This window comes from Myiozetetes cayanensis, unplaced genomic scaffold (genome assembly GCF_022539395.1).
Source record: "Myiozetetes cayanensis isolate MyiCay16 unplaced genomic scaffold, myiCay2020 scf5-8, whole genome shotgun sequence".
In the NCBI taxonomy this organism is placed as follows: domain Eukaryota; kingdom Metazoa; phylum Chordata; class Aves; order Passeriformes; family Tyrannidae; genus Myiozetetes; species Myiozetetes cayanensis.
The window spans coordinates 4,386,922-4,510,115 of NW_026087742.1; the positions used below are offsets into that span (position 1 = coordinate 4,386,922).

General features: G+C 49.1%; 2 protein-coding genes across 4 annotated transcripts; one reads left to right on the forward strand and one right to left on the reverse strand.

The window, feature by feature from the left end:
- Positions 1-12,563: 12,563 nt before the first annotated feature.
- IGSF3 (immunoglobulin superfamily member 3) lies at positions 12,564-106,494 on the forward strand. 2 transcript variants are annotated; one of them, XM_050333163.1, is made up of 10 exons: positions 12,564-12,635; positions 40,156-40,533; positions 72,774-73,184; positions 74,065-74,454; positions 76,152-76,553; positions 79,994-80,398; positions 96,228-96,638; positions 98,236-98,643; positions 102,347-102,778; positions 103,532-106,494. In XM_050333163.1, exons 1-10 carry the CDS (start codon positions 12,593-12,595, stop codon positions 103,780-103,782), a joined length of 3,531 nt encoding a protein of 1,176 aa, XP_050189120.1. In that variant the 5' UTR covers positions 12,564-12,592; the 3' UTR covers positions 103,783-106,494. The 2 variants fall into 2 exon arrangements, with proteins under 2 accessions (XP_050189120.1, XP_050189121.1); XM_050333164.1 differs by lacking the exon at positions 76,152-76,553.
- Positions 106,495-107,702: 1,208 nt separating this feature from the next.
- ADPRH (ADP-ribosylarginine hydrolase) lies at positions 107,703-114,886 on the reverse strand. Of its 2 annotated transcripts, none has more exons than XM_050333166.1 (4): positions 114,757-114,886; positions 113,142-113,488; positions 108,858-109,218; positions 107,703-108,172 (listed from the first exon to the last, which is right to left on the reverse strand). In XM_050333166.1, the coding sequence occupies exons 1-4, from the start codon at positions 114,822-114,824 to the stop codon at positions 107,785-107,787; spliced, it is 1,164 nt and encodes a 387-aa protein (XP_050189123.1). In that variant the 5' UTR covers positions 114,825-114,886; the 3' UTR covers positions 107,703-107,784. The 2 variants fall into 2 exon arrangements, with proteins under 2 accessions (XP_050189123.1, XP_050189122.1); XM_050333165.1 differs by lacking the exon at positions 114,757-114,886 and adding an exon at positions 114,574-114,715.
- Positions 114,887-123,194: the final 8,308 nt, after the last annotated feature.

Sequence of the window (123,194 nt, forward strand, 5' to 3'; positions counted from 1 at the left end):
CGTTGCCAGGAAGAACAAGGGCATCCAGCACTCCTCTGAGCTGTATGGGAGCTGAAGCTCCTGGTGGTGTGAGAAATCGAGGAGCATATTCCCCCTTCTGACTCCTGGTGTCATGCAGAGACGTTTGTGTTTGTAATTCCTGGTGCACCTCCCCCTGAAGGAAGCTGGCAGAGAGAGCTGTTACCTGGATTTCTCCTTTAGGACATACATAGAATATCTACTCTATTTGCAATTTTGTACATGAATGACGTTGACATATGAGATCCTACTCAAGGATGATCTTTCACTTAACTAACCTACCTCTCCTCTGTCCCAACCTTCCACTCTTACCAGTGTAGAGAGGGTTTGCTTTTGTATACTGAGAAGATCAGAACCCCCAAATTATCTGTAATGTCTTGAGCACATAATTATATTGAGCTTATTGCTGTGATATCTAAGCACTTTCACCTTACTGTACCCTCAGTTAAGTGCAGTCCCTCAGCCAGCTCTGGTGGAGATACAGTTCTGCTGAAGCTTTCATTTTCTGGAGCAGGTTTGGGCAGGGAAATGGTGGGAGGTGGGAAAGGGAAATGTTGGTTAATGCGTATGTTAGACATGATACCAGGAGAAAAAATGCTTGTGATCAGTTCTCACATGAGTATCACACCCTCTAATCAGGTAAGACGAGATGGCTGCTTTGTGAGGTGCATCTGGGCCCTGTGAAGGAGCAGTGACCCACACCTTTCCTATTTCACCTGCAACCCTTGTGCTCCTGCCTTTGAGATTGCCCATTTTCACAAGTAAGCAGAAATGGGCTTACTCACTAGGTAGATGAAAAGACTTCTAAGAAATATGTGGGTGCCCTAGTAGGCAGTGTTGCATTTCACTAAACAGAGCCCTTCCCTTTGAGTCAGCCTGCGCTTTGGCGATTCAGCCTTTACAGGCAGCCCCTTCTCTTTTCCTTCTCTTTTTTTTTCCTTTGGGTTAAATTATGAAAACTGTGAAGGATTTCTCAAGGTTCCAGCTAAATTGCAGTTTTTGCCATTCCAATCCGCTGTTCCATCTCTGCAGGCAAAAACAACTGCATTTTCCCTGCCACTCCTTCTGTGCTGTGAAATAGCTGTCAAGATCTACCCCAGAGTTAGCTGCATTGTTGCGGGGGAAGAAATGTTTTTTTTCTGTCCTTGCACAAAAGTGAATAGATAAATCTCTTTAGATGAAGAGGTAGTTATTTTGTCCTGAAGAGTGGGAAGTGAATGGAGGATACAGTGAGGAGCCTACAGTGAGCTACAGCTTAAAAATCAGTTCAAGATATTTATTTCTTGCAGAGGCAAACGAGAGCAGTCCCACAATTTTTCTTCTCCTAGGTCAGGAACACAGGAGTGACATCCCAGTAACTCACTTCTTCCCCCTTGAGGGATGGCTGTAAAGGCAGTGGGTTTAACTTATTGTGCTTAATAAGGAGCTGAGAGACGATAAAGCAACAAAATGAAACTTTGGCCCACAGCATAGCAAGAAGGGGGAAGAGGTTAGACAGAAGTCCAAACGTCAAGTCTGAAGAGTGGAAAGCAGGAATGCACACATTACAAAGCACTTACTCCACAGATCTGGCCCTGAACACGATGGATGCATTCTATCTTTGGTTGCCTACAGCTAACATTTCTCCCATCGAAGTTTTCTGCCATGGCAAAAGCTGTGCTCTTTTCATTGCAATGCAGAACTGCAGGCACTAGGAAGGATGAAACCAAAGTAGTCTTGGCAGAGGGGAGAGATAGCCCTTCAGGGTTTAGTCCTTAAGGACCTGGTTTATATTTAATATATTTAATATGTCCATCCGTAATTTGTAGAGCCTCGCTAGAAAGGATGCTTGTGCTGGAGCACTCACCAGGGCAGTGAAGGCTCCTTGGGCCTGGAGAGCCATTCCCTAGATAAGGAGGTAGTCAAAGAGTAGGGAGTGGAAAAACCTGGGAATGCTGATAAGGCAGCTACTTCTTTTTTCATTGCTCTACAAACTTTCGTAAAGGTGCCATACAGGTATTAGCCACACTGCTCACGGCATAAGGGGACAGGTCCTCATTTGCAGTGAGGCTGACTGGAGGCCTGTGCATGTTTCTGCTATCTGTGATCTGTGCTCGAGGGCAGAGCAGCTGAGCTGAATCCCCAGGATGCTCCTGAAGAGCCAGGAGGAGGGTTTCAGTTGGGTATGTGCTTTCCCTTCTCTTCTGGAGAGCACCTACACTGTTCTTTGTTAAGCTGGAAAGAAGAAAGCATGGAGGGCCAAAAAAAGGAGGTGACCAAGCAGTTCTGTAGCAGAAGTTCCTAAGTAAAGGAAAAATCCTCTCAGCCTGGTGAGAATAACACATGGTGCTCTAGTTACTGAGGGCACGGGTGAAGGGAGCTAGTGAGGATTCCAGAAAAAGAGTGCAGCAGGCGTCATTGCATGGTGGGGATCTACTTTTAAGTGATACCAGAAAAACCTATTAAATATATAACCTCAGTGCCCAGAAAAATGTGTTAAGAGGTTTATTCGTGTAGGAAAAGCTTCATCTTATAAATATAGATAAGGGCTTCTTTTTTTTCCTTCTCCTTCTTTTGGATTTCCTATACAGAAAACGTATTTGGACTGCAATTTCCCTTCTGGGAAGCTCTACCTAGTTATGCTGCTTTCTGTCTTGTATGGACTGTGAGGTCCTTGCTGTAAATGGGATAGCTTAGTGTGAAGAGCCCTTCCCAACATGTATCCCACTACATCCTGTTCCAAACCCCATTCTGCAAAACTTCATGCATGTGCTGCCCTGAAAAAAGGCAGTCTTTATTTCTGTGTTGCTTCTTTGTGGATGACTGTCAAAAGCTCAAGCTCAGCAACGCTAAGACCAGCTTGTTCTTGCCCACAGTCCCCACCAATACCTTTCATGGTCTCTCCACAACACACCACATGGCTTGCACTCAGGGCTGCTGTGAACCTGATCCTTTCACTCTGTCTGCCTTGCTGTCTTCCCATCCACCCAACCTTATCTTGTACTGTGTTGCTGATGTGCAGTCTTCCCTCCCCATGGGCATACTGAAACACTTATCCAGACACTTGACATCTCAGCATGGCCCATGCCCTTTCCTCCATCCTTGACAGGAGAGCTTTGAAGACACCCCTCAGAATGATGCTGGACTGAGTCATCCTCCTCATGCTTGCCTTTTTGGCTTCCTCTCATTTGCCTTGACTTTCCATGCCTCGACAGCTCTTCATCTGTTCCCAGGTTGCCTTTTCCAAATGACTTGGGAGACGTAGAGGCCTTCCCTTCACAGTTCCTCAGACAAACATTGTTGGGCTGTACCCATATGACCATTCTTGCCAGGGAGGAGCCTGCCAAGGATACCCACAACACTCTGTTGTCATCCCTTTTCACTAAGTTCCTGTCATGTGTGTCTACAAACAAGTAAACTAAATAACTGCAAATGTAGACACTCTTGGGGCTTAATCACGGTGACTAACATTGCCTCATGGCTTCTTTATGCTCCTCTATCCACAACCATCTGCTGTTGCTTTGCTTACCAATTGATAACTGTGAATCAGGGCATTTCCTCTTCCCTTCTCTGCATGGGAGCTCCAGTCCATGCGTGTTGCTCCTACGGGCTCTGACATGTTCCAAAATCACCCCATTCCCCATGGGCAGGGCAACTCATATCCTGCTGGTACAAAGAAGCTTCCTCTTATGAATGTTAAGGACCATCCCATCCATGTGAGTTGTGAAACAAGATGACACCATGCTTTCATCATAATGCCATTGTATTTGCCTGCTGAGGTGAAAGTGGAGCTAGACTATAACCAAGTTGCAAAACTCTTGCATTGCTGCTTCTGAGGTGCTATCACTGATCTGTGACACACTTCCAAAAATCCCTTTTTGCTGTATTTCTACCAGAGGGCTTTGGCTAATTTTTCTGATTGTTTTTTGTCTTGGGAGTATGATGGTATCTAATCTGGTCTCTCCTGGCTTTGTCCAGACACCTGAGGTGAGGCCTGTCTCTGCATCCATGCATCCCAGACCAAGTATTAGTGCAGGTATTGGCAGCTCTTCCCCTTCCAGCAGGGGTGCTTGCCAGAAAATTCATGAAATGCTGCAGAGAGCATTAATTACTCTTTCCTACTGGGGTGGAAACCAAGGCAAAGAAGGGTGCAGTAGCGAGTGGATTCTCTTAAAGCAAGCCAGGAGGAAAGATAAGGTTAGGGCATAGTAGTTGGGCTGACCTCTTTCCATCTCTTGGGGCTGACTGCTGCCATTCATGTTGTCCCCACGGCATGGGGCTGGTGCTGGTAGACAGGGAGCAGATGGCCCTCTTTCCTCAGCTCTGGCTACCCCCTTGTAGGATTAGCTCCAGTTTGACGTGCATGCGTGTCCGCAGAGGAATTCAAATAATACTTGAAAGAAAACAAAGCAGAGTAAACAGCTCTTCTTGAAAAGCAGCTGGTGAACTCCGCTGGCTGGAGCCAGAAGCCTTTTTAGGGCAAGTGATGGTTCCCCTCTCCCCTAGGGAATAAGGGTCTGTTACAGCTTATCTGTCACAGGAGGTTAGCAACAGAATCTGGCATGTGTTTTACCAGAGTAACAATTCAGATTTTCAGTTTGCAGCCCTGCTCTAAATCACATTTCCACGTGGGTGGGAAGATCCGGACAGCTCCAGCACTGCAGAAGAAAACCTGTCCATGCTGGCTGGCCTGGGTGATTTGGCCGGTAGCGAGTCAAAGGCAGCATCCCTTGCGTGTTTGTGATGGGGTCTTGACTGGGTTCTGCCTCAGGGGAGCCCACGACCTCTGTTCTCTCCCACTGGTGTCTGTCTTTTCCAGGGTAAAGCTGGAGTAAGATAATATCCCCAGGATTTGGTAACTGTCTGTATTGGGGCCAGCTTTAGTCACAGCAGTTGCTTTCAGGTAGGAAATTGCTGAGGACAGCAAATCATCCTGGCAAGAAGCATCCTGCAAACCTGTTGCCTCTTCTCCCAGCTTTGCCCTGCACCCGCTTTGTCTCCAGTGATGCAGCTGCTGCTAGGGCAGGAGGCAGAGTGTGGTGAGGACAGCAGCACAAGGCTTCCCTGGGCTCCCTCCTCCACACTGCCAGGGCCTCTGTGAATAAGTGACATGGTGCAGGAGGGATCACTCCAAAAAAGATTTCAGACTCGGGAAGTTATTTTTTCCTCATTCTTGAGCAACAAATATCCCATGACCCGTGTGTTGGAGAAGCTCTTCTCAGCACGCATCAAACAGCATTGGGAAATGAAGACTCGGCATAAAACCACGCTGGCTGTTGACATTTCATGAGCACACTGCCAGCAGGCTCAGCTGAGAGAGCTGAGGAAGCCCTGGAGCAGAATGGCCCCTTCGCCTTCCCCAGCACAATGCCTTTGGGGGTGCAAGATATTGTCATGGGGGCAAGACAGAAAGCTGTGAATCAAGATCACCCCTGCTCCATACTGAAACCAGTGGCTTTGTCAACCACGGTTTCTTGCTCGCACAGAATTTAAGGGGGTGACGTTAAAATGTAGGGGAGAAAGGTATTCCTGATCCTCTGGAAAGGATTTTTAACAACATTTTGTTCTGGAGGTGCAAGTTTGGTTTTCCATCCTGGCTCTACTGTTGTAAGGGGTGACACAGGGACGCTTGGACAAGCTCCTGCCTATGGCTTTCTGCAAGGAGAAGGGGTAGTGTTTACTCTGCCCGTGCACTAATTTAAAATATCTGGCTGCAGCACTAATGCACTAAACTTGTTGTCTCCCTTGGGAGACTCCGGGAGCTGAAAAGTTGGATGCGATGAGTCATTTGCAGTGTAGTAGAGAAGCCATTCATTGCCTGTGCACGCTGCAGGCAGATAGCTGGCTGCCTGTGCTGTGTGCTTTCAGTTTGGGCTGGAAGTGAGATAGCAAAGCCTGCTGCATTTGGGAATGGCAGCCCCACGGAGGTGTGCTCCTTGGAGTGGCAGATGAAAGCTGAGGGAGAAAGGGAACAAGCTGGGGGAGGGGATAAACGGGGGACCAAGTCTTGCAATTTAACATTCAGGAACCTCAGTAGAAGGTGAGACTCTTGGGCTTTCATTCCTGCTGTCATGAATATTTCAAGGTTTATACAATGATTCTCAAATGTAAAATGCAAAACAGTCCTTAGAGTAAGGGTATGGTGTCCTGGACTTCCTTCTAGATGAGTCCCAAACCATTTGGTTATGACATAAAGGTGACTAACACCCACAGCAAAATGCAAGCAGAATTGTTGCTATCTTCCAGTATCAGCTGCTGCCTTACTGTCAGGCCAATATTGAGAGAGGTACAAATTGGCTTCAGTCACAGAAATGAAGGTGTGGACTCTGAAACCTAATGATAACATATTTCTTCCAGAGTAACAATGAAAGTGCTTATCATAGCTAACTGGATGAAAGAAATGTTTTAAGATAAATGACAGCAGCTGAAAGACTGCTTTTTCTTTTTGCCTTTTTTTTTTGCCTTTTTTTTTTTTTTTTTGTACAGTTGCCCAGGACTCTTTAGAAAGAATTCAGACACACCCAAAGAGTCTCACATTGTTTGATTGGGCCAAGAAGTAGATCTTCTTTCCTAAAAATGATTCTCTGGAAAAATAAGAAGTGCAACCAGCAGCTGAAACTCCTGCGGGATGAGAGGCTGAGTGTGTATTTGGCAAGGGTGATTTTTTTTTCTTTTTACTGCTGAAATACCAATTTTTTTGCTGTTTGCCATTGAAAAAAGTTGATTATGGAAATGTCTGTTTCTCCTTTTTTCTATGTCACTTTTCTTCCCAGGGTGGAAAGACAACAAAGATAAACCTCTGCTCCATGAGGCTTGGAGTCAGCCTTTTACTCGCATGCCTTATTCTGGCACACACTGTAAAGCATGGAGAGGTCTGAATTAACCAGCAAAACATCACAAAACTGGGACTGGAGCTTGATTTTGGTAGGTAGGATTAGGAAGCAGAAAAACAATGTGTTTATTCCTGCAGAGCCCACAGAAGCTTGGAAGGTCCCAGCAGCAGCTGCAGGTTTAGCTGGCCACTGAGCAGAGCCTACAGCAGCTTGCCAAGGAGTACCTGGGACCTTGCCTCTGTCATCCGTGCTTAATGAGCCCAGTCTTCTTGGCACCAAGGGGCTCTCTGCCCCTGTAATTTGTGCGTGCCCATGTCAGGACCAAGACATTTTACCATTGCAGTACAGAAGAACAGTCTCATGGACAGCTTTCTGACTGTCCTTGGAGATGAACGATGCAACAGCTGAATTCCGCATAGCACAGCGTTTGAGAATTGAATGAGGAACAAACAAAGCTTTGCCTTGTTGTGGCTCTTTGCTCTCGCAGACCCTGAAGTGTGCACCAAGTTGCCCTGCTGCTCTGGCTGTGTCTGGAGGGGGCACGCAGGAGAAGTCCTGCAGCTCTCTAGTCCTGTAGCTCTGACCATCAGCCCAGTTGGGCAGCACCAGCCTTCTTCCCTGCACTGGCTTTGCTCCATCAGGGAGAGAGCCAGCAGCCAGCCAGGGTGTTGCAGAAGGCGGGAGCACTCTGGGTATCTAGTCGGGTAGTCACCTTGCCTCTCGCCTTCTTCATCTTCAGGAAACACCTTTCACTCAGCACATATTTCAAAGCTCGAAGCTGCTGTGTGTTTCTCAGTGAGATGTTTCCCTAATGTCATTTCCCAAGCTGGCAGTGTAATGTTTTTCCTCACAGATAGATCATAACCTCAGGCAGAGTGCAACTTCAGATATGAGTACATTTATGAAAAGATTGGCATACTCTTCTGTCAAGCAACAGTTAAAAGAAAATCTGCAAAGGGATTAGCTGCCATACACTCTGGGGCTTGCTGACAGATGTCCTGAAAATCTGGAAATGTGTCGATCTATCTTTACACAGGGTTGTTTTTTTTTTTTTTTTTTTTTTTTTTTCTTGTTCTCTCTACTTCTCCCTCTCCTCATCCCTCTTTCCAGGGCACACAAATGGAAATTCCTGCAGATCCACAGGGTTGCCTGGTAAGTGCCTTGGTGCCATCTGTGGACTGGCATACTGGTCCTGGGGTGCAATCTAGGCTCAGCTAGACCCAAAACCTCAGTCTAGTTAGATGCCAGCTTCCCTGCAATGGCAGCAGTGCTACTTTGTGCCACAGTAGTAAGGGTTTTCTTTCTGTTCCAACTGCAACCTCTCAGCTCATTTTAAAGGAGCTTAAATGTTGGCCATTAAATATAAATATCTTCTTTTTCCTCTGGGTGAAACTGATGTTCAAAACTTCACAGAGTAAATAAGATCTGGAGAAAATGTCTTAGGCAATGATTCTGTTAAAATAAGTGGCTCTGGCCATTCCTCCCCACTTGAGACCAGAGCTTTAGATGTGTTTCCTCTCCCTTTCACAATGTGGCAGAGGAGCTTTGACCTGATTGTGACACTCTCCCAAGCACATCTGCAGGCTTAAGACCCTGAGTTCTGTGGATTGTGTTGTGTGATCTTGGGCAAATCACACAGGATGATTTTGTTTTTTAAGTGCTTTCTGTTTCTAGATGGTTTGATTCTGATTGCTCCAACCAAAATGCTCAGGTGGCCTCCGAGGAGGGGGCTGTGGATACACCTCCCCCTGTGCAAACCATACAGACTTTTCTGTTCTCCAGCTCTGGGCAGAGACATTGCCCTCAAGGAGGCAGTCATTCCTGCAACTGTGGTTAAATCTCCCCCTCCTCCCCTTCACAATCTCTTTCCCTCTCCTACAGGAAAGAAATCATTCCTTCTGACTTGCCGAGGAGTCAGGAGTCTCCTGCCTTGCTGAAAACAAGACAGGCCTGCCTTGCTCGATTCAGCCTAGTCCTCTTTTTGCTATAGTTTGTTACCATTAGTCACCCAGGTAACCGCCTGCTCCAAAATCTAAAGGATGCAAATCCATCTTGCGATTGTTGCCTCCCCTGCCTGCTCATCAGAGGAGTGGAGCTAATACCCAGTGGGTCCAGAAGTTGAGGGAGTGCAGTTTTTTGTCCGGAAGAAGGACCAGCATTCTTATTTCATAACGTACATATGTTGCACTTCTGCCAAACCTCTTCTCTCTGAGGGCCAAACAACAGTTTTACTTCACTCATCATCTGTGGGTCACGGGACGCCTGTGCACATCGGGCAAGCAGCATATTCAGAGTCTGGATATTGATGTCACTTTGCTTCCCTCGGGCGAAGGACTCAGCTCTCAGTCACAGCTGTTGTATTACAGCAGCCTCTGGCAGCCCAGGGGTTTGGGATCTATCTACCCTGATGGCCCTCGGCCACACAGCAGCCACCCAGCCTTGCTTCTCACCCGGGCTGCAGGCACCTGTTGGCTGTGCTTCTCCTGCAGAAGAGAAGGGGAAGAACCTATGACTTGGTATGAGCACAGAACAGCTCGTCAGCACGTGGGATCATTTCCCCTTCTCCCTAAGAGCGAGCTCCTGCTGTCCAGTCTCAACCCCCGCCTGCCAAGGGGAAGCAAACTGCTGGCAGTGACTGAGCAATAAGAAAGACGGTGGTGTGGGTTGCGACCTAGTGAGTGTATCACCAGCATCACTTGAGTCACGCCCGTCTGCCTCCAGCTATTACAGCCACCCCGCTGCCAAAGAGCAACCGCGTGGCCCGACCAAAATGATCCGGCTGCTGCTGAGCACGGTGCTCCTGAATGAGTCAGTTGTGCTGGGAGTACAAGGCAGCCCAGATCTGTCTTCCTGGAAAGCTACTTCACAAGTAACCTTGTGCTTGAAACGGTTTTGTCTTTGAGGTGACTGTGGTGTTTGTTTCCATTTGGCCATGTGAATAAACCACACGGACAGACAGACGTCTCCAGGGAGTCAGAGTCCCACTGCGGGAGCTTGAAACACCAGAGCCAAGCCTGAGGGAGGGCTGGCTGCCTCCCTAGGCTTGGGAAAGCTGTCCTGCCTGAGCCTCAGTTTCTCCACTGATGCAGAAGTGAGGCCAGTGTTTTCCCCAGAAGACGAGAAGGTGTTTGTGAAGTCCTCTGAGGAAGGGCGCTCTCGTGAATGCCAAGCTATTTTTATTATTGGGGTCAGGGAGGAGAACACGCACAAAGGTGATGGAGCTTTTGAAACACAGGTTCCCATTATTAGTCTTTAGCACACACAGTTCTTATTATAATCTAATTTGACTGGAATTGGATTAATCTTATAATGCTATAATGTCATTTCCATGGTCTTTTTATATTTTTATTGTAACTATGCATTAATGCAATACTCTGCAAGAGCTCTGAGAAGAGAATGTGAGTTTAGTGAATCTCTGATAACATTTTTGCAGGGCATTTTTATGCTCCTGTTAGGAGCATGTATGCTGTAAAGTCACACAGTGCCTGGAAATAGAAAGAATACACACAAATTCATCTTGAATTATCTTCCAGCAGGCTCCACTGGCAAAAGCAATGTATTCAAAGCCAAGAAACCAGGCTTGTCCCTGACCTGTCCCGGGAGCTCACCTGAATCATGCCAGTTTTTCAGCTCTCTCTCTTCATCTGAAGGTGAAAATAATGTGTCCATATAGGAATGTCATGAGTCTGTGGTCTATATCCCTTGCCATCTAGAAAAACTATCTTGTATCACCAAGCTTTAATAATTCTTTTTTATTGAGTTTATCCTGCCTGTGCCCTGTATTTCTTAATTTGCCTTTTTTCCTTTTGCTATTATTTGTTTCTCTAGTTATAAATCTTTTGAAGCACTAGAGTAAATTATCTTTATCCTGCCTCCATTTAAAGATGTTGGCCGTTTACTTCAAAGTAGCCCCACAGTGCTTGCTCTGTATACTCATGGGCTTGCCCGTGAGGACTTAAAATAGGAGGCTGCACATGAAAAATATTGGGCAAGCTGAGTGATATTACACTGGATGACATTTCAACCCTCAAATCACCTAAGAGAAAAGCCAAATAGACTGGTATTTTCTATCAACTCTTATCATTACCTCCGTTCCTTTTCCAAGCCTCACTTGAAGGCAGTCTTGATGAAATTAAAGCTTAAGGGCCAAAGCGTGAGTTTCATTTTCAGTGCAAATACAGCACTGACCCTTTCTGTCCCACATCTCTGGTTACCCTGTTCTTTGGTTCCTCTGTTCAGAGACCATGGCAAAGCTGCAAATTAAATGCTTCTTTTTCCGCTCTGAAAATGGCACGCTTAACATCATTAGCCTGCAGAAACAGAATTTGCTGGGTCAGTAGGAGCTGGCTATCAACGCATCTGCCACGACAGCCACGTTGGGAAGCAAGACCATATGGTAATACAGACAGCTTCTGACTTCTGCTGGGTACAGCTTCTAAGGACTTGGCATGTTTTATTAGACAGTTTGTGATTGTGCTGGTTTCTGCCTGTCTGTGGCACAGAAGGGCTGGGTCCCTGCATTTGCATCACCAACACTTCACTGGGGTCTCTGTGTAGGCAGAAGGATCTCCTGTAAAGGGTCTTTGGAGAATGGGAAGACTAGGAAAATATTTCCTTCTGCTATTGCTGTTGCTCCTGGTCTCTTTTCTTATTTTTGTAAGCAAACAAGCTACTGGGGAGGTTGTTTGCAAAGACATTTGAACATCTGCATGCTTGGGAAGGGCTATCTCATTTGTCCTTTATTTATAAACAACCAAAACCCCAGCCCCCAGTGCTTCGATACTTATGCATTTCAGTGTTACCAGGACGCATTTCTGCCATTGACACATTGCAGTTTTGATTGCCTGAGCAGCATCCTAAGTGCAGCAGTGTCTGCACACTGCTGTGGGCTGGGTGGGGAGGAGTGTGTGAAAATCTGGCAACCTGGCATTAATACCAAGATTCGGGTCTCCACAACAAGCGCATCGCAGCAGGACAGCCACGAGTTGGTCGAAACTTAGCAAGGCCCGGCTGTCATTTTTGGTTCGCACGGGGACAAAAGGGCTCATTTATGCCTGTCCCAAAAGAAGCCGCGTTTCCGAAGCGCGCCACCGAGGACTCTCTCTCTTTTTTTTTTTTGTTTGTTTGTTTTCCTTTTAAAACAAAAGAACCCGGTTTACCCCCACAGCTCTTCCCCGACCCCGAGCGGCGCTCCACAGGCACGCTCGGCGGCCCCATCCCGGCAGCGCTGCCCGCCCCGCTCGGGGGCGCGGGGCGGTGCGGGGCGGTGCGGGGCGGGCCGGGGAGGGGTTTGGCGGCGGGAGGCAGCGCCGGGCACCCCGCGGCGGCGGCGGCGCTGAGCGGGCGGGCGGGCAGGTGAGGGCGGCGGGCCAGGGCGAGCCGAGGTGGCAGGCGCGGCGCCCCGCTTTATTTTTGTGTAACTTTGCGGGGTGGGGTCTTTTTGTTGTTGCTTCGTGCCCTCCCCCTCCCCTCCTCTTTTTTTTTTTTTTTTTTTTCCCCGCGCCTTGCAGGAGACGTGGTTTTTCTCTCCCTTTTCCTGCTGCCTCTCCCGCGGGAGCCGTCGGCGCGGGGAGCGGGGGGGAGGCGCAGCGGCCGCCCCGGTGCGGGGGCGATGCCCCCGCCCGCCTTGGCGCCTCCCCGTGCCGGCCCCGCCGCCTTCCCTTTGTGCCGCCGGGCCCGGCGCGTCGCCTGCCCCGGGAGCCCCGCGGCGCCCCGCGGCGGGAGGTAAGGGCGGGCGGCCGCCGCCCCGCGCCCCGGCAGCCATGCGGACCCTGCGGCCGCAGCTCGCCTCCCTGCTCCTCCTCGGTAAGTGCCGCCGGGGAAAGGGTGGGACGGGACGGAACAGAACGGGATGGGATGGGACGGGACGGGGGTCGGCCGGGAGGGGCGGGGCGAGACGGGACACCCCCCCACTCCCGGCCGGTGGGTGCTGTCGCTCGCAGGACGTGCGGGAGGGTCACCCCTTGCAAACGCCCAGCGCGTGTACCCAGGAGTTGTCACTGCCCGCGCTGCTCCAGCGGTTGGAGGGAGGAATGGGGTGGGGAAAAAATTATATATAAATATATATATATATATGTAACAAATCACGGTTTCATGTCCACCTGCAGTACCCCGGTGACCATCCTCGCCGGGGCGCGGCGCGGGGTCCGGCCGGGGTGTGGGAGAGGAGGGGACGGGCACCTCCTCCGTGCCTGGACTCCGGCATCAACTTGGGGAAGGCGAGCGACCGGCCCGGGTCTGCTCCTGCTGGGGTCACGGGGCATCTCGGAGGGGAGACGTCAGGGTAGGGAGTTTATACGGGTCTGTGCTGAGCTTGCACAATGAAAGCAGAGAAAACGCCTGGGGTGAGGTAGGCTGCAAAAACAAAGTGCTCTGCTTGGCTGTCGAAGAGCGCGTTGAAATGTAGAGGGAAGGCAGTCCCTGCTGCCGTGAAATGCAGTTTGAGTGCTTTGTGCTGTCTCTCAAACTCCTCCTGTAGTCCCTTTGCTCTGCCTGCGTTTTGTACCCTGCGAACCGTTAAACGTGTGGTTTTGTCCCATCGCACAAGTGCCTGCCCGGGGGATGACACTCTGCACTTCTGTAAAGTCCTCTGGGACCCCACTGCTGGGTGAGAGAGGCTGTAGCAATGCAAGATCCCTTCCTACAAATTTGGGGAAAGCAGAATACAAGACAATTAAAATGCCTCTTACATTTTTAGTAGCAGACCATGTGCCAGGTTTAAGTACTGATGAGTTGATAGAAACATTTGTGGAAAATATTGTACAGCAACCCCATGCTGCTTTCTGCCTGTTTATGTACAGAGCAACCTGGGAGCTGTTTTGATTTGCCTTTTCATTGGTATGATTTTCTGCTGACATTAATGCTGTGGAGGGAAGAAGCGGCAAGGCTGGCAATTTCACTGTCTTGAGAAATTGTCACATACTTAACCTGCTCTGCCAATTTGGAAACAAAATCTTTACTTGAATTGCAGTCATGCTTCCATGTCTGTAATTTGTGTGTGTGTGTGTGTGTTTTCAAGCACTCTGTCTGTCTCTAGCAAAGAAAAAGAGAGAGAACTCTTTGAGATGGTTTTGGAGGAGGTTCAAACTTCCCCTAACCACTAGCTTTCTCCCTTGGGTTCCCTAAAAAAACCCCTGTCTTCAAGCTAAGTTTATCCGGGGTGGCCTTGCTCCGCGAGTCTGTCGCAGCCCGCAAGATGGGTGTAGGCGAAGGGCACTCGCTCCCTGCCTTGTCTTCGCACGCTCAGTCTCTCCTGCTGAAGAACAATAACACCATTCTGGATTAAGGATTCCTAATATGGAGCGGTCGGTCGGTGTGTTCCCTGCTCCGAAGCACGCCTGGCTGCTGCGGCGGCGGAGCAGCAGAGGGCATCATCCATCGCCTTGCCGAAGGCTCCCCGCGGCGGTACAGAAGTGGGAACCCACCAGCCCGTGTTGGTGCTCTCACGGCGCCGGGCCCGCTGCCAAGGCTGTCCCGACCCCCCTGCTTGCAGGAACAGGCTTTCTGGGTTTGACCTAAAACTGGCTCTAACCTGCCTTTGCCCTCCCCCGGGGGGGAAAGAGCTGCTGCGGTGTCATCTGTTGCTGGGAGGATCGGCTGCTTTTCAGTGGTTCCCAATCCCGCAGATGTAGCTAGTTCGTAAAAACACTGTGTTGGCCTCCTAGTGCTAAACGTGAGGCTGTTTTTAGCCGTAGGAAGCTTGCCACGTGTGTGCTTGGAGTTAGTTTTCTTTTGGTGTTTTTCACCTGGACTTCTTCAAGCCAGTTGATCTGCATTTGCCCAGCTGCTGGTTTTATTAAAACTGGGGATGTGGGGCTGTGCCTCAAAGCCTCGAGTCGCACAGAAGTGCTTTAGGTTGCTCTTTGTAAAGCTAAGACATCATTTGACTTAGTGGAGAAGTGGCTGGAGTAAAAGTCCCTCTTTTGTAACATAAATATGGGACTGGCTAGAAAAGGACTGTTGCTTTCCAAACAAGTAATGTTAATTCTAGAATGTAGGGATAACATACTGTGTATTGAATTTGAAGAAAAAGAAATGCAACTGTTTTTTTTTCTTTTTCCTCTTGCAAACTCATTAAAATCACTGAAGGAAGAATTGTGGTTATGGAAAGAGATGGTGGATGATTTAATATAATATATCAAGCATTAACTACCTACCCGAATCCAAGTAACTACGAAGCCAGGGTTTGAAAACCCACATCTGGCATGTGGGTGTAACATTTGTAGATCTCTGCTGGTTTTTTCCCCTTCTTGCTGCAGTGTTTGTTACAGGGTTCTTTAAACAAGTGGCACTTCATCACAGCAAGTACAAAATGGGAAAATAGAGCAAGTGCTGTAAATAATCCTCATGCAGCGATGAGACCATTAATACTTGTGCCAGCCAGTGCTAATCCTGTGTGTAGTTGCAAGATTTACCTCCTTTTTTTACAGGGATGCAAAGTCTGATACTCCTCATATTTATAGTGTAATATATAGGAAACACAATAGGCTTCTGGGGAATGCTGAATTCATTCATGTCAGTGACTGGTTTATGAATAGTTCTGCTTTTGAGTCTCTTGCAGTCTCCAGAATACCACCTGTGAATGCAATTTACGGCTCTTTGTGTTCAAACATTGCATATGTATATATGTACATAGACTCATTACCCTCTTCCTCTCTCTATTCATGCATAGTAATTGGTGATTTATTTGCGATTCCTAGAGGGGAGCAGAGCGTGCGTAAGGTCTTGAAACTGCAGCTCACTTGTAAATGGCATGTTGGAGTGAAATAACCACGCAGAGGTGACTCTTGGAGAGAGAAGGGATGGTCTTGCAGGCCTGACTCCTGGAGGGGAAGGGGTGCTGGCTGGGAAGCAGCATGAGCAGTTGGCTGCTGCTCAAGTATTCTGCTCCTGCACCCTCCAGCTCCTCTGCTGCCTGCCCATGCACGGGGGCCGAGGGGGTCTGTGGCTGACACTCAAGTCTCAGTGCAGTAGAGCTGGAGGGTGCTTGGCTGCAGGGGAACAGACGGAGAAAACAGCATCGTGGATGTTTGCACACACGGGGTTTGGGGTTGTTTTTGTTTACCGCAGCTAGCGGCCCAGGAATGTTGCTGGCGCCTCATCTGCTCCTCGATGCATTGTTAGCAACAGTGGCCAAGATCGTGCTTTCTCCATCTGCGTCTGCCCAAAGTCCGCCGCCGCAAGCTTCGTTCTGCAAGCCAGCTCTGCTGCCCTCACGCCCGTGTTTGCTACCTCTCGATTGGTGTGGTGTGCGGTGCTGAACCTGGACCCATCCCGAGTGTGCTGGCCTGGGCTGTGACTCTGCTTCTTTTGGGGAATGAGGGCTCTGCAAGTGGCCCTGGCCTCCCTCATTCCTGCATGTGGCTCTCTGGGTTTCCCAAGTGTGGTGGGAGGCTGCTGTGGCCATCGGTGCTGGGCTGGTAAGCTCTGCTCCTGCGCATCCCCAAATGTAATTCTGCACAGAGAGACTCCCTCTCTGCAGTCTTGGCCAGACTGTCTGACATCCTGAGGCTCCTGCAAATCCTGTTTATTTACACAGGAGGTTTTGGTTTATGCGAATTGTTGTCTTTTAGTTGACCTTCCGTCAAGTTAGATGTCTTTATTAAAGCAGTTTTTATTGTAAATCGAATGTGTACTTAGAACACTTTTACCAGACCCATTATATAAAGTGAAAGGCAGAATAAACAGCGCTGCAGACCACAGGAAAGAGGGTGGGAGAGAGAGGGTCACAGGGAGAACATCTCTTCAGTGTTGGAAGGCTTGTGGAGTTTTTTTGACCAGCACATTGCCTTTTTGAAAAAAAAAAAAAAATTCTTTTAAAGCTTTTCTTATAGTCTCTCTTGTCTTCTTTCTTACCCCTACAAAATCAGTGATGGATTCAGCCATTGGCTTAAAGGTTATACAGTCTAGTATGAAGCCAGAAGTTTTTTGATTGGTTTATCTTGGATGAATCAGGGTGCTCCTTGCTGTCTGACAGCTGGCAATCTGCAGACCCTGCCCAGAAACTTTAAGCACCAGGAAAATTGCCTGAAAGGAAGGGAAAGATTTTCAAGCACAATAGGGTTTTCTTCGTGTTGCTAGGGTTCCTCAACTCATGATTTGACTTGTCTGCTGGTATCAAGGACGTTTAGGCCCTCCAGGCAGTGTCTGAAAAACTGCAGTATTGCAATTTGCCTCTGGCTTTGAAGTTCCTAAATACTCTTTAGTGATAACCTGCTAAATTGGTTTTGACTCCATTTTTATGTTGGCATCTCTTTCCCAGTCATACAAAATCTTCTTAAAGAATAGTCCTGTGTGTTAGAATGTTAGGAGATGTTTAGCATCTGTTTCTTATCAGCTGTGGAAGGGCTAAAATGGAGTCTTTCCTCACAAAGTGGGGTTTGACACATTGCAAGGCAAAGAAATCGGGACTGCAGCTGCCTTTGGTGGGTCTAGGATGTCTGTGTGCACATATGTTATTTCCAGCTCTAACCTGTTGCTCACCCTGCCTCCATCAGTGTACTAAGAACCTTTCAAATGATACAAGTTAATGAGCTTTTTCTTGTTAGGTTTAATTAGCAAATGACAATGAGACGAGGAAATCTTGCCTTTCTAGCTGCTGCTGAAGTCGCATTTCAGTAAGTAATTGAACACTAGCACAAAACCAGACCATCTCAGCTAAGTAACGGGAAGCTTTGGGGGCTTGCTTGGAAATGGGAAGTGCTTGGACACTCCGGACTCATAGCACTGCTGCACAGTACTTACACAAATGCCAAAAAGAAGGGATGCTCCTGAGAGGAGGTGTGCCAGCCTGGTTCCTGCCCAGCGTGGCAGGGAGGGGAGGGTGCAGGCCAGGTTCTCACATGAGGATCAGTTGGAGAGATTTGCTTGATCTCAAAGCTAACTTGGCAAACCCAGTAAATACATAAAGGGACTGGAGGGGTGTGTCTGCTATGAAAGTAGGTCCATTTTTCATGTGGTCTTGCAGATGTTTATGGAGGCCTAAGGGTGCTGGGGAGGCAGGTGGCTGGAGGGCATGGTGAGTTCATCTGGCTGAATTACCCCACTTTGCTGGGGTGTGTGTGCTCCATGCCTCAGGGCCTTGGAACTGGGTCCAGGATGTGCCACAAGTTGTTCAGCCCTACCAAAGGGGTGAGATGAGTCCATTGTTTGACCCCAGTCACTCTCTTAACTGTTACCAGTGCCTGACAGAGGCTGCCTGCTGTGTCCTGCTTAGTGTTTAATATGTAGTTTCAGGCTGAAGCCACTGCTTGTGCCCTCCCATGGCAGCGTCTTTCTGATTTTACTCCCCTGTTGGTGGTTCCTTGGTGTTTCCACGTCTGTTTCCAGCTCTTGTTGGGTGATGGTCCCCAGGGAAGGAAGGAAGAGCTGGTGCATGGTTAAGTGGAGGGGTGGGGAAAAGATTACAGACATTACAGAATGGTTTGGGTTGGAAGGGACCTTAAAGATCATCTAGTTCCAACGCCCCGTGCCATGGGCAGGGATGCCACCCACTAGACCAGGTTGCTCAGACCCCCATCCAACCTGACCTTGAGGACTTCCAGGGACAGGGCATCCATAACTTCTCTGTGAAACCTGTTCCAGTGCCTCACCACTCTGTGAGTAGAGAGTTTCCTCCTAACATCTAATCCAGAACACCTCTTTTGTATTTAAAACTGTTCCCTCTTGTCCTATCACTATCTGGCTGTGTATAAAGTTGTTTTCCAATTTTTTTTATAAGCCCCCTTGGAGTATTGAAAGCTGCAGTGAGGTCTCCCTGGAGCCTTCTCTGCTCCAAAAGATGAGCCAAGGGAAAACAGTGGGAGAAGGATGAAAGTGGAAGACCCAAATGATCAGAAAGTGGAGAACAGGCTCTAGAGGATGGGTCTTGCTAAATGCTGGGCCCTACACCGTGTCCATAGTTTTTACAGCATCAAAGACTCCCGAGTACAACAGAAACAGAGATGGAGGGGATCTGTCCCTGTTTGTTGTCTTGTTCCTGAGCAGTGTGCTTACCACGGCTGATTTCTTTCCTACCAATATCCTGATTCCATCTGGGACTTGAAAAATCATCTAGTGCTTCTCGTATCTCTTCTGATCTTGACTTAGGACTTTACCAATCAGGAAGGGATGAGGCTCCTGCTGAAGTGCAAGATTAAGGAGATTCCTGTGTATTTTCCAGTGACAGTGTTGACTTCATTGGGATCCAGAGCGTATTCTGCAGGGCCGCACACGGGGCAGCTGCACAGCCATTAGCACCATCAAGCATTACACTAGTGCCAGTTGTTTGGTTTGTTGTTCTGGATAGTGTTTCTCTGTCCCTTGCAAAACAGCTCATCAGGATCTGACACAATTGGAGGTAACTTTTAATAGTTGTTGTGGCACTGCTAGGTTTTGGGGGTTTTTTAACTAATGGTGTGAGTCTGGAATTGGTGTAATTTGCCTAGTGTTCCCTACTCTGCTCACAGAAGTTTTGCTTCCAGGCAAGTATCTTCCCCTCTGGAGTCATTGTGATTACAGGGGGAATAGCAGGGAATGCTGATGCATCTGGGGTGTTGGTTTTGGTGTTTGTTTGTTTGTTTTGTTCCATTTTGTTTGGGGGTTTGTGTTTTTGTTTTGTTTGTATTTGTTTTTGGTTTTTTGGTTTTTGTTGATTGTGTTTTGGTTTTGTTTGTTTTGTTTTGGTTTGTTTTCTTTTTGTCTGCTTCCTTGTTGATTGTTCCCCACCCCAGTTATATCCCTGTTCTGTCTGGCTGAGGCCCACTGTCACCTTTAATGGCTTTTGGGCTTTGTATGGAAGTTGATAAGCTTGTCAAAGGGGGATGGGAGCACGGGGTGAGGTAGATACGTTTTCCAACAGACTCTGTGGAGCTGAATATTTCTTCTGTGTTTGAGAGGAGCTCAGCACTGACTCAGGCTGCTGTGTGAAATGGATGAAGAGAAATGGAGGCTTGAAGATGAGATATTAAACCCCAAAATAGCAAAAAAGTTTTTGTTTGCTTTTTTGGGATGAAAGCCTTTTGATCTCTTATGATAGCAAGGTTATCAAGACTTGCTGCTTAGATAAACTGAGATTTTGTCTCTTGGATTAATCTTTCTGTCTCCATTCAGCATCATCGCCATCGACATAGGAATCTGCTCAGGTTCCTCCAAATCCCTCTGAAAGGGAAGCTGGACCTTAAGTATAAGGCAAGAGGTGAAGGCAGTTGTTTGCTGCCAGAAGTCATCTAGAAGCTCAGTACTCTGCAAAATCATACTGCTGGAATCTGGCACTCATTAACTCAAGTTACCCAGTACCCAGGACCTAGCCAAAGGGCTCTGGCTGGCTGCCAAGCTGAAATTACCAACCTGGGTGTCAGGCCTTGTTGGTTCCTTTTTGATAGCTTGAAATAGGAGCTTCCCAAGAAGTGTGTGGGCCAGCCTTTCTTCTGATCATGTTTCTTCTTACAGCTTTGTAAAGCGTTCAAGGTAATTATAGTACTTACTAATATTTATTCCCTTCTAAGCAATTATCTGAATGCGTTTATCTCTTTCGAAGCACTCTACCCCCTCTCACCATGTGGCTTCATCCCATCTCCCTGACTCAGTGCTTTCTGCTCCCTCCCCTCTCATAAAGTCCTTGGTCCTCAGCTTCCTCCACCTCCTGGATATGCCACTGAGCACTGCTTTCCTCTCCTGGAGGTTCCCGTACCCCCCTGTCTAATCCCATTACAGAGGAGGGATGTTTGCTCTGCCTTGCAGGACATGATTGTTTAACTGCCCTGCCAGGTGCTAAGGCACTTTGCAATGAAGGACATGGATACCAAGAGGAACTGGGCTGGCATTGTGCCACCCCTCAGCTTTCTGCTGACTGCTTGTGGCCTGCAGACAATATCTTAAGAGCTCCTGCTGAAGGGTTTGACCTTTATGCCTGCAGTGTTATCCGGTGCCTACAGCAGGAGTCACAGCATGCAAATTCCAGTGCTTTCTTCTGACTTGTGATATAACTGTGGGCAAGTCACTCTGTCTCTGTTCTCAGCTCCTTGAAGTAGAGAGAGTGGCTTAAAAGGTGTCATGGGATTTTTTGTGAGGAATTATGCAGTGTTAGGGCTGAGGTCTTGCTTGCTGTCTTAAGCAAACAGGCTGCTTTTTTGTTACACGTAGAAGAAAATGTGGGATGGAAGAGATTGTTATGCCCTGATTGATTTCACTTTTGGTATTAGGAAAAGAAGGAAAATTGATTTTTACTTTGAGCTCTGTGGTGTTACCCGCACAAGCTCTGTCACTTATCCTGCATGAATGGGACCAGGCTTGCCTTGCCACTGCGTTTGGCTGGTGGGGCACAGCCCATGTGAGTGTAACGTGGAGCTGCTGTGATTCATTCCAGCCCTCAGTGTTACAGCAGCACAGTTAATCTGTAGGTCACTGGCATGTAAGGAGCTGTTATATCTAATCAGTCCCATGCCATGAGCTAGTTGGCAGTTAAATCTAATCTAGAGTGTGTAGCTGCCAAATGCCTGAAGTCACCAAGCACTTACTCCTTTCTGCTGTAAATAAGGTTGACTTGAACAAGAGCAGCTTCAGGTGCTGTGAGTAGGGATCAGAGTTCGGCCTCAGGTACCTGTGCTGCAGAGGAGCAGAGGTTGTCTGGAGTCCGAAGGGCTACAGGAAGGGTGTAAATCTACCTCCTCATCTTCATATGTAGATACCAAAACACCTTTTTCTCATTTCACATTGCTTTTTCTCCCACCTCCTTCCCTTTGCCTAGATGTGAGGAGGGGCGTGTTTAAAGGTACTGCTGTCGTCATTAGAGCATAGAGGGACCCTGTCTTGATTCTTGCACGTGTTTAAGTCTTGCCTGAGATGCCTAGTTTTTATTTTTCCTTTCCTAATTTCTGCTGCCCTTACACCTCATCCATTCCTCTTGAATTTTCCAGTTGTGCCTGCAGGATCCCTTTGTTGACCCCTTTCCTCTCCATAGCGAGAGCTCTCACGTGATGTGCTTGGAAGTACACCTCCCTTTGCTGCTGAGGGTTGGAGAGGTGAGGCTAAAAACTTGCTTCCACTGTAGCCTCCTCTCCCGTTGTGGAGCAAGACAGGGGTGATCATCCCATTTACCTTTTAAATGGAATAATTTTTCAAAAATAAAGGGCAAATGCTGCCAGTTGCTATGCACATGGGGGTGCCATAGGTTTGCTTTAGCTTGGGTGCTCTCAGGAGGCTTGGCAGGGGACCCTCACTGCCCTGTGACCACCAAATGAAGGAAGGGCAGCACTTCCTGCAGTGGCTGTTTGGATTTGTGCCTGGCCCTGGTGTTTGGGCTGATTTGATTTTTTTCTTTTTTCTTTGATTTTTTTTCAGCCTTTGCAGGGCAGCAAATATGTGATGGGAAGGAGACTTGTTTCCTCCTGGCACAGAGGAGAGAGCTGTCTGAGGCTGGCCTGAGCTGTGTGGGGTGGTGTAGGGTAGGCAAGAGGCTGAGCTCAGAGAGGTTTGTTACCTCTTCTTGGAAGCCTGCCCATGTTAAGCTCGTGTCACCCTTCTTCTGGCTCTCATTTGGATCACAAAGCTATGTCTGTCCCCTCGGGGCTTTTTTGGTTGGCTTGTTTTGGGGGAGGATGTAGGAATGAGAGGGGTGAGCGTGAGGGAAGATTTGCTCTGTGTCAGATACCTAATAGCTGCTCTAGCAGATCCACTGGGATATGTTACTAAAAGCATCCTAATGATCTTAATGTAATGGGCTTGAGCCTTGGAAGCCCACTTGCTGGGAAGGGGAGCCCAGGGCTTTGTGCTGGGCTCCTGGAGGAGGAGGACTGGATTCCTGGCAGGGGACAGGGCAGTCAGCAGGAGCTGCCTCAGATTCAGACCTGTGAGATCACTGAGTCCAACTCTGACTGAACACCACTGCCACGTCCAGTGGCACTTGAACACCTTCAGGGGCGGTGACTCCACCACCTCCCTGGGCTGCCCATTCCAATGTTTAATCACATCTTTAGGGTGCCAGCAGGTACCCATCCCTCCATGAGGAGAAGCCGGAGGGCAGCTGTTCACAGGGCTTTGGCATGGCAGAGGAATGACTTGGGAGGCTTGGCCAAGCACCGACATCTGCTGTTACCTCAGAGATGTAGATTATCAGAGACTGCAGTTTGTTTGCATGTCAGCTGAGTCCCTAAAGGGATGTAATCTGAGGAAAGGGTAATTTTCCTTATAGAAGAACTTGGGTGTTGGTCAAAGAGGGAGCATGGAGCTGGCCAGCAGCTGGCAGCACATGTGGGAGGAAGAGGTGCTGGGGGAGGTGGCTCCCACCCCGGCTGCAGGAGCAGTACCTGGCTCTGCTGCTCTCCTTCTTCTAACCACTGCAGTTCATGAAGTGCCAACATGAAGCCTCCTTTTCTGGCACAGGTGGTGGCCTAGAAAAGAGATGGGCGGTTTCTTACCTGCAGAAATGACAGAAGCAAGGGTCCCATGAGAAGGGAAGGTTCATCAGTCCTGGAAGATACCAGTGGAGCCATGAAGACCCCTGGGATAGGTGGGGATGGTGGGGAAGGAGTAGAAATGAGTGGGGGAGACAGCAGGAATTCAGTTTTCCAGTGGATGGACAGATTTAAAAGAAATGCATGTATGTGATCCTAAAAGTGCTGCGGTAGAGATTCTCCATAGTTACTGGGATCAGCATCATTTTCCAAGTCATCCTCCGTATGTGGATGCGAATCTTGAGTGTGGGTAGGGTGAAGTGAGGCTTCTGGGGAAGTATGCTAGCGGGAGGCCAAAAATAAATTATCAAAAGAAAGAATTGAGAAATTAACAAAGCTAAACAGATGTGTGCAGCTCTAAGAAAAGGGTGTTGTATTTGAAAGCATATTTTTGAAAATCCATTTGCTTAGTCATCTTACTGATAAGTTAGCTATTTTTGCCTTCTTTGCTCTGATGACACTTCACTGTCTATATAATGGGTTTAGCATCTGCATTCTTTTCTAGTTTATAGGGAAAATATATCTGCTAATTTTGAGTTGGCTTTGTAGAATTGCTTTACCTCTTGGCTGTGAAATAAGTAAGATACTGCTCTTAAAACTATTTTAAAGGAGAATTATTTCCCTTCTAAGCCATCTTTTTAACCCATCTCACATGTCTGCAATCAAATTTGAATAGAGAATATATTTGCCGTTTCAAGTGTAATAAGGACTGTGCCCTCAACTCCCCCAGAAATAAAAGTCGTGATGTTTGGGTTCAGCACAGTAATCTACTGGGGAATGAATGCAAGATCAAGGGCATTTGCGGCTTTTTATTTCTTTGTGTTTGCAGGGGCTGTGGCATTGCTAGCAGGTTGCTCACAAATGGTGTCTTAAGATTACCTCTCTTGCAAGCAGCAAGATTTGCATCTTGCCGTTCCTGTTTGATCTGCAAGCAGTGATGAAAGCTGTATACTTGAATTCAGATTTTCTGAGTAGCAGTCTGCAGTCATTAGGGCAGTGCGTAGACCCCAGAGGCTTTTTCCATGTTTTCATCCTTTTGCAGTAACTGTGTCTCTTGTTATCTTGTTCCTGAGTATTTTCTCTGGTAAGAGGAGACTGTTTGTTGCAGCTGTTAAACCTCAAATGTCTTGAATCTCCCTTAGGGAAGAAAGGCAAGAGTTCCTGAGGTTTCTGCATAAGTAGACTATGGAAACACCTACATGTCTTTCCCAAGTATAGAGCCAGGAGGGATCTACTGGTGCTGTCCTAGTCAGCTGATGGATTCTGGGTGGTTCGGCTTGTGATTGCTCCCTTTCGCTAGCTTGCTGTGTTGAAGGGGTTTAGTAAGAGAACTGGGGTTTTTTGTTTGGGCTTTTTTTGGCATGCAATGGTACTGGATGGCTCTGGTTGTTTTTGTCAGAACAGCGAAGCTAGGAGGTGTCAGAGGAAATTATGGATGTTTGTTCGGTTTTCTGGCTGGATATACCATGCAGGTTTTAGAGAAATGTGCGCTGAATAAACATTGGGTGAATCTCCTAGGACTAGCACCGCCTGGGAGCGGGTGTTGGGAGCTGGGCTTATCTTCATGGCAGGACTTTAAAAAAAATAACGTTTGTAGGAGAAGAGTTCTGCGCCCTGTGTTTGGTTCCCATCGGTTCAGTGATTTGTGATGTTCCTCCGTCTGTTCTCTTTAGAGCCAGCTGGCCAACCTTAGGAGAGGATTATCTGAGTAAAATTCTCCAAAGCTTATACTGCTGATAGAATTCCTTCTTTTCCCCTCTTCCACAGTGCCGGAGGCCAGCCTGGGCCCAGATGTGATCCATTGCCATGCTTAATGTGTTGGGGTCAACCCCTGGGCTTGTCAGAGCCCCTTGGGAAACGGGTTGTGCCCCATTCATGCCACTTCACTGTGTGGCGGTGGGTGAGAGGGCCCGGCCCTGGCAGAGCCAGTGAGGACAGAGCCTGCCAGAAAGGGAGGGAGCTCTGTCCCAGGCAGCGGCAACTTGGTGCCTTACCCAGAGTGACCTGGCCTGAGATGGGAGTCTGAGACAGTGTGTGCCATGGTCCCCTCACCCCTGCTGCCCCCAGGGGTCATCCTCGCTCCTCATGGCAGACCCAGGGGATGCCATGGTTGCAGGAAGCCCCAGCAGGAAAAAGTGCCAGGTTCCCCATGGCCTGACTGTGTGGGCATAGGGGCACCTCCTCAGCCAGGGGCAGCCATGGCTTGGGCGTAGGGGGTGGCTTTTGTGTGCTGTGGGACGTTGTCCAGGAGCAGCCAAGTGCCTGTGGTGCCCACACTTTGCTTTATGAGCTTGTGCAGGGCATTTAATTTTGCCTCTGTGTTAGGAGGTGGCATTTCACAGCTGCTGCAGGCAGGTGCTCACAGAGATGTGCTAGTGGGTGCTTAGAAGCAACCAGTATCAACCCTCACTCACCTCTTGCAGCCCACTGCAGTGAGCTGAGGTAGGGGAAAGGCCTCAGCAGCTCCTTTGGACATGGTGTTCCAGCTTCCTGGCCCTGCATCCCTCTCCCTCCCTTCTCCCTGTCTTTGTGCTGGTCTCCTCCAGCTCTGTCAGTCCCCGACAGATCTGGAGCGTGTGTGGCATTTTGGTGCAGCTGCTGTATCTGTTAAACTTGGATCAGTCGGTCACTGTTAAGGCTTACAATCAGTGTAAAAATCTCTGGGGTGCAGCTATTTACAGAAAAAAAAAAAAAAAACCACACCACCCTTCCAGACTTGCATCAAACAAGAGTTTTATTCTCATTAATTGAATTCCTCTAGAGTCTGATAACTTGGGCATGTTGGAATCAGATAAATAAAACCCTCCCTCCCTGGTAGCTATGTAAGCCTTTCCTTAACTCCCTGATCAGAGGGAACTAGGCTCTGCTAAGTAAGTAGCTGAAGATGGAAACTTCTGTATACATCTGCTCATCAGGGAGTGTAGGCAGGAGGATGCTCAGTGTGGTGTATCAGCAGAGGAAGAATTTACCTCATTCCCACCTCTCCTTTTCTCAGTTGAGGAGGAAATATTTTTTGTTTAGTGACAAATGCTGTTTAGTCACTCTCAGACAAATAGCCTGTGTCTACAAACTGAGGCTCTACTTTCTTCCAGACCTCCAGATAAACTTGCAGCCCTACAAAGTGGCGAGTCTGCTCTTGCTGAAGTCGGGGTGTATTGCCTTTGGAGCATCTCTTGGGTTGTGCTGCCCCATCTCATCACATGAATTCCAAGATGTGCTGCTCTAGGAGGCAGGAAAGCGTTTGGACTTGTGCCCGAGGTGTGGTGTTGCCGAGCTGCTTCTGTAATCCTGAAAAAATCCAACTTACAGCTTTTCCCAGACTCCATTTATCAAGTGAGACTTGTAGTTATGTCCCTTTCTCCATCACATCTCTTGTGTGTAGTTCTTGTCTCGGTGCTGAAGACTGGGGCCCCTTTCACTCAGCAGATGCTCTGGGTTAGTCCAGGGTCATTCCTCTCTGTGCCTGGATCACTCATAGTGTGACAAGGAACCTGGCTTGCCAACCAGGCTTTTGTGTGTCTTGGTTTTCAACCAGCACCACTCCTCCCCCTCAGGGTCTTTCTGCTTTCCTCCTCCCCTACCACTCCTGGTGCGACCTTTCTTGTGCACCCTGGACTTGGATTTCGCCCTACCCCTCTTCTGTTGTCAGTATTTCTGCCCCATAGCTGTTCACACCACTGACACAGTGGCATCTGCCCCCGCCCATGGGGCACTTTTTACGCCCTCTCTCCCATCTCCTGGCCTCACCATCTGCTGCTTCTGCTCCTGCTGTCGTGCAGTGGCATGGAGCTGGCACGAGTCCTCTGACGATGCTGACCTCCCCGTCTCTGACAGAGCGCGGCTCCTTCCCTCTGCCTTGTCCCTCATAAGCACTCTAACTTGTCCTGCTTTACTGAACCCTCCTAGTGATACTTCCCCCCCAAGCCTGGATAGCCCCTTGTCTACCTTCGAGTTTGCTCCTCAAACCATAGCAACTTGACAAAGAGAACTGGCATACAAATAAGGGCCTGCCTTTCCCAGTGTGTTTGCTCAGTCCAGCTTCTTTCTCCATGCTTTTCACAAAGGTAGAATTTCTAACCTTTTTTGCTTGTCTTAAGGGCCCCAGCTCATTTTCCCTTGTCTCTGTCATTTGTTTTGCTACTCATATCCTCTCTCCCTCAGTGCAAAGCTGCTTTATCCCCTCCTCCTCAGCAGCTGCTCTGTCCTCCACAAGCCCCATGGGATTCTCTGTCTGGAGCTTTTGCCTCCCAGCTCTGCCAATTTAGTCTGTCTTTGTGATTTACTTTGCAAGGGTGTTCTTAATAGCCCCCGCTGCTCTACATCTCAGTTGTGATCTAGCATTACCTTCCTTGACTTGGCAATTGTCCTTGTGATAACAAGTTTTGGTCTCTCTCTGGAACGATTTCCTCCCAGTTGTGTTGTCTTTGCCACCTTCTGCCTCTCTGACAGAGATTTTCATATGTCCTCATGAGTATACCGTGCCCAGCTTCAGGGTTTGGGGTTTTTGAGGCTATAAGGAGCCTATTCTGTGATGTTCTTTACCTCTTCCTGCAGTCCCTCCCTCTTGCTAATTTTATCCACTCATAAAAGTTGGACTGGCCTCTCTCTGCTGATACTACAAGGTGGTATTTCTGTTCAAATCAAAATTTTAACTTCTGTCTCAGGTGCTTACCTATATGCATGTGCATGCACCTGGGTCCTTCTGCTTAAGAAGTGTAAGCTGCAGCATTTCCTATCCATCCCTGCCTCTGAGAGTCTTTCAGGTTTTTTTGCTGTCTGCCAGTTCTCCTGAACTCTCAAATTAGTTCCTCCTCCTCTGCTGTGCCAAATGCAATATGCTTGTCCTCCCTTTTAAAGCCCTTCTTAGCCTTGTTCTACCTTGTCTTTTTTAGTGCTTCTTCCCTCTGTGTGGTTTTTGATTCCCAGCCTCTGCCTCTCCTTGTGTTTCCTCAGGCTGGGTTCTCAGAGAAAGACGACTTATCTGATGGTGCTGCCTCTGCCACCCCTTCCCGGATAACCTGGAAGCCCTTTGGCCAATTTTACGCAAATTTGACAGGAGTAGAGAGCTCGAAAATAAACGAGTTCCTGCAAGTCTTGCGAACAATAAGTAGCTGAGTCAGGGGGGCAGCAGGGGACTGAAAGAGACCCTTTTCTTCAAGGGCAGTGCCTCCAAATGACTGTGCCAGCTGTGGGAGAAGCTCCAGCTGAAGCTTGCAGTCAAATCATTAGTCTCGGAGACAACCTCCCTCCTGAAGGCATAGGAAGCTAGGCTTCATTAATTCTCCTGCTCTTACAGTTGTTTGCTAAAAGTGGTGGCTTGGAGCCCTTTTCTTTTCCTCTGTGTGATTGGGAGTAACCTGCAGCACTGCTTCACCTGCTGCCTTGCCACAAGGCTTGTTAGAGACCTGCCATCAGGGTCTCCCAGCAGAGAGAGACCTTGGCACTTCCTCACAAGCTGCCTTGCTCTCACCTCTTCCCTGGCCTCTTCTGACCCATTTGTTGCCTGTCTGAAGGTGCCGTTTCATGGTACGGCTGATCTATTTCATGGTACGGCTGATCTAGTGGAGTATTCCAGCTGCTAATGAAAGGGTTGTTTGCCCCCATCTCCCAAAGAAAAAGTGTTCCTGCTGTCTTAGGAAAGAGTTAGTTGTTTTCACTTCGGTGGTTCTTTTTTCAGCTTGTATGGAGGTCAGGCATGGGGAGAAAAGTGCACGTGTTGCTAGCAATAAAGCGAGTGAGAAAGCGAGACAGCTTTAGCTTAACTGCGTTGTGAAACCACATTTTTAAATGGAATCTCCTGGGACTGAGGGTGTTTTTGCCACTGTTTTCTCTGTAGGGGATCTGGCACAGCGAGGCTGCTCTGAGTAGGTGCTTGGTGCCGAGCTAAAGTAACTCATGGCCTGTAGCAGCAGTGAATGCAGTCCTGTTGGAGTGACCTTCACAGGAGGGTTGGGATTGGGAGGGACCTCTGGAGGTCATCTGATCCAAGCGCCCTGCTCAAGAAGGACTACCTAGAGCATGTTGCTCAGGATCATGTACAGATGGCTTTTGAATACCTCCAGGGATGGAGACTCCACAACCTTTTTGGGCAGCCTGTGCCAGTGTGCAGTCACCCCTCACTGCTGTGGATTGTTTTTTGTTTGTTTGTTTGTTTGTTTAATATAAAAGGTTTTCTTCTGTGCTTTTCAGCTGGTCATTTCTCCCCAGTGCATCGCCTTGTTCCTCGTCAGGGAGGAAAATCGCATCTGATTGTCCTTCTTATTCATTGGTAGTAGTGTTGTGTTATGAATGCACTTAGAGGGAATGATTGTACCTTTCTCCCATCCAGACTGGAAGCAATAGTAATATAAATGCACCTGCATCCTTTTTTCTTTTTTTTTTTTTTTTTTCCTTTTCCAAATACCAGAAAGCACCTGTCCTCCCATTTGAAATGAGAGCCTTGGTAATTTGGTGACAACTGCTGGTAGTCTGTGTAGCATGTCAAACTAATAAATTACAGTGTAAAGAGTTGAGGAGTTCTAGCATCTTAATTAGTAATAAGAGGCAGCTGAAGAATCTACCTGGGTCTGTATCTGTCTTTCAGGGATGCCGTCTGACTGAATCACAAAGGTTTTTGAGAGGCAGCATCTTACTGCTGCTTAGTGAACAGGGAAGAAAACAGAAAAATTTGTGGGAAGGAAATGGAAGCTGTCTGCTGTTGTAGGGCTATGCTTCATATTCTCGTGATCCTTTGTGGTGGGGTGGGAAAATTATTTTGGAGAAATGCTTGCTTTAAGCCAATATGCTTGACCTTGGGGATAAGTCAATTTGCTGTTTACCTGAAAGGTCTTTTCTGCTGAAGAAGTACAAGATGGCAGCTTTGCCTTGCAAATTGAATGTTCTCTCATGCTAATGGCCATGGCTGAGGGGCACAAATGTTTCTTTAGCATGCCAGAAGGAAGCGTGAGAGATTGCTCTTGGCTGCATTCATTTCTGGATATTACACTTCATAACTTCTTGCAGTGCCATTCTTGCAGAACTGTGTGCTCCAAAGGAGGAGGGGAGCAAGTGCAGACCCATCCCTAAAGACAGAGCTGGAGTGCTGGAAGAATGGTGTGCTCTGGGAGGCAGGGGGGGATGTGCAGCAGGGCAGTTTGTCATCAGCTCTTCCAAGCTGTCAATATTTAATAGATCATTGTTAAGTTTCTCTCTGTAGGAGGCAATCGATTTGGGGTTAAACAATTCGTAAATGGCTGCCTGAGGCTGCTGATTTGGAGGTTGAAAAGGAGATGCTCTGGCCCTGTCCAGAAGAACAAGTGTACAAGTAAAGGTCTGAGAGAAAATAAGGGTGCTGAACTCCTAAATGTCATCCTTACCAAAGCAAGGGAAAATCTTTGGAGTCACTCAGAGCAAGGAGATGGGATGGAAGCCAAGTAAGAGTCTTCTGGGAGCGTGGAAAATGGGCCAAAACACTGGAGGGAGTTTCGCTTTGGAGATGAAGGAGGGCACTTGTATGTCTGTCCTTCCTCCCTCTGTTTCAAATGAAGAGAGCAAGAAGCTTTGTTTTTCCTTAGGAAAAAGAAATTTGAGGAAGGGAAGGAACCAGGCTCTCCATGAATCAGAGATATTTTGAGAGATCTCTTCATGAAAGAGAGGGAATTCCTTTGATGAGAGGCTGGGTAGTAAATGCTGTTTTCCTTTTGGCAAGGGTAATGTGAAGGTGAGATTTATGACTCTGCACTCTTTTCTCCTGGGAGAGTATTTTAAGCATCTGGGATGTTATGAGCTGAATTACAGCAATAATAGGGACATTCTGTTGTTTAATATTGGGAGGGATTGCAGAGCATGCAGGAAAACGAAAAAAGAAGTGACATTAAAACGTTATTGACTGTGAAACAAAATGAAGTTTCTTATTGTCCGAGAGTGAGTGATCGCACAGGGAATAGTGTTTGACAATTCTTAGACTGACCCTGGATGTTGAACATGTAGGACTTGAAGACTAAAGAAGGATAATAAAAAGAAGTACAGGGGCTGCAGGGCATAATGAACTATGTCAGAAATTTCCTGCCTAGCTTTTGTTGCTCGAACAATTCCATTTCACCTCTTTCTCTTGATAGGCTGGGAACACATACCAGCTAAGACTTCAGCCCTCTGAAATGTGTGTTGTAGCTTCGTAGCTTTGGTACTAGCATGGCAATGCTGAATCTTTTAGAGGTCTGGGAGCAGCATTAGGGACACCAAGGTAAATGGTGTGTCCTTACATGTGTTGTAAGTACTAAAAGAACGGAAGAAAAAAACACAGATAGGAACCTTAGGAGACCTCACTTTTCGTGCAGGTCTACATTAAATCTTGCAGCGAGTACCTGTGGGTTACAGCTTCAAAGCTCAGGCTGGGGAGGTGGTAATGAAGCCATCACTGCTTTTCATTGGAAAATATAAAAGTAGGCATTGCCTTGGGCATTCCAGCAGACCACTGTAAATGCTGCTGTGTATTGTAGTGCTTAACCAGACCTGGAAACAACCATAGTGTTATAAGTCACTAGGGCATGTATTCAGTGGGCTGTAAGCAAGAATAAACTCCTGAGGATAAGACACGAGGAGCAATGCAAGTTAGAAGTACTGTGTGGGCAATCCAACACTTCCTGCCTGCATATTCCCAATATAAGAATAATCTGCCGGGGAGCTTCTGCTTGTGTATTTTTCCCATAACGATCGGGGTAACGGTGGTATAGTGTGTGAAGAACATGCTGATCTGAGTTGGAAAGGGGCTGCAAAACTTCTGTTGTGACCTTGGAGGAAGAGAAATAGTTGATTAAATAGATTGATGGGATGGGCTCTACTTTAAGTGCAGAAAAGAGCCTGTATTGCTACTGGAGCTCTCTGCCCTTCTATGAGGTTAGTCAAAAACTGGTATTGCTTTTGGTGAATACAAGAATTGCAGATTATCTCAGGATCTTTGCAGGAAAACAGTAAAACTGTAATAAACAGTGTGTTGGACAAAGATTTACCATTATGGATCTGAACCAGCAGGGCAGCCAGCTCAGTCTCTCCCTTGTACATCAGCATGTGTTGTTATTCACCACCTACATCAGGTACACCTTGTTCCACCAGCTGCTTCAGAGTCCATCTGAAGTAAGGAGGGTGGGCACCATGAGCTCCCAAGCTTGAGGACCTGTGTGCCCAGCCGTCCTCCTTCCTTTTAATACAAAATTAGAGAGTATCGCTCTTTTTTCTGACCACAGGAGTGGCTGGCTGGCTTCTGGAGGCTTAGCTCTCTGACTTTGAAAAGTAAAGCTGTACTCAATTAAAGAGTAGTTTCAGCTTCAGTGCAGCAAAGTAACTTTAAATCCACTTTCTGATGGGATGATCGAGAAGGATAGAACTGTAAGAGCAGGGAGATTTCTTGTTGTGTATACCCTGTAGCAGATTCTGTCTGTGTTGTCCTTTCAAAAAGTAAATGTCTATCAGAGGAGGAAAGTAAATGTCTGTCAGAGGAAGCTGTAGCATGAGATACCTCAGTCTCACAAAGCAGCCTTTCTGGTGCCTTGCTTTCCTTGCTTCTGGGAAATTGGACATGTAGCTAGCTCCCATGACCAACCTGAATCTCTGCTGTTCCAGTCCAAGCCTATTGTTTCTTGTCTTATCAGTGTCCAGTGTAGATAATGAATTATTCCTTCATCCTTTCAGCATTTTTAGAAGTTTAAAGGTTTTAGTAATACAGATGATCTGTGACTCAGGAATATGCCGTTCCAAGGTGGTGTTAAAACTAGCATATTTTAACATGCCTAATTGTAGACACAGGGAAGGAGCAGTTAGAGGAATGTGACATCCATATAGTATGTGGTTTCCTTAAAAAAATGGGGAAAAAATCACAAGGGTAGATCACATTTCACACTGTGCATCTGCAGAATACCAGTGCCACACTGGGGAAAGTAAGGAGGTCTTCTGTCAATATAAGGACCAGATCTGAGAAGAACCTAAGGATGTAAAATGGCTCTGATCTTGGCAAGGGGGTTGGATGTCTGACTGGATGCATAATTATAGCAGAGGTACAAGACCTCTTTTACAGTCAGAACTTGGGAAGCTTGGCACAGGCCACAGCAATCTATGGTGATTAAAAGAAAAGTCACCTCTTTCATATTTATTGAAAACATTTTTCTTAAAAGACAGTAAACATCTGCTGTGGAAGTGAGCTGCTGTGAGACAGAGCAGCGAGCAGAGATGAGTGAAAGCAGTTGTGTTGGAAGAACAAAGAGCTTCATTGGCGGCTCCTGTCTCGTTTGCCCATGCTTTGATATTTCCCCACTGATTGTGGTATTTCCATGCCAATTATTGTATAAATTGCCCCTGGCTGACCTCTCCACTTAGCCATCCTTAGTTGGCTTAGCAGTGGGAGGAATTTGAATGAGGAATGAATTGCTTTTAGAGTTGGTTCAGGAGGACAGTCCATGTGCTGGGAGTGGTGGGATGGTGTAAGGAGTGGAGGAGGATAGGGGATGAGGCACCCTTGGCTGCATGATTTAAACATCAAAGCGAAAGGGTGGATGTAGGGACAGAGTTGTTCTGCAGGTGGCTTCAATGACACTTTCAGTACACTGAACTCACTTAACATGACTAAAAAATACACCAAGCAAAATACTAGATTCTCCCAGAATGAGACTTTGCGGTAATAGGGGGAGGGCTACCACATGTTTTCTTCTGATAGCATTGTTTTTTTCCATCTGGCAGCAGGTTGCAGTGTACAGAGATTGTCCCTACTGTGACTCATTTATGCAAAAATTAAGCTCGAACCTAATTTTTATTTGTACGCCTTAACAGGAGACTTCACAGAATAGCAGGTGTGTGTTGCTAGAAGATTTTCTCTGTTCTGGTTGCCTGTTGGGACAGAGTCTCCCTGTGAGATAATATTAGTCTTCAACCCATGAAAAAAGGTGATGGCTGCATAGAGAAATGTTCTCAGTGGCTGGACAATTGTGAGCTTGGAAGAGCTCACAATTCATTCTGAAATGAATTAGTGTTTTGTGGGTGTCAGCCCCACTGTAAAGTCTAGAGAAAAATCAGGAACTAAGTAATGGGATGGCTTTGGCAAGAGCCAACTGCATCCTCCCTGGCTGACAAAATGGAGAGAAAGGCCATCCCCCTGGGAGACTGAAAAATCAATCTGAATTCAGATGGAATATGAGCTTGGAGGGTGTTAACTGCCCCTGAGTGATTCACTGGAAGCGAAGGCCTGCGCAGGGCTGGATGCTCTTGTTTTGGGGCAGGGGAGTGGAAACACTGAGGAGGAGAGAGTCAAAGGGAGCCCTTCTTGCTGGGCTGCAAGTAACTGAGTGTGCCCTGTAACTTTGTGAAGGCAGCCAGCACAGGGGCTGCTGCAGCTCAAAGGCAGGAGGGCAGCAGTTGCCACAGCCCGTGGTGCACTTGGCCATGGCACCTGCTCTGGGGTTGTGCGTGCCCAGAGCATCTCTCAAGCTCAAGGAAATAGGCGCTTTGGCATGACTGCTCTTTAGCACTTGTGTCTGAATTGTCTTCATTACTGGGGACTTTCTGCCAGGTCCTGTGGTCTGCTGCAGATGCTAATTTGTCATAGCCAAATAGGATTTATGCACGCTCCCCTTCCCTTCCCTTCCCTGCATACAGGCACCAGCTCCCACGTCAGGGCTGAGAGTGTTTGGAGGGAGCCAGCTCAGAGCAGAGATAGCCACGCTTCTAGAGAAAAAGCTGAAATGGTGCCTTTTTTAGCTTCTGTTGTGGTATAGCCAGTGTATAGTGTGCAGACCAGATGTGACCCGTGTGGTTGAAGAGCATAGCCTGCAATGGCATGGGTTGTGAAGGGGCATGAGGACAACTGTACCAGTTCAGACTAAGTCTTCCACCTAGCTCAGTATCACGCCTCAAAAAGCTGTAGGCAGGCAGCTGTGCAATTGTAGCTTGTTTTGGAAGCCTCACTAACCCAGTGTGACTTGACTGTTCAGTAGCCCTCTTTCAAGTACTTGTCTCACCCATATTTCAGCCCATGTCAACTTTCCACATCCATGGCACCCTTGGGCACGGACATCTGCAGATATGCTACGTGCAGCTGCCAGAACTGCCACACTTGTTATAAAGCTGGATCTGACCGGTTTCTGTTGACGCCCTTGATTTTTAAGCCAGGAGAGATGGTAAATGGTCGATTTTTGACCATCCTTTCCATGGAATACATATTTGTGTAAACCTTGACCATATCCCCTTCAGGTCATCTTTTTTTCCAGGCTCCATTATTTCTAACATAGAAACCATTCCCTAGTGTTTGTCAGCATTGTTGCTCTTCTCTTGACACATTCTCGGGAGCACCTGTAAATTGAACAAACAATAGCGACAACAGCAAAACCCAGATGTGTGCTGTGTATTTGTGCAAGGCAAAGGGATCTCTTTGGAAATGTTTTCTGTCTAGTAACTATATTCAAAGGCACAAATTAATTTTTAAAGGAAATTTAGGATTAGTATTGTCAGTTGTTGACAAATACTGCTTTAGAGTTTCTAAGTGAAGGAAAACTGCTGTAGAACTGCAGGGGTAGAAACATCCCTTCAAGCTGCGTGTTCAGCGCTGTCAGCCCTGCACTTACGGAAGATATGGAAAAATATAAAGACTTTTTTAGTTGCTCGGAGTGATTAGACCCAGGATAATAGTCCTAAGAGCTCAAGTTTCTCCTTTGGATTAAATGACTACTGGCTGTAATTACTGATATGTAAGATACCTTGATGCAACTGCTGTAGTGCCTTTGGATGTGGTGAAGACATAGCCTACACTCTTCTGAGATGGGGAGACTTTTCACAAAAGGTTCCTCATAATTCTGTCATGAGTTTTTATTTATTCTTTTGATGTGTTAATGCTGTGGCAGTTTCTATGTGCTCAACCATCCTTTCTATCATTATGCTTATCTTGCAATAAGCCTTGAATCAATGTTCTCAGGTACAGTTTTGCACGCTTGTTCTTCTGAAAGGGACCTGAAAGTCCACCTCCTTCCCAAAGGGTAAATGTTTATCACTTTCTGAAATGTGGCTTCTTCAAACTACTTCAAGTCAGGCACCTGAAATGACCAATTGCATGCGGAAAACCTGAGCTCCGCATGTGGAGAGGTCAGCTCTTGCCATGGTTATCTGAGGTTCCTGTGAAGGTACAGGTTTTGCAAAGACACTGTGTACTCAGAAGCTGAGCTACAGCACTTTCTGGGTGAGATGGCTGGATGGCAGGGATGAGTGATGCTTCTTCCTTGCCCATTCATTGAATGGAGAGGCATTCAAGTCCTGGCTGTGATATGACAAGGGAGATTCGAATGACTGTGTGACTGACATTGCGTTTCTCCCTTGCCTTTCCCCTGTTTTTCAGAGCTGTTTCCTGTGGCATTTGCTGTGGCCCTGGGCGGGTGGGTGTAGTGGCAGTGCAGGGACCAGGCATCTGCAACTTCCTGGGTCCTGCACTATCCCTTGTTTCCTGACCTTGAGTCTAATCACCCACCTCTTGCCTCTGCTGCCTCCTCTTATCCCCTGTGCACCGCCTGACTCCCAGACGGGGCTTGGGAGATGGGTAAGCCAGCGGAAGTGTTGAGAGCTGCCTGACTGTTGTTGGGCTTACTCTTAGCTCAAAAGGCTGGCAACAATAGCCTTCATCTGTAGGGGATAAGGATCAGGGAACACTTCCTCCTTATCTCGAGGGATTTGCTGTCTTCTGGAAAAAAACAGGCGCACAAATCTGTAATTTCTTATTAATTTTAAAGTAGCACTTGGCTCGCTACCTCCTCCATATCAGCCCTTGCGTTGTCAGTAAATCATATTGTATTTGCAATTAAAAGCCAGCTGTGCCAGTGCAGTACCAGCCAAATGCCACCATAACTGTCTCCTGGGCGTCCTAGAGAAGGTGCGGAGTACACAGCTCCTCCTCCAGTGAGCTCTTCTCTCACTTCAAGAGGGAAAGATAAGAGTTTAAAATGGGATCTCAGGCGCATTATTTTTGTTAATCAGAATGCTTGTTCCATAAGAAATGCAGTTCTTTTCTGGATGCTGTGTGTTCATGGATATAGCAATTCCCAGGGCTTGAAGAATGCCAAACATCATACAAAAGGCAACTGTTTGAGGAGAAAACTTGTAGTGCTGGATGTCTGCCTCAGGCTGATTGTTTTTCTCTTTCCGTCTCTTGATTAAAATAGTTTGTTGGAGAAGTATCTCTGCCTCTGCTCTGTGGAGTTCTTTTAAGTTTTGAAAAGCATTTGTACCCAACTGTGTTGGAGCAGGAGTTTGCAGACAGGCACAGGGAATAGAACTGTGGATGTGCTGCTCCTTGCCCCTCTGGAGATCCAGCCTGTTCCTCCAACTGCTAAGCCTTTATGTCTGTCTCACTTCTGGGATAACAACTTGCTGCAAGTTGTAACAAACCCCCTGACTGTTTTGTCTTCCATCCACACTGGAACTAGGCAGGACTGTTTTTGCACTATCTTCTTCTGTCCTCTCAGCTGCCTGGGCTCCTGGAACCAGAACAGGAACAAAGGAACTCTTTGGCTCTTAACTCTCTCACTTTTGGTTGGATTAGGAAGGTGCAGCAATCCAGTGCAAGAGGGAATAGGAGAGGAGGAATGTCTGTTCTAAACCTGGAGGAGGAATCCAGGTTTTAGGGTTACAATCAAGGTCCCAAAAACCACTGGCAAGGGAAGAAAGGAAGTGTATGTAGTGCTGGCCATGGGGGTGGTGGGATTTGACATCTACCAAAAGGTTGCCTGCATCAGGGCACAGAGATCTGTGCTGTGGGTCCCCAGGGTTGTGATCTTGCCAGCGAACTTTTGGAAGGTTGTGTCTGATAAAATGGTGGTTTTCAATTAGATAGCTGGAAAACTCCTCAAAGAATTCCTGTGTAAAAAATCCAACACTGTATTAAAAGATTGCACAACAAGGTCATGCCCTTAGCTGACAAATACCTGGATGAGTGTTGTGTGTTAATTCCTACTGCTGCATGTTTGATTTGTTGTGCAGTTTTAATTGTGTCATTGCGTATGGGGTATCTGCATGCTGTAGCAAGGCTCCATGTGAATACAAAAATTGGATTATGAGCTGTCTTTAAGTGTGTAAGAAAGATATTACCCTTCCTGCTGCTTTAAAAACAGTTTACTTCAAAGGCTATAGTATTTGCTTTGTCCTTTGGCCTTTATGGGGTGAGAGAAGAGGCTGTCTGCACCTTAGATGTGTTAGTTGTCTCTAGTGATATCTAGAGATATCCTTCCTCAGGATGAAGGGATTGGTACAGCGAACAGTGGGGGAGCGTTTGCCTCTGTTGTTCCTCTCCCTGTTTGTTTCAAACGTGCTAGCTTTCCCTGGTCCTCCCCTTAAATCATATTATTTCATAAAGAGTAAAAAGAAACATAATTTGGAGCAGCAGCAAGCTGAGCCCAAGTTAATAGTTTGAATTGCACTCCATCTGTTCAGCTGCATGCCCTGATGGATGTGCTGAACCCATTTTTCACAATTTGTTTTAAGCTGCTAAGAACCATCTCTCCTGGCTCCAGTCCAGGCTGACTGTGGAGGAAAACTTCATATCTGGACATCCCTGTCCAGAGGGTGGGATTGAATCAATAATCTCCAGATGCAAGGCTACCTCTTCACCTGCAAGATGCCAGTTTTTGAAAGGTTAAATCCTTCTCTGTACTTGAAAATTGTTGTTGAAAATTAGAGGGAGGGGAAACCCCCAACATACACAAGCACAGAGAGGATGAAATTTGCAAACGTGATTATGCAGGACCTGCTTTAAATCGGCTTATTGCTGTTTTATGATGGCAAGCAAGCAGTCACAGAAGCCAGGATGATTGGCCTTGCCATGTGTGCAGGCTGCTGGTAACTCAATAACCGATGAACACCCACCGTGGTCTCCAGACCTCGAGCCTTTGATGTAGCAACAAACAAGATAGATTGCTGTAATTTATCCGGCCCCTGGAGGGGCTGTGCTGGTAATGTGCCATGAGCCCAGGGGCCAGCCATCCATAATCTGTGTAAAAATACAGTGGATGGCGGTCACCATGCCGCGGGGTTGCCTTTGTTTGGTGCTGCACACGTCTGTGTGTGTACAACGCGCTGCGCTGGGTCTCGACTTCAGCAGCCAGGGGCAGTAAAGCCTCAGTGTAACGTGCCCACTCCCTCCATTAACTTCAGTTGGTTTTGTTATGTACTAAATACACACCTTTCAAAGAGACTTGGAAAGGCAGTGCTGGGAACTCTGTGTGCCTTTACAAGCATAACAGAGACTGGAGAAGGTGTGCTGGGTCTGTGGGAAAAAGAATGGGATTTTGTACCAGCTGAAGCCTCTGGCAGGTTTGCTGATGGAGGGCAGGAGCTTGGGGCATTGCAGCTGGGGGGCCCAGACACTGAAGGAGAGGGAGTGTGGCCTCCTGGCTTGCAGATGGGCCTCTCTCCTGGTAGTCCTGATTGGGCTGTGCCAGGAGAGTAGGGAGTCACTGCTGAACTTAGTAGCCCCAAGCAGCAGCTCCCTGGCCACCCTTAACACCTCCTAGTGCCCTCTGGCAGCAGCCTGTGCATGGGATCACAGGGTGTTTGAATTAGAAAGTAAAACTAGTACTGAAAACAAAGACCTGTCACCTTGAGCTTCTGGTTTGTTACTGTGCAGTGCAGTGCACTTTCATGCATGGATTCTTAATGCTGCCCAGCAAGGGCTTTGTGTTACCTCTACACTGCTACTTTCATGGGGCTTTTTGAAAAACGTTTCCACTGAGTCAGCAAGAAAGCTGGGGGTGCTGTGCCAGAGCCTGATGTGCCAGCTGGAAATGGGGTGCGAGGACTTGCCCGGCATGGCCATGGAAGGAGTAGGACAGGTATATCCGGGTGAGGTTCAGGGATTGATTGTCGGGAAGTAATGCTGGACTCCTCTCCTCCCACAGGCATGGCACTGGCCCAGCGGCAGGTGACGGTGCAGGAGGGACCCCTGTACCGCACAGAGGGGTCCCACGTCACGCTGTGGTGCAAGGTGAGCGGCTACCAGGGCCCGGCGGAGCAGAACTTCCAGTGGTCCATCTACCTGCCCTCGGCCCCCGAGCGGGAGGTGCAGATCGTCAGCACCATCGACCCCTCGTTCCCCTACGCCATCTACACCCAGCGCGTGCGCGGCCGCGGGATCTACGTGGAGCGGGTGCAGGGGGACGCCGTCCTGCTGCACATCACGGAGCTGCAGGACCGGGACGCCGGGGAGTACGAGTGCCACACGCCCAACACCGACGAGAGGTATTTCGGGAGCTACAGCGCCAAGATGAACCTCGTGGGTAAGCTGTCCTGCTAGCAGCAGCTCATCCGGGGCAATGGGGGAGCACGGCACAAACCCTTGGACCCCCATGTGCAATGGAGTTTACGTAAGCTGTCAGGAAAGAAACCCAGAAAACTGTAGAGGAGAATAGGAGCAGAGGGCAGGTGGCACAGTGGTATGAATTGCAGGAGATCGTGGTATAGAGATGTAGGACATACTGAGCTTTCTCCAGTAATAAGACCCTTACAGAAATGAGACGCCAGGCAGAGGAACGTTTGAAGCCATAACTGAAAGAAAGACAGATGTAAAACTGATTTAAGCAGAGGAAAAGGAGTAGGGAGTCTGCATCAGATGGCACAAACCACAGAGGAGAGGTGGCTAAAGGTGGCGAAATAGCAGAGCAAGGAAGAGAGGAGCGATAAGGAGAGGCACCTAAAGGAAACAGGAGAGATGGTCGTCTTCAGGGTCTTAACAGAGGGTGGTGCTGAATGCAGCCTGAAACCATCACACTGATGAGATTGAGCTGTCTGTAGATGAACGTGGGGAGGTTGGTTTGATGGTTTTTTTGGTCTGCATTAGAAAAATCAAAAAGAGGTTCTCTAAAATCTGGAGTATTTCCACAGCACCTCTGACTAGCTGATTTGACGTTTCCAAGCTTCAGCTTTGCTTTCTGTACCTCAAAACAGGGTTGTATTTGAAGAGTCTAACTCGGCTAACAGTCAAAAAGCTTTCATCAAACTCTTTGGCTGAAGGACCCCTGAAAGAGCTCCTTTACAGCAGAGACATCCCTCTAGCAAATTTAAGCCCACAGGCAGCAAGCAGGCTTGCTTTCCCTGGGGAGGAGATGTCTGTGAGCCTGCAGGTTGGAAACCATTTGGAAGTTACCCAGCCGTGCAAACCAGTGAGGGTGTTGTCGGTTCAGGCGTTGTTGACACAGGGAACCCAGTGTGAAGGGAGCCAAAGTGTGATTTAAATCACAGTAGCTCTCTTCTGGGTTGTGCTTTTTGCTTCCAGCTTGTGTGGCCTTGGCTTCTTCTCTTCAGTGTACAGGTGAAGTCCCACAATATGGGTGCAGGTGCTTATTTAGCTGCCTGCTTTCCCACCTGATGTCCATGAGCAGCAGGAAGGTAGATGCCTGAATATTCTTCTGTTCTTTTGTAGTTCTGTGATTTGCTTCAGGTGTTCAGATTTGCAGTTCCCACTTCAGTGTAAACAAGACTGAGTCAGCACTGCTGCTGTAGAGTCACCTGAGGGAGTGAAGCCCATTGAAACCAACACCCAGTGAAAAAAAAGTGCCTGTGGGCAGGGTGAGGTTGGAGCAGTCAGAGTTGGATGCTGGGTTGCTCTGCCAGGGAGCTGTTTTCCCTGTGGTAACCTGTGAGCTGGATCCTTACAGGAGAGGCACTGGATCAAGTGAGAGTACCTGTGTTAGCCATGGAGTAGGGTCAAGTTCTTCAGGATGGGCCTGCAGGCAAGCACAGTCAGCATATCCCATGGCTGGACAGCAGGGAGCTCCTCCACTGCTCTCACGGGGTTTGGGATACCAGGACAGTCCTGGTTGTAACCACAGCTCAGCAGCTGCTTTGATGACCAACCAAGGCTGGACTGGTATGCTTTTGCTCTGACCTACCCTTGCTACAACTATGTGGCTTTTAAGATTTGGAACTCTGTAGACACCCATGAGTAGTGCTTTGAGGACATTGGCTTTGGGGCTTACATGTGTCAGAGATACTCAAGAAAATGAATCTAAAGTAACTTTTAGTGGATTAGTTAAATCACATTATACCCCTTCATGGATGCTTGCGTTCAGGATTTTGGGCCCTAATTTGGTTTGGCTTAATTAATTTCTGAAAATTCACTTGAGAGATGACTTAGGGTCACTTGTCTTTTGAATGTGTGCATCTGTGTAAGGTGTTTTCTGTGGTTTAGACAAACTCTGTCCGAAACTGAATTTTCCAGAGCGCTTCCTGTAGACAACAGGTCCTTACAAAGAGCCTTCCCTCTGGCTCCCATTCCTGTGAACTCGTGCTGACTTCAGCCCTGTTGGACCCTGAAGTCCTGCCGGGGAAATGGGCTTTTCTCTGTAGGGCAGGACAGAGCACATGCCCTTTCTTTTTTCCTACTATTTTAGCTCTCGGCTACAGGTCTTGGATTTTCAAGCTGGCTTTGTTTCTCCAGACAGTGTGCAAGAAGAAGTAGACAAGAGCTAAATGAGAGTTATTATTCTCATTTTCTCAGAACCAGAACCAAACTTCTTTTTTTCTTTCATCCAGTTATGAATTTTTAATTGACTCATTAGATTTGAGTGGCTCCTTTTTGGCAGCAGTGATGCCTGAAGGGAGACAGGTTTGTTAGCATCTCTGTTCTCTCCATTTACGTGTGAAATGGATGGGTTTGAAGCAGTGTTGATTTTAGACTTGCTGCTCTGGGATGTTGGACCTGTTGAATCCCGTGGTTTAGTAGAGAGGTGAAGGAATGTTTCTTCCCTTTTCCACCTGCATGATACAGCCCTGTGATGGGGTAGGTGGATGGGGCCCTGGTGCAGCAGCACGTGGGGCTGCTGTCCGCACTGGGACGTCTCAGCTCGCAGCAGAGCAGCTGGAATGTGTTCTCTGCTCCTGCCATCACAAGCATTATTGACAGCCATGTATCCAGAGCCCTGCAGCTGCTAAAAAATAATCTTGTCAGCTTCAGCAGTGTGCCAGTTGGGCTTGAAAGTACACTTCTGTCTACCTCATGAGCAGTAAGCATGGTTGGTTCTCCCTCTCCTATTTTTGGTGTTTCCACTCAAGATTCCTTTTCTTTTGGCCAGGATCTAATACTGCTTTGAGGACCTGATGGCCTGGAGTAAGAACTACTCCCCAGGCACTCTGTGGGCCTCTTATCTGAATTTAGGCATGCAGCACAAGTGCTAATCTCACTGAAGCTAGGAAATGAGGCCAGTCATGTGGTTCAAGGGCCTTCTGCCATGCAAACATGTGTATCAAGGCTTAATCTTTTTCACAACCAGTCTTCAATTTCCTTTTGTTGCTTCAAAAACGAGCCTTTCTGTATCTTGCTGCTTCTTTTCTAGTCACCTCCTGAACTGTGTCACTGGGAAGATGTTGTACCTGTGCTGTGAGGTGTGTTAGGAGGAAGAGTTTAGGACATGTCAAACTGAATTGTGGGTGCTGAGGGAGGTGGCAAAAAAAAAAAAAAAAAAAAAAGGGAGGGGTACAGCCCTTCAGGATGTGGTGGAACCATGGCCTTGTGATTGATATATGAGGAAGAATTGGCCCATGTACAAGGTCTGCAACTTTGTGTGCCCTCAGAGTTCAGTTCCCTGAGGCTGATACAAAATTGTTGAGGCTAGTTCATGCTCTTTTACTGAGCGTGGGGAGGGGAAGATTTTGGAAGATCTCCCAAGTGGCCTCCCACTCATTTAACACCAGACTCATTGCATAAGGTAGATGTTAAGGCAATATCTGCCATCAGAGGACAGAGAGGGACAAATCTGCAGAGCAATTCACGTTCGTGTAAATTAAATGCATCCTTCTCCATGTTGACTAAAGGGAAAGCCTAGATGTTAGACTCATGCTGGGCAGTAGTGGCTGAAGACTTGGCTGCTTTTGGAAACTTCCCCCATAAGTCTTCTGAGCAACTGATGGGAATTTTGGCTTTGTGGTTGAATTGGGAAGGCACTTAAGCATACTGAAGAGGGGAGTTACAAAACTTATATTTTATTGATTAAATAGGGGATCTGGGGACCATACGCACCTGACTGACAATTGTACTGGGACCCTGGCCTGCTTGTTGCTGTCTGTGAGGAGTCTGTGGGCTGTTTATTCACTTTTTGAAGAAGTTAAGGACAGCAGAGGATTTGCAGATGAAGGGAAGCAGCATCCCAGAAACACAGCGTGACCACTGACAGGACAACGGTATTTTCCAGAAGAGGAGTTTTCTGTGCAGTAATTTTAGGTGGTGAAGCTGCAAGGATGGCTGTGCAAACTGAAATGCTGGTTTGTGCTTCTCATATTGATGGGTAAACTTGCTATAGGGTAGAACTGAGCACGTGGCAGTTCCTTCAGTGTGCGTGAGTCACTGCAGATTTGTACTCCACTGTGTCTCTGCAATGAGTTGTTTGTGTGCCTGTACCCTTCCTTAGATAACAGCGAAGGGGCCCAGGTCTAACCTCTTCAGAAGCTTCAGACTTTTATCTCTGTGTTTTTTCATCTGTGCTCCCAAAAACGTTGAGCTCTTTTTCAGAGTAAGAGATTTGAGGGAAGAAATCAAGCTTTGACGTTTTTCTTAAACAGGTAGTGATAGAGCAGGAGGAAAGGTTTCAAAGCACTTGAGGGAGTGGCAGCCCTTTTACTCTTTATTTTGGGGGAAGCAACAGTACAGCATCAAACCCAAACAAGTTAAAGCAAAAAAAATGAAAGGGGTTTGGATGGGAGGAGAGACCTCGGTACCACAGACTGGGAAGAAACCATTTCACTGCAGACTTGAAAAACAAGGAGCACTCAGAGGCAGCTGCCTCTGCAGTGGGCAGGAGCTGCTGTGCAGTTGGTAGTGCCTGCAGGGCTGGTCACCAGCATCTCCTTCCTGCCAGGTTTAGGTGAAAGTGGGGCAGAGAGGCTTTGTGCTAGCTAGGGGCTATTCAGTGGCTCCCTTGGCTACCCTCTCAGCCTGGCCACACTTCCGCCCTCTGCTACTTCACTCTGGTCTCACCCTGCCTCGGTAGGCTGGTGCCTTGACCTCTGCCCGGTCCCCCTGGTCCTGCATGGCTGTGATGGCTCCCAGGGGCTGGATGTGTTTTTTTTGGCTGGCAGCCCCACTATAGTGAAGTTTCAGTGTCGTGCCAGGCTTAAGGAGTGGTGGTGGGCAAGGGCATTGGTGGAATGAAGAGCCAGCTGCCTCTGCCTGAGGTCACGCTGGCTGTGGCTCTTCTTGGTGGGGTCTTGTCTCCTGATGCTGAGCTGCCCAAGTTGCTTGTAGCTCTCTGCACCAGAAATCAGTCCATGCTTTTAGGAGCGTGTCCTGAAGGGATCCTCTGTGCTCTTCAGCTGTGCCATGTAACTATGTGGCCACTTGCAAGCCCATGGCTGGGACGGGGAGGATGTCTGTAGGTGTGTATAAGAGGCATTGGTGGCACAGGAACTGCAAGAAAGATTTATGCAGGCCAGACATTGAGTGCTGGAAGGAAAGGAGCTGCACGTGTCTCAGACGAGCATTCAAGAGAAACAGCAAGTCTTTTGCTGAACTTGTGACCAGAAACCTCCAGAATCTCTCTGCTGAGAAATAAAGAGCATGTAGAAGGCAAAGAAAAAACAGGACTTTTGTTAGTCCATACCAGCTGCTGCTGCGTGTCGCCAGCAGCTCCCCCTCTTCCTCGTCAAGTGCCGCCTTATGTGATCTGTCTGTGCACAGAGCAGAGGGTGGAAAGTCACGTCACAGCTTTGCCGGGTTTGGTTGGGAGAGCACAGTCTACTCCTGGGAACCTGGGGGGACTCAGGGTGAGAGCAGTCACTTCTCATCATGTGAGGCACGTGGACCTTTTGGCTGCTGTTTTGTTCCAGCTGTCAACTGGGCTGAAGGTGGCTTTGCTTGAGGGAAGTGTCGAAGAGAGAGATGGCACTCTCACAGACAAGCATCTACCAGTGTTGATAGAAGTCTTTGGGGGCTCTTCCTTCTCTGCTACCTTTTTTCTTTTTCTTCTTCCTCTTCACCTGAGAGACAGGGAAAAGTGTTTGTCACTGTACTTGAGTGAGCAGCTTGTGTCCTGGGGAGATCGGGCTTCTTGCAGCTGAGCAACAACAGGCAAAAATTGAAACAAGCAGTTCAGCCTGTCCTGAAAGGTTGCACAGGCTTCATCTCTGGAGGATTTCAAGACCTGACAGGATCAAACTCTGAGCAGCCTGGTCTGATCTTATAGCTGACCCTGCTTGACCCTGTAGTTGCACTACAGACCCCGCAAGGTCCCTTCCGCGCCGAATTGTCCCATGCTCCTGTGATGAGCTGCTTGGCTGAGATGCAGCAGGAACCACTCTTAGGCATCAGTTTGGAGGGAGGGTGCTAAAGAGCGGAGTTTGAAAGGTCAGTGCTAAATAATGACATAACGTTGGTGATCTCAGCCTGGTGAGAACAGCAAGGACCAGTTGTACGTCCCCAAATTCTTTTATTCTGGTGTAGTTTTTGTATTTCATATTGCTCTTATTTCTTTAGTGGTGTTGCAGGAGGTGGTCTCTATTGCTCTGCTCTGGTGCATGAAGGTAGAACTTGGGAATCCTAAGCACACATGTCCTGATTTCTGAGGCCATCTCGGCAGCTTGACTACCTCTGTGAGGCTTGTGTGTGCCTTATCTGGGCAAACCCTGTGAGTTTACCACAGTGAGCTGTAGGATTGGTGTTGTTCCTGTGAGTTACATTCATCTTGACCTGTTTGGACTTTGCTTGTTGCAGTAATTAGCTCCCCAGAGGAGTAAAATGTCCTTCACTTTCAAATTACCCTTTAGCTGACTTTAAAAAGAGGTTTAAAAAAAAAAAATCAAATGCCTTCTTATAGGTGGTCCTTTGCAACTAGGCACAGGGTATTTTATTCTTAGTGTCCCCCTTTATATGCCCAAATGTCTGTAATAACCTTCAAAAAAATTTGACCTTTGCTTCTCTGCTTTTTCTTTCTGTTTCTGCTATGAATGGGAAGGAAGAGTTTGTCTGTTAATGGGGGAGGAATGAGGAGGGGTAAACATATCTACCTCTGGCAGTTCCTATGGATGCCCTGTGGGGAATTGCACCAACAAACCAGAGTACCTGGTTTGTGATGCTGCAGACATCGGGCCCTAGCATGCTTCCAACTTGCTGCATGTCTCTGGATATGGTACTCTCCATCTCCCCCACCATTTTCCAGCTGGTAAAATTAGGGATAATAGCATACAAGCCTTTCACAAAGTCTAAGCTAAATAATTGTGATGTGCTTTGAGCTCCTCTGATAGTGGGAAATAGAAACAAAGGCTTATATTCCAGCTTTGCCTGATAATGATGCTGAATAGGATTCATCTCCAGTCCTGCTTAGTCATTCCTGATATCCTGAAAGTATAGCTGCCTAAGCTTACCCAGTTTTCCCCTTGCAGAAGCTGTGAGGCTGATGGGCACTGCCCGCCTGGGAGGTTGGTGGTCAGCAGTGCCGTGGGCAGGAATGTGGGAGCCTGGCACGGGCAACCCTGCTGCTCGGGGCTCTGGAACTGGCAGGAGGGGCTGCTTCCTTACAGCCTGCTGTGGCATGGACACACAGGAAGCCAGCCCAGAAGGTCCATGCCCCTTCCAGATTTAAACCTCCCACTGGAAAAAGGAATGCACCAAGACCTGTTTAAATTCCCTTGGGGTTTTGTTTGGTTGGGGATTTTTTTTTTTTTTTTTTTTAAATCTTGGCTTTAGTCAGGTACAATCTGGCAATGAATTGCAGTGGCTAGTTACTCCCTGTACTTTCTGAAACACTTCTTTGTTGATGCAATTTAGGTTATAACTGATAGCTTATTACAGAAATCTCTGTACATGTCCCCGCATAGTGAGACATGGTTCACTCATTTTGTGTATCTTTATCTCATCCCCTGTTACTCTGTTTTCCTGCTAAACCCTCCCAATTGCTCCTGTTTTGTTGCAAGTATGCCATCTCCTATTGTTTGCTGTTGGAATTGCTTGCCTGATTTTTACTTTTGTAGTGTTGTGTTACATGATGTCACTTCTCTACCTCTGTCTGTGCAGGAGAAATGGAAAAAATTGTGGGTAGACTATGCCTAAAACATGGATAATCCATTATATCCACTCTCTTGTTTCTCTGTTCTGTGGTTTGTTTTTTTCCTCCCTCGCCTTTCTACCCCGTCCCTCAAAACCATGGGCAACTTGGTGGCATGACATGCTTTGTGGGGATGGTTCTCAGTTGGGGGAATGGATTCTTTCTTTTTTTATGCTGTCCACCTTCCCATTTCTCAAAAGCCTGGCGTCAGACACAATTGGGGCACATCACTGTATTCCATATGTTTTTCCTATATTGTCCCTTTTGAGGTAGAGGTACTTTTTTAAATTGAGCTAGTGTGTGGAGAAGAATTTCAATAAGAATATGTGTCCTTTTTCATACATGTCTCTGCACTTGTACCAATGCATTGTAAGAAAAAATGTATTCTAAAATGCATTTCTAAAAATGTAAATTAACACAGCCTCAGGCAATTGCACAGCCCTCTGCTCACAGATCTAGTCTGGTCTTTAAAACGAGCCCTCTCGCTTCCAGACTTTCTATGTCCCATACTTTTCAGGAAGGGAGGCATGGAATATGGAATACTGATTTGCCTTTGGACTGTAAAAAGCTGCTGTGTTTTGCTTGGGTAGGTTTCTGTGCAGCACTGAGCCTGAGTGGTAACATCAGACCAGTCAGTTAAAATGATCTTTAGAAACTAAAGCAGTCTTTCCTGAAAAAGCCTCTTTTCTGAAGGCTCCAAGTCGCGCCCTCTAGTCTGCTCTAGTCGTGCTTGGCTCCACTTGGATGTATCTCAGATTGATGGGACTGTGGCGCTTGCCCTTTGCTGAGCCCGTTGTCTCCTCGGTGTCAGTGAGGCTGGAGGCTGCAAGGCTTGGGGTTCTCTGCTGCCTTGAAAGGATTTACTGAAAACAACACTCTGCACAGCCCACATGCCCTTTTCTCTTCTCCTGCTGGCTCTTCCCATATGCTTTGCCAGTTCCTTGGTAGAATGAGGTATTAGTAACCCTAATTGTCATACTGTTTTATAGGATGCCTCTCAGCCTGTCCCTCTGAGAAGGGGGGTTGGTGGTATAGGCTTTTTCTGTATATTGTCATAATGTCTGAGTGTTATGCTGATAGGAGTTAAAGAGTGCAAAGGTTTTTAACTAGGATAGAAAAATCTTTAGTCAGAGACCCTGGTGCATTTGAAGGCCAGCTCTACCACAGATGGGTTACTCAGCACACTAAGTCCAAGTCTTGGACAGAAGTCTGGTGTTGAAAACAGTTTAATGCTGCCTTCCATCCTGAATTTAACATTTTCTCCTAATGTTCTCTGGGCAGCTCCCAACTTCTCTTTTTCCCCCCAAATGGTGACTTTTTCACTGTAAGCGCAACTGAGAGAAGCTCTGGAAGACAAAGAGAAAATACAGAGCACAAAAGGAGAGCCAGAAGGAACTGGGCTGGGTCAGGCGAGCAGGTGGTGGAGCCAGCAGGCTGTAATGTGGGATGGGCAGAGCCTGGTACCTTGCCTCCTACCTCCTGCGCACTCGGCAGCTTTCCAGGGGCTGCCTCCGCCTCGTTGGAGGGGGACTGAGGGGCCTTTCACCTGCACCTCCCTGCTTTTGATGGGTACTGAGCAGCCAGCACAAGCCTGGTGACTCCCTGGCATGGGGACATGCTCTAAGTGTCATTGGCAGAGCCTGTTGGCATTTCTGGTGGCCTTGCCAGAGTGCTGGGTGGCGGGGGAGCGGCACGAAGCGTGCAGGTTTCCCTGCCTGCGCGCCTCCAAACAATCCCCTGGCGTTAAATGGGGAAAGCGATGGCTGTGAGCGCAGCTGGTAACATACGGCACCCATCCGCTGCCTTAGCAATTGCTCAGTGAACTCTGAAAGTGGAATACAGTCCCCGTGGCTCCAGCCAGCTGCAGCACTGAGAAACCCTGCGATGGTTATTCGATTACCGCCGAAAACTTCACATTCTAAGTTGCCTACTTCTCTTGCTGCTTCCCTGGGGAGGTTTTTGCCGTGCTTACTCTTCCTCCCCCTCCTCTTTCTCTTCTCTTTTTTTTTTAATTTGTTTTCCCTGGGGCATTGCTTTATTTGTTCCAGCCCCTTAGACTGGGTTGCTTTGCATTTCTGCCAGTCTCCAGCCCTAAGAGGGGCTGCTGTTGGTGCTGAGGCTTCTCTTGGGCTGTCTTGGAGAACAAGTAGGTGTGGTGATGAACAAGCAAGTCCCCACGTAGCAGAGGGGAAATGCAGGGCCCATTGCTGAGCCAGGCTGCTTCTGTGCCACAAAGATGCATGCTCAATGTGGTGTGGATGCACATCTTTTTGTTGCAGAATTATAAAACAAACTGGTGGCCAGTGCTCAGGCAAACTGCAGAGCAGCAGAGGCCCAAAATATCCTAGCAGCACTGCCAATCTACATCAGATCCTTTTTGTCCTCTCAGATAAGATAACAGTAAACTTGAAAGCCTGCTGCTTCTGTGTCCCCCCTCCCAGCTCCTATGATTTTGAACCCTTATCAGCTAATTTAGAGATGTTGCTGCCCTGCTTCTGCTTCCTTCTGGAGAGACAGGAAAGGGAAAGCAACTCTGTGGTGCTTCAGAGGTAGGCTTGGAGTTCCATAGCAGCCTATTCCTCCTCCTCCAGCCCAAAGCCCTGGCAGGACTGGCCTTTTCCCTCTTCTCCCTTCAGCTGCTGCCAGGTGATGCAGGGTTTTGCTTCGTGTGGTGACCTGCACTGGTACAGACTTGCCCCTTGGTAGGGAGAAGCTGGGGAGAGAAACCATCTTGGTTCTGTGGATGCCCTGTCAGTTTAGCCCTCTAACAGTTTTACAATCTTTATCTGATATAGATTTAAGAGGATTTCCCTGGGTGCAGTGGGATTATTATAAGTCAGAGAGCAGTCTCCAGCTGATACTCCTTCGGCAAGTATTTATTTTAAGTGGGTTTAACAGTATTTAATTTTAAAAAAAACCCTCTCTTTTTTTTGTGCATGGGTTGTAAGTAAATTGTTTACATTATCAGAGAAGTAGAGCCTGAATAAAATGAAGAAATGTATTATTTCTTTCCAGGTTGGGGGTGGTGGAAGGAAAGCAGCAACTGGAGGCAGAGAGGAAAGAAGACGAAATAGTAATGTGGTGGGAAACGTAACATTATTCCATGCGGCACTGATTAGTAATACAACAAACAGCTGTTTATAAATGGAAAATGTAATGGGAAGAAGGGCTGCAAGAAATCTGAGAGTGCCGCAGGCAGTGCTGGGTCATCATTTGAGGAGGGGATGGCTTCTGTAGATCTGCTCCCTGGGGTACCAGAGGCTGTGCTGCTGCAGCCCCCAGGAGCATGAGGGGCTGGGAATGTCCCATCCACCCTCCCTGGCCTCTGTAGAATAGCACTCAGTTGTTTTTACACCAACACATTCCCCCCAGTTTAAGGTTTTCATGCCACCTTGGAAGAAGAGGAGTGGTGGCGACCTTTGGCATTGGGAAAGCTGTGCCTGTAGGAGAAAAGTCTGCTTTCGAGCCACGTGTGGGCTGTTTCCTTATCCTCTCCCTCCCTCCAGCAGGCTTTATTGATGGCAGACGGCTCCAGGGCTGGATGTGTGTGCACACAACCAGAAGTCATGCTGGCTTAGCGAGAGCCGCCTTCTGGCCACCTGCACCCAGACAGCATCTGTAGTCCTTGGAGTATTTCAGAGGATGCTAATGGAATGGGATTAGCCGCCCCACTTGCCCTTGTCATCAACAAGGGATGTTTCTGGAGAGCCTACAAAGAAGAGCAAAGGCAGAGCTAACAGGGTGAACCCGAACAAAGGCGCTTTAGAATGCAGAGAGAAGCGTGATTTTACCCTGCGGAGGCAAGAGGTGGGGCTGCTCTGCTCCCCATTTGAAATCTGAATGAGCCTCTGCCTTAAGAGATCATCACTGATTGAGTTGGGACTAATGGGCTGGACGCCCTTCAGTGTCCTGCTCTGTCCTGCTCCGGTTCCTTGACACTGTGTTTCAACATACTACGCCCTTCAGGGCTTCATTCCTTACTGTGCACTAGTTAAAATGATAACTTAGTGCTCTACAAAGAAATGTAGAGCTGGGGATGCCTCTCTTGGGGAAGTGTGTCATGGCAGGCAGGGTTTTCTGGACAGGGGTGCCAAAAGCATTTCCTGATTGTAACTTGTAACATCAAACATACTGAGGGTAGAAGGTTTAAAGAGGTCAGTTTTCTTTATGGCACTGTGCTGCTGTATGGACATGAAGAGATCCCAAAGCAGTAGATTCCTAATCGGAGGGTTAATGTTGGGCTCTCTGCTGAAGAATTTCATTAGCATGCTGCGGATGATTGCAGGCACTCTAGCAGTCTGTTGTCACCTTTTGAGCTCTCTCAGGTGTACTGATGCCACCTGTTCACAGATAGGACATCCTTGCAAAACTGCAGGTGATGGCTGCGTGGCCCACCTGGCACCGGTGGCTGGAAGGTGGGATCAATGGCACAGCAGTGTTTACATACAGGGAAGGGAAAGCAGGGGGAGAGATGGAGGTGCCAGGGGAACAAGCTGAGCATTTGGAGAGACTCTGTGCTTTGAAGGAGCTCCTTTGTTGCAGGTGCTGGCCAGAAGGGCTGCCCTGAGAGGGCAGCTGCCCTGGGACACTGCAGAAGATTCGCTATGGCCACAGAGATGCTTCCAGTCTCTTCCTTTCTGCTGTCATATCCTGGGCCAATGTGTCACTGATCCAGGGTTGCTACTCAGGCCTCACCTGTGTGGTGGCTCTGCAGAGCTTGTCTAATGAGTAGTTGGAAGCGCTACTCCTCCAGAAAGCCCCACTGAAGCTGTGTAACAGCTGAAGGCAGCCAAGTGCATGGGCATATCTGGAGGACACAGTGACTGGTGCAGGTGACCCTGGGGAACAGCACCCCTTGGCACGAGGGGCTCCTGCCTCCAGGAAGAGTCCTGGAGTGCAGGGTAAGCTATACCAAAGATGGAACCCTTTGGCTGCTGTGGGACTGGGGGGAATTACTGGGAAAGGGAAGGTTGTGGTCATCCCAGTGCTGGGCAACATGAAGCGGAACAAATGGAGGCATGCAAGGCACAGAGTGAGTGGGCTGAGGGAGATGGAGTTGAGGGAGTTAAAAACAAGCAAGAGGTGGGGGGAGGGAAGAAACGGAGCTGAAAAGGGAGCAAGAATGAAAGCAGGAACAGCAGCACTTGGAAAGCAAGAGAAGGAGGGAGTGTGGAAGTGGCAGGTGTAGAGGAGATTTTGTGCTGTGAAGAGCATCAGGGTGTGTAGGAGGGTACCTGGAGGTACTGGAGCAGGGAGAGCTGCACATGGGAATGACTGGTGAGGGACTGTGGTTGAACTGGAAGGAGTGTCCCTGCTGCCTCCTTCAGTGGGAGGATCCAAAGCTACCAGAGGCATGGCTCTTCCTCTCATTCTAACCTCCTTCTGTGAGGCCTCATGGGGACTCTTCCCCTACCCTTTCCACATGTCCTTTAAGTGCCCTAGATGCTGTTCCAGGCTTTGGACTCCAGAGCAGACAGTGGGAGTTTCAGTGCTGTCTTCCATCAGGGCTGTCAGGAAGCAGTAATTACCTTTGCACTGCCACCTCCTACCCTTTATTCCTCTCCCTTTGTGACTAGGATGTCAGAGGCGGTGATGGTGCTTTGAGGAGCTCCTTTTGAAGTGACTTTGTGAGTCACAGGGACTGGTGAGCAGTGGGGAGTGAGAGGTGTCCAGTACTCTCAGATCATTTCAGCTCCCTTGTGTCTACAGCCGGAGCAGTGTGTGCTGTGGGCCCATCCTTGGACACACCATGCTGCTCAGATCTCCTCTGCTTAGAGAGGCTCATGGTGAGGGTTTGATGTGGATGGAGGGAAAGGAAGAGGAGGAATCAGGACAGCAGAGGTGTGCTGGGCTGGGCACCAGTGCAGTGGCTTTTGATCACACTCACCGAGTCAGGCTTAGCCAGAGCCTGTTGCTGTAGATAAGCACAGTGCTGGCTCAGGGTGCTGAGATGAGTTTTTGCAGGAAGCCCTGTCGCAGACCATCAGTACAGGAAGATGGACTTGTCTCCTGTGGTATGTTGAGGCCACAGGATGCGCTGGTAGGGCTAAGACAAGCTGGATAACTGTGGACAGTTTGCACTAACAAGATGTTTTAGATGACATGTGTGCCCACAGGACCCACCACAGAGCCCTCCACTCCTTGGATCTCTCCCTGAAAGGCTAGAAGGTGCTTTCCATCACTGCTGAAGTGTCATGGGTTTGAGCCAGCCACCACAGTCCCAGTCCTATTACTGGTCCACCAAGCTGATGCCCAGGGGCCACCGTCCTGTCGCTTATTATCTGCTGGTTGAAGTTGTCAGGACCGAAATGCGGATCCTCCTGCAGACTGCCAGGACACAGCACTGCTGTTGAGTGTTCAGGTGCGCTTTCTGGAGCAGTAGGACAGCCAGCCAGCCAGCCTGCCCGTGAAACCCCTGTACGCCAGCCAGAGCAGAGCCTGATTAGGCTTATGAAACCTGACAAGATCACAGCCCAAGGTGGTATTGCTGGAGGCTGCTCAACTGGGAACCACGTTCCTGCTGTAGCAGCACGAGCATCAGGGATATGTCAGTTGAAGCCTGTCATGACACACAGCTAGCCGTTGAGTAAGGAGCCCAGGAATGCCTCTCGCAGTTGTCAGCCTGCCAGCAGAGTGCAGGAAGAGCCTCCTCCCTAAAGAATCCCTGGCTGCAGATGAGGGTTCAGTTCTGTGCTGGATTCTGCCCCCTCTCAGCTGTGAACAAGTGGTCCCCTGAACAAGCAAATGCTGACCAGGACACAGTTTCTCCAGGTACAGCGACCCCTCCAGCTTGGCTGGTGAGTGTGTGTGTGTCCCCCCAAAATAATCTGCCTCTGTAACCTGTGAAGGACATCCCCATAGCCTCACTGCTCTATCACTGCCTGTGTCACTTCGACCCCAGATGAGGAGCTGTTCCCCATCTGTCAGGGCAGGGCACTGAGTGCCCAAGGGTGCCTGCTGTCTATTTGGGAGTGAGCAGGATAGGGACTACTGCAGGGAGTCCTGTGGCCTGCTCACCATCAGCTAAGATAAGCTCTGAAGCAATTCCTTCCACGGTGCAACCTGGGTAGGAGACTACCTGGCTCACCGCCTCTGCCATAGCAGCAATTGCAGGGATCTTCGTGCCGCTGATTGTGGATCTGCATGAAATCAGAGGCTTATATTTCCTGGCAATCAGTATTTCTCACGCAGGCGCTGCCTCGGATTCCTCCTGGTCGCATTTGTGTTCGTCTGGGAGAAGCAGCAGCTTCTTAAACAGACCGGCGCTTACGCCTTTGTTTCCTTCAACCCCACAGGGTTAATCTCCTTCTTGGCACCTGATTATTTGCTGCTGCGGGGTTTGCCGGATGTGTGCTTGAAATTCTCATTTTGCTGGCTTTAATCCCCATCTGGGAGCTGTGTCCAGGTTCCAGGGGCTGGGAGCAGGTTAATACCTGAGCCCTCACAGGAGAAGCTCCTGAGAAGCTCTGTCGCCTCTGCCTCTCCCCACGGCTGGTGGCTCTCAGGTATCCCCAAGGGAGTTATTGAGGTGAATGGGCCACTTTTCAAATGGTTATTAAGCATTTTGTGTTCCTTGTGTGGCTGGTGAGCATTGGTATTGCTGGCTGAGCAGCATAGTCAAGGATGGGGGCTCACAGGGCTGTGTGGTCAGGGAGAGGTGGAACTTCCTTTCTCCTGCTTCTGCCAGGAGCTCCTCTCCTTCACCTCTGAAACACACCAGGCATTGACACAGCTTGCACAAACATCGCTATACCCCCACAAGCTGCCAGCTTCTCTCTCCCTTCCTGCAGCTCCAGCTTTTTGCCTGGCACTTCTGCAGGTAGTGATCCCCAAAAGTTTACAGGCCACTGCTCCATGTTGCTGCCATCTCCTTTTGCCAGGACCCCTGGAAATACCTGCAATTGCCTTTTCAGCATTGCTCTGGCACCCCTTTGCATTGCTGCGTGGTCAGGACTCTCATGCTGTCCCCTTCCCTCTTCCTGTGGGGCCAGACCATTCCCAGTGAAGCTCTGTCCCCTCCCACATACTACCCTTTCTCTCCAAGCCCCATGGGAAGCAGATCTGGTCTCCCTAGCTCCTGCCCCCTGATGTGAGTTACCTGTTGGCTTTATTTTTAGGATGCTTGGTTTCCTCCTCCCTTTCGCTTTCCCCCCTCCAGGTGCCTTTGTCGGTGTGTAATTAGCTGGCACGGCACTGAGGAGTGGGTCCCCGGGGTGCTCTCTCACTGACACAAGCAGCAGACGGTGACTGGAACAGAGACAGCTCAGCTCACTTTGCACGTCTCGTACTCCTCACTGCTGTTGGGAGCTCAAAAGCAGATGTGAAATAAACGGGAGTGCTTTGAACAAGTGGCACTGTAATCCGCCCCTGCCCCTCTACCCCCCTTTTTGCAGACATTAGTTTGATTAAAATTGTATGAGCCCACACATGGGTGTATTTTATTTTATTTTATTTATCTCCTCCTAGCAAAGAGGCTGGTTTGAGGTCTGCCCTATGGGAAAGCAGACAGAGGGATGCTGGGGAATTCAGGGTGTTTTTAAAAACTTTCCCTCTGTGGACCTCACAGCTGGCTGGTTGTACTGGCAAGACCTGCTTTTCCTGTGGGATGCACCTTCTTCCCAGCAGAGCCTGAGGTCCTTGCTGGTGGTGCAGGGGTGTGTGCTGGGCAGGCAGGAGCCCCTTCCAGCACTGCTGTGGGGCAGCAGCATCTGGAAGGGTGAGGTAGGCTTGCTCTAGCAAATCTTCACCCAAGGCTTTCCACATTACTGAGGGTATCTCCATGGTTGAGGGCATGGGTGTAAACAGCCAGTGTAAAACCTAGTGACTACATGGGAATTAATTCACAGTCTTGGTACAACAAAAATAGATATATTCTGTTTTCTTTTTCAACTGGGTTTGTCCATGCAGATTGGACACAAGTGAAATCTTCTCTACAGTTTGCAGCAGCCTTCTGTCTCCTCTAGAAACAGGGAGAAGGTATTAAGAGTTAGGGGATTACTTTGTTCTATTCCACTCTGCAAATGCAGTATTTTTGCCAGTGCTGTGGCACTGCCATGTCAAAACTCCTTGGTGGGCATTTACAGAATAGGCTCTGTCTTACTGCCTCACCCAGGGGCATGTATGATTCAGCTTTTGCATGTTTTACTTGTTTTGTAACAGAAAGATGCTATTTCTTTCCCTTCAGGAGGGTTTACTTTTAATGAAATGTTTGTGAAGTGCAGCATGGCTCTCCAGCAAGGGCTCTGTTACACACCAAGTGTGGTTTCCTTGTCTGTATCTTCGCCATGCCCTCCTTGTGCCCTCTGTGTTTCTCCCAGGCAGAGCAGTGGGTGCAATGGGCTGGAGGCTCCTGAATGTGATTATCCATCCCAGGGCATTGTGAGCTGCCTGTGGGTTTAATCTTTCTTCTCAAACGTCACTGTGTGGCACAGGGCTCTGGGGAGTTGGGCTGGGGTAGCTGGCATCCCGGGCAGCAGCTGGCTGCTTAGCCCTGAACTCCTCCAGCTCAGCTGCTCTCTCAGGGTGCATAAGCCCTTCCATTTCCTGGAAGGTGGAAACACGGTGGGAGCCGTACCTTACCAGCAGAGACAGCTTCCTCTCCTCCTCCTTGTCCTCAGGGATGAAAAGTCGTTCCTACTGTTTGGGGGGATAGCAGGGCTAGAAGTGCAAGACTCCAGTGGGTGCTCTGTACGAGGGGTTCAGAACACCCTTGGATTCCCTGCTCAGGCAGTAGGAGCTCCCTGTGCCCTTCTCATCGGCTGCTAGAAGACGTTGCTGTCCAGTGTCCTCTAGCCCCAAGTGCCTTTGGTGACACCCCCATGTCTACCTCTCTTTAGGAGGAGAGGGTTTGGTGATAGGACAGAGATGTGCCCTGCAAGAGGCAGTGTCAACCACACATCTTCCTCTAGGGTGCAGTTCCCCAGGTGTGATGGGAGTGTGACCTGCAGGACACAATTCCCTGGGTTAGGTGGGAAGTGCTGCTGGTGCTTGCCTTTCACTAGGGACTGGAAATCTTCGGCTGGCTGGAAGGGGTTAGCATAACAAAGCGGCAGGTGAGAGGGAGGCATTGAATTTCAATAAACCAGCAACTGGGGAATGAAATCTCCTTGCTTCTAATTCGAGCCCAGGCGTCCTGTCTCTCGCTTACCTTGGAGCAAATCTTCTGTAATGCATAGGAAACAGCTCAGCAACTGCAGCCCTGGCTGTCATCAAGGTGGAGGCTGAGGCTTATTAAAGACCTGCAGAGCTCTGTAAAAAAAAATTTATGATCTTCTTGGACTTAGTCATTGCAACTTAAATATTTGAATAGGTAGGGACAAGCGTTTTGCTGAAATTGGATGATCCCTTTCATATTTATGTTTGGTTACGCTTGCTCCGCATGTATTTGGATGCTTGGCCAGGGGCGAGAGGGAGGTGAGGGATGAGAGGGGAAAACAGGAGCAGAGTGAGATTAGAATGGAGAAGAAAGCGCAGGAAACTACTAAAGGTTAAAAATAATAACAATAATTAAGCTGGGGGGAACCAAGAAGAGGCAGAAAAATAAATCAGGTCCTTTGAAGAAGAAAGGGGATAGACAGTGAAGCCTTTTATTAAAACCTAAATGGCTGAATCTGAAGATAAATGAGGTTGCAAAGAAACAATGAAAATAATAAGAAGTGGAAGACAGGAAGGAGGGAAATATTTAAAAGGAAAATGAGAGGTTTTCACAGGTGTGTGCGATTGAGCATGTCAGCAGAGATGCTCTGTAATCTGCTCTAATAATGTGACAGGTTCTGGGGGCTTTGTAAAAACAAACATAGCCCAAACCTTGCAATTATTTTTTCAATGAGGTGAGGTTTCCTCAGCATGTAAAGCTGACATTGTCCTCCTTTTGCATGTCTCTGGGGCTGCAGATTACAATCCAGCCTGGGGGTCTGTATGTCAGGAGCTACTTGCTGCCAGCAGTAAGCACAGCCTCTCCCTGGGCACTGCTGGCTTTTGTTCCAGGTGCAGGGAGGCTGGAGAGACAACAATACAGTGCTTGCCTGGGATTGCACAGCCAACAAGGTGCTCCCCACCAGACAGTGAAGGAAAGGGACTTGGATCACACCTTGGTGAAATCCTGCCATTCTCCACCCAAAAGTATTGGGCTGCAGGGGGCTGTTTGTCCTGTTTTGGTCTGTTTTGATGTGTCTCAGTGGAGGTGGTTGGTGATTTTGGAAAGGAGTGGTCACGGCAGTCTGCTTGCTAAGGAGTGAACAAGACACCTTTTTTGGGGATGTAGCTGCCTCTTACCTACTTTCAGCCTATGTTTCCAGGGTGTAAACATCTTGTGGGCTGTAGGAAGGAGCTCCCGAGTCAGACTGAAGCGAAACCAGTGGGAGGCTGTGTTCCCGATGTTCTCAGTGTGGTGGTGTGCACCTCAGCAGCTCTGTAGATAAAGGAGGAGCATTTGTCAGCCTCCTAGGAATTTAGTCTTCACATTTTTCTCATATTGTTCTTGGGCACTCTTGGGGCTTGAATTTGCATTGGTGGCACGAAAGGAATTGGCTTTTCACTTGCAGCTTGTGAGGTAGTGAATTTTGCATTTGGCCTGTGTGTCTCTTCCACAATCCTGTTACCCCAACATCCCCTTAAATTCCTAAAATTAACAAGGTAAACTGTATGGATTGAAGTCTGCTGCAAAACTGTTTTAACAGGCAAGTATAAGAGGCTGCATTAGTTTAACTGAAATCACTTTGTGTGGATTTTTCTGGCATAAACCAGACCTTAATAGATCCAGAATGTCGGAGGATGATCGAGTACTCAAATAAACTTGCAATGAATTTTAAGGGGAAATAGCTTTCTGTCTCTTTTATTTTGGTTTGTTTTTTTTTTCAGTGATGGCTAGAAGAATGGACATTTTTCTTAAACAAGGGTGTTTGATTTTTTTGGTTTTTAGATCATTTCCCTGCTTATTTATTTTGGGGGAGTAGCGTACAGTGTTGCTGTATAATCTATTCTGCTATGAAATGGTGTATTTCAAAGAACCAGCCTAGAAGAGGTGTTTGGAGCCTCAAGTGTGACCATCTGTGCTAATGGGCCACAGGTAGTGAGTCTTTCCCAAGGAATTTCTTTCCCAAGTGTGCCTATTAACAGGAGCAAGCCAGGACTTGGGATCTGTAAGAGTCTGACTGAAGGTCCCTTCCCTTATTGATTTCTCCACTCTCCTGTTTGTGCTGTCATGATTCCACTACTTCTTCAGTGTCCCTTGAGTCTGCCAGGGCACAAGAGACCTGAATACCTAATGTGCTCAAGCAAGGGTTTTAGAAAACAAAAAAAAAAAAGGCAGAATAATTAACAGGGGAAAAAATCCTTCATTCTATTTTAATGTAACAGAAAAAATAGAAACAGTCTAAAGCTCTTTTCTTCTTCCTTTTTGAAGGTTGTGTTTATAGGAATTTAGCTGTGATCTGAAATACATTAGCCTTTAAAACTGTCCTGCTTTGTTACAGGGAACAAAACACTGATAAGCAAGGAGGGAGGACATGTCCTAACTATGCTACAAAGCAAGGCTCCTGAATCTGCCTTCAGTGATTTTTTTGTTTGAGTGGATGAGTGGGTCCCTTGTTTCAAGACAGGATAGCATGCTGATACCAGTACTAACTTCGATGAAGATTATTTTTATAAAAGAAAGGAGAGTAAATGTGAGCTGAGGACTAGTGAAACTTGGGTTCTTGTGGGTTTTGCTTCATGGTTGAATTGCTAAGTATCTAATAAAGTGCAGTCACTGCTTTTCCTTGTTTGTAGTACCTCCATGGTTGTCTTCCACGTGACTTCTTTGGTGTCTGAGGGTTTGCCAAACATTGCATTGCTCCCCACGGTTAAATGTTACTGTGGTGGGTATCTCCTCTGCTTCTCTAGCTATTTAACGAAACCTGAGAAACTTAAACTCCTGAGCATCCCTCACTTTGAGAGCTTTAGCCACTCTCAGAGCAGTAACCACTTGCTGCAGTTCAGTGGGAGACGGGTGCACACATTGTCAGGTGGTGTTTTCTCCTCTGGAAGCCTAAATATCTCTAGGAGTGGGTCAGCCTGAGAACTCTTACCAACCAAAGGCTGGTACAAAAGGTAGAACTGCAAGAAGATACTGTCCAAGAATCCTGCAGTGCTGAGAAGCCTATCCCAAAGACTCCTGTCTTTCATCAGTCTTAAAAGCATTATCCTCTGTCTTCCTCCCTCGTTTTTCTCTCACAGGAGTCCAGGACATTTAGAGATCCCTCTTTTCATAACTGCAGAGAAGAAGTTCCGTCTCCCTCCTTCCGCTCGAGAGTCTTTTTGGGCTGATGTGAGTTGGTGATGTTTCCATTGTGCTGTGCTTCCCTCAGTGTGCTGAGCAGACACCAACCAGCAGAGTATCTGCTGCTGTTCCTGGGCATGCCTCCCTGGATGTCTCAGTCAGCTGCAGCTCCAGAGCCTAACTCTGCCGAGGGCATTCCCAAGAATCAGCTGTGTAAGTGAAATGCTCGGTGCTGGCCCTTTTGCCATTTACCTACAGGGCAGTGAGCAGCAGCTGGGAAGCTGGCAGTGTGCAGAGCCTTTTGCACTTGGATGCCATGGTGAAACAAGCGTGGATGGTCAAACAGGAGTTCTCTGTAGACCTGGGGACAGCAGTGTGTCAACTGCACTTGGCTCTCGCTCAGAGGCTTCACCAGTAGAAGGCTGGAAGCTCTATAAATAAAGTCCTGGGTTCTGCTGGAGTCAGTGCTATTGATCCTGCACTGGAGGCACCATGGAAACTTCCGATTTGGTAGTTCATTTTGTGACTTTACTGCTTTGAGCGGGTGTCTTAATGCACTGCTTTGACCCATTGTGTGTGCCTTGGAGTTAATGACAGGGGCACCAGAAGCACCTTCTCATTATTTTAATGTGAGATCTATTTTCCTGAATGCTTATTTTTAAATGCCTGCAGGCTCCTGCAAAGGATTTGGGGTATCTTGGAAAACTTGAAGTCCTGTGCCCTGGGAGACCTACGTGGCGGAACAAGAGTCTTTCTTCTCATACCTTAACAAGGCATTACAGAATGTCATGACAGAGAGTCATCATTATTTCCATCAACTGATCCTTGCTCACAGCTCTTCTCACTGACTTGACGCACCCTGTCTTCTTCCTCATCTCCTTCAAATATAGAGCAGTTTGTAGGGAAAAGTGGTGTCCCCTTCTAAAGCTGTGTGTGGGAATGCTGTTTGAGCCTCGCAGACAGTGCCTTTTTGCGGGGAGAGCAACTTGGTGTTGGCCATCTGTCATTGGGGTGATAACAAGAGAGGTTCACAGAAATCTGAGAGGAAGTGGAATGGGAGAAGGGGGAGAAAGGAAGGGTATAGTGTGCTTTGAAAAGCTCAGATCAGTGCATATAAAAATAAATACATGTATTAAAAGATTTCAATAGAGGTGATGCCAAGCATTCTCACGTCAAAAGTCAGCTGTTTGTGAGTGCCAGACTAGCTTTTCCAGACTAGCTGATTGCTACATGGGAGAAAGAGAACACCTTTTTTGCAACCCTTTAAAACACAGCATTTCACCTCCCTTCTACTTATCCTCTGTCCCCCAAATTACCACCACCTGAACTTAGAAGAAGCGTGGAGCTTGGATAGGAGATGACCACAGCCATGTGTGTGAGAGGCAAAATTGCAGAAGTACAGTAGAAAATCAGGAAAGTAGATTACAGAAGTGGATGTTACCTGGTTTTATCTATATTACCTTGACCAGATGGAAAAATCCTGTCAACTGTTTGGCTGAATTTGCTTTACTCATCTTAATTCTGCTCTTCTCAGTCTCTAGTGCAGGAGGAGAGCAGGTGGTCCTCATGGCTGGGGAACTTGGACTCCATCCTACAAGAGCCAGACTGTGCCTTTCATTCATCATGAGAGTGCCAGCTTCAGAATAACTGTTCTGAGCTGCCAAAACCTTGTTGGAGGAAGGTAGCTTGGAAACATGCAGAAGAGCCACCACCCTTCATTCCAGCTTCCAGAAAGCCCTCCAGCTCACGCTGACTTTGTGCTCACTAGATGGTTGTTGTCTGGTGACGATCTATAATATGTTATGGACAATTTCCATACTTTAAACAGGACTGATAGGCAAAGAAAAGATTTCCACTGTCTTAGTTTGCATGGGGGATTCTTTTGTTCTTAGATTTCAAAACTTTTTCTCATCTACTTATTAGATAACCTGTGTGTCCTGATAATCTGCATGTGAAGGATGCAATTCTCTCCTTCCCTGCCTGTGCATCAGAATGCCAGTGTTTTCGCTTTGTCTTTCCATGGAAACTTAAGGCCCAAACCTGGGCTGAACAGACAGTTGGGCTGTAATAGAGAATAAAGCCTAATTCTGTGCTTCCTTTGGTACTTTGCTTGTGAGGGTTGAAGTGCTCCATTCTTGTTCAGCAGGAAGCTGGGTTTTGGAGGGAATGGACTGAGGATTCTTGATTTGGGAGCCTTTAGAGTCATTAGTTTAAGAACTGCTGCTTGCAAATATCATCTCCCAAGTGTGTGTTGGTCTGTGTTATCTTGTCCCCAAGGCAAAAATAAATCATTGCTACTGAGTCTAAGGAGCGAGCTGTTGGGACGTTTTGAGTGCGTGAGAATGGGACACTGGAAGTTCTGGTCCTGGGCTTTGCAGCTCTAAGAACAGATTAGACCCTCAAAAGCAGATGGGAGAAAGTCACTTGCAGGGTCTCAAAACCTTCATTATTGCATAAATGAAGGAAAAACAGCTTTCACGTGCACACTTTGACCTCCTCTGTGATCTCTGCTGAGCTGTTGAAGTGGGGGCACTAATCTCTGAAAGCAGCTCTTGCACTCTTATCTTTTGGTGTTACTTGTATAGTTGAAGTAGAGGAGAATGAATCCTCCTTGCAGATTGATTTTTGAGAAGGGCGACTTACCTGACTATGGAGCACTGCAAATGTTATTATGGTCCAGGGGGAATGTGGCCTGAGATGCATTTTGAAATAATACTACACAACTCTCCCTGTCCTGCTGTTAGTATTGCCTGCCTAAATGCACTAGGTGGAATAAAATCAGGCTTTCAGAAAAACGGGAGAAAAGAGGATTTTCTAAGCTTCCCACTTCTGTCATTTCTTAACTTGGGCTTCAGAGGTGTAAAACATTAAGACAGTGTTGCATGCTTCAGGGGAGCCCGGGCTGTGTCAGCTCCTCAGCTCCATGTTTCCCGGTCTTTTTTTTTTCACTTTCCCTGCCTGTCCTGTGGGCTCCAGGAGGCTGTGGCTTAGCGGGTTGCCCTGTGCCAGTTTAAGCCACAGCAGATTCCCACATCCCTGCTCTCAGCTCACTAGTGCTGTTAAGGAAAACACATCAGCTTAACCCTTGGTGCAAGAAGTGCGTGCTGATGTGCTCTGCCTTCATGTTTGAGATGGCTTAGGCTTGCCTTCAGCTGTGGTAGCTCACCGCTGGTGCTCGTGATCAGTGGGAGAGCTAAACCCTCGCAGAGGTGAGACTGTAGAAGAGGGATGGAGGCAGAGGAGGGATTTGTGAGCTGGCTCACCTTGGCTTGCTGCTGGAGGTTACTGCCTCCACAGGTCGGTGTGGTGCATGGGTCTCTCCTCGGCTCTGTTTCAGAGGGGCCTGGGAGGTGCCTGGCAGTGCTGGGCTGGGCTGGCAGCCTGGCCAGGTGTCACTGAGCAATGCAGCAGGGGCACAGGGAGGTCCCAGGGCCAGGGTCACACGAAGCAGAGGCCAGTGTATGAACGTCACCTTCAGCAGAGCTGTGGGAGCGGGGCAGTGCCACAGTGTACCTGGATCTTGTCCAGGTCTGCCTGGAGTGCCAGCTTCCTGAATGGTGTGCTGTGACCACAGAGCCCATCCAGGAACTGTGTCCTGTCAGGTGGCAGAGCAGGGGCATCCAGCCTGTCACCAAGCACAAGTTTCCTTCGAGGAAAAACGCTTGTCCTTTTGGATGTCATCTCTGCCACCATCTTGAGCCTGTTTTTTTCTTGCAGACTGGTTTGCACTGTTCCTGCTGAGAATATCTGCCTTGCCAAGCAAAGGGATTGCAAAAAAAAGGTGTGCATGTGCAAGGAAGGAAAGGTTTTCCTCTCTGCCATGGCTGGGAGATGGAGGCAGATGTGAAGCCTGTGCTCTCTGCCTCTGCCACACACCTGCCTCACTGTGCTGTTTGGCCACCTCTCCTTCCCTAGTGTCTCTGCCCCTTGGGCTGCCTGTTGTCAGGGTTCACTCCACTGATGCTGCAGATAATTTTTGCTGAATGAACACATGATGACTCTCACTGCTGGGTGCCACCTTGTCCTTTTACCACCCCTTTCTGGTTTCTCCTCTTTCCTTTTTTTTTTTTTCCTCAATTTTAATGAGGTCACTTGAACTTCTCCACCTAAATTAGCTGCCCTAATAACTAGGTGCTCCTTGGGATGCTCTGAGACATGGGTAGATAGAGGGAGGAGCTTGTTAGCAGGAGCCTGCCTTCTGCTATTCCCCAAAGTGGTTTTAGTTGAGGGCAGGGGCAGTGGCTGTGAGTGTGCTCCCAGCATCTGCCACTCTGCACCCAAAGCAGTCAAGGGAAGGGGATCAGCATTTCTGGAGGAGCACTCACCACTCTGGGCAGGAGAAAACTCAGAGAAATCATCTAAACCGTGCTGTGCTGGCAGGGCTGGAGCACCAGAGTAAAGCCCAGGGGAAAAGCATGGAGGCAGATGTCCTTTCTCCTGGAGCTGAAGCACTCACAGGCGGCTGGGAAATCCTCAACTCCCCTGGGTCCATCAAGGAGAAGGCGGAGCTGGGGCTGAGCCCGTCTGTTCCCCTGAATGCACACCCTGGGTGCACAGGGAGGGAGTTGCTGGTGGGGTCACAGGGCACCTGCTGCCAGCCCCCGTGGGTTCATGGTGTGGGGGCGTGGGAAGCTGCAGGAGAGCATCGCTGTCCCACGTGCCCGGGGTGGCCGCGCCAGCTTCCGACTGCGACGTCCGATTAGGGGGGTCTGACACAGCTTGTGTATGCAGCTTTGGCTGGGAAGCTCCTGTTGCAAGGCACATGGTGGAGACAGAGCAGGTTGAGCAGTGGGATCCTCTGCCACTGCCTGGGAGGGAGCGTAGCCACATCTTGCAATGGGTAGGCTGGGCTCGTGGCTAACGGAGCCCGCAGCGAGCACGGGGAAGTTCAGGCCCTGAGTCGGAAAGCTGACCTAATTTCCAGTTCTTGCGTCTTCTGTCTGATTCTCATTTCCCCTTTCTCCTACATTAGTTACTTCTGGGGGTTTTTCCTGTGCCCTTTCTCACTGGCTGCTTGAACTCACCCGGTTGCATTGGGAGATGCATTTCTATTGGCATAATCATTCCAGCCAGTCATTAATGTACCAACAAGGATACTATTGTAATCGGAGGATTTATTACTACTGCTGTGAAACAACTGCCATGCCGTCTCACTTAACTCTTCAGCTCCCCTCTTGTCCTCTGCCAGTAGCTGAATCAGTAGCAAATTACCCTTTTAGAAAGCTGCAAGAACAACTGGGAATGTGTTATTTTATTCTGTTTTTTCTTGCTCTTGCCACAGAATGCTGCAGTGATACAAATGCAAGCAAGTTCAGTGCTTCACTGTGCATTTCTTGAGTGTGTAGCAACTGAAAGTGACTTCATGGTTAAAATTCTCATTTAAAATAAGGTTTAAATATTTTCATGAAGATCAAAAGTGCATTCTGATTGCTTTTGTTTAGACCACAGCAGAAGTTCTGCTCACCCCTTCAGGAGCTTGAAGGAAATTCACTATTTCAGAAAAGGGTATTCTTTCTTTTTTAGTTTTCCTAACTAATTAGTAGTCTTTTATCTACCTTTCATTTAAACCTACCTTTAACCATACTTATTTTTCAGTGCAGATGGGGCTTTTCTGAAGGAAAGTAATCCCCAAACAACCAGACTATTAACACTTGCTTTTCCCCGTGGTACCAGGAACCTGTGGCTATATGTTGGTGGGCAAAGAAGAGAAGAGGGAAAGCTTTTTGCATGGAGACCCCACACCCTCAGTCACAGTGAAAGCACCTCTTGGGGTGGTAGGTTTGCCTCCTCAATTTCTGGTCTCCGGTAGGACCATGGGCAGTGGTGGAGGAAACTTAAAAGTAAAAAAAGCTTTGCTGTGCCTGCAGCCACCTGTGAATCTCTACATGACACTTAAAAAATTAGACAAGCTAAAGATGGCATGATCAGCTCAGATTTTTTCCTCTTACAAAGGTGACATTGAGGGTGTTCATCAGTTTTGCTGCGTTAACACAGTTTGTGTTTTCCTCCGTGCTAAAGGCATTTGACTGATGAGGGAGAGGAGTGCCTGGTGTGCTGCAGCAGGTATGGATCAGCATGTACAGCTAATTGTCAGGCACGAGAGCTCCAGAGGATTACACTGCTAATCTACATACTGTTCCCACTCCCTTCCTGCTGCCACACACGTGCACTCACGTCTGGATCCTGTAGGGAATGGCAGTCAGTAGCAGTGTGGGGAGGGGTGTAAGCAGTGTGGCTCACTGAGAGCTTGCAGTGACTGGGAGACAGCAGAGCCCTTCCAGCTGTTCCCATGGCATCAGGGTGGTTCTGGTGGCAGACCCTCCCTCCTTCCCTGGCATGGGTGGCCACAGAAGGGTTAGCAGATTGCAGAGGCTAGTAACAAAAGGTTGTGTCCCTGTGCCTCACCCTCCCACCCACATTGCCAGTCAGGTGCCATTTGGTGCATTTTGCTCTCCTCTGGGCTCACCAGTGTGGCTCTGGCATTGCTGTTCCTCTTGAGCTGTCCCTCTTCCCAGCAACCACAGGGGCTGGGAAGAAGATTCGTGGTGCTGGGCTGTGATTCCTGCAGGACAACAACATGTTGTGGGGCGGACGGAAACATAACTCTTGTGCTAATTCCCTGCGAAATCAAGAGCAGTATTTTTTAGCCAGAAGCAGCTGCTTAGGAGTAGGGAATATATGTATTTGTTCTTCCTAAATAATTCATGCTTGATTTTGGTAAGCTTAGCTCTGTCCAGGCAGTATGAAGTTTGCAGATGAGGACACAGGGTAGCACCATAGACTGTCTCAAAAGTGTATCGATGAGTAAAAGCTATAACAAAATCCAAGGGAAGAAGAGATTGGTGGGTTTTGCTTTTCCTGCAGTAGCCCTGAGATGGTCCAGCTGTATTGGATAGCCTGTCTAAATTGTTTTACTCCTGAGGAGCCTGCAGCGTAAATCTACCATGGTGCTAAGTGATTTTCACAACACTGTTTTACCAGCTTGAGCAGGAGAGCCTCTGGCTCCCAGCCTGACGCTCCCCCTGCATCGCTTAGCAAGGAAACGGCATCTCAGGCAGGTTTGCTGCCTTGCCTGGGACTAGATGAGATGCTGGTAGCTCTCTGGTTTGTGTCTGGCTCATAGAAGCTTTGATAGCCTACCTCTTGGAGCTGGTTGGGATTTTGGATACCCAAGGATGAACCTGAGCCAGCCTGGGGAGGAGGGAGATGCCTGGGTCATCTTTGTCTGCGTGGGCAGAGTTCAGCGTGGCACCTGGAGCTGCTGGAAATGGGGCTCAAAGGAAAGAGTGTTGAGGTGTGCACCAAGTCTGCACCTGGGAACTCCATTCTGTTCCCTGCCTGTGTTTTGAGAGACTGTAAGCCAGTTCTTTGTCCCAAAGTTAGCCATAATTAGCTCACCAAATGCTTGTTGATTGTGAAGTGTGTGCATTGGAGGTGGGTTTGACTGGAGCTGGGTGTGCAGCCTTCCTGAGGAGGGATGCCCTGGTGAGAGGGGAGCGTCTCCAGGCTCTCCGCTCCTTGTCCTGGCAGCTGGGCCCTGGGACTCTCTCTGGCTGGGTCCCTGACACCCTCTAGTGGAAATATTTATATTTAATATTTCAGGAGCTTTCAAAACTTGGCAGTGATTGTGAGCACCCTGTACTTAGCACCAAGTATCTATCCCAGTGCCCTCTGCAGTGACCTGTGGCTTGGGGACTAATAGGAAGTGCTGTATTTCTTGTTCTTCAGTGTTGTAAGTACAAGCTCAAACCTGTCAGCTGTGACTGGATCTGGGATGGCAATAGCGCAGTAGGTTTGCTCCCAGAAATTGCTTTTCAGTTGTTCATCTCCTTGTCCAACCACTTGCTGCCAAATCTAACACTGGTGCTAGAGAGAACAGAGTTCTTCTGACACATCTGGAGGGTCATGACAGCTGCAGGGATGGACTTGGGTTGGAGGACAAGGAGGAAGCAAGGCTGGATGCTGGGGGAAGTGCAGAGGAGGCTGCCTGGGTGGCACCTGGACAAGAGGGGAGAAACGGGCGGGAGCTGTGTGAGAAAGAGTGGGCAAAAGGATATGTCCTGCAGCATCCCTCTTGGCTGGGACTTAGATGTGGCTCTGCTCCCCTTCACACAGTGAAGCGCCTCTCATCTGAGCTTACCAAGTTGCTTTCAAGTGAAGTTCAGCTTACAGGATGTCCCCAGAAAACCTGGTTCTTCTGTGGCAGGTGGCTGCAGGATAAGTGTGTGGGCAGCTCAGCAGTGTGATGGCTGGCAGCAGAGCCAGGGCTCCCAGGTGAGCACCATGCAAAGAATTACTCGTGTCCTGATATGCAAAGGGTGTCTCTGAAGCCTAAACAGGGCGACTAGCTTGGAAGGAACTTCTCTTCTGATAATGCTGCGTCCCACTCTAGTGAGCATTTTTGCAGTGTTCCCTGCTTGCTTCCCTCTCTGTGACTTCCAGACGTGGCCCATTCCAACCTGATGGGTTACACCATGCCTGTAGCCCTCTTGTTGGTGCAGGCCAGTGGGATCTCTGCCATGGGGTGGTGTGTGGGTCCCAGCAGACCTGTGTCCTCACTGTGGGAGTCCCCAGTGCTCTGTAGCATTCAGAACGAAATACTCATTGGGCATCTGAAATGAGCTGTGACGTCCTTGGAGAATAGCATTTTCCTCTTTCTCCTGCCAACTTCCCCCCTCCCCAAACCTACTGCCCGAGCTGTGTCTCGCAGTGTAAATAAAACAGTTGTCAGTGCATCACTGGCCAAGCGTGAGAGTGGTGGTGTGAAGCACAGAGCCTTCCCTCTGGCCCAGCCACCTCAGGACTCTGGCTTGTCCCTCCCTGATCATCTGACCCTTTGGAAAATGGGCTTTCATTTAGCCAGCAGGTCTCTAGTCCTCCTGATTAAGAAGGTGACACCGACTGAACGTGTGTTTTTGCCAGGCTGGTTTAAGACAATTGCCTCTAGGCTACGTGCAACCCAAAAGCTCTCACAGATTCCTCTAACCCGGAGGATCTTGATTGACTCTTTTGACCAAAAGAGCAGGAGGAATGCAGCACAGTGTGTCAGGCATTCCCACAGTTAAATTACACCTTTAACCACAGGCTGACACCTCCTGATTCTTTTCCACGAGTGCATTTTGCAATAACTTGCCCATGTGGTACAAAAGATGCTACCTCCAGCCAGGTTATGACCTGGAAATCCAAAGTTATGGTTCCAGCTGGCAAAATGACACCCATGCCAACCTCCAGTCTGCTCAGGGAACGGCCCAGCCTTCAGACAGGCTTCCCAGCGTTACTCCCAGGGACGGGCAGCTCCGAGTCTGGCAAGCCAAGTGCCTGGCCCCTACTCGAGCATGACCTGGCTTGTCCTGCAGGGCCAGGCAGGCTTCTGGGATCAGCTGCTCTCTGCTTTCTGCCTTGTGCTTCCCCAGAGAGCAGCTCTACTGCTGAGCAGGGCTGGGGGGCACACAGGGAACTGGTGGGGTGCACAAGGCTCTCAGATTGGGGGGAAGGAGAGCAGGCACACTTCACAGATACCCGCTTTCACCTCCCAAGCTGTTGTGTGGAGGCTGGTGTAGCAGGGAACTCTGCCTTCAAAGCATCTCAGCGGGAGAGTCACTTCAGCAAGATGATGATCAGGTTTAATTTATTTAAATAACATAAGGAAAGTTGTAGGAGCTCGTGGCTGGAGGGCAAAGAGAAAGGAGCTGTGCAGCTCTGGAAATTATTCAATGAGGTTTGAAATGAGAAGTTTAAAGTTTATTGTGCAGGCAGTGTGAACTGTCAAGGTTAGTTGCTGCTGTCACCACTGGCTTGGGAGTCAGGGGAAGGGGGAAAGGTGAAGCAAGCAGGATCCTGGCCGTGCTCTGCCAGAAGCTCTTGCCAGGGAGCAGGGGATAGGGGCTCCAGACGAGGGGAAGGGAGGGAGTAGGAGATGTGGCCACTGGGACAGAGGCAGTAGCCTGCGATGTGAACAACCTTACAAAGGTACTGACAGGGGCAGTAACCTGGTAGTCAACATGTGGTAAAAGCAAATGCTTCCATCCAGGCTGGGTGCGAGAAGATTTCCCTCTTGTTTACTCCAAACTCATGCCTTTTTTCTTTCCTCTCTTCTGTTTTTGACTTTTCTGCCATAAATAATCCCAGTGGTTGTCTTCACTGCAGTTCATTGCTTTCTGTAGCAGTGCCTGAATGAAACAGATGCAGCTTTTGGCAGCTCAGCTAATTTTGTCAAACCACCCAGTGCTGTCAATGAAACTGAACTGAGATATGTTAATTATATTCCACTGGTACGTGGCAAAACCATGGGCATTAACAGGCTTGCTAACACTGCCTCATCTGCAGAGCTGGGGAGAAGTTTTACATTCTTTCTTTCCACATGAAGTTTCTTGAGACAGCAAAAGTCTGGAAAGGCTTCTTTATAAAAATTAAGTCTTATCTTCTGGTGGCAGAAGAACCTCTTGCTAAAATCAAGCAAGGTTGAGGGGCTGCAATTTTTGTTTTCATCCTGATTTTAACAGCTGTACTTCCTTTCCTCTGGTTAATCAACTGGAAAAGTAGCCAGCAGTTTTATTACCAAGTGCCTTGACATAGCTGTGTCCCTGGAATAGGCATTGGTCAGGATGCAATTGCATTGCTGCCCTCAGAGGAGCCAGTTCCCTCTGAATGCAGAAACCCCTTCATTTGGCCTGAGGGGGTCATTAAAAGATGAAACGATATAAACAAAGGAGAGGGGAGTTGGACCTCCTGACTTTTTTATGAGAGAAGATTAAAGAAACTAAGTATATTCAACTTGGCCCCACTGATGATGAAGAGCAAAGACCTTTCCAGGGCTAAGGAGAGGCTGAAGGATGTGGGCAAGAGTGGGGTCACAGAGCATGCTGGGGGCACATGATGAAGGGGAGGCTGCTCATGGCAAAATACCTCAATGGGAAGTGGAGCTGTGGTGCTCTATAGTGTGATGGAAAGCTCTGTTCAATTGCTGGGGCCCACTGAGCAGGAATTTGAGCACTGCACTGGAGTATGTGCAGCAGGTTGTGGTCTTTCCAAGCTAATGGCTTTGGGGGCAATTCCCCTCTTTTTGGGGGCTAGATGTGAGATAACAGGGCCTTGCTAATACATAATGATTAGTTACCACTCCCAGAAAAGAAAGAAATCCCAGCTCTCTTTTAGTGTGTCTGGGCTTTAGACTCTGCATTTTGGCATTGCTGACTCCGGGGCTGTGTTTCCCTGTCCCCCTTGGCTGCAGTGATCCCCGACTCGCTGCGAGTGACGGCAGTGCCGCAGACACTGAACAAAGTGGAGCATGACTCCCTGGAGCTGAAGTGCGAGGTGTCCAAGAGCACAGCCCAGCACAGCCACGTCTCCATCGCCTGGTACCGGCAGCGCGGCAGCGAGGCGCCCGTGGAGGTCATCTCCCTCAGCCGCGACTTCGTCCTGCGGGCCGGCAGCGCCTACGCCCAGCGACAGGCCACAGGGGACGTTCGCCTGGACAAAGTTGGGGAGACCACCTCAAAGCTCACCATCTACAACCTCCACCCGTCAGATCAGGGAGAGTTTTACTGCGAGGCGGCGGAGTGGATCCAGGACCCGGACGATTCTTGGTACGCCATGACCCGCAAGCGCTCCCAGGGCACCATCGTCAACGTGCAAGCCACTGGTGAGTGTCTCCTTGGCCTTTTCTCACTGGGCTGGGAGGTGGGAGGAGGTGGAAAAAGGGTCTGTGCCTTGTTAGGTGGCTGGGGTTTGGCTTCCTGCTTTGCCGTGTGCCCCACTTGTGAGGCTGCTGGCTGGGTGCAGCAGGGCAAAGGAGAGCCCAAGCACTGCCTGGGGGCACGGCAAATGTCAGCAAAGACCAGTCAGGGGACACCAGGGCAGCAAGGGGGCTTGGGTGGCCTGGGTATCTGCTGGTTTGGTCAGCGATGTGGGCCTGATACAAAAGCTAAAACATACGCCTTAAGCACTTGGTGCTAGCACAGACAGTGAGAATTTTGGTAAGTGAAGAGGTAGGAGTGTCATAGCAGGAAATAAAACTAAAACTTTTCAGCAAGCACTTCTGTATTGCACAAGGTCCATTTGCAAGTTAAAATCCTTCTAGCCCACAGCACAGTTCCTGCTAAGGATCTAAAGATCCAGCTGAGCTCTTTCTTCCTCTGTGATATCCCCAAAGGCTCTGCCTCTTGACTCCAGCGGAGCAGGGTGTGAGTTAGGACTAGGCTCCAGGTCATATTCCACAGTACTGCTGAATGCTGCTGTCACATCAGAGCTGCTCCCAGGAGGAAAGGCTGAAGGGAAGGGTTGTGACTGGGCAAGCCTCGCAGCTCTTTGCTTGCTAGGCAGGAAGCTGCCTCTCTGACAGCAATGGCCCATCTGGCCCCTCACAGCAAAAGCAAGCCCTTAAACCCTTTCACCTATGGATGTGCATGTCCAAGGGATGTTGGCCACAGAGGGAGTAGCAAGTTGTAAACGCCTCACGTGAGGTGTGCTGGCTCTCCTGATGGGCTTTGCTGTGCTGATGCATGAGAGATGTCTCTCCCCAGATAAGGAGTTCAGCGTCCGGCTGGAGACAGAGAAGCGGATGTACATCGTGGGGGAGCCGGTGGAGTTCCGGTGCATCCTGGAGGCTCAGAACATCCCTGACCGCTACTTCTCCATCTCCTGGGCCTTCAACAGCTCCCTCATCGCCAGCCTGGGGCCCAACGCCGTGCCAGTGCTCAACAACGAGTTTGCCCAGCGCGAGGCCCTGGGGCAGCTGAAGGTGGCCAAAGAGAGCGACAGTGTTTTTGTGCTGAAGATCTACCGCCTCCGCCTCGAGGACAGCGGCAAGTACAACTGCCGGGTGACCGAGCGGGAGAAGACTGTGACAGGGGACTTCATCGACAAGGAGAGCAAGCGGCCAAAGAACATCCCCATCACTGTTATGCCTCTCAGTAAGTAGAGACATGCCCATCCCCTCCTGGGGACAGTGCTGACCTGGGCAGCCAGCTGGTGAAGCCGTGATGTGCCCAGACAATGGTGGTGGGGCAGAGGGAGGATAAGAGTTTGCGTGCCGTGGAGGCTTGGAATTCCAACTGGCAAGATTTATTTTTGTTGTTGGAAGGGTATGAAAAGGGTATGGAAGGGTATGTGTCAGGTTCGTAGTGGGCAGTCATGCCCACAGCCAAGCTGGCAGTTTTGTCCTTGAGCTGAAGGTACATGTGCCAACCTCTGTCTTGCTCCTCACACCTCTCTCCTCACCTTACTCCACAGCGAGCTGGGTGCTCTAAAGTATTCAGCAGGCCTAATGGGGAGACTGGCTTGGCCTTGGTTTATCCTAATAGCTGCTGAGTTCCTGCAGGCTGTTCAGTGGTGTTTGTTCAGCTGTCTGGCAAGATGGCTGTACGGGGAGAAACCAGGGTTTGTGTGTTCCTTGAGCCCCTATACTCTTTGCAAGGAGCTCTGTACTGGTCACCGTGTGTCAGCCAACTCTGATGAAAACAAGCTGCTGGAGTCTTGCCTGAATGCCTTTTGTGTTTGTCAGAAAATCATGATAAATCAATCGTGATAAATACAGAAATAACAAGATCAAGGGGAGAGGGTCTGCTGACTCATTCCTTGTTTTGCTCTGTGGAATTCAGGTAGCCATGGCATGATGAACCATGCACGTGTTGCCCGGGCCACCGTGGCAGTGGGCTTTGACCAAACAAAGGGTAGCTGAAAGAGGATTTTGTGCCATATTTGTCTCCTATCTCTTAGGTTTGTAGGGAAATGCAGCCCTTTCCTTTAGCTTTTTTCCCCTCTTCCTCATTTCTCCAAGAGAAATTCTATTTCTTTTCTCTCCTACCAATATTTGGTCTCATTTGTTTGGCTTTGAAAATTACTCTAGCTAGAAATCTTGCACTGGACAAGTGTCTAAAATGTAGTGCTTCTATGCACAGCCATCTTTCAGACAGACTTCATTCTTGCCATTTGATAAATCACCAGACTTAGGAACAAATGTGATGATTTTTCAAGGATGCTAAGTGTCCAAAACTCCAACGGAAGACAGCAGGAGTAACCAGCACTCAGTATCTCTGAAAAACAGCCATAAAGCCTTACCACTCTGGGAAGCTCAGGATACCAGATATTTTTTTAAATGTTACCAAACAGTGATAGCTACCAGTAGTGTCACTAGCTGTGGCAATTTTGGGAGAGCTTCTCCCAGAAGGTGTTACAGGAACGGATGTAGCAAGATGGTGACCAGGGTGACATGAATTGAAAATCCCTGAGAGCTGGAAGCTTTTTTTTTTGACAGAGCCAGTTGCATGCAGTGCATATTGTAGCAACAGAAATTCCCTCAAGTTTTGCTGAGATCCCATCCCGGACCTGTGACCAGAAGACACGGCAATGTCTCATGAGCCGCAGGCTCCCAGCTTTGGCCTACACCTGCTTTGAGTGTGCAAGTCACCAGGAGCAGCTCGCTGCTCACAGGCCGGTTTTGGATGTGGTTAAAACATGGCATGAGGTTAAAACATGCCTGGACCCAAATGTGTGGGCAGTCTCCTGCACCTGGTGGAAAACGTCTCTGGCCAGCAGCGTCCTTCTTGCAGCCCGAGAAGTGGTGATTGTGTGTCATCTCCCGTGTGTGTGTATGCGTTTCTCTCCTTAGAGACCAGCATCTCCTTGGAGATTATCAACAACGCCAGCAATGTCTTGGAAGGAGAGAGCCTGCGCTTTGGCTGCAACGTGCGCTCGGGCTTCGGGCCCCAGAGCCGCCTCTCCGTCACCTGGCAGCTGGTGGACAAGCTGAACCGGCGCAGCGAAATCGTGCGTCTGGATCGGGAGGGCACCCTGCACCCTGGCCCCTCGTACGCCGAGCGCAGCAGCTACGGGGGCATCCAGGTAGAGCAGGTCCGGCCCGGCTCCTTCACCCTGGAGATCTTCAACAGCGTCAAGGCGGACGAGGGCCACTATGAGTGCCGGGTGGCCGAGTGGACGCGGACGCTGGATGGGGAGTGGCAGATGGTTGGGGAGCGGCACGCGGGCACCCCGGTGTCCATCACTGCTCTGGGTGAGTACTTGAGGCACGGGGGGCCGTGGGGCCGTGTTCCCCCGTGCCTGGCTGTCCCACAGAAGGTCACCTGCAAATAACTGGGGCTGCTCTCGGCGCACTTGCCCTTGCTTGGCAGCAGAATGGAGGTACCCAGCTCCTGGTAGGTTGGTGCAAAACATGCACCATTGCGTGTGGGGGCAGAGTCTGAGGGGTGGCTGTGGCTGGCAGGAGCAAAGCAGGGGTGGCTTAGGAGGGCAGAGGCTGCCAGTCCCGTGTCGTGTCCCCCCAGCATTGGAGCCAGGCTATGGTCAGTGCAGTGGTGGTGCTCCGCTGGCAGCCTGTGGCCGTCAAAGCCTCCTTGCCTGCCCCGAGTAAACCTTACCTCTGCTCACCAGACCAAGAGAGGAAAATGCTGGGCGTTGGCCCAGCCACCGAAAATGGTGAGCATCTGTGACAGCACCAGAAGCCTTCAGAAAGCCTGAGACAGGAATGGTCCTCGCTGCCTCTGCAAGGAAGCACTGAGCTGCTGGTCCAGAACTGCAACATTGTCCGTGACCAAGGTGAACTAGTGCCTGGAATCATTGCAGCTGGGGCTCTGCTCTGCCAAGGGGCTCCTCCATTTCAAACACAGTGAAACCACATCAGTTTAGGAGAGGGCAGGTAGGGCAGTAGGGATTTTGAGTGGATGGTGAATTACTTTTGTCCTACTCTGGCCTTGCTATATTAAGTCCTGGACTAGTTCCCAAAGTGATTTTCAGGAGACTGAAGAAGGGATGACTTCTTCTATGAGGCCACTGATTTGCAGGATGCTGGGAGCTCTATTAAAAGGTCAAGATAGGATTTTGGGGGATTTTGTGTAGTTTTTGGTTCTCTGTAGTATTAAGCTTTGACAAGATATATGAGACCAGACTTGAAAGTTGTATAGTATTCTGATTAAAATCTTGCTTTTTTTCCTCCTTTCCTCCCCTTCACTTTTGACCTTCTTTCGGAGGCTGTTTTGTCTGTAGCTAGAAATCTTTTCTGTATAGATTCCAAAAGCAGGTAGGGATGTTCATTTGTAAAGAACTACAGGCAAATTCTTGTCTGGTTTCAATAATATCTTTCTCATGAGGTCAGCAGCATTTGGCCCCGTACAAGTCCCAAGTATCACCCCTTCTCTTTACTCTGCCACCTGAAGCAGTGTTGAGATTAAGTAATGAGATTTTTAAATGTGACATTTTTACTCTTGTTAAAGTTTAAGATGCTCAGAATTGCACAGCAGTTGCAGAAGATGCGATGGAAAGGTCCCTCATCCTCCACTCCTCATCCCGGAGAAATCACTGGCTGTTGAGCATGTTCTGTCAAGTCCTAAGAAGTTCCTAGGTCCCTTTCTATAACTAGCAAAGCTAAAGTAGCTCGTAAAAATATAACAGAGAAACTACTGAGTATTGTTTCACTGTTGCTGAATCTGATATTTTTTGTTCAGCATGCTGTTTTTGAAATGTCCTGAGATACTCAAATGCAGGGTGCTAAGAAAGAGCGGGAAAGGTTTATGGCTTCAGAAATTGCTAGTTAAAAAAAAAGCAGTAAATTTAGTGACACTCAACATTTCAAGTTAAGGTCTAATCGTTTGCCAGTCTGCCAGGGTAAGAAACTCTTTAGCTGAACCAGCACAGATGCTGTTCAAACCCATAAATCTGTCTACAGGGTGGCTCAGAAGCAATAGCCAGAAGATAGATGTGCTGTCAGATGAGAGTAGATGTCCCCGAACTTTTGAGGATCTGGAGTGCATGGCAGGGCCTTCAGTCGCTGGCAAGCCACAGAAGGAGGGGACAGGAGACTGATGTATTCTAGTAGGGAGGTGTTACAGAAAATCTGTCCATTGCCTGTTAACCTAAGTACCATGACTGTGTTGGTGGAATTGAGGACCTGAGAAACACACCTGGCTTTCACACAGCATTTGTGTGAAAGTCTCTTCATGAAGCTTCCTTGCCCAGGCCAGCTGGTGACTACACTTGTTGAAGTCAGCTGGTCTTGGTGAAATTAAGTTGGCTTTCTGGGTCCATCACTGGCTCTGTGGTGCTCTGAGCTGGGCCTGGTAACACACATGCTGGGGCAGGAGGATCTGAAAGTAAGGGATTCTGTGGCGATGAGGCAGAGCAGTCCTGCAGGGGAGACAGCCTGGGGTCTCGCTCTCCTCTCCTGGGGGATCACTGAACATGTTGTGAGAGGTTTTAATCCCAAGATTGACCTGTTTTCTCAGCAATTACACGTCCTGGAGCTCTGGCACGGTGACACCGTGGAGTTGCAGAGGCACTTGCTGAAAGCGTGCAGATACTGCACATGCTGATCAGAAAATGTTCCTGTTCCTACTGGGCACTGTCTGGGGTTTCCCCAAGCAGCAGAAGCTGTGGTGGGAGCTGGGATAGTCAACACTGCAGGGAGAGGGGGGGAAGAACTGTCAGCCCATGTGGGACACCCCACGGAGCTTCCCAGAAAGGGAGCGCTGCTTGGGGATGTTGGCAAAAGAAAGCAAGGTCCCTGCTTAGTCTGCTGGCTACACTGAAGTGATTGGAAGAGAAGAAAATATTTCTCTCTGCAGCTTGGCACAAATGAGCAATGGAAATATTCTGACCCAAAATGTCAGCCTGACTGGCTTACAGTTGACTAACTTGGGAAGATGTTATCTTCAAATTACTAAAGGACTGCTGATCTAAACTCCCCAAAACAAACAAAGTGCTGGGGCTAGACAAGTCAAAGTGTATTGACTGGCCTGCAGAGTGGCAGACATGAGAGGATAACTGCATGAAACTGTCCTGGAGCTGTGATCCGGAAGAGAACAAAAGCTGTGCTGTGGGAAGAACAGGAGCAACCAGCTTCTCTTTCATTTCCCTCCATCCTGGGGTTTTGTAACCACTGCCACCTCTATGATGCATGAATGAAGGCTGCTGCTTCTTTCTTTCCTCATTTTTCATTCATCTGCAGCAACCAGCTGCCCGCCTGGGGTGGGAGACAGGGTGGGATGTGAATCACAGGGGCTGAGAGCGGCCAGGCTGGTGCTGGGTAATTCCTCTGCCAGGTGCTGCTCCCTTACCTCCGTGCTGCTGCGTTTCCATATGGAGCTCTGGCAGCCCGCAGAGGCTGGCCAGCCGCCCTCGAGTCTCGGGGGATCCCACTCCTCTGGGCAGAAATCGAGCACAGTCCTCCTAATGCTGCAGCCAGTGCTCAGGCAGGCAGTCACTGCTGTTCAGGCAATCACTGCTGTTCAGGCAGTCACTGCTGTTCAGGCACTTCAGTGTGTTTTCACCACTGTTTTTCATGCCACTTTGCACTTGCAAGTGAGAAGCCAACACAACACAAGCACGGGCGGCTGATTATTCCAGGCCTTCAGCTGGATGACCACGCTCTAGCTTTTGCATGCTAACAGCAGGGCCTCCCTAGGCAGGCGTCTCTCAAAGCCCCTTTCTCTCTTCCCACAGAGGCCGGCTTTGCTGTCACAGCCATCTCCCGCACCCCCGGCGTCACCTACAACGAATCCTTTGACCTCCAGTGCATCATCAAGCCCCACTACCCGTCCTGGGTGCCGGTGTCGGTGACGTGGCGTTTCCAGCCAGCGGGCAGTACCGAGTTCCACGACCTGGTGACCTTCACGCGCGACGGCGGGGTGCAGTGGGGTGACAGGTACCTGGGTTTCCGGACCCGCACCGCCATCGAGAAGGCTGAGTCGTCCAACAACGTGCGCCTGAGCATCAGCCGGGCTAGCGACACAGAGGCCGGCAAGTACCAGTGCGTGGCTGAGCTCTGGAGGAAGAACTACAACAGCAGCTGGACAAGGCTGGCGGACAGGACCTCCAACCTGCTGGAAATCAGGGTCCTGCGGCCAGGTGAGTGCCAGGAGTGCATGAGAAGGGCTGGGGGAGGGTGTTGTGGGCATAGGGTACATACCAGTGCTGCAGTGGTCTCTCCTGAGTTAGGACTGCTCTTGTGGCTGTGACTGACGTCTCACACTTGTAGATGACTCAGGTGGAACTGCTCAGCTCTTCAGCCACAGATACGTTGGAGTTCCTTTATTCATCTCTGGGGAACTGGGTCCTCTCCTTGCCTCTTGTATGCTCTTTATAGGGTTTTCTTCTGGGAAACAAGGTGGCTGAAGCTCAGTCCAGTCTCTGGACTGTTCTTGTGAGACAGAGGTGGTTTTCAGGTTGCCACCTCCATTCATCAGGGCAGACCAACCTAGGAAAGAGAAGAGAGGAACAGGTCAAGCAGGATCAAAGAAGAGAGAAAGACATGTTCTCAGCAAAGCCTGTCTGTGCACATGCACCATAGGTGAGGTGCTGCAGCTCTTGTTTAGTAACTGGCTGCATCTCTCAGTCTGCTGGGGGCACCTTCAAAAGCAGATGGTGATCAAAGAGCCTGACTTTCATCCCCACCAGAAACTCAGCCCTTTTGGCTTTAAGTCACCAGGGCCATGGGTGCCCACACAGAGTGTGCAGGAGCTGGGCAACAAGTATCTGGTGGGGCAGGGAGAGTCAGAAAACCTACGAGATGCTTATGCTCTCTGTACAGCCAGTGGAGAGAGTGAGGCCTTGTCACTGGTATTTTGGGGATGCCTTTATTGTGCATGCAGAGTGCAAAGAGATGTGGTCACAGGGTAGCTCTGCACCATCACTGAGATGAACGGTTTATTGCTGTCTTGACCTTATTGCTGGAGTTGATGTTTGGAGTGAGGCTTTTAACACCTTAAGACTATTGGCTCAGGTCCTTGGTGCAAGCTATTCCTCCTTTTGTGTTCCTGTGCAGAAGGACTCTTTGGTAGGGTCTGTCTTCTGGCTTGACCTTTGTGTTTTTCCCATCAGTATCCCTTTCCACACTCCTCTCCACCTTCCCCAACCCTTAGCATGTCTTTAGAAAAGTCAGGGTTTGCTGTGAGCTCCAGGCACCTCATGAGCTCTCCATCATCCTTCTTCCCTCTCTCTTCCTTGCCCTCATCTCCAGGTTAATCTTCTCCATTTGTTTTGATTATCCTGCCTTGTAATACATGTTTTACTGCTTGCAAGGTCAAGTTGGTGATGTTCATCATTTTAGCTCATTTCCCTAGGAAACAGTGTTGAATGGATGTGATCCCTGGAGGAACATGCCTCTTCACAGCCCTTGTGTGAGACAGAGAAATCTTTGATAACAGCTTCCAGAAGAGAGCCTGTGTGTCACAGCTCAGGGTGGCAAGCAGGACATTTAAACTGTGCTCTGGCAGCCAGTTGTTCTTTACTGGAGCAATAACCATCAAGTGATGCCTTAACAGAACAAGTCATCTAGGTCTCCATGGTTTTTACTTCCCCTGTCTCCCAGCTGCTCAACAAACTGCTGCGACACAGATCTTTGCTGTCAGTTCAATGAGCCTTGCATAATGTTTGAGGCTTTATGGCTCACAAGTGGGGATGGAAGAGAAGAGGAACTTCTCAGAGCATTCCCAGCACTGTGGTTGCACTCTCTCTGTGTTTTGTTTCCGTGTCCCAGGCAGTCTCTGAGAGTGGGTGGTTGATGTTCCACATGAATGCAACACTGGCAGTCCTACCAGTGACTGCTCTGGTTCTCTCCGGCTTTGCAGGCTGCAAAAGGTTGTGTTGTGTCATTGCCAGGTGTTTGGCTAGATAATCCCCAGAGAGGATCCAGGATGATGTGGGAGATGCCTTCCTCAGACGTTTCTGAATGAATGTCCTGGAGCCCCCACAGTCAAACCTGTGCTGATGAAGCGGGTGCTGGTTTTCAGATTAATATCCAGGGCTTCTTCAGAAGGGGTCATTGAGGCACCCAAACAACAGAACACCTGAGAGCACTGTGTGTGCCTCTACATCCACCTTAACCTGAGATAACTTCAGGTTGCTATTTGGTGTCTTGGTCCTAGGTTTCTGCTTTCCCTTGCCATTAGCCCTGGGTTTCTGCCTTGACCCATATGCCAGTAAGGTTGGGGTGAGCTATCTCCACTCCTGATCCACTGAGGGACACTGTAAAGAAGGCTTGTCTGGAGGTCTCTTGGCAGATGAAGCCAGAATGTGTTTCCAGATTGTTAGGATTCTAGTTTCCTCTTAAACCCCTGCTCCCTGTTTGTCAGAGTGACCTTTCTATTTGACAGGTTCCAGGTGCAGACATGGCAATCAATATATGTCAGCCTGTAAAGTGTGTTCAGGTGAGAGAGGTAAAAGAGTGGCTACCCAATTGCTTCATTAATCCTGTTGCTCTGTGAAATACCCCATCCTCAAGGAATAGGTTGCTGGAGCTTCTCCTGGAATGTCAGTTTGCTGTTTCAATGCCCAGGCTGTCTCTCCTTGGCACTCTTCCAGCGGGTAGTGTTTCTAGATGTCGTCCATGCTGAGTGGTACCTGCAGAGGTGGCAGTGCTGGTTTTAAATTGCATGTATTAATGTGGCTGCAGAGTAATTTCACCTATGGGCCCACAGCTAATGCTGAGGGAATGTCAGCAACTTGAAACACCCAGTCCTTTCCTACTCCCAGAAAGAAATAAGCAGTGTTTGAAAAATGAAATGTGTAGATATTGAAGGAGGGAGGAATAATAAGGCAGGTAATGGCAGTACTAACCCAGCTCTGTATACAAGGTCTGTAGGCAGGATAGCACAAGTATCTTGCATGACACCTGGCCACATTTGGCCTTTGAGTGTGACATTCCTGACCCTTTGGGCATGAAGCTGTGCTAAGGACTGGCATTGTGAGGAAATGCCCTATAAAGAGTGCTGGCTGTATGCGTGACAGCTTATAGAGTATTTAGGTATCATGAAAACTCACCCACAGCAGCAGTGGGATCTGATGCTCCCCTTCATGGCCTGCTCCTCAGCGTCACACAAGCCTACACGCCTTGGGTTGCAAAGGGGGGTCGTGCACAGGTAGAGACACAGGCCCAGGTAACTTGTGTGTGCTTTGCAGGGATAGACACCTGTACTTCTTTAGGGCAAGTGCTGGGTTTTAACTTCTGTAGGCTGGGGCAGAAATCCAGCCTGGTGTGAGGGTCTTTTGGGCATGATTGTGGACCTGACTGTCTAGATTGTCTGTGGCTGTTTGATGTCCTTCCAATGCAGTGCTTTCCTTTTGACTTCCATCTCTCAAGCTGCCTGTTGTTTCTTTCTTAGTGAGCTCATGTTGCAGCAGAGGGGGAGGAACAATAAAAGTACATCTCAGTTCACGCCAGCTGCTTTCCCGAAACCAAAGCTGGCAGGAGATCACGCACAGGAGTGCGGGTTGAACTTGGAGTGAGCCCAAAGTGCAGGGGTGAAGATTGCTCCCCTCCTGCATCCTCGTGTTTGGGGCTCCCCTTCTGCTGTGGTATCTGGCCTGCCTCTGAAAACCTGGTTCTTTCATCAGGGATAGTGGAGGGCACCATCCCTTTCCCCCAAGGGTTCACCACCGTTCTCCCTTCTAGAGACGTTTCCTTGCCTCTTTCCAGGTGAAGAAGAGCATCCACCGTGCAAGCTTTGCAGGGCTGATCTGCAAGGCAGCTGTGTCCTGTCTGTTGAGGGGACAGGAGTGGTGACTCCCTGGCACTTACAGATCTCTTAGGTTTTAGGGGAAGCAGAGGTACAGGTGGTTCCTGTTTGAATGCAGGTGAACCTGGAATCACTTGGATTCAGGCTGAGCTCTCAGTGCTCACACTGGGATGCCAGCTCTCCTTGCTGTTCTCTGCCCCCTTCCTCAAGCAGCATGGGGGGAAACAGTACTTGGGCTCTGTCTGAGTCCTGCCTGAGGGAGGAAGGTGGTAGATAGGTGAATGTGGGTCTAGAGGAGACCTGAGGGCTGTCAGGCAGGCTCTGTTCCCATCTCCTCCTGGGATCTTGCTTCTCACTGCCAGGTTTTCTGGGATGGAGTCTTGGAGACAGCAGGTGCTGTCTGGGAGCAGTACATGTCCCTGTGGTCTGCAGGGCTCAGACAAGGGCAGCAGACAGTCTCTGGCAGCACAGTGCATGACAGGGACTGTGCTGCAATCTGACCAGACCAGGGTGTCTGGGTAGGACTCTCTTTTGGCAAGGAGGCTTCAGCAGATTTGTGCTGGTGTATTAAATTGTCATTACCACACTTGCCATTCCCTGCAGCACAAGTGAGGGGGCGACTCAGCAGAACTTTGAGAGGGCCCGGGGTCTGAGTGCTGGGGAGTCTCTGTGGCAACAGCAGAATAAAAAAGCAGGGCTTTCTCCCAAGCAGGAGGCTGTGGCAACACCTCCACGCCCAGAGCACCTTCTCCTCCCTTTCACCCTCAGGCCCAGACCTCAGTGCACCCACCTCCCCATGCATTTTCCCACCCCTCCATCCTTGCATTGTCCCTCGTCCAGTTCCTTTGTGACTGATCCTGGATCGGGCACGCAGGGAGAAGCTGCAATCGCCTCTATAAATCTGCCCTCTTGCTGCTGGGTTTTTGACAGTAATGAACATGGGAGGAGGGATGGGGAGGGATGGCAGGGGATGATAACTGATGCAGACGTCAGGGGTGCTGGGCTCCTCGCTGCTTTTTTGCAAGCCTGTCTACAGCAGATTGATTGACCTGGGAACCATCAAGCAAACAAGGCAGTCATGCTCTTCATTAGAGCATTAATTAGCTTCCAGGGGCTCTCCAGGGGCCACTTCTTAAAGTTTGGTTTATTAGGAACTGCCAAGTGGAAAGCATCATGAAGGGGGAGGGCAGAGGCTCGTCAAGCAGGCCTTGGAGAAGCTGGTGGTGGCTTCAGCCTGAACCTTGCTTTGAGGATGGAGTGAGCCAGAGCTTCCTCTGAAACCCTGCACTCACGTGAGTGTTATGCCACTCTTCTGCTGTCCACAAGAAACAGCAGAGGCTGGCTGTGTTGGGCTAGCAATGGCCAGAGAAACCCAACAAGCAGAGAGTGGAGGACCCTTACCTCTTACTCCAAGCCCATCCCCGGCAGCCACAGAGAGACTGGTTGGTATCGCACTCTTCCTTCTCTCTGGAGACCAAGAAGACCCTTCTTGGTCTTACCAGCGAACAACCAAACAGGGGATGGTTGTGACTGTGCAGAATAGGGATACTGGGAGGATGAGGAGGAGACAAGGCAGAGAAGAACTGGACAAGGAGACTGCTTTATGGCACACTTAACCCTGGGAGAGGAGTCTTGATTTTCAAACAATTACCAAGACACTTGTGGAGTATAAGGAGAGGCTTTTTCTAACTGATGAAAATCAGGTATTACTGTTATTACCTCTCTTCTATTTCAGTTCTTAGTAACATCTGCGTGTGAGGAATTCTCTCATGGATGGATGTGAAAGATGCCTTTTCTTTTATGGGTGGCCAGTGGGGTACTGACCAGACTCCAGAGTGGAGACTCAAACAAGTGTTTTCAAGGGCCACAAAGTGCCTTCTTAAAAACCTGACACTTCTTGCTTCTAGCAGCATCCAGCAATAAAGTTAAACAAGGAAAGTTAATGAGCTGGAAACTTCCTTACAGAAATGAAGTCTGGAAACTTAAGTTTGCTGCTTGCTTGATCCCAGAGTGGTTTTGCTCTGTACAATAGCACTGCTACCCTGCTTTACAGCCGCCTGCTCCATCTGGCAAATAGTTGTGCTCCTGCTTGAGTGATGGAGGAGCTCAAGAAGTGCTTAGGAGAGATGAGGCTGTTCACCAGCAGCTGGGACTGTGGTGCAGAGCAGTCTCCTCTTGCATGTGTGCTCAGTTCCTTTCCCTTCACTGCCAGTGGGATCAGACCTACTGTTTTACCTTTTCTGTCAGCTTCCAGCACACTGAACACATATAATGTAGAGGCTCAGTGCTGTGTGACCCAGGGCTGTCCCTTTGCATAGACCTGCATTAGTGACCCAGGTGGACCCCATTTTCTTTTCCAGGTAGCAGAGGTGGGTTTGATTCTTCCACCTCATACCCCTGGTAGTCTCCTACCCCTGCCCATTTGCTCTGGGGAGCTCCACCTCCACACTTGCCAGGCCCTCTGGGACAGATTTCCCACTTCGATTTGCTGTTATCCCCTTGGCACAGTTACTTATCCCAGGCCAGCACCCCGGGGTGCTGTTTCTCCACACTTGGCCATCACACCCTGCTCCAAACATCCCTGCTCTCCCGTGTACCATCACTGTCACATACACCTGAGAACCTCCTCTTCTCACTGCCACTGTGGGGTTTGCCTTTGAGTACTGATCCATGTGAGGATGATGTCAGCACTGGTGTCAGCAGAGCTGAAGTACCCAGAGAAAATGCCATCTTGACCCCACAGATAAGATGCCACATCAAAATGAGTCCCATCAGAGCAAGCCACAGGGGAGGGAGCTGGTGCTGGATGTGCTGCTTGCATTCCTGACCTGTAATGGGGATGGTGACACTGGCCTTGTGGGGTAAGAGCTATGATTGACCATCCTCTGCCCTTGGTTTTCCATCTAGGAGCAGTGATATTTGGCTCCTCTGCAGGTTTGCCTGTGAAATGTTTCTGTCAGAGCCAAGCTTGTTGAGCTGATTGCAGTTGGTTACATTCAGGGTTTCCCTTGGGGCTTCAGCCTGAAAAATACACCCAAGGCCATGACCTGAGAAGTTGAACTTTTATTGTATGAAGCATCTTGGATGCATTTCACAAGAGTGTGGGAAGGCATCCTTGCACCTAGTGGAACCCTAACCCGACTTGGTGTACTCTGTGCGTGCCCACTGATCTTACTGCAGGCAGTCTTGCTTTTCAGCCCCAACAAGACTGACAAGGCCAGGAGGCCTGGGCCATATTCGGAATATGCTGCTCTGTTCAAATTAACTCTCTTCATGGTTACTTTCTCAGGGCCAGTTTTTTCCCTTCCATTTTAAAGCACACTCTGCTTCTCTCTTTGATATCTCCTGAGTGGTTTTCCACTCCTGTTTTCAGCATGCATATACAAAACCACGGTGTCAGCCTGTTTGCAGTCTGTGCACACGCAGCTTCTTTGATGTTGTCTTGAACAGCTTCTCTCTACACACTTTAGCCTCTCATCGATTCTCTATTTGCTCTTCTTGGACTAAAATACTCTGCAGTGAACAGTGTTTAGATGGTGTCCAGCTCTAAAGCTTTGTACATCCCTCATGTCCTTGAAGACTTCAAAAGCAGAGTCAGCAGGGGCAGCCCTTCATGGAGGGGGAGCACTGGTGATGAGTAGGTTTCCAGCCAAGTGTTGACCACTGTTCTCCTTCCCCAGGCCAGTCATGGAGCCTCAGCCCCTCATCTGCCCCACTGGTGTTCACAAGGTGTGTGGCCTTGGGGCCATTTCTTCCCATGGTGATTTCACCTTGGGACTTAATACCACTGTGTCAGCAGAATATATGAATTTATATGCTTCTTGAGAACTTTGAGTCATAAGGGGCTGTTTATTTTAGTATATCTGCTTGTTCTGACATTGGTTGAAGACTGAATTACTGGGTTTGCTGAACGTGAGATCTATTTCCTTACAGCAAAAAGGCAGGCCCCAAACATGCTGAACCTGTAGCTCAGGGTGTTTTATTTTAACATGTATACGTAAAAGCTGTCTCTCAGGGCCATCTTACTTTCTTAAAGAGGCATTTGGGATGCTGCTAAAGAAAATTCCTATAGTTGCATATAACAGAGAAGCAGGGAGAGCAGATAATGATGGATCTGTAGCCCATCCTGCTTAAATACTTCTTGGTCCTTAAGAAGTTTAAGACAATTTCTTAAGCAACAGATGGCTTGCTTCACTTGATTGTTCTTCTACACAGCAGTCGAATTTGCCAGTTATGGAGACAGCAGCATCGTGAGCATTCAGGCTGCAGGTGGAGCTGATGTAGCCCGTGGCTGCACAGGAGGAGTTTATCCTTATCCCTCATGTGTACTGCTGGCTGCATGGTCCTGTCCCATTCCTTGTGCCAGCATCAATCCTGCTGTGTGCCAGCTCAGTTTAGTAAACCTGCAGAAAACTGGCCCAGTGAAAGGAATAGTGGAGTGAGGTGGTGCTTGTGTGGATTCAGCTGGGTCCTTCTCAGAGGACTTTCTCTGTGCACGGAGGGCAGCACTGACAACCTGGGGCTGGCAGGGCACCATCCCAAAGATCTCCCGATCCTGCCTGAGGTCTGTCCGGAGAGCTTGCTCTCTGCATGGCAAGAAAATGACATTTCACGCCGCTCTCAGCAGCTCATCTCTCCCTGCCTAGCAGTCAGCCTTTCAGCAGCAGTGCAGTTTTACTCTTGGCGTGCGCCTACACAAAACTGTTGAGTATTTTTGTGACACCCTGTTAGGAAATCCAAGCCGTTAACGGCCAGCCTCCAGAAGGCATGGGAGCTGGTGTGTGGTGCTACTCTGTGTGTGTGTTACAACTTGTTCTTTGGGTACATTTAATTACTTTTTTTTTTTCCCTAATTGACGGAGCACTCCTTTGTTTGAAATCTTTCTGACAAGGAGTTGATTAAACATGTTGGTATGTTATTTTTTTCTTTCTTTATCCTCAGTGGCTGCAGCTTGGTACTGAATTTATCTTCCAGTGATCCTATCTCCATATTTTAATTTACAAGTGATCAGTGAGCCGTATATTGTTTTCTGACAGCAGGCACAACTCACACTGGGAATCTTTTATTCCTCCCTCTCCTCCTTTCTGTTGTGCAGAACTTTTATGTGCCTTTTAGGGTTTTGCAGGAAGGTTTCTGGTTTTAGGTTTATGGGGCATTTTGCTTTGGGGTATATTTGTTTCTTGCTGTCCTTTACAGAGATGTGGTTTCAGTTTCTTGGGGAAGGTCTTGCTTTTTCTAGGCCAGTGGCACATCCCAGCTGGTAGTCTCTGGCTTATCCATGGCTGGACCTGGGAGGCTGTGGGTTTCCCAGCTTTCTCCCTCCTTGCAGCTACACACACAGCCTGTTCTGTATATGCTGCTTGATGTATGGCTTCTGGGCTTTAAAGAGGCTTTCTGGGTCACATATGCACTCCTCCCCAAGGCCTCACTTGGTTACCTGCTAGTTTGCTGGCTGCTCCACAGGCTCAAGCATGGCATGGCTGGTAATCCCAGGCTGTTCCCTAGCTGAGCAGATGTCCTTGTCACTGCCTGCAGTCTTCGTGCCACAGCTTCTGTGTTTGATGGGTCTGCAGGCTGACTCTGCTGATTTCAGGGAGGGCATCAGGCTGCTTGCAGTGCTGACCTTCTGTGGGGCTGAACCTGAGCACCAGGTGTGTCCCACCACAGGGTTTGAGGAGAGATGCCTGTTCTGCTTTGCCACAGCTCCCTGTGGCAGCATTTTGAGTGCACCAAGCCGTGCTTCCCAAGCTGCAGCAGTACAGTGTCCTTCAGAGCCCGTGCCTGTGCTTGGGGCTGGATGTTGGGCGGGTGATGGTCAGCATAGACATGCACAGCTGTTTAAGTACCCAGCTCCCCTTGCTGCAGCAGCAGGCTGGGAGATTGGGGGATGCCTGCTGGGCTGTGGACCTTGCAGCAACTTGCTGAACATGTTGAAATGCAGGTCACTTGGTGGTGTTCAAAGTCAAAGCCTTTGTTGTCTGCTTGCTTGGGAGGGGGCAGCAGCTGAGCCTTCCTCAGGAAAGGGTTAATGTTGTCTTTCCTTCCCATGGAGCTGCTCTCCCAGTAATTCAATCATGTCAGCCTGTTTGCAGGCAATAATTCATTGTTATAGGAACACTACAGTAAAGTGACAAGTTAATAATGGCAGTAATAATGGCAGGCAAAGTCTAATGCTATTTCCCTTTCTCCTACTCCTGTTGCACCAGCAGCCTCCCAGGTTGGCTAATGCAATTTGCAATCCCACTAATCCAGTTTCAGGAGGAATTGTGTTCTGTTAAAAGAGAATAGCCGGAGTCAGGAGCTGTGCTGCCATGTTCCTACCATCTCTGGGGAGGTTGCTCTGGTGCTGGACGTCTTTGTCTTTACTTTGCTGTGATTCCTTCTATGCCGCAGTTAAGCCTAATGAGCTCAGTCCTCCTAGGAGTGCCTTGTCTTCTTCCCTTCTGCAAATGCCTTTCCTCTGATGCCTTTTCTCTGAAGGGGCTTGCACATCTTTCCCTTTTGAACATTGGTTTGCTTTCAAATAACCTAACAAACGTGAGTCACCCAGCTCTCGCTGCGCTGAGTCAGAGGGCTGGCCTGTGCTTGCTTGAGTCCCATTGTCCCAGTTCCCCACAGTCATTGATGCAGGAGTCCTTGCAGTGTCTGCAGAAGTGGAGGAGGCTCTTCAGCCATGCTTTATGGAAGGGAGAAGGGCTGGCAGAGGGCTGAGCATCAGTACATGTCTAAGCCTGTGGCAGTGACCTGCACACTGTTCTCTTGAATCCCAGGCAAACATCTCCCAGAGGGGAATTCTGACACCGAGTGCTTTCTGGGCCATTGTGAGGGAAACAGTGAGGCACCTCTGGGTTGTGATCACAGGCTGAGTTTAAGCCAAAAGCCTGACCAGTGCCCTTCAGGGTTGTACACTGAGGGTGCTGGGGAGAGATGGGTTCCTTGCAGGAAGTCATCCTGGAATGGAAAGGAGTCTCTCTTGATTTGCCTGCTAAATCCAGTGCATGGTGTTAAACCAGGGCTGGGTTTGGGTTGGGTTGGCGTCATTTCTGCTCCCGCCTGCACACACACCTCAGCACAGTGAAATCCTGATGGAGGCTTTTAAAAGTAGGACGTTCCCCAGGAAAACTTTTTGCAACACTTCATCAGTTCTCTCCAGGCGAGAGTGTCTTCTGGAGGATCTCTCCCCAAAGAACAGCAGCCTCCAAAGTGGAACACCGCCTCCCCACTGTGGTGACAGAGCTCCCTGGTGGCTCTGGGGGCTGGAGGTGGCCATCCTCCTGCCCACTCCCTCTGTGCCGTGGCTGCCGGCTCATGTGGAGCTGACTCCTTCTCTGACTGCCCCCTTCCTCCTTCCCTGCAGGGCAGCATCCTGGGGTGTTCTATGCGACTCTTCTGGGGGAACGGTGTCTTCAGCTGCAATTAAACGTTACCATTCCCAGGATTTGGCAATAGTGGCTCCCAGGTGGGAAGTAAACTCCTGCTGTTTTATTTTCTTGCTTGCCTACAAGGCATAATGATGTAAGGAGTCTGAGATGGAGCATCCTTTTCATGACAGCATTTTTAGGTACAGGTTGCCAACGGCTTTGCTAAAGGTAAGTGTTGTAACCCCAGCTTCATGATTAGGAAACAGAGGGGAGGGAGCCAAGTGGCTTCAGTATGGCAGCAAGTCAGCAGAAAAGCTGTGAGTCACATCACTGTCTCTGTCCTCCTCCTCTGATGACTGCTTCCCCTTCCTCCAGATATTTGTATAACTGCTTACCAACATGCTCAGCTTGAGGAGACTGATTGCTCGCTTGATGGTGTGTAGAAAACCCCTCCTGTATATCAACGTCTAGAGGGCCTATCTATGCCATAGCCTGCTATGGTTGTAAGGTGTGACTGACGTGGCCCCCTAGCCAGAGGTGCGAACTTTGAGAACCAGAAGATGCCACAAGGATCCTGAGAAAAAAGGTGTCTGTTAGTGAGGACACTTTTCTAAGCCTGGAAATTAGTGCAAGGGGACTGTGGTGCTGGAGGACTGTCTGTGAGGTGAGGTGTCTAATTGAGTGTATGGGCTTGCTGTAAACACCAAACATCTTTGCCAACCTCTCCGCCCCAAGAAGCATGTAACAACCGTCCTCCATGTCCTGGTCAGGCTCTCGCAGGAGTCATCACCCACTGAACCTCCTGAAGCTCCTCTAGCAGTTGCATTAGGATGTGCTCAGAGAGCTCCTGTGCTGGTGCTGCCTGCTGGGCCCCTGCTCGAGCACCACTTCAGGGTTCATCACCTACAGATGTTCCTCACACATTTTCTGTAGCTTCACAGGGGCTGGGAAACCCTGGCTTAAAGAAACTAAGAGAGTTGTAACCATGACTTGTTGCCAGTGTGAATTGAAAGCCTGAGTAGCGTACGTAGGGCCAATTACAGTACATCAAGGTACAAAACCCTCTTTACTGGTACTCTCCAGGGAGCCAGGAGACATTGTGGCAACAGGATTATGGTTTGCAGATGACATGCACGATAACTTCACCTAGACACGTGCACCTGTTTCCCTCACTAAGCAGATGTTCGGGAGGCTGTTAAGAGAACATCAGCCTCTTGACAGCACAGCATAAAATGCCGTGTAACCCTGCCTGTTCACACCGCTGTCCCCATCACCTCTGCTGCTTGACAGAGAGCTGGAGCAGCCCTGCCCTGGCTCACCGAAACCCCAGCCCCTGGGGCAGCCTGGATCAACTCCATATTTGAAGGCCAAGCCCTTCACTGGCTCTCTGCCCAGGCAAATCCTCAAGCCAGGAAAGGGAGTTTCCCCCATGTCAGGTGGGTGAGGTTTAGCTGGCTCAGTGCCTGGGGTGTCAGACTTATTGCAATCTCACTTGTGTACCAGCAACTACAATCATTTCCATGTCATGGCAGCATCTTTAAACATGACCTGGCGAGCTGCACAGGGCATAGAGAGACTGGAGTAGAGTTATCACCAGAATGGGAGGAGATGGACTCCTGGCATTGTATTGGACTGTTCTCATCACCCTGGACCGCTAACTTCAGGATTTTTTTCCCCCTTTTTAATAGTTTTTCCCAAATGCAAAATGAGCCTTTTGGATTAATTTGCATGTCTGTGAATGGTGGCTGATGGTCATTCCTGTGGGAGAGCAGAAGTGCAGGTTGCCCCATAAAGCTTCTCATGTCCTAACCAGACTGCAGGCAGAGGATCTCTCCCCTGCATGAGCAAGCAAACCAGCCAACAGCCCAAAGGTGAAGCTGCCCCAAGGTAAACCTGTGTGCCACAGTGCTTCCAACGTAGTAGTTTTCAGCCTGTGGTCTGTAAAAGCTGGGAATTATTCCTGTAGGATCTGCAAAAGGTAATGAAGAGATGGGTGCATGTACACTATGCAGGAGCCAGCACCTGGATGTGGAAGCATTTGGCGTTCACAGATTGGAAAAGACTTAGAATATCCTCTCTAATTCTGGGGGAGGGAAACAAAACCTGCACTTGCATCTTCCATGGTGTGCCTGAGTTAGGAAAATAAGTCGTGTTTGATGAAAAGTGCATCGAGCAGAGGTGTCATTACATATCACTGATACCTCTAATCTAGAGGAAACTTCGTGCACAGTGTTGTGAACCTCTGCAAGTGTGTGCAGCCTAGCAGAGGGAAGACCCGTAATTCCCTGCCAGGGCTTGCTGGACTGGTAGCAGCAGCAGCAGAAGCGATCATCTCATCAATGATATCTAGGGAACTCAGATATTTGTGTGCAATTTGTGGGCAAATTCCTGACTGCTGGCTGCAGTGGCTGCTGGGGGTGGCTTGGAGAGCTGAGGTGCGCACAAGGAATTTAAGATCTTGTTTTTGCCAGAGTTAATAAGATTGCTTCCTCATCACTCTCACCCCCACAAAAAAAGACCTTTTCCCAAGGGTTGAATGGAAGTGGGGAGAGTTGCACAGGGGCTGTCTTAAGAGTCCTTGGATGACCTCGGGGGGTCTGTGTTGCTTCTAGACAGTGAGAATTGCTGTGATTATGGTCTGGGAACAAGCCCTTGCTGCTTCAGGGAAATACATCTGTCGTGTACAAGGTGCAGGTCTGTTGCCCCAAACACCAGGCTTAAAATTACTCCGTGCCCGTCCTCCTCGTTCTCATCTCCTGGAGGTGCCGTGATGTGGGCAGAGTGCTGAGGGGTGCTTGCCTTTCAGCAGCTCTGGTCTGTGCAGACCCTGGCTTTGTCTGTGTGGGTGTGTTGGTATTGAGCAACCCCACCACACACACGGCGTGTGTATATACTGCATTTTAATAGATATAGGGCTACTGACTTAACATACACAGTTGCTATAGTAACAGAGGTTTCCTTAGTAACGGTTGCAGAAAATAATCCAGTACCAATTAAAAATAAACTGTTTGGAAAGGGGGCTGGGGAGAAAGGAAACTGCTGAGAATCACTTTCCCCCTTTATTGGTTCATTTCCCAGGGACTTGGAAAATTGATTAATGCTCAAAACAACCGTTCTTAACCAATGGTGAGCCAAAAAGGTGGGATGAGTGTGGGTGTGGTGGCTAAAGCTGCCATCCTAAAGCGAAACAAAAGGGAAGAAGTGTATCTGGGGTGTGGCAGAAATACAACAGGGTGATGCTGAATCTTTCCATTAGGTTGAAGTCCTTAGGGAGGTAAAACAAGGGACGATTTCCCTCCTTGCCTTCCTCCAGTGTCTGCATGCCATACCACAGCCATGGAGTCTTTATTAGCATCCTCATTAAAGTCACGGGCAATCCAGGCTCCAGGAGAATGTCTGGTGCGATACCAGGATGCCTGTCTCAGGTGCTGTGTTGTAGCAGAAAGTGTCGCTGTGGTGGGAGTTCCTCCCATTTGAAGTTGTTTGCCTGGGCCCATTCTCTCCCTTGGCACCATCACTCATCACTTGTGCCAACAGGCATCCGAGCCCCTGGTGCCCAAGGGAAGCTGGAAGCAAAGTGTGATGCAAAGCAAGGAGCCCGTGCCTCGGTAAGGGAGAGGAGACAACGTTGCTTTCTCGCAAAAGCAGGATGCGTGGGATGTGTTCCAGGGTGTGGATGGGCACAGCTCTCCTGGCAGCCTTCAGTTGTTCGTGCCTGTGGGGGCACGCTCTTGTCGTGCCACTTGTGCCCTGTGCTCTCAATTAGGTTTTGTTAAGAGATTTGCTGCTTGTCAAGAGAATCCCTTCGCCTGGCATCAAGACAGCATTTCCCCTTCCAGGGGGAGCTGCTGTGTGAGGAGAGGCAAAGGAGGGGAGGGCCATGGTGGCAGAGCTGCTGGGAGGAGTGGTGTGTCTGGCTGGCTGGGAGTTGTCCCTCTCCCCTGTCTGTATCCGACAGGGCTCCAGGGCACAGCAAGCACAAGTGTCACAGGAGGGCGCTTCATGCGGTGCTGATGGGAGCACCTTGGGCCAAGGCTTGGGTGACAAGCACAGCCTGAGCACGTGCTGCTGCAAAGGCTCTGGCTTCTGATCCTGCAGGGAGAGAGGAAGTGGAAACCCGTGTGTCTCTGTGCAGGGACAAGAGCTCATAACTTTACCGTGTCATCCTCAGCGCTGTGTGACCGCTTCGCTACCTGCGTGGCAGCTGCAGCTGTGCTTGGGAAGCCAAGGGAGGTGACGTACCTGTGACTTGTCCCAGGCTGTGCAGTCTGTGGTGGACCTGGAGCCAGATCTCCTGGCTGTGGGAGCAGAGCTTGCTCCATGCTGATCCCTTACAGTCTGGTGTTCTTTCTTCTTTTCCGGTTGTGCCTGCGTTTGCTCCCCTAGGTATTGCATGTGTGTGGCTTATGTCTCACTGAGATGGCTGGCATGTGACAGCAGTAGAGTCTTGTTAATTCACTCTTCATGGAAATGGTTTTCTCTGGAACTGGTCTACAGTTCTTTGCCCTGAGGTGCAAATGATATGATTTCATCATGAGAAAAGCCACTGAGTTTGGGTGTAGTCTTCTTGTTATGTTTGGTGCCTGAGACCTCTGTGAGTTAAGAAAGAGACTCTTTTAAAGGTCATACTGTGAAAGAGCAGCCTCTTGCTGAGGGACACGGTGGGAGGATCCAGGAGTAGAGTAGGAGAGGAGGAGAGAAGATTTGGTAGAATATCAAATGCCTTTGTCTTAAAGGCAAGCAGGACCCTGGCAAGGGCAGCCATGCCTGCAGTTCTGGGGGTACTCTCTGGCCCACCCCAAATCAGGTGAGTTTCTTTTCTGTGTTAATGACCCATCCTCCTCCCTTTCTCCCTCACAGTGACCAAGCTGCAGGTGAGCAAGTCGAAGCGGAGCATCACCCTGGTGGAGAACCGGCCCATCCCCCTCAACTGCTCGGTGAAGTCCCAGACCAGCCCCGACTCGCACTTTGCCGTGCTGTGGTATGTCCACAAGCCCTCGGACGCCGATGGCAAGCTCATCCTGAAGACCACCCACAGCTCTGCCTTCGAGTATGGCACCTATGCGGAGGAGGAGGGGCTGCGGGGCCGGCTGCAGTTCGAGCGCTCTGCATCCGGGGGGCTCTTCAGCCTGACGGTGCAGCGGGCCGAGGTCCGAGACAGCGGCAGCTACTACTGCCACGTGGAGGAGTGGCTGCTCAGCCCCAACCACGCCTGGTACAAGCTGGCAGAGGAGGTGTCAGGGCGGACAGAGGTCACCGTCAAGCAGCCAGGTACCTCGTGCTTCCGCCAGTGGGGCCCTCCTGGCATCGACTCCTGTGTGCTTGTGAGCTTGCCAAGCTTTTCTGGGGCAACAAGGATCTTCTGCTCTTCTTTCGCTACAGCCTTCTCACCCTCTCCTTGCACCCTCATGCCTGCACGTCCCTGCACAAAAGGAGCGTTTTCCCTCCTTTGATGTGACCCTCATTCCTTTAGGCTGGGCTGGTGTGCATTTCAGTGTCCCACATGATGGTTATCCATCCCCCACAGCCTAGAGGACCACTGTATCCAGCCAGGTTTCATTATCCTCAAGAGCATCATGTAGCAAGAGTGTCGACTAGCGACCTACTGAGAGAGAACTGGTGTGTGCCTGCCTAGGAAAGCATTTTTATGTCTTGCACACAGTTTAATTTTACTCTGTGCCTGTATCCTGGCAGGCGTGGGGAGCCTTCTCTCTTTTCCCTCTGTGCTGTGCACATGAGATGGGAATAACAAGTTTAATGAGGTGGGGAGCTGGCTGCCAGGAAGGGAGAAATCTGCGCTGCTAGTGGTTTCTGTGGCAGCGGACAGCGCTGGTAAAGGTGGGCTGGTGAAGGAGCTAAATATGGAATATGGCCCCCACAAACTGGGACAGAGCCTTCCTTTGTGCAAAGGGGAGAGGCAGGGAGGCAAACAGTGTCTCTTGAGAGCATCCTGCACCTTGTGTGTGCTGCTGAAGCAGAGCATTGATACTTCACGAAGAAGCCTGCCTTGTCCTTGCTTGCTCCAGGTGCCTGTTTCTGGAAGCACAGCAGGCCATAGCATGCTGCTTGCCACCACTCCCCGCTCCTCATTTCTGTCTGCAAAGTCCCAAGACAGCTGAGGGGTGGTCAGGGAAGGGAGAGCTGTGACCTGCCCCCTCTGCATCACCCACCTCTCTGTGGGAAGTACAAGCCTCTTGCTTGCTGAAGCAGCCGTACCAGGGAAGTCCCGGCTGTGCCCCTGGAAAGACGCCACGAAGGAGTTAGGAGTGTACGACACATGATTTCGCATAAACAGGCTGATTCCAGTCACCCCCAACGTGTATCAATGAAATTGTGGAGCGAAAACCAGGGACATTCCCAAGGCAGCAAAATACTGTGTGTCACTTTGCCCTCCTGCCACTTCTCGTTTTGCAGTGGTGGTTCTCTGTAATCAGCTGTCTGTTCTCTACCTTGCTTTTTTCCTTTTTTCTGTAAAAGGAGGGCTTACTGTTTGGGGTGTGACCAGGCTACTGCCTGGCCCCAGGAGGAGAGTGAGAAAAGACTGAATTGTCTTCTCCCTTCATAAGGTGTCTGTGCATGTAGGACCTCCCAAGTCCTACTGGGAGATTGTGAGTTTTCAGTTCCCCGTGCCAAATGGGGCATTGTTGGTGTCTAGCCTGAGATTTTCAAAAGACCCTAAGAAAACACGAGTCCTATTTTCTTTTCCTCTTTTTTTGTTCCTTTCCTTTCTCCATCAGTTTTTTCCTCTACTTCCTCATTGCTTTCATCATGCCCCAGGATTGTGGCCGTGCAGGAAAAGGCTTGTGGGGAGACAAAGGACCATTGCAGCCCACTGTCACCTCTCATTTCTAATGGCCTTTTCCCACAGATAACCGCCTGCAGGTGAACCAGACCCACAGGAACATCACGGTGCTGGAGAACGAGTGGGTGACCCTGGAGTGCCTGGTGAGCAACCGGACCAGCCCTTCATCCCAGCTCTCAGTGGAGTGGTACGTGTGGCGGCCGGGCCAGCCAGAGAAGGAGGTGGTGGCCTGGCTGAGCCGGCAGAGCACCCTGCACTACGGGGACCTGGCAACACCAGGAGACCTGCGGAGCCGACTGCACCTGGAGAGCCCATCCCCAGGTCTCTTCCTCCTCTCCATCCAAAACGCCACAGTGCGGGACAGTGGGGCCTACAACTGCCGTGTGGAGGAGTGGCTGCTCGACCCCAGCGACCGCTGGTACAAGCGGGCAGAGGACCTCTCCGGGCTCATCACCCTCACTGTCAAGCAGCCAGGTGAGGAGGATTTCGTGCCGTCAGCTTTGGAGCAATGCTGTGCCCTCTCGGAACAAATGCATGAGGCACCACCTGTCAGCAACAGCGGGTCTAGACAGAGGGCAGGGCCGCTGCACGACAGACCGTGCTGATCCTTTTTCACTTGTCTTCTTGGGTGCACCCTTGCTTTTTTGGGAAGGGTATAGAGCAAGTCCTGCAAACACAGCTAGATGGGCTTGGGATTTTGTCACCGCTGCATCCATAAATTATTCTTTTTTCAGCACTTCTGGCAGGTTTAATAGCATAGATTTCTGATTTTACTCATGTTTTGACTGAGAGTAAGATGGAAGAAGCTACCTGTGCTTCCCAGGTGTGTGCCCCAGGGGCAAGGTCCTTGCATGAAAAGAGGGCAACAGAGGCACACTGCTGACTCATTGAGTTTGCTGTTGACCAGCACCCCTGGATCCCTTTCTGCAGGGCCTTTCTCCAGCCATGTCTCTCCCAGTTTTATTTGTGACAGGCATTACTGTCCTAGAGTAATCCAGACATTTCAACTTGTTAAATTTCATTCTGTTAATCAAAGTCCAGTGCTCCAATCTATCTCAATCACTCCATAAGGCCTCAAGAGGGTCAACAGAATCTCCCAGTTTGATATCGTCAGAAAACTTGCTAATAGTGCATTCAACTCCTGCATCCAGATCTTTGATAAATATATTGAACCCTGAGGAACTTCCCTGGTGATGAGTCACCAGCCAGATGTAGCCCCATTCACTACCACCTTTTGAGCCCTGCCCTTCAGCCAGATCCATACCCACTGCACCATGAACCTGCTCATCCCACACTTGAACAGGTGAAAGGGTGCTGTGAGGGACAGTATGAAAAGCCTTACTAAAAAGTCCAGAAATACTGCATCCACCACCTTCCCTTCATCCACTGGGCGAGGGACCTTATCATAGAAAGATCTTAAGTTAGTTAAACAGAACTTTCTCTTTGTGAACCCATGTTTTTGTGCCTGGTCATTGCATTGCTCTTTAAATGCCTTTCAGTAGTACCCAGTATAATCTTCTCCATAATTTTTACAGGAACTGAGGTTAGACTGACAGGTCTGTAGTTTCCTGAGTCTTCCCTCATGCCCTTCTTGTAAATTGGAATAACGTTGGCCAGCTTCCAGACAGCAGGGACCTCCCCAGACTCCCAAGGCCTTTGGATTGTGTTCAAGAGGGATCCTGCCATAACATCTGCTAGCTCCTTCAGTACTCTGGGATGAATCCCATCCAGTTGTGAACATTCAGCTGATAGAGCTGATCCCTCACAGTTTCAGTGTCTGCAGATAGAATGTTACTGTTTCCACACTGGTGGTACTCTGACTCAGGGGGGTGGGCACCCCAAGGTCTGTCGGTATCATTAAAGACTGAGGCAAAAAAGCACTGAATGCCTCTGCTTTTTCTTCATCCCTGTTAATCAGGTGACCATCTTCAACAAGTATCAGTCCAACATTTTCTTTCTTAAAAAAGCCCTTCTTGTTAGCTGACTCAGCACCAGCCCTTTCAACTCTAGATGATCTTTGGCCTTTTGCATCTTCTCCCTGCATAAATGAATCACAGCTGTGTAATCTCCTTACAAAGCCTGACCTCTCTTCCAGGGATCATACAATTTTCTTCTCCCCTTGAGCTCCACGAGGAATTCCTGTTCAGCCAAGTTGCTGTTCTGGCCCATTTGCTTGACTTAGGACACGGTGGAGTTGTGTGTTCCTGTACTTCTGAAAGGTGGTTCTTGAGGCTGACCAGCACTGACAGACTCCTAAACCCTCAAAAGCAGTTTTCCAGAGTACTCTGCTGAATTCTGTCTAACAACAGATAAGCTACAAGGGCAGTTTACCTTGGAGAATACCAATTCCCTAGTTTTGAGGCATATGACTCAAGATTAAATGTCTGTCTTACAGGCTGTGGGTCAAATTACAGTACAGTCCTCATTCACTGGGTACTTTCCAGCCTGTAAAGCAACCACTCTACAAATACTGCTGTGGTGCTTCATGCCTGCCCATTCCAGTTAGGTGTCAGCCTCTTAACTCTGCAGCAGAGCTGGCAAAAGGGTGAGGTTCTGGAAAGGCTTTAGTGATCATTCCTGGTGGGGATTTGTACTGTGGAGGAGGAGCATTCTGATGGGACAGCAGAGCTCTTACCTGCCAGCTCCTTGTTGGGGAAGTTTTGCTGACCAGAATGGCTCGGGCAGAGACACCTCCCCAGGCAATCCCTGTGCCCTGCATGCCCGCTTAGCTCTAAGTGCAGCTCTCCATCCAGTCTGAGAATTGATGGAGGGGGAAGTGAAAATCCTTGAGGCTCATTTTGAGTTGCAGAAGGATGTGGAATGGGGAGAGGAGATCATTTTTTTCTAGAAGTGCTTTGTTGTTGTTTGTTTTTGTTTCATAGCAGTCAGTACTTAACAAAATGACTAATCTTGCTTGTGACTCATGTCTCATTAGCAAGGATCTCCATGCTCATCTGTCAGGACTATAATCATGAGTAAAGAGTGGGGAAAAAACCTCTGAGCACCTTCAAACAGCAATTCTCCTCTTGCTGAGGTGGAGGAGGCTTTGTGTTGGTTTTGAAGCCATTTCCTTCCCTTCCTCCCTTTCACCTCAGTAGTCCCTGAAATCTCAGGACTTACCTCATTTCTGTTTCTGCTCAGGAGTCTTCCTGGGGAAGATGTGAACTGAAAATACGTTGCCTATGACCTGAAGAACTCTGGCCTTAGTCAAGGTTTTCTTTGTGGGACCCTTTAAAAAAAGGGTTGGGCAGGGGCCGTAATGAGAAGCTTGCTGGGCACAGCAGCCCTGGGGCTGAAGAGAGCTGGGGGACAGCAGCCCTCTCCTGCAGGGACACGCAGGGTCTGCACAAGGGAGGTCTTGCCCAGCTATCCTTGCTGGAGGAGAAAGCACCTCTCTCTTCAGTAAGCTGTTGGCTGGTCCTGCTCAGCTGCCACATCGGGAAGGGCTTTTTAATCTTTAAATGAAAGCTTAGATCCAGACTGATTGTGATCCCTGGAGTATGTGTTCCCTGGCAAGATGACTAAACCAAATGTTAATTGCTCTTGAAGTCAGCCTTTAATCAACTCGTCTTGGGTTCTGGCCACTGTATCTCAGTTAGGTAAAAACATCTCTTTAGCCTCGCAGAAAGCACTAGAGGGGAAAAAAACAAGAGAGTAAGACTTTTGGAGTGCCCTTGCTGGGTCAGTGTTAAGGCCATCTCCATGGAGGAGACTCTTACCTAAATAACTTTCCAGACTGCTGGAAAAAATCCTCTCCTCTTCTGTCATACTGATTTTCAAGTCCTCTGAGTGCTTTCGAAGCAATAAAGAATAAGCAAGGAGTGCAATGCTCTTTGCAGGGGTAGCTGGGGAGAAGTAGTACGCTGCTGCTCAGCGCAGGCACCAAACCGTGGTATCTCCTGATACATTCTTGTAGTGTGTTGGGATGAGCTGCAGCAGCTTTGTCCTCTCCCACACACCCCCTCAGCCGGTGTGAGGGTCTGTATGGGCAGCAGGGTACGATGCTGTGCCTGCAAGGTTGACCACAGAGGTACCTGTTGGTCTTGGCAGGCTGCATCAAGCCTTTGGGTTTTGTTTGGATCATGCCCAGCACCAGATTCGTGACAGTCAAGTTTGCAGGATGGCTTTGACGACAGCATTTTGCTCAGCACTCACCTCTCCCCTTTTGTCACCTCAGATCCCACCTTGCAGGTGGACACAGCCACCACCAACCTCACGGTGCAGGAGAAGGAGTCCTTCCCGCTGGACTGCAGCATCCTGTCCCGCTCCAGCCCGGAGTCCCACTTTGCAGTGACGTGGTACAGCCTGCGGGCCAAAGAGGCGGGTGACCACGCGGAGCAGCAGGAGGAGGAGGAGGAGGAGAGGGAAGCGGTGCTGAGCGTGGGCCCCGACGCCGTGTTCAGCCCTGAGGCCGGTCGCTGGGAGGGCCGCCTGCGCTTCCAGAGGCTCTCGGCGGTGCTTTTCCGGCTGACGGTGCTGCAGGCTGGCGGTGCCGACACAGGCAACTACTCGTGCCGCGTGGAGGAGTGGCTGGCAGACCCCAACGGCGTGTGGTACCGGCTGGCAGACGAGGAGTCGGGGATGGTCGCTGTTCACGTGCAGGATACAGGTGAGGAGGGGTGACGACTGCCTTGGGGTCACGGCCCTGGCATCCCCTGCGTCTTTGGTTCAGCCAAGAGAAAAAGGCCAAGGAGTTAAGTGGGACCTAGGTCTCACCTGCACCAGGGCAAGTCTGTGGTGCCAGTGCTTTTCCAAATCAGCTCGATGGCTCATTGCCCAGCTCTTGCTTTGGCTGGAGTATCCACACTGCACTGAGCTCTGTGCTGGGGCTGCCCAGACCTCAGCACTTACCACCTGGTGTGTCTCACTCAGTAGGGGCAGACTTTGTCCCCCACTGAGGTTTAACCCTTCCCTTTAGGACACACCCTGGAAGTTGGATTAGCTTTGCACAGAGGTGTAGGCTGTGGCACAAGAGTCTCAAGTGGTATAGAGGTCCCAGAGATAATTGAGGTCATGACGGTTTTGTGGGCCCCTAAGGAAAATACCCTTGGTCGTGCTGCTTTTGTGTAGCACCACTGAGGAAATCAAAGCTTTGCAAAGCTCCCTACTTTTTATAAGATATTGTAAAATCTCCACCAGGGAGGACTATATCACTCATTAAACTCTTGGGGGTAAAGCAGAAACATGCCCTGTGGTAACTTTCTTCTGGTGCTCTCTTTTTTAACACTTGTATTTTTCTCAGAGCCCCACTTCCTGCACTGACAAGGATTAATGAGCATCTGATTTTTAACTTCTGAAGAAGTTTGTATGCCCTGCATTGCAAACAAACCATGAAATGTGACCGTCCTGTGTCTCTTTCCAGGCTCCACTCTGCAGTCGGTCATCTGCTCCAACGATGCCCTTTTCTACTTCGTGTTCTTCTATCCCTTCCCCATTTTCGGCATCTTGATCATCACCATCCTCCTGGTGCGATTCAAGAGCCGAAACTCCAGCAAGAACTCAGAGGGCAAGAACGGGGTCCCCTTGCTGTGGATCAAAGAGCCCCACCTCAACTACTCTCCCACTTGCCTAGAGCCACCGGTGCTCAGCATCCACCCGGGAACCATAGACTAAAGAGGCAGAAGCACCTGGGGGGACGCACAGAGGGAAAAAAGCAGAGACACGCTGGGAACCCCAGAGCGGGTTTTGTTGTTCTTGTTTCATTTGTTTCCCTGTCTGTGCTGTGATGCAGAGGCTGAGCTCTGTGGAGTGCCCAGCCAGCAGGAGCAGGGAGGTCCAAGACTTTTCCCAGCACCCATGGAAATACACTCCCTCATCCCAATGGACAGAGGCACTTGCTGTACATAGCGGATGTTCCTCTCGAACTAATATTACTCCCATCAGTTGCTGTCTTTTGGGCTGTTACTTTTTTATCATTTCTTTATCAGTTGCTCAGAAAACTGTAGGTTTCCCCTGCTCTCCACACAGTGTGGAGTTCCCAGGGGTTGTTTGGTCCTGGGACAATCTCTTTGGAAGTAAGTGTATATGTTTTCCAAAACAGACTGTTTTTCCTTCTCAGACTTAGTGCCATGGTGAAGAAGGTCTTTTCCCAAGGTGTGCTCTTCCAAAACAGACAAAGCCAGGTCTATCCCCAGAGGGTTGACTGGGCTGTCTTCTGGGAGGTCCATTGCAAAGACTGACTGTAGCCTCATCATCTTCTTACCTCCACCTTACTGTTCTCTCAGGAGGGAGCAGTTCACCTTTTGGGAGCATTCCCAGGTCGTGGAGAGACTGAACATTCAGCGCGCTTGTGATCAGGACAAAAGCAGTTTAGTTTGTCTCAAAGAACTGAAGGGGTGAAAGGAAGGAGGACACCTGAAAGCCCTGACTTCGTTGGTAGCAAAGAGGGTCCTCATATGGTCCAGCTTACCAGAGTCATGCTCTTCCCTGGTGTCCATGCTGCCACCTCTGACGAGGCGGATCCCCTCTGTGCCCCAGTCGTTTGTGGATGGGAGGCTTGATCCAGTCTCTGAAGGCTTCAACATGACCAAAGTAATTACTCTAGGAAGGAGGAAAGGGGAAGCTCCACGGGTTGGGTTCACAGTCCCCGGATGGTTCAGCCAAAGGAGCCCAGTAGCAAACATGCCATGCAGTGGGGACATGCAGTTCACCACCACAGGTCACGAGTTTTCCTGTGGCTTGCACTACTTCCTGGTGCAAGCCTGGACAAGGCCAGGAGCCTGCAGCACATCAGCACCCTCGGGCTTCCCTGCTCCTTGGCCAAGAGAAATCTTCCCGTGTGTGTGTATGTGCATCTGCTGTTTTTCATTTCTGGGACTTCAGGAGGAAAAACCATTTCTCCATAAGCTCCCTCTCCTGGCAAAGTCACCTGCTCTTGTAAGAGCCGCTGTGGCAGGAAATGCTGTTCTTTCTGTGAAAGATATGGCTCTCATGAACCAAACCAGGGCTCTCGCCACGTGGGGCACCTGAACTCCTGTACCCCTGATGCCAAGAACCCCTACCCTGTCCTGTGGAGGAACCCGCCTCCTCCCCTGTACGACCTAAGTGTTACGTCTGGCGGAAGGAAATGTTTGCCAAAAATGGCCTTTTGTTGTCTTCCTCGATGTCTTCCTGGCAAATCCGGCCATTTATATTTTTGCATCATGGCTGAAGCCAACCAGGGGTGGACGGGCACAACCACTAGAGCACCCTGCCTCACGTGTGAGAGGTGCCATACTCACAGCCGTTATCCTCTCTGGGAGGGTTGGACTGCTCTTTGTGAACAGAGGGGACCTCAGCAGATGCTCTGTAGCACTAGTCAGACCCTGATGCCTTGGTGTTTCAGAGGTGGTGAGGCTTCAGGTAGGAGATCTGCACCACACAGCCTCTCTCCTGTCTGGGAGAGGACCCGCGTGGCTGCAGATCAACCCACCCTAAGGCATTTGAAGTTGGCCACCTCTGCGCCTCTACCAGAACAGCATTGGTTTCTTCTTCTGCTGGGAAGCCCAAATTTCACTTGTCCCTCTGTGAAGTCTGCCTCCTCGAGATGTAACCGCTTGCTGGCCCCAGCATATGCATAAAGTCACACTCCTGTATATGTATGTATGTATCGCACACCCGCACACTTGTCTTCCCTTTCTGACTGAGGTGTCTGCAAAGAGAGGAGTGGGATGAGAAGTGAATGGAAATGAAGAACCGAGGTGCAAACAGCAGCAGCTGCAGCCAGTGGGTATTATTTCATATGTACTATCTCCTGTACATACTGCTCCCGGGCAGGGACCGCGACTCATTCCAGCTCCAAGGAAGAAGAGCAAATGAAGACAAGAGGAGCCGTTCTTCCCTGGGAGAGCCCTGCTCTGCATCTGAGCCACGCTCCTCCTCGCCAGCCTGTCTGCCCCAGAGCAGGGCTCTCCTGGAAGGCTGTCCCATGGCCCCGTCCCCCCAGACGGAACGGGTCCCTTCCCAGCCCAGCGGTTCCTGCACAGAGCCCAGGCTGTCCTGGGAAGCAGCTCCCACACTGGTCCCTGAATGTACCTTGCCAGTGACATTTCTCCATTGCTCTGGCAGTGTGTTGCCCAGTCTCAAACTTCTCTGTGTTTTTATAAGGCAGACTCTTCCTGTAACGAGTTTTAATGCGGAGCTTTTCAAACCACTCTCTCTGCTGTAACTTTCTGTAACAAACCCGAGAAGAAAGAGAGATACCCTATCCATGCATGATGTGGAAAAATGTTTGGGATTTTTTTTTTTTTTTTAAAGAAAACAACAAAAACTTTGTACTATGTTGCACTAAAACATGTTTTATACAACACACTCGAGAGCTGTAGTAAACTGTGTTGAAATTGTGAATCCTATTGCTGCTGCTTTTTGTCAGATTTGGTGTCTTATTATGCCTTTATGTGCACTCCCTGCATAAAGGTGCAGAGTCCCCCTCTGGGGCAGCCTCTTCCACTGCCACTATTCCTTGATGCATTAACTCCCCTCCCACCCTGGTAGAGCTTCTCCTCTCTTGCAGGTTGGAGCTTGCAGAAACCTTGCACCCTCTGACTCTTCATACTTCTCCCTTCCGCCTCCCTTAATTCATACCATAACAGAATATAACATTTAAAAGAGGCCTGTCAGGTCTTTTTGAATGGGATACACTGTTTTTGAAGTGCTCTGAAAACAGTAAGTGCTTTGCTGTGTCATAGTCTGGATTTGAAGAAAAAACTTTTTTTATATAGAATTATGCATAGCAAAAAATGAAGCAAATAATCTTTAGTAACATTGATGAAAGCAGAAGAATACAGTTCACTACAGAAGTTGATGCAAAATGCAACCTGTTAATTCTCATTACCCACTTTTACTGTGAGTAAGGATTTGATCAGGAGTCTTGAATTCCCACACTGACTGAAATGGGGAAGTAGCATGATGCATCCCTACCTGTACTGCAGAAGTGCTGTGGAATTGTGCAAAATGCACTGCTCACACAGGTCGGGTTTGGGGGGTTTTCCACATTCATTTAAAACAAAAAAATATTCTCTGCTAAATTAATATGAGAAAACTCTTTGTTATCCTCTATTCTCCCTGCAGTAGGTTGGTTGCCTTGGGCTGCATCTGCTCTAGTCTCTATGCTAAGCAGCAGAGGTTTTAGCTCCACAGATGCTCAGTGCTGCAGCAGTGTGTCCCTGTATCAGGTGGCAAGCTTGGGCCAGAGCTTTGCCAGGAGGCATCTCTGCCAGCCCACTGTAGCCTCTCTGTGGTCGGGTGTGCATCCCTGATCCCCTGGCATGCTCCTATGGGCAGGACCCTGGTTTGGGGCAGCCTGAGTGAGTTTTGCTGCCTGTCCCGCTGCTGCAGCAGGACCAGTAGTGCTGCAGTGGGTGCTCCTGCTCCCCCTGAGGACCATGCAATGCGCAGCCGCCCTGCAGTGGAGGAGGGATGTGTCAGGGCTTGGCTGCTCAAGGGACCGCTGTGTGCTTGCATCAAACCACCTTGTGACTGCTTTCCCCCACTCACCAGCCCCAACAGAGAGCCCACATGGCCTCCCCACTGAAGCCAACACACACACGCAGAGAAAAGGCTCACAAGCTTTAATCCAGTGGGTCTGCAGAGCGAGCCAGGGTGGCAGGGGGTAAGTGTGCCCGTGCCCCCCCCTGCCTAGACGAGCTGGTACAAGCCCTCGGCTACCTTCTCTAGGCGGTCCTTGTACTCCAGGTGGGCGTAGAGGGGGAGGGGAACCCCCTCGAAGCCGTGTATGACCCCCCACCATCCAGCCGCGATGACAGCAGTGGAGTCGCTGTCACCCCCGTGGAAGAAGGCGCGGTGAGCCAGCTCAGTCCAGGAGTCCCCCGCGCCCAGCAGCGCGTCGTAAGCGATCATGGGGGCGTCGTGCCCGCTGCTGCCCGCCCAGCCGTCGTAGCTCAGGGACGAGTAGAAGTCGTCCCTCTCTTCCACGCCGTACTTGATGGGGAAGGTGGGCATCGAGACCCCGTCTGATATGCCCCTCTCCACCAGGTATCTTTTCCATTGGTCTTCAAAGTAGTACCTGTAAAACAGGAGACAGGATGGAGTGGCTGTAAGAGCTGTCCCAGGGCAGGAGCACATACCTGAGCTCTGTGCGGGCCAAGAGCCCGCCAAGAGCCCGGCAACAACGGCTCAGCAAAATGGTAGGTGTCACCCCCTTGTCAGACTAGGGACATGATTTACAGTAAGAGGCACAAGGACGTGTTTCAGTGAGTTAGATTTCCCCTCCCTCCAGCCACATGGGAGAAGGCAGCTTGGCACCTGCTGCTGTCGTGCTGCACAGGATTCAAAGGCTCAGAGTGAGAGCTGAGTCATCCTCCCAAATTCAGAGTAACTCTACCTCTGTGCCCCTATGGATCTGCAGCCACATTTGATTATAACTTTCAAACTGAGCTCAGCCCTAAGCATGATGCTGTTCCCTAGGCCCTCCTGCTTCACCTCTTTCATTAGATCACTTGCTTGAGATGACAAATCTACCTACCTCATACCAGATCCAAAAAAAGTCACAACTACATGACTCAAACACAATCTGCCTTTTTCTTTTTTTCCCCCCAAGTTAGAGATAACTCTGAACTGATTTGATCCCACGGCAGGCATGTGCTGCTCTAGGAGTTTACCATAACAATTACTGACACTTCAGGATAAACAGAGCTCGCCCTGCCGCGCAGGGGCTTTAGGGAAAGGCGGTTGCTGGGAGCGTGGCTCACCAGTGCTCCATGTTCTCCTTCACGAAGAAGCCGCTCTCCTGCACGTAGGCTTTTGCCTGCGGCAGCACGTCCAGCAGCCCCTTGCCCCAGGCCTGGAGGGGCACGCTGTTCACTGCGTAGGCCGTGAAGAGAGCCGAGGCCAGGGCCCCCAGGTAGCCCGTGGGGTGGTGGTGGGTCATGCGGCCGCTCTCGATGCTGACTTGCAGCAGGGTGTCCAGCTGCTCGGGGCGGTAGAAGCGCAGCCCGATGCACATGGCACGCATGGCACCCCCGCAGCCTCCCGCCCGCAGGTTGAACGGGATCCTCCAGCCGTTTGGCTGCTCCGGGTGCAGCTTCATTGTGCTTTCCATAGACGTGACACCTGGACAGGAGCGGCACAGCCCAGGAAAAACAAAAGGAAAGATGCATCAGTAGGACATAGGATCACACAGCTTGGGAACTAGGGGAAGACAGGAAAGGTAGTGGGGAAGGAAGCATTACTCTGCATAAGGGATTCGAGATTCCTTTTAAAAATATCAGTTGTCTGCACACGTAGGTATCCTGCCTTAAACTGCTAGAGCATATTGTATCCTCCCAAACAGACATGATAATTACTGCTTGTGAAGATAATTTAAAAGTCCAGGAGGTAAGAAGCACTCCACTGATGATTTACTGGCATTGTTTATGTTTACATTTCATGTTATTTAATAACTTATCTATAAAATATATACACTAATAGATTAGATATGTACACATCTCTCTCTATCACCCCTTCCCCCCCTCCCCAAAAGGGTCTGTAGGATCCCTAACACAAGGTAAGTCTGAGTAACTCCACTTTTTCAGTTGTTTAACCTCTTTAAAAGACCTTTTAAAGGAGGAAGACTCCACAAGCTCCTCAGGAATCTCTCCCATTGCCTCACTGATAAGAAACATTTTCCAGCTCTCCCTTGCCAAAGTTTAGGTTTGTCAGAAAGCCTTGAATGTAGCACCTCCCTCACCTCACCATGGTCTCTTCCATAAGCTGAAGAACAACTGCACTAGGTGAGGCCAAGGGTTTGTCCAGCCCCCTAGCTCGTCTCCAAACACTATCCACTAACAGATAACTGTGGAAAAGCTATAAAAAATGAGGCAAGTACAGTGTTTCCCAAAAACCCACTTGGCTTTCAGCAGGCACAGAAGCATAGCCTGCTTGAGTCAGAAGATAAATCCAAAGTGAACACACATTCAGTAAGCCTCAGTAGACTGAGCCACCATAACCAGTCTCCTGCGCTTGAGCCCATGCAAGCCTTCAGACTCCTTTAACATCCCAGGGTAACCAGACCCACAGTTTTGCTCTGGAAGGTGTTTCCTTTAGTTTTAAACCACCATTAGGCAATTTCCTTAAATTCCCCTCTAACCCTTAAAAGAAGTATCGACTTTTCATGTTCTTGCTGGAACTTCGAGAAAAACCTTTCTTCAGGACATGTTTGGGCAGGTTGAGACCACACACCTCAGTCCTTGATAAAAAGTGAGACTGTTCTTGCATTAACTGTAGTTAAAATGAGGAAGATGACAAGGTTTTAAGGCTAAAGAAAGACTGGTTCTTTTCCATTACAATTTGCTTGCAGCTTTAAGCCTGTGCATATCATTTTAGGAGATGACTACTGATTACTTGCAAGTGGAAAAATTGTGTAAAACAAACCAACATATGACAGCTAAGACTCTTGAGGATTTATGAAGTATTACAAGTATTATCCTCATGCTTTTAAACAGTTAAAATATTAAAACATTTGAAAGCCGATTTAGGAAGACTAAGCTGAAATCACGTCAGTTCTCTTTTTAAAAACAAGTTTTTTAAAAAAATGCTGTAGGAGTTTTTGAATCAGGAAATTGTTTTAGAAATCCACCAAATCCTGTTTAGGAATCCTTTGTACTAACAATAGGAAACTAAAAGTAACCTGAGGGGGATTCTGGTCTAAAGAAAGGAGAAATACAAGTAAAAAGCAGTGTGTGAAGAAAGGCAACCTGAAAAAGTTTCAAGAACAACTTGAAACACTATTTCTGGAATAGGCTTCCAGTCCACTTATCTAGACTCTTCATGAGCACAGACAGTAACAGTTGTTTGAGATATATCAATACACATAAAAAAAGGTGAGTTGAAACAACCACATAGTGGTAAATAATTCCACAGGGAGAGGACTTGGACTGAAAGAGTTTTGAAGCAGAAGGCTTCCTGGAGAGGCAGATGTAGTTTGTACCTCTAAAAAAGAAGTACCTCCATGCCTGTGTTGCTCAATTCATTGGCTTTGTAATCTGCAAGGAACAATGAATTTGGGGTTGTGGCGCATCACATATAGCAATGATGGGCTATTGTAGGGATTAACCTGTCGCTGAACTAAAATAGTGAGTTCACTCCTGGGGCTGCATCCCTGAGGGACCCTGCTGTGGCTGCCCGATGACTCATAACATTGTGGGAATCCCTTTGTTGCTGCAGGTTTGGGTTTTCAGGTCTGGACTCCCTCATGTGGGCGATCAGTGTGACTTTCCCCTACTGTTTTAGGGAACTCTCTTCTCTGTTTGGTGAAAGTTCCAACAGCAACTTTCCATGCTCAGCCTTCAGGGCTACAATTCCCCAGTGAGTACTTACTTAGGCCAGAGCAGCACCAGCATGGTTTATGTTCTCAGTTAAAATCCATTTATTCTGAACTGCCAAAACAAGTTACTGGCATGAAACTTCTATCATTAGGACCTATCAATATGGCATGGAGACTCCAGACTGCAGACAGCTTTTGAGATATGGATTAGGTATTCCCTTTGATAGCACATCAGTGGGCATTAAACTGCTAAGGGTCAGGATTTAAGCTCTCAGAACTGAGTGCCTTTCCTTTGGCTGCATCAGGAACCATCCAGGAGGCTGTTGCAAAAACATTCCCAACAGACTTCCATTTTTTCCACATTTCTTTCCCCACTTCCCCAAAAATTTTACGATTTTCAAGTGTCCTTGGACCCACTAAAGAATGTGCATTTCTTTCTTTAGCTAGATAACCTGACCTTTCCTTATCACTCCACTTCATACCAAATTAGCTTTCAAATTCTTCACTTCCAAATGGGAGCTGCTTTTGGGCATATTGCAGTTCAGTTACTCCCAGAAGGACTGCAGCAGGTGTGCTGTTATCCTTAGCTATTAATTACTAACATTTAAATTTTAGGTCCTTTTCATTTCAGGGTTTAGTCACCAAGCTTAAATAGTGAAGATACCTTCCAGGTGCTGTCTCACTCCCTGCTGTGGTTAGTCCACCCTGGCAGACCCCACCAGCTGGGGAAACTAAATGATGCTCCTTTGCCAAAAGAGCAGTGAATCCCTTGGAAGTTTAACCTGTCAACTCCTGCTATCCTGACAAGCATCATTACTCCTTCCTAAACATTTTATTAATTAGGCCAACATCTGGAACTACCTATGTTAAAGAAGACTGATAATTTAATTCTTTACCCATGGGTAGGAGGTCGCTGTGGAAAGGTAAGCAGAATAAATTCCTGCTCAAGTCTCCAACCTAGTTTATTTTGGAATACGGCAATGCAGGATTTGGCCTTTCCCACGTTTAATGTCACGAAAGAACATTCTTCACATATTCTGGCCACTCCAAATAAGCATGTCCAGGCATACATACAATTCCGATGTATAAACTTTGCCTAGGATTGCTGAATTTGAGTGTTTCCTGGATACTTCATGCTTCCTGCACTAGTCAGATTAGAGGTCCAGCCTCAGCAGCTCCAATTTAATTCAAGCATCCAGAACAGGCTGGGCCATGGGCACAGTGACAGATAGGATCCTCAGGGAAGAGCTGGGTCAGCAGGTCTGGGTGAATTAGGAACTTTAGGGATACGTTGTACACGGCATGGCTACTGCAGCCTGTGAATGTGCCCTTCCTGAATACTGCCAGGCCCACTGCCTGTGACACAGACTCAGCAGCACTGTGTCTGTGCAGAGAAAAGATGGAAATACAGGGTTCAGGGAAGAAGACTGTGGCCTGACTGTCCCATTGCAGAAAGTAGATGTGCCGAGCAAGCCACAAGCAGACTTTGGGCAAAACAGTATCTTTTCCACCTACTTCAGGAGAAGCCTAAGCCACTCCAGATTGCCTTATTCTGTCCTCTTTAGCTCATCCTGAAATGGGTACTGAGCATAGAATACTTTTGCCTTTAGGTGAAAGACAGTTAACGCTACGAACAGCCAAAAGCAGAGCCAGGGCCAGCCTCGGCTCCAAGATGCGGGAGAGACATCAGCGAGAGCACAGCCCTGCCCAGACAGTGTGATGGAAGGGTTACCTGGAGCTCTGCCCTCCATGTCATTCATGCACTCCTTGTAGTTCTTTGCAAGCAGAGAGTAGAGACGCCGTAACGTGGGCTTTCTTCCGGCAGCTACGAGGGCTTCGGCCGTGGCCAAGTGCATCACTGTGTCATCGCTGACTCTCCAACCGTCGATGCTCACGTTGCCGAGTCCCCCCATCTCTGCCAGCTCCCTGTGGATGGCTGGGCCACTCTGCTCGAACTCCCACTTCCCATTGTAATAGCCCAGCGTGTCAGCAACTCCGCTCAGCACCATCGATGCCACATAGTTTTCCAGCTTCTTCGGACACGTTTTTTGACCCCGGACTGATTCAAAGTAGAAAACTCTAGGGAAGGGGGCGGGGGGGAAGAGAGGGACATTGAAAATAAAGTCTTTCCCACTTCAGTAAGGGCCTGTACTGCTTAGCTCCAGCAGGCTGGATACCCTGCCTAGCACCCACGTCTCACTCAGAGGATCTCTTTCTTCACAGCACATTGCTTCCCTGTGCACCCACCGTGGGGAAGTGCTCCCAGACAGCCCAGCCCTGGGTCAGGGGCAGCCAGACATGTCCCGCCCCAGACAATGCCAAGTGTCGTTCCTCGCTGAAAGGTCAACACCCAAGGGCAGGACTTCAGAAGTATGTGCAGGTTATGTGACCGCAATCATGTTCCCCACCTTTTTAAGGGCAGCCAGCTCAGAACTGCACCCAGTGACTTTTGTACTCTGGGGTAAGGCAAGGCTGTTCCTCAGGACAAAAGCAAGGGGTATGGGTTAAGTATGGAAGTAAGGTGAGGATGACTGTGGAGAGAGGCTGATTCTCAGGGGTACAAAAGTAAGGGATGTATGGATAAGTATGGGGTGAGACTGACCCTCAGGGATAGAAAAGCAAAGGGTGTGGGATAAGTATGGAAGTAAGGAGGGGCTGACCCTCAGGGGTACATAAGCAAGGGATGTATGGGGCAAGTATGGAAGTAACGTGAGGATGACAGTTGGGGGTACAAAACCAAGGGACTTATGGTATAAGTACGGAAGGAGAGGCTGACCCTCAGGGGTACAAAAGTAAGGGATGTAAGGGTAAGTATGGGGTGAGACTGACCCCAGGGGATACAAAAGCAAGGGGTATGGGGTAAGTATGGAAGTAAGGCAAGGCTGACCCCCAGGGTACAAAAGCAGGGGAGGTATGGGGTAAGTACGGGGTAAGGCGATGCTGAGCTCCTCGGCTTCGGCAGGGCCGGGCCATGGCGGTAACGCGCGGCCCTGTTGCTCCGGCCCACAACAGCCGGGTGCTCGCACAGGCAGAGCTCCCACCCCACTCCCCAGGCTCGGGGTTTGCTTCCCGCCCTCACTCGGGACAAGCGCAGGCGGGGCAGGGCGGCGGGGCCAGCCGAGCCGTGCACCCGCGACCACTGTCCGGCCCCAGCGGGTACTTACACAGCGAGCCCTGCCACCGCCCCCAGCCCAGCGAGCACCGCCAGCGCGGCCAGCACGTACCGCCGGGGGCTGTGCCGGCCCGGCAGCCACGGCCGGCCCGGAGACATCGGGCACGGCGCGGCCTCGGCGGCCCCGCGCGGCCTGGGACGCGTCTCCCGCTCCGCCCCGTCCCTGACAACCCACCCGGCCGCCGCGGGCCCCGCTCGGCGCAGGCGGGGGCTCGGCCCGGGCCGCGCTGTGTCCGCTTTCATTTTCCGGAGCGCCCTCGGGAGCGGCAGCCGCGGCTCTCGGAATCGAAAGCGGGCACGTGGGAGATGAAGTCACTGCGTGGAATGGGACTGATTAATGGAAAAAAATTAAAATGGGGTAAAAATGAAAGGCGCGCTCAGCATCTCCCCTGCTCGCTGGTTGCATGAGCGGCTCCCTCCCTCTCTCCCTCCTCCTGGCTGAGCCCCTCCGGGGTGGTGGGAGCAGAGTCCCGCTCAGTGCCTGCGCTGGGGACAAGACCTTTCCCCGGCCTTGGTTTGTTTCCCCTCCTTTTAGCAGCCTGAGCAGAACCTCCAGCCTTTACCTTTGCTCATGTGCCTCTCTGCCCCCTCAGAGGATCATCAGTGTTGGAAGAGACCCTCAAGATCATCCAGTCCAACCATCCGCCCAGCATCATTACTGTAACCCCTAACCACTAAACCATGCACCCAACACCAGATCCAGACATCTCCTGAACATCTCCAGGGATGGTGACTCCCACAACCTCCCTGGGCAACCTATTCCAATGCCTAACCACCCAAACAGTCAAAAATTTTTTTTTCTAATATCTAATCTGAATCTCCCCTGTCTCAGTTCAAGGCTGTTTCCTCTAGTCCTCTCACTGTAGGTAGAAGAGACTAGCCCCCACCTCACTACAACCTCCTTTCAGATAGTTGTAGAGAGCCTTTCAGGTAGTTGTAGAGAGCGATGAAGTCTCAAGCCTCCTCTAGACCATCTCCTTCAGTGAGACAAACTCCTTTGGTGTTTGAGGCCAGCACTCTTCCCACAGCCCCAGTGAGGCCCAGCTCAACTCTCTGGTGACCCCAACCTCTCCCACACCAGGTCTGGTCTTTGCTGTGTCCCGTGGTGCTGCTTTATGTAGGGTCCTGAGGTGCCTGGTGATCCCATCGCCTTGTTTTATCCTTTGTTTTTAGTGATGGTATTGGCCAGTTGGCTGAGGGAATCTAGTCAGTGGATGAGGAAGAGACAGGAGCACAAATCAGGACCAAGAAATAGGACAGAGCATAGCTAAGCTTGCACTTTGTGGAGGACCAATTTTTTTACCAACTGGCAGTCACTTGACGTTCTGCTCGCCAGTTCTTCAGAGCCCTGGTTCACCCCTGAAGGTACCAGCACCTCTTACATGAAGGGAAAAAAAAAAAAATCCCCCCTGGATGCCTATGAGAGAAAGCCATGGTATTTTTTGAGCTGCACCCCTGGGGGATTTCAAGGCAATCACAACTGTAGCTCTGGGTCAGAGCAGAGTCCCTGGGGAATTTGGGGGCAAGTGAGAGTGGAGGGCTGGAGTAGGGGTCCTGGGAATTCAGGTAGCTGAGAGCACGGTACTGTGCAGGAGTAGTTTGGTATGCCATGCCCATTCATATCGGCAGCCTCTGAAGCCTGCTGCAAATGTAGAGTTTAAGAAGCATCTGGTAAAGAAAATAGTAACAGAAAAGGAAGTGGGAAAAGAAGCTGACAGTGTTTCAACACTGCCAGCAGTGCCTGCTGACCTTTTGTGTTTCTCTGCTTCATTTTTTTTTCTCTAGAACAGCTCTGAATTTACTTAGGTTGGTGCAATGCTTAAAGGCAAAGTGGGGTTTTTGTCTCCTAAGGTTTGGGCCTCTGAGAAGGAAACTTTTGTCTTGCAGTCTGTGAGTAATGGGTTTTGCTCCAGCCTGAAGGGCAGAGGAGCAGAGAGGAAAGTTGCAGGGTTTCTCAAAAGGAGAGAAAGATGGGAGAACACCTCTATGTCAGCAAAAAAAATGCCTTTGGCACTGGGATGTTTGGATTTCATCGTTGCTTCCCATTTCCTGAACTCTTTCAGCTTCCTCAAAAATGAAACCAAGGTGCACAGTGCAGTTTAGTCACATCTGAGATATATCACAGAAAAATGTTGAGGGCTCCTCACCGACATTCAGTGGAGGATGAGCCAGCAGCAGGAACCAGCAGCAGGAGCCTGCAAAGCATGGGTGGGGAGAGCAGCAGTCTTCAGGCTTTGGGATCTTTGATCCCAAAGGGATCTCCTTGTGTAAGCCCTATGGGATGCCCACAAGTGGACAAGGAGAGCATTCTCCATCAGGGAGCACCTCCAACTCCAAGATGTTGCAGGGGAGCATTGTCCTGGCTGAGCCCATGGCAAGGGGAGGTGGGCATGACTGCTCCCCGTTTGCAATAATGGCCTTCCGGTGCTGAGCTATGCAAAGAGTTGAAGGCTCACCATGTTGCACCATTCTGGGGGTTTTGTTGTATTTTTTTTAATGAAAATTTAGGCTGCATTGGACCAGTGGCCAGGATATGCCTTCTGGAAAGTACCACCTTGGAGCAGCTTGCTGGCATGCCCCTGCCTTGTGTTGGACCCTGTGGTTAGCATTTGCTTAGACTCAGAATTTTCCTTTATATTCATCTGGAAAAAAAAGGGTAATTCTTTCTGACTAAAAAAATTTAACTTTCTAGATAAGTCCAGGGTTAAGGGTTCCTATTCAGGGGGGCTGTGAAGTGCAGCACTGCAGCACTGAAGCTGCATAGTGGTTTAGACCCTGTGGGACATTTCCTCAGAACTACATGAGACCTTCAGGCCAGGTGTTGAACACTAAAAACGCATGGTGCACTTCTCAAACAGATCCTACAGCTGTCCCCAAAACAGGACTGTAAAGGAACATCTGGAATTCTCATTTATCACCTTTCCTATTCATCTTCTTTTTGCCCCCACAAGGTTCAAAGGTACCTTTCCACAGGACCTTCTGGGTCTCTAAAACATGTTCATCCTGCACCAGTGCCAAACTCTTAACAGTCTCTCATTCTTTTAACAGTCCATTTTTCTTTGTAATGAGAGCAGGAATTTTTTTATTTGAGTGGGGAATATTTCTGGGCTTACCCCAATTCTCAGTCCCCAGGTGCATGTCTGTCTTTGTCACTGGCCAGTGACAAAGATAACAATCTACTGTAACAGGGGCATTCAAAGCAGGGGCAGCAAACACCACGTGAGGTCTGCTTGGGACCAGCAGCTCGGTGAGGCAGCGGTGCATGACCCTGGTGCATGTGTGAGGGAAGCACTCGCTGTTTCAGGATGCTCAGGGCTGCTGTGCTCACTCTGGCTGGATGTTTGCAGCAGGGAACGGGCACCCAGCAGCAGCAGGTGCTTCTGGCCCTGCGCTTCCTTCACCCAAGGACAGGGCCTTGCTTTCTCCAGCTAACCCGGGTAGGGTGACCCTCACTTCTTGCCTGACATCCGGTGGTAATGGCATCCCTCCGTGCTGTCCAGAGTAGCATGGGTGGTGAGAGCTTTGGCTGCAAGTACAGCCTGAGCCTGAGCAAAACCAGTTGCAGAGGCTTTTGCCTAGACATGGGAACCTGTGTGGAATAGTGGGAGAGGAATTGAAAGGCTCGGCTGAAGCAGGTTCTGGACATGGCAGCAGAAGAGGTGCCTCTGGGCAAGCAACTTGGTTTGAGGGAGTACTGGACTTTGGTCTCTTATTGGAGAAAGCAGATTTCATTGAAGAAACAGCCACCTCTTTCTTTCCAGGCTTGTCTTCTTCCACAAACTGTCTGAGAGCAGGCCTGACTCATTGCCTAGGGCAAAAGGGAAATGGTGGAAAATCAGTGTGATCTGTTCATTGTGGCACCTACCATTGTCCTCAGGATGCTTCCAGAAACCATCTTTAACACAGACTTAAAAATAAAATTTAAAAAAGTACAACAGAGTCTAGCTTTTTCAAATAACCATAAATCTGCAAGGCAGAAGATAAGCAGGGTAATTGCTTTACCACATATAGAGGCACTACAATGCCATATTGGGACAACCAGAAAGGTCAGGGACACAGGAAACATCTGTGGTGAGCTGAGGGCTGTGATCACTTCTGCCTTGTCCTCATCTAACAAATGGAACTGCAAACTCATCCTTACTGCCCCTTTGTCAGGTTTATAACTGACATGTTGGCCAATGAGAGTGTGTGGATCCAGAGGCCTCCCTAGTAGTCTCGAAGTCCTGCTTCTGAGCCTGGGGCCATCAGAGAAGCAACCCTGGATGATTCCTGTGGAGCTGGGATTTGGCTGAAGTGGTGGATCTGAGGCTCCAGGCCTGACAGGCTGGTTGCTCCTTGATGTAAATCCAGTGACATTTTCGTTTTGGGTTGTATGCCAGTGCTGGCACTGTGCTCTCCACCTGCATGGTAGCAGTGTCTGAGGGTCTGTGTTGTTGTCCCTTCTGCTGCTTTGTCTCCATGTGCTGCTGGCAGTTGTGTCCATATCCTTTCTGAGAGTATTGGGACTGGGGGAGTCCATCGGAGGGGTGTTGTGCCTGTAAGTAGAGGGGTCCATCAAGCCTGCCTTACACTCAGTCTCAATTCACCATACAGCACCAGCAAACTAAACTTGGAGGTTCTCAGCAATGAAAGTAAGCCCTAGTGGGATGTGTTGGGTTAAATGTGGCCATCTGCTTAACAATGGGAGGGAAGAAGGTTGCGTCACAATATAGGTTTTGAAACAGTGATGCTCTTCCTGCATTGTGCAAGCAGCCATGCTTGATGTGTTGGATGTACTTTCTGCTTTCAGAGCAGGTTTCTCCTTTCTGTGGGAAAAGACACATTCTGAGGAACAAAGTTGCAGTCTGCAGTGTAGAAAAGATGTGTCAGGTGCGAGGAGTATGAGGAATAGAGCCACAGGAGAGGGAGTTTGGCCTTCTGGGGCAGAAAGCACGTTGAGTCTTGCAAGCCCAGCCATAGCTTTGCTGAGGTTCTGGTCTTACAATAGCAGCAGATGTGGCCAAGCATGTATGGTTCACACAGGCAGCGTGTGCTTCTACATAACAGCCAAGGAAAATCAACCACTGTACTCCTCCAAAAAGTGCTGCTCCTCCTCTTTCCCTCCAGCTTTCCCCCTCCCAGCTTCATGCATCCACCTCCTGCTATGAGGATCTGCAGTGTAAAGCTCACTTGACCCTCAATCCTGCCAAACTAGAGTTAGGCGAAGAGCTAGGCTTGAGGGGGGAAGAGCTGGAGGTACTAGCTGAGGTCTGGGAAAGCAGGCAGATGGGAATGGTGCTCACACATTCATGCTGGCTTATCAGGGAGGGCTTATAGTACCAGGACCAGCCAGGCTGAAGGATGACTTTCCTCAGCTTGAATGACTTAAACTGAGACTAGGCAAAGTCATAGATATGATAGGTTAGGAAAAGCCCTGTGGTGGCTTCAAGTTACTTAACTGGGTGGTTATTTTCCACCACAGGGATTTCTTTGATGCTGGGTTGCAACCAAAGCCTTCTCTCCTGTCTTTCTCTTCTGGCTATTTCTTCTCCAGCTCTCTCTAAAACACTGTTGTTCCTGGGAATGACCCCTTCTTTTGACCATATACCAAAAAAACAAAGGGGCATGAGAATTCGTGGGAAAGGGCTTTGGGACAGCAAAACATGACATTTGAAAAGTTACTTCTGCATTTGATTCTTCATGAATTGGATTTCAGAGAATTGGGAAGTGCTGATTTGTGACGGAAGAGGAACATATGAACAAGACCACTGAACACTCTGTTTTATCCATTGGCCTGACAAGGCTTAAAAATATCTGCCTATGCTTCCTTTCTCTGTTTACGTACTTTGTATGATGCCATTCAGTGGTGACATTGCCTTGATGCACAAAAAAGTGCTCCTGGAAGGAGGAGCAAGGCCATCAACAACTGGCATTCCCTCTTCCAGCTTTGCCCTCACCCTGTGCCTAAATTCGCAGGGCAATGAAGGCCTCAGAGGAGGACACCAAAGACCTTGCTGTGCTATGGCTAGTCCCCTGGTGTGTTCCCAGCATGACCCTGGTCTGGCAGAAAGGACAGGCAAGCTCTTGGCAGCAATGACTAGGCAAAGGAAGCTGCTGACTGTGAAACTGCTTGCTCTTAAAACTGAAGTAGTATTTGAGGTCTGGGAGGAGATGGTCTGTCAGTGATCTGCCAGGTATGTGACTGCACAAAGCTGCAAGACACTGCAAAAGGATCTGGTTTGGGGGAAAAATCAAACATTTTTGATTAGTGTCAGACCACACATTATCAAAAGGAAATAACTCCAGGAGACAGAGAGAAGTGTGGGAATAAGGATGCTGCCCCTCTCATAGTTCCAGTACTGCTGTGATCCATACCTCTCCAATGACAGTGGCTCTGCACTGCCTCTGAGCAGTCACTTCTGCTTGAAGCAGAGGAGAAAATCATCCTGTGATTTCATCCTGTATGAAAGCACCTATCCCTATACTCTACATCAAACCCTTAGCAGCAGGAGCACAAGACAGCTTCTTGTTTGAAATGAGCTCAGGGCTCTGGCTTTGTGTCAGAGCAGGCATTTGCTGGGTGTGTGAAAGGCGTTGGTTCCCGGCCTGTCAAAGCTGCTGCCACGCTGGAGTAGCTGGGGAGCTGTAAGAGACAGAGGAGTGTGAGATCTTTTTGCATGCTGTTCAGTCGTCTGCTTGCACTGGGACCGGTGCTTGAAAAGCAAGATGTTGCTTATCCTGTCCTCAGCCTCCAGAGCCTTCTCATTTTCTTCCACTGAATATCCCTGACACGCCAGCCTCTCTGATGTAACCTAGTCATGCGTGGCTCCACTTGTTTTGGCTGTGATAGTGAAACCTGTGAGGCCACGCTTGGACTGACATGACTGTGTCCAGCCATAAACAAGGCTGGATATGAGGAACCTGTCAGCGCCTTGAGCCCTGGCCAGGAGAAAGCAAACCAGAAGAGCTGATTGCACTCCTTGCTGAAAAGGGTGGTATATGTGGGTGATGGCAGGGGGAAATCAGGGGGCAGCATAATCCCCATGTTCAGGAACTGGCATGTGAAAACACAGTCCAGTGGTAAGAATTTCTCTACCAGCAGAGAGAAGCTTAGCAAAGGTCATTGTTATCATTAAGAAACTAAGGCTGGTGAGGTGTGTGAGCTGGGATCCCCAAGCAGCCAACTAGCCTGACCTCAGTAAATGGGAAATGAGATCAAGTGCAAAATGAGTTTACCAAGGCTATCTCATGCCTGGCTATCGTGGTAGGTTTGTTTTGATAAGATAATTGACTATGTAGACAGTGGACTTCAGAAAGGCAGTCCTTACAGCGCTACAGGCAAAGCCATTAAGCTGGAGAAACAGGGGATTAATGTGAGCATTGTAAGGATTTACCTAAAGAAAAGATGTCAGGAGGTTGTGCCTCAAGGGAAGTGAGCTGGGTGGAAAGGGGTTATTAATGATGCTCCTCAAAGGGGTGATCTTGTTTACCCAGCAGGAAAACAAGCTGTAATCAGATTCAGTCAGGGCTAAATAACTGCAGAGATTTCTCAGCCTACAGAACAAGAAAAACTGATGGCACCGAGGACTGGAATGGGGGAAACAGGATACAAATCAGCAAGTCAGCAGCACAAGGTGCAAGTTTGTGCATGTGGAGAATACCCATAAGATGTTTTGTTCCCAGCTTGCCCAAGGTCATTTGGAAATTACAGAGTAAGGGGAGTTTGGAGTGATTGATGATGAATTCTCACCATAGTGTAGCCAAGAAAAAGAGGAAGGTGATCCACAGCCAGTGGATGGGGCCTCTGAAGGAAGGCAGATCCGAGTAAATAGTACCCATGCCCCAGTGTTCTGAGAGTTTCCGTCAAAAAAAGTGTGATACCCATGTAAAGGGGGAAATCCCACGTCTCACGCTTACAGAAAATTGGGCTTTTTATGTTCAAATGGAAAAGAAACAAACCAAAGCTGGACACCACATTTAGGTTTGAGGTTCGAATGTTTTCAGGTTTGGTTCTTGTTTCATGTTTTGGGGGCTTTTGCTTTTGTTTGTTTTGTCCTGAACTCCCCCCCCTACCTTCAAATGTCAACCTGGCAGATTTCTGGAATTGAGTCCTTTTGAGCTTTGCTTCCTGAAAGCCCTGAATTTGCACTTCCCATGTTGCCAACAGATTTGTGTGTACACTAGAGTGAGCTATATCTGCTGATGCATCAGCAAGGACAGATACATAGCTGTCTCTAAGAAAGCAAATCTGACAAAAAAATGTTGTGTTTGGCAAGAAAACTACTCCAACATGAGGAGTGACCAGTCTGCAGGTTGCCAGCACAACCTTGCTGCAGATGGAGGTTTTGGAAGCTTTCTGTACTGATCCCTCTACTGAGCACATGCAAACTGAAACCATCTAATGCTTTCTAACAGACATATGGGCATAGTTTTTCAAGGGCTTGGAAAAAGCAGGAGCCCTGATAGTGCTCTTCTGACCACTGAATTTCTTGTTCCAGTGCAGAAACAAGCCAGAGCCCATTAAGGATATACAAATACAACCCAAGCATAAGGAAAGAAACCTTCTTACTTTCTTATTGTTAGAGATAGAAGTTTCCTTTCTTTTTTCTTCTCTTTTTGGTGGATTTTTAATAG

Bases quoted from the DNA above. Each gene is read 5' to 3' on its own strand.
- IGSF3 (XM_050333163.1), top strand. From the start codon at position 12,593: ATGCGGACCCTGCGGCCGCAGCTCGCCTCCCTGCTCCTCCTCG. The intron at 96,639-98,235 runs GTACCTCGTGCT...CTTTTCCCACAG, and splicing joins GGTCACCGTCAAGCAGCCAG to ATAACCGCCTGCAGGTGAAC. The intron at 98,644-102,346 runs GTGAGGAGGATT...TTGTCACCTCAG, and splicing joins CCTCACTGTCAAGCAGCCAG to ATCCCACCTTGCAGGTGGAC.
- ADPRH (XM_050333165.1), bottom strand. From the start codon at position 114,680: ATGTCTCCGGGCCGGCCGTGGCTGCCGGGCCGGCACAGCCCCCGGCGG. The intron at 113,489-114,573 runs GTAAGTACCCGC...CCCCTTCCCTAG, and splicing joins GCGGTGGCAGGGCTCGCTGT to AGTTTTCTACTTTGAATCAG. The intron at 109,219-113,141 runs GTAACCCTTCCA...GCTCCTGTCCAG, and splicing joins CATGGAGGGCAGAGCTCCAG to GTGTCACGTCTATGGAAAGC.